The sequence below is a fragment of the Ostrinia furnacalis genome, unplaced genomic scaffold (assembly GCF_004193835.3).
Source record: "Ostrinia furnacalis isolate ACB-3 unplaced genomic scaffold, ASM419383v2 OfSCF0095, whole genome shotgun sequence".
Classification (NCBI taxonomy): domain Eukaryota; kingdom Metazoa; phylum Arthropoda; class Insecta; order Lepidoptera; family Crambidae; genus Ostrinia; species Ostrinia furnacalis.
Genome location: NW_021130334.1, coordinates 218,058 through 362,236, shown reverse-complemented (window position 1 = coordinate 362,236; position 144,179 = coordinate 218,058). Strand labels below are relative to the sequence as shown.

The 144,179-nt window shown below is 36.4% G+C and overlaps 7 protein-coding genes and 1 long non-coding RNA gene across 8 annotated transcripts; 5 read left to right on the top strand and 3 right to left on the bottom strand.

The window, feature by feature from the left end:
• Window positions 1–6,445: 6,445 nt before the first annotated feature.
• On the top strand, window positions 6,446–20,875 carry LOC114352045 (uncharacterized). Its single transcript, XM_028303493.1, has 4 exons — window positions 6,446–6,509; window positions 10,867–11,014; window positions 13,680–13,810; window positions 19,721–20,875. Exons 1-4 carry the CDS (start codon window positions 6,499–6,501, stop codon window positions 19,890–19,892), a joined length of 462 nt encoding a protein of 153 aa, XP_028159294.1. The 5' UTR covers window positions 6,446–6,498; the 3' UTR covers window positions 19,893–20,875.
• Window positions 20,876–89,397: 68,522 nt separating this feature from the next.
• On the bottom strand, window positions 89,398–90,775 carry LOC114351962 (uncharacterized). Its single transcript, XR_003655824.1, has 3 exons — window positions 90,702–90,775; window positions 90,226–90,303; window positions 89,398–89,459 (listed from the first exon to the last, which is right to left on the bottom strand). It is a non-coding gene; the product is annotated as an uncharacterized LOC114351962 (long non-coding RNA).
• Window positions 90,776–92,401: 1,626 nt separating this feature from the next.
• On the bottom strand, window positions 92,402–115,893 carry LOC114351958 (uncharacterized). Its single transcript, XM_028303326.1, has 2 exons — window positions 115,098–115,893; window positions 92,402–94,063 (listed from the first exon to the last, which is right to left on the bottom strand). The coding sequence occupies exons 1-2, from the start codon at window positions 115,848–115,850 to the stop codon at window positions 92,402–92,404; spliced, it is 2,415 nt and encodes an 804-aa protein (XP_028159127.1). The 5' UTR covers window positions 115,851–115,893.
• On the top strand, window positions 97,475–98,795 carry LOC114352060 (lipase 1-like). The gene has a single exon (XM_028303518.1). The coding sequence runs from the start codon at window positions 97,540–97,542 to the stop codon at window positions 98,719–98,721; it is 1,182 nt and encodes a 393-aa protein (XP_028159319.1). The 5' UTR covers window positions 97,475–97,539; the 3' UTR covers window positions 98,722–98,795.
• LOC114352069 (lipase 1-like) lies at window positions 102,319–104,276 on the top strand. Its single transcript, XM_028303528.1, has one exon. The coding sequence runs from the start codon at window positions 102,395–102,397 to the stop codon at window positions 103,553–103,555; it is 1,161 nt and encodes a 386-aa protein (XP_028159329.1). The 5' UTR covers window positions 102,319–102,394; the 3' UTR covers window positions 103,556–104,276.
• Window positions 107,755–109,326, top strand: LOC114352077 (lipase 1-like). The gene has a single exon (XM_028303537.1). The coding sequence runs from the start codon at window positions 108,102–108,104 to the stop codon at window positions 109,254–109,256; it is 1,155 nt and encodes a 384-aa protein (XP_028159338.1). The 5' UTR covers window positions 107,755–108,101; the 3' UTR covers window positions 109,257–109,326.
• Window positions 112,598–113,908, top strand: LOC114352055 (lipase 1-like). Its single transcript, XM_028303504.1, has one exon. It carries the CDS (start codon window positions 112,646–112,648, stop codon window positions 113,852–113,854), a length of 1,209 nt encoding a protein of 402 aa, XP_028159305.1. The 5' UTR covers window positions 112,598–112,645; the 3' UTR covers window positions 113,855–113,908.
• Window positions 115,894–122,454: 6,561 nt separating the features above from the next.
• On the bottom strand, window positions 122,455–130,455 carry LOC114351949 (calcineurin subunit B-like). The gene is made up of 8 exons (XM_028303313.1): window positions 130,319–130,455; window positions 129,609–129,720; window positions 129,029–129,126; window positions 126,475–126,595; window positions 124,663–124,813; window positions 123,388–123,598; window positions 122,676–122,819; window positions 122,455–122,590 (listed from the first exon to the last, which is right to left on the bottom strand). The coding sequence occupies exons 3-8, from the start codon at window positions 129,058–129,060 to the stop codon at window positions 122,455–122,457; spliced, it is 795 nt and encodes a 264-aa protein (XP_028159114.1). The 5' UTR covers window positions 129,061–129,126; window positions 129,609–129,720; window positions 130,319–130,455.
• Window positions 130,456–144,179: the final 13,724 nt, after the last annotated feature.

Here is a 144,179-nt window from a genome sequence, read left to right as displayed (position 1 = left end):
AACGTGGAATCTGGGATTCGATCTGGGTCAACAGATTCCCGGAAACATTCGAAACACACGAGGTATCTAAAATTAACATTTTTACTAAGTTTTATTACCACCACCTTCATATAAATATCTACAATTTTTTATATTATTCTTTCTTTATATTTTTTCCATATTAATGCTCTTCAAAATTTTTGTGCGACATAAAAGATCTTTAACAAAAAAAATAAGAAAAGCATTTGTTGTTATTTACATAAAAATAAGAAACCGAACGATTCACGAACCTGATGGATCACATCCCCGCATAGGTAGGTACAGTCGACGGCATGTCAAGATAACACTGGCATCTTAACCCTTTGTAATAGGTGCTATCTTTCCACAAGTGTATAAGTCTATGCGGTTATCTGTATAAGTATAACCCTCTCGCGTTCGAGTGTAACTATGAATTCCCAAATTATTCATCTCGGCCCATTTATCATCCGTGTGTGATGAATGAGCTCGGAAATGGCATTGTTAACATTTAACGTATAAGTAAATTCGCAGAAAGGTCAGCAAGAAAACTGGGTTCTGGTAATCCTATCCTAATAACATTATAAATGTGAAATTTTGAGGTTGGATGGAAATTTGTAGCTGGATAAATGTTTGTTACTCTTCCACGCAAAAATTACCGACTAATTTTGTTGAAACCTTACACTATACTTTTTGTACACCATCAGATTAAAGGTTCAACCACACCAATGCGTGCAGTCGACCTTTCATTGGTCGCGCGTCCTGTCATTAGCCTACGTTGGCGATCTCCGCGCGTTGGTGTGGTTGAAGCCTAATATTAAATATGTATAGGTATGCCATAATTATAAATCTACGCGGTCGAAGCCGAAGGAAAAAGCTAGTAACAATATAATTATTATGTTTACGTCAAATAAAGATATTGTAATATTGACATTGCACAAAATTAAGCTTAGTAAATATTGACAGTGAAATATCAGGAGCGCTTCCGTCAAATTGATCACCGCTCCAACGGTTAAGGCACGGCAATTACCTCCTAACATTGAACTGTAAGTAATTGATTTTCCAGCTAATATCAAGAGCTAAATTTATTTTATTGCTTGCTTGTGCTCGCGGTTTCGGCTGGCTGAATTCTGATAAATTATGCATAGCAATGTATTAATTGTAACGTTCATCAAATTAATTTAGTACTCTTCTCGTGACAATTAGTTTTGACTATCCAAACAGTAAATAAAAGTAGCTCATGCCAAAAAACTGCACCCTGTATAACGCAACGTTTTTGCGATATTCTATTCCGCGAATACAGAAGGAAAACACTAACTTTCATCTCGACGTGTACAGGAATTCTAGAATTGTATAATCTAAATGCATCATCTCCTAAAAAGTAACTAAAAGTAGAGTTCATTCCAAAAAACTGCATTTGCATGCATATTCTAAGCGCTCCTGCACACGACGCCGCCGCCGCCGCGCCTTTGCACTTAGTATAAGATCCCGCTATACAACGACCTTCACCGAGATGCTTATTTGATGAAACATATTTTATATTCAATTTAACATTTCAATAATTATATTGCTTAAGGGTTGCCTAATAAATTTCAGTCCAGGATATGATTAATTAATCATTAAAAAAAGTTTTATTTTTAAATATTTCATCGGTTTGATTATTAAACAAACTCCATACCAATCGAAAGTATGAAGCCCATAGAATATGCAAACGTTAGGTTGCCTATTCTTTTCCAGTCATAACTCTCGGGTTGCCAGGTATAAACAGGTAAATTGATAGAGCATTTTGCATCGGTCTGATAATTTAATCAAATATAAATGAAAATAAAGATTATTTCATTATGAACACGGTGGTATAGGGTTGCCTGCGAAAAATCAGTCCTGAATGACGGTTGTCGAATTTTGTAAAGTGAAATTAAAACTGAAAGGTGACATTTTTCGAGTAGTTGGCAACATTTGGGAAAGACGAGTTGTATGAGGCGTTTGTGTGTCTTGTCAAGAGGTGTCGCTTGGGTGAAGAAATTTCTCCAGTGTTGCCATGCTTTCGGAGATTTGGTCCAAAAATGTCGAAAGTGGAAATAACGACTTCCGGTCAAAAATTTGGATGACGCCTCCTGCAAAAGGGTCGTACAAATGACATTTGACCATTTTCATCTCGATCACCTGGCAACACTTGCAGCTATGGGGAAAAGTATTTTTTTTCGACATGGGTGTCTTTAAAGTTAAGGACGGATAAATCTCTTCGGCGAAAACAGGATAATTTAGATCGAACTTCACTTGGTAAGTTCGTTTGATCATTCAATAAAAGTAGCTCGTACCAAAAAACTGCACCCTGTATAACACAACGTTTTTGCGACATTCTATTCCGCGAACACAGAAGGAAAACACTAGCTTTCATCTCGACGTGAACAGGAATTCTAGAATTGTATAATCTAAATGCATCATCTCCTAAAAAGTAACTAAAAGTAGAGTTCATTCCAAAAACTGCATTTGCATGCATATTCTAAACGCTCCTGCACACGACGCCGCCGCCGCCGCGCCTTTGCACTGTTTATAGTACGCGCCGCGTGAAGCCCGCTGTCGCGCCGCCGCGAAATTATGCTTTGATGGCGCGGCGGCGGCGCGGCGGCGGCGCAGCGGCGGCGCAGGCGGGCTTTACTCGGTGCGTATGAACAGTGTAGGGGCGCAGCGGCGGCGCGGTGGCGGCGTCGTGTGCAGGAGCGCTAAGGCTGGGATGCACCCTCTTACTTTGACTTTAACAAATGTCAAAAAGCTGTCAAACGTCATACAAAACACACCGGTTTTGGTTACAGTCACGGCTAAAGTTAGGTGGTACCTCATNTGTTTCATCAAATAAGCATCTCGGTGAAGGTCGTTGTATAGCGGGATCTTAGACTAACTGTTTATAGGTACGCGCCGCGTCAAGTCCGCTGTCGCGCCGCCGCGAAATTATGCTTTGATGGCGCGGCGGCGGCGCGGCGGCGGCGCGGCGGCGGGCTTTACTCGGTGCGTATGAACAGTGTAGGGGCGCAGCGACGGCGCAGCGACGGCGCGGCGGCGGCGCGGTGGCGGCGTCGTGTGCAGGAGCGCTAAGGCTGGGATGCCCTCTTACTTTGACTTTAACAAATGTCAAAAAGCTGTCAAACGTCATACAAAACACACCGGTTGGTTACAGTCACGGCTAAAGTTAGGTGGTACCCTGAGGTGGTACCTCAGCCTAAGTAGGTATTCCGCGAACACAGAAGCAAGCACTAGCATTCGTCTCCTCATGAACTAGAATTTCACAAATAGAACATACTCATTTTGCTGACTATCCCATTGTTGGTAAAAGATCATTGAACTTCGTCCTTACATAATGTCTCCGGCATACACCGCGCAACAAGGCTATAAAGTGACGTAACACGAGATCGTGAACAAAGTCCAGTTTATTGCCCTAAATGCAAACTAGAATTGCACAACAATCACGTTTTCTTTTGGGACAGACACTAGGACATTGCCTGAAAGTAAATGACCCAGATTAAGTTTACATGAACAAGTTATTTTTATCATTTTTATTACGTTCTCATCAATGCGGATAAACATAGCTCCGATCTGGTAATGATCGCGAGAAGAACCTAGATGCGGGCAGCGCCGGACCGTTCATTGTGGAAAAACTTGGGGGAGGCCTTTGTCTAGCAGTGGACGTCATTTGGCTGAAACGAACGAACGGATTATGTGGATTATAATAGCTACATTAGGAGTACGGAACCAAATAACAACAATTTACATACTCTGTCTCTTTATAATCTCATCATTATCATCATCGTTTCAGCCTCAAGACGTTCACTGCTGAACATACGAGTAGGCCTCCCCCAATGATTTCCAGATTGGCCGGTTGGTAGCGGCTTGCAGCTATTACCTTCCTGCTACGTTTATGACTTTTATATGGTCGTCTGTCCGCGATGTACGAACTAAAAGAGAGAATAAAAAATAATTAACTGTTAATAAAATAAATCATAAAGTGCTTTAGCAGTCTAGAATCAGATCTCACATTATTTTTCGGTAAAAATATACTTCTCTAAATTAAATTAATTACACAATACCATACACTACTAGGCAATTATCGCCCGTAAAGGCTTCAGATCGATCAAGTTAAGTGTTCAAATAATCAATTTTATATTGTTAATTTATGAATTAATTATCAATACATAACATATTAGGTACGTTTTGCAAATATAGTATTGCGAAAATTTGCTTAATTATTACAGATCTGTTTGCGCGTGTATATGTTACACAATTTCAAGAAATTTAGCATACGGAAGAGGAAAATCGATTTAGCGAGATTTTCCCGAAATTTTCTCGAGTTTCCACACATGAAATAACAAACTTTAATTTCCTGCGAAATATTATAATATGGTATGATTATTAATCAGGCTTCTCAATAATTCACGAAGTAAGTATGGAAGTAAGTAAGAGTGTGGGTTTAATATGAGTATCTACCTACGCTGTTGAAATACTGCAGTGTAGTCAAATAATTGCTTACAATTTTTCCGTTCTTGAAAAAATAAAAGAACGCGTTGTCCAAACCCCCATTTTTGTTGACCTCTCAAGACTTTTTAGAACACATTTTTTTATAATACGACGAGTAGGAGAATACGAAGAAATATTTTCACATGTTTGTAAGAGTATAAGTAATATCACTCTTTTGATTGATTCCTGTCTTTTCCGGGAAAATAAACATTCCTGAAGCAAAAAAATTGAATTTATCCGATAATGCAAAATTCAGCAGAGTAGGGATTATTATGATGACATAACATTATCTTAAGCTCTTGGCACTGGAAGTTAAACACAACGAGAAATTACTGTATTTTATCAAGTACTTTTACCAGCTAATAAGCTAGTTTACACTCAGTGTTAAAATAGTGGTTACAGAAGTCTACAAGGAATTCTTAAGAAATCTTGGGTACATGAGGAAAGATCATGTTTAACTAAGTATTTTATCATCCAGGAAAAGTGTTTTACTTAAATCTTTAGTAGCCTCAGCTTATCAGTACCAAAGGTAAGCAAACTTGTAACACCTAAATAGGTACTTACATAATGATCATTTCAATGTTAAGTATCCCTTTATACAATAAGATCGTTCTTTTGGCAAGGAATGAAAAAATATTCTTAATCGACTGGTTAATTTAATTTTAGAAAAGGCTAAAATACACCTCAAGAAGTCATCTTAATCTCTAAACTATACAATAAATAAATTACATAGAAGTGTATGTTTGTTTTTTCAAAATAAGTAAAATAAATTGGTAAGTTCACGCGAGATATTTGCCCAATCCAGCTAAGCTGATGATTTTAGTAAGCGATTTTACTAATACCTAAAAAAAATAAAATAAAAGGGATCTGGAGTTATGCAAAAATTAAAACACCATTATCCGCGACAAGACCGAAATTCACGCAAAGCCGTGGCCACAAACTAGTTAACTATCTAATCAGAGTCCGTGTTTTTGTTTCCGAACAATGTAGACCAGATCCAAATCATAAATATAGGTGAAAATGTTTGGGGTCGATATTGGCTTTTTCATTATTGGGTCTGGAAACTCTTCTGTTGCCGAATGTTCATTTTTTGCTTTCAGTTGAGTGGATTGAAGGAAACAAAGAGCACGAAATATTTGAACTTGTTAAGCCTTTGAAGTCTTTTCCCGGTATCATGGTATGGCTACGTTATTATTTAAAAGGTTCCTGGAAATGAAAAGACAGGTGGTACTTTTTTGCCGTCTTACTTTGTTTTATTAACCAACTTTTTGCAGTCTCAAATTCTTAAAATATTTAATAGATGTTTTAACAATCGAGTCATAAACTAGATTTATTTTTAATTTTTGTTAATGGAATGAAAACAGCATTCTTATGCTTATTGTTTTAATTACCTACCTAAATACTTTTCGTTTTCTTACTTGCTATCTACGAATCCATCTATAAGTAGCGTGCAGAAAATTATTTATATTATTTTTTCTGAAAGTTACAAAAATAGCAAATGGAAAGTTAATAAAGAAGCATGATGTCTCTACATTACGTAAAAATGCATTAAAATGTAATACTATTACGTCAATATTACTTTGGAATTGGAATAATACCTCAATTCTAGTAATAACATGACTCATCGCAGCACAAAATTCAGAAAAGTATGTCACAAAACCTAGATGTTATATAACCGTCTTAATACAGCGCAAAACAATTACCAAGATACAGTCGAGATAGTAGTGAACTCTACATCCTTAATCTTAAGAGGAAATAAACAACAAACCCGGTCCCAAGACCACTTTCCTCGACCACGAACGGCTTACAACTGCTCCAATTAGAGTAATACCCTTTACAGTACAACCGGAAAGCAACAGTCAGTCTCCTTGATTCCACCGGTTTATAGCCAAAGCAATGCAAGGAAATGTACTGCAGAAAACCGCTAATTTCGAATTTAGTTCCCTAGCGCAGCGTGCGGGTTGTGTGTGAATTTTATAATAATTCGTGGTTCAAATGGGGGTTAGGTGAGTCAACATACATATTTATTAGAAATTAATTAGTTCTCTGAATATGAGGCAGTGAAACGTAAATAATGTTATGTAGATGGTGGAACTAGGATTTCCAAACATATGTATATATTTGGCTTTCGGATCTCTCGTATTTGCGCCTCGAATTTCAAATTATTTGATTAATGAACACTTTATTGATGACGTTCGTTATAAGAGTGTTTTTACAGTGAATTCATATTTTTTCTTCGATTAAGAAATTAGTGACATACCTACTCGTAGTTTTTATTTGAGAGATTTTATCAGTGCATTCGAACAGGTACCTAACTCATAAAATTGTGTAAAATACCCCCACATATTACTTAGAAGTGACACATTTACACCCAAATATCAAATTATGTAAGTTTAATTATTTCATAATAGGTTTCGCTACATTCCACTACATTGTGAATAATTCAGTGATTGTGTTTGTACTTAAATGCTAATTCATTAATCACTTCGATGAAAATTGGCTATTTTCACGTCATAACGAGAATACGTTCAATAATTATAGGCATAGTTTAATGTAAGTGGTCTTATAACTGAAAGTGATTTCTTCTAGAAAACTTGTAGGAAATAATATCTACTAACGTGTATTAGATAAGTTGCTGAAGAAAGCATTGAATTATGACAAAGATATTTATGAAGAAGTCGGTTAAAACAGTTTGCGGCTAATCTTAAGTTTTCTTTGCTAATAAATATACTTTCTCAAGTATTAATTACTCGCATTATCAAATAATTCTTAGTGCAATTTACTTTCTTTAAAATTGTTCCAATAAACACTAATTAGGTACCTGCCCCAAACGAAGTAGCTGACGGCGCATCTAGCTAAGCTATTTGGCACATTTTGTAATTGAAATAAGTGCGATTTTTCAATGAACATGGTGTAGTTTATTGCGCAGGCGATTGTACAGATAGCCTATCAAGATTGACAATGTTGCATCTTCTTCATTTTTATCATGTTCATCTTTTCTAACTTTTCCGTGTACTTGCAAAAAACCTTCTCTAGCGTCCAATGTGATATTTAAATTGATAAAAAGATCCTTAATATTTATACATAATCATAATTCCACGTTGATCGATTGGTAGAGGCCTGCGTCCAGCGCTTCCCTGCTACCTTTACGATGTCGTCGGTCCACCTTGTAGGTGGTGGACGTCCCACGCTGCTACCAATCGATCAACATGGAAACCATTAGGGGAGGCCTATGTTCAGCAGTGGACGTCCTATGGCTGAAATGATGATGATGAATCACAATTCTACTTCAAACGTCTACTTATATTTGGCGAGGGTTTTCGACACCCTGAAGTTCGTCCCTGCTGGGACTCGAACCCGTAGCTGGCATTGAAGATTGAAGAGCCTTAGTAATATTGCTAGCTTTTGCCTGAGCTTTCACCCACGTGAGATGCAGATTGTCTGATAAATACTTTGTTCCGCGTGTATGTGCATGTTTAATAAACAGGATAGGTTTCAGGATAAACAAAAGCCTATGATTTTCCCTGGGTCCATAAAAATTTCTAATATCAAATTTCATAGACAGATTTACTTTCGCATCTTTTTTTTATCCACGACGAGGAAGCTCTTGGCCTGTATCTCACCTGATGGTAAATGATGTTCAAGCCGACGATGGAAGCGAGCTTCACCCGGAATCCTAAACCACGGAGGAACTGGCTATCTTACCTCTAACTGCAGGAACACAACAATGCTGTTAATATTGTTGTTATGACGACAGACTTAGGTAAGATGGTGGTAGCTAGGCCAGGCGGACTTAGAACAAGCCCTACCACCAACAAAACTGAACAGAAAAATCTGCCCCCACTGGGAATCGAACCCGGGGCCTCTGCGTCTGAAGCAGGTGGTCTTACCATAAAGGCGGTTAATCTTTAGGATTATTAATTCCCTTTCTGTCATTTTGGCTTTCAATCTCATATCAATAAATTACCGATTACCATCAATCTTGTTTAATTACCACCTGCACGGTGTAGTCGTCAGCTAATCGATATTACAGACTGTATTAATTAACTACGTAATATACTTATCAATCTACATAACAATATAAATCTATTGCAATATTATTATAGTGAAACGTTTTTTGAACGCGCTATAAATCTCAACAATGACTGGTTCGAGGAACTACTGGTTCGAATTTAAAAAACTTTATGTTGAATAGGTCTTTTATTAACCATAATATATGTTGCTTACTTTGGGGCTAGTTAGCGCTGAGCCAAAAATTGTCTAAAGATTTATGCAAATATTATAGAAGAATTATTTTCAAACGTTTTTACGCGTAGGTACGAAGTCTCGGGCACAATACATAATTATACAGGCAGTCGATAAGCCTCAATATTATAGTCTCTCTCATATACAATTTTGATCGAGTAAAAAATTAATATCTTATTAACTATCGATAGTTGCAGGGTCATCCATTGTTTTAGTAATAGCTTTAATTAGTAAACATTCTAAGTACAGTCGACTGCACATCAGACTGTTATAATCATCGCACATTACTTACACCCGTATTCACAAACATTACTATGAGGTCTCACAGTGCGCGTGGACGCACAGGTTGCCATACGAACCAATCACAGAGCTTCAATGCTGTGCGTTCGATTGGCTGCTTCACATAAGCAAGCATTGTTTGAGAATACGGGCGTTAATCGTTGCACAATACTTAGCACCAACTAGAACTCGTTCATCAGATGCCTCAGTGTTGAACTTGATATTATGCCGTATTCTGTACATTTTTTTTTCAAGCAATAAATTTTGGTCGAAATGTTACGTTAGCTACACTTGAAAATAACATGTTTTTTTAATACAATACTAAAATGTTATTTGATTTAAGATTCAAATTATACTTTTTATTACGAGCATTATTAAAATCTGGAAAGTTTGTAAACTGTGAAGATGATTATATTGCATTGATTGAAATTTACGAGTATTATGTATCAAGAGACTGGGATTTGAAACTCGTTCTAGTTGTAAACAATTACGTTGTTTATACATATGTTTCCATTTTTATTAATATTCCTTTCATGCCAAATAAATTGAAAATGTAATACAATCTGAAACATTTCTTTATTGATAAACTGTCAGACAAATAGAAATATACCTTAGAACCTTCATCCTTTGAAGCATTTTTAAAGTAATAAATAATTGTTTATACCTCTATTCACAAAATAAGAAACATGCGTACCTAATTAAATACAAGGGTCTTATGCTAGTAGTCTTACGCCCATATTCACAAACATTACTATGAGGTCTCACAGTGCGCGTGGATGCATAGGGTGACACATGAACCAATCACAGAGCTCTATTCGACACTTACGAAAGCATCGTTTGTGAATACGGGCTTTAGAATAGTTCCTATCACTTGTAAGTGAGAGATTGGTATCTGAAGTAGGTTTCAAAGAAACCTATCACACAGGTCAAAATTTATTAGGTACAATTACTTGTTATTATGTCTTACCATAACCCTTGGACAGCAGGTTTATATGTATTGTCTATGTTTGTCGACCTTATGATAAGAATTATTAATGTTCTTTGTGTAGGTACCCTAGATGGGGCAGAGGGCGTCCACAACAGTCCTCCATTGCGTTCGGTCTTGAGCTTCGCATTTTGATCTCGCTCCAAGTCTTGCCGATTTTCTTCGCCTCGTCTACAGTGCAAACATAAGTTGCCCGTTTAAATATTAATGCTACATTTTTACCTCATCATTTTTATTTGAAACCGAGCTATACAATTAAATGATAAATTGGATCAATCACAATAGTAGAATTACCGCTCGTAGAAACTTCAGTTACCTACCGCGAAATAATATTGCTCGTATTTACCAGGAAACATACAGTTCGTTAATAATGTGTATAGAAACTGCAGTAACTAAGCCAATAAGCTCAAAATTAGCCCACAACCTGTGCAACCTCTGCCTTGCAAATTGGCATAAGTATGTAGGTAAATAGTTTAAATTAATATACTGTGATCAAAGCATTCTATGTGGAACACGAAGTACATTATTATTTTGTGGTAGGCACTGAACAAGCTGATAATAATAAAAATGTATAAGGCAGTTAATACTCAAAATAACGTCATTAACAGATGACAAGCGGACGTTAAAATGCATAAATAAATTAGGCACGTTAATCATCAAAAACGTTATCATAATTACGTACTTATTATACCTATTATAGTTACTACAACCTTCTCAGGTTTTCCAACACGACTGCTCTTCTTACTCGATGAGTTCAGCAATCAGCTAACATAGTTGTTGACAATTATTAATAATAATTTAAAGAGAAATATCCCAGTTCAAAATAACCTGTCCTATATTTTTTTCATTTCCAGACTGCTCATTCTATTGGCACTTCTGGTTGGGGTCCTGTACTGCCTCCACCTGCTGGTCAAGGACTACCAAGCTCTGACAGCGCCGAGACTCCTGCGCATGCTGTTCAAGAGGGACACCAACTCTATGAATGAGTCGATCAGTGATTGGGTATGTTTTTTTTATCCACAACGAGGAAGATCTTGGCCTGTATCTCACCTGATGGTAAGTGACGATCGAGCCAAAGGTAGAAATAAGCTTCACCCGGAATCCTCAACCACGGAGAAACTGGCTATCTTACCTCTAACTGCCGGAACACAACAATGCTGTTAACATTGTTTTTATGGCGACAGACTTAGGTAAGATGGTGGTTAGCTAGCCAGGCGGACTTAGAACAAGCCCTACCACCAGCCAAACCGAACAGAAAAATCTGCCCCCACTGGGAATCGAACCCGGGACCTCTGCGTCTGAAGCAGGTGGACTTACCACTAGAGCACAGAGGCGGTTACTGTTCTGTAACTATAAAATACTGATTACTCTAGTGTATACTAAGGCAGAGTTTCACCATCATGCTTTGACTTGAACAAACGTCAAAAATCTGTCAAACTCCATACAAAAGCTCCGGTTATTGTAAAAGTTACGGTGAAAGTAAGTTGATGCAACTCAGTCTAAGTATTAAATGTCAGCTGCTTAGCAATATTCCATGTAAGGTATGTACAGTCAGCGTCAAATAGTTCCTGACACCCAAAGTAGCCAATAAGTTCGCAACACGTTCTTGTTACAATAGGGTATTTGACACCACCAATCAATTGACGTACTTTTTAAAACTGTCAAAACGACACTCTCCCATAGATTTTGTACGGCGATACTAGCATGTGACGTCACAATTTTATCAACTCAATGAAACTACTTTTTACAATTATAATGCAACCAAAAATCGTAATTTACAGGTAATTAAAAATTAATTAAGTTTTTAAGACCAGAAAGAAGTGTCTGTTTAGAATTATTGGCGAATGGTGTCAAATACCCAATTAGAAATCGTTTGTGTTGTTAATTTTTTGCAACTTTGAGTTGACGAACTATTTGACGCTAACTGTACATGCTTTGGGTTACTGTGCAGTTTTGTCTTTTGTTTTTGTATTGTGCTACTTATTTAATTGTTAAGTTAGTGTAACGTATCCCTTATGGTACATATAAACTACAGATGAATCTTTTCTCATCCCCTTCACATAATACTCGTCGAAAAGTTGTCTACATATTTTTCCTAACAATGCAGGGTTTTCTTTTCATAAATAAGTGTAGTGTCTAAAATAGTAAGAAATGGAACGCGAAAATTTAAAATCTTGAGTGTAGTGACGTTAAGTAATTTCCTATGCAAAAAAAAAAAACAAAAAACTTTATTTTTATTCAGTTAACTTGATACCTATGTAGGTTGGGTACCTGTAACTAATTCAAAACTATCTCTAACAACGTACACATTAATCAATTAAAACGCACTGCAAAAATATAACAATCACTTCAAACTATTCGGAGTTTTATTTCATCGTTATTTTCTGGTTATTTGTACAATAAGAGAAAACAACAATATCTATTTTAACGGTAAATAATATTTACCCTCCCGACGTTTCGGCTCGGTTGCACGAGTCATGGTCGCGGGCAGACTGAAGAGATGCGGCGTCGTCTGCTAAAATTTTATAGTAAAAAATGCAACATAATAGTTTAAAATATTAAAGAGAAAACAATTCCAATTTGACTATCACATTAGATTGTATGTAACCACATAATACAATAGCTCGTAATAGCCCGCACCATCACTTCCATGTTATCTTATAAATGCTTTATCTTATAAACAAAGGAATATTCTCTAAGCAAAAGCAGCACATGTCACTTATGAAAAGTGTATGATAAAGCATAATATTCACAATCCTACGCGTATTGTATTTACAGAGATAATATTTCGTATATTTTTACTCTATTTTTCGTTCGTCTTTCCTATTTGAACAATTTCAATTATATTTCGGCATATTAAAGCTAAACACTGTGACATAAATTAATATTTGTACTAAAAAGCAATAAAGTTTACTTCCCTAAATACATTTTTTTAAAAACCTTGACAAACCGAACTTCATTCTTTTGAGAAAATGATCTTAATAGCAAAATTACCAATCATTATGGCAAGGGTCAATTTTCTTGAAACAGGAAGAAAACTAATTTTTCCAAGAAAAGATTTTGCCCGGTAAACCTCTATGACCTAAATTTATTCGAGATCATTAGAGTAATTTTTTAAACTCGGTAAAAAAAAAGTAAACAAAATATTATTGCTCGATTTCTCTGAATTTAAAAATAACTATTTCCCGTGATACATAACGATAGGAAAAAAACTGCGTAGGCATTCTAAATCAACGACTACTTGTTTAAAAATAAGACAGTTAATAGTGTAGTGAATCTATACATAATAAGTTTCAGAATTGTAGCTCTCTAAACATTGAAAATTGAACCAACTACAGTCAGGCTTGAATTTTCAAATTCAACTTTGGATTTGAAGATCCCAAAATGCTATCGGGAGACGGCTACTGGAAGAGATACTACGGCTAGGTAGGTACAGTCAGTGTCAGAGTTCGTGACGCCCAAAGTAGCCAATAAGTTTGCTACGGTTGCGTTGTCAACCACTTTGAGAGACGTGAACAATTTGACCGTACCTACAGATTACCAGCACATCAAGCTAAATACTGGGACTATGTTAGTTGTAACAGGGCAGGGTTGAGTTTGCAATAAAATAAATTATTATAATTCTATGTTTTTTTTTAATAATTTTGTTTTTTTTTCTTGTTTTTAGAACCCCCACGTGCGATGGCGAATGATTCTGCACCATGACCCCATACAGTGCGCCCGGTATCTGTACTGCGAGCTGGGAGTCACGAGCAACAAACACACAGAACTGCAACACGGCTTTGTGTATATGCTGACGTAAGTCTTGTATTATGTAGGGCAGTTATGTACCATCCTAGACTCCATCTCACTTAACACCAGGTGCAATTGCGGTCAAATACCTGCCTTGTCTTGTTTAAAAAAAAACTATTCATAGAGAAAATAGGTAGATATTTTTACCATATTTTTATGTGTCTGAAACATACATAATCCCTAATTAAAGAAACATAGGTAGAATATACTTTAGCATGATATCTGTGCCTGAACTTTTTTATACACAATATTTTTAATTTTTAGTTTTTTTTTTGTGTTCACGCATTTGAAGTCGGTTTTATTTTTTTAAAAAGTTATTTATTTCTTGTTTTTAGAGCCCCCACGTGCGATGGCGAATGATTCTACACCATGACCCCATACAATGCGCTCGGTATCTGTACTGCGAGCTGGGAGCCACGAGCAACAAACACACAGAACTGCAACACGGCTTTGTGTATATGCTGACGTAAGTCTTGTATTATGTAGGGCAGTTATGTACCATCCTAGACTCCATCTCACTTAACACCAGGTGCAATTGCGGTCAAATACCTGCCTTGTCTTGTTTAAAAAAAAACTATTCATAGAGAAAATAGGTAGATATTTTTACCATATTTTTATGTGTCTGAAACATACATAATCCCTAATTAAAGAAACATAGGTAGAATATACTTTAGCATGATATCTGTGCCTTATGTTTGTTACGCGATAACTCCGCCAATTATGAACCGATTTGAACAAATCTTTTTTCGGCGTATAGGTAATACCTCAAGGGTGGTCCCATTTAAATTTAATAATAGAAAAAACAACCCCCAAGGGTGGAAAATTGGGGATGAACTTTTTATACGCAATATCTCCGCAGATTATAAATCAATTTGAACGATTATTTTTTTGTTGAATAGGTATTATCAAAAGGGTGGTTTCATGCGAATTTGAAGAAAATATTTCACCCCCAAGGGTGGAAAATTGGGGATGAACTTTTTTATACACAATATTTTTAATTTTTAGTTTTTTTTTTGTGTTCACGCATTTGAAGTCGGTTTTATTTTTTTAAAAAGTTATTTATTTCTTGTTTTTAGAGCCCCCACGTGCGATGGCGAATGATTCTACACCATGACCCCATACAATGCGCTCGGTATCTGTACTGCGAGCTGGGAGCCACGAGCAACAAACACACAGAACTGCAACACGGCTTTGTGTATATGCTGACGTAAGTCTTGTATTATGTAGGGCAGTTATGTACCATCCTAGACTCCATCTCACTTAACACCAGGTGCAATTGCGGTCAAATACCTGCCTTGTCTTGTTTAAAAAAAAACTATTCATAGAGAAAATAGGTAGATATTTTTACCATATTTTTATGTGTCTGAAACATACATAATCCCTAATTAAAGAAACATAGGTAGAATATACTTTAGCATGATATCTGTGCCTTAGACTTTAGGTAGTTAAACAAGAAAACCGGTTTTAATCTATATATATAAAAGAAAGTCGTGTTAGTTACTTCGCTTATAACTCAAGAACGGCTGAACCGATTTAGCTGAAAATTGTCAGGGAGGTAGTTTAGAGCCAGCAGAAGGACATAGGATAGGGTAAGTCCAGGATAGATGCCCCACTTTTTGAAACAGCTCTGTAACTCAGTCAGTAAATTTTTATCAACAATTTGACCTTAGTATCTGTAAAATTTGGTCTTTCGTCTATGATATTACTATAATTATTTTAGTTTAAGTTATACCGATTCTGAGTAAATGCCATTTTAATTGACCTCTAAAAAGTGGGATAGACGCCTAATGTGGGGGATAGAAGACTAACTGTATGATTGCTTCAAAGGATAGATGACTGATGCAGGGATAGATGACTCGTTAATACAGTTTTTGAATTCTAAGGATCAAATACATTTTGAAATCAAACAAGCCAAGTATTATTATTTAAGATTGTTTGTTATTAAATGAATTAAAAATGAAATTTAATATTTTTTTACTAAAAATAATACTACTCCTTCTAGCGCAGTCGGGTAAAAAGGTAATTCGATCAGTAGGGCACCCTATTTATTACTTTCCTAAGGTTAGCCGTACTACATCCTTTTTTTCTTCTTACTTGCTACCTGTGACAAAAAGAGCAGGTTGGGATAGATGCTCCTAGGTGCATGGGACATGGCCCTAAGGGCATCTATACCCAAAAAAAATTAGGCAACTATCCTTTTAGCATAGGATAGGTGCCGTTTTTAATAAAAAATATAATAACACAAAAAATCTAATTAAACATATCTATCCCGTATAATTTATAAGATAGTCTATCAAATTATATAAAAATCTGTTACATTTTACAGCTAACAAAAAAATTATCCATTAAAAAATACTTACCAATATTATTTCGACGCTCGCTAAGGTCTGGCCGCGGAAGATTTTTGCTCTCACTGGCTAAACGAATGCACTCTTTGATGGTTTGCGAGGCGAAAAGTGGTAAGGGGAGGTCCCTTGTTATTATACGTACTACAACTTTAGGCTAAGTTGCTTGTAACATAGTGTACTTAAAATCGCGGCACCTATCCCACTGGGGCATGTATCCTGGAATTACCCTACTTTTTATCCCGTTATTTATTGCCATTAAGGCGGAACAAAGTTCGCCGGGTCAGCTAGTTATTTAAAAAAAAACACATAATTTCCTACCTATCATGTTATAGTAATGAAATTGTTACTTCAAAATACTTTTTTCCTCTGACATTGACTTCGGAAAATTCTGCTGGATAACTAATTAAAAATGGAAAGTTAATTGAAAGTAATGAATCCGTCATTCATTTCAATCAATCATTATTAATTTAGTCGTAATCATCGTTTAATCCGAGGATATGAACGGACAGAAAATATTTTTTACAGTCGCCGAAAATAAAATTATTGTGTCATTTTAATATTTTTATAAAAACTGAAAAACGTATTTTACTTTAAAGTTTATTCTTCAATGGCTTCAATAACATAATATTTTTAGCACACTTTCTCGTAAAACCGCTCTTCTTTCATGATTTTAGATTTTTGTTTCTGCTGTGTTTTAAAGGAACCCTATTGCTCAGATAATGGTTGTAATTTTGATTTTACAGACTTTTTAGACGACTGATGTTAAGCTAAACGTTGAGGCATCTAATTTTATTGTATTGGAGTGATTTTTTATGTCCACTGCTGAACATAGTTCATAGCACTTGGTAACTGTAACAAAAATCTAAAATCGTGAAAGAAAAGCGGCTTTATGAGGAAGTGTTCTAAAAATATTATTTTATTTTATTGACCGCGAAAATCAGTCAAAAGTACTTTCGCCTGGTTCAAAATTTTACCAATCAGTCCAAACTTCATGTAAAGTAATGTCTTTACTAACTTATTGACTGGAAAAATCTGTCAAAATGATATTGACCAAGAGCATCAGTCAGAACCACTTTTGACTGAGTTTTGCGGTCAAAAGTGGTTTTGACTGATTGGGAGTTTTGACTGTAACATATTCACGTCGCCATCCTTTTCTCGAAGCAACATTTAATATTTTTCCTTTTCGTCTTTTTTAATATTTCATCATAAATGTTTAATTTCCAATTGAGCTGTTCAGTGACACAATTTTCGGAAATATCTCAATTAATTTTAAGCTTTGCTCGGAATAAAATTAAATTCAGAATTGTTAAGCAGGGCCCTTGCCTTGATGTAAAAATCATGCAATCAATGATTTATGAGGGGTTTAATTAAGGACGATCCACACATTACCGGACAAGGGCCGCTCGAACCTTCGTTTCTACCCAGTTGTCTTTGTTAAGATCTCGTTCGGTAGATTGATTGATGAACCGTTAACATTGCTTAAACAAATTAAGGACAATCGTGTGGGTTCTAGCTCCTTATAAAATGGTAGTTGTCGAACCAAGGTATAATGCTATTTACACACCAAACCCGCCGACGCGCCAACATGAGTCGTTGACTTTTGACATGTTGTCAATGTCATGGAAAGTACAAGTCGTCGACATGATTCTTTTGAAAAAATGCCGTCGGTTCCAAGTCCCAGGCTTTCAGCGGGCTTGGTGTGAGAGACTGTAGAAGTTCATTTCAAAATCAGCAAACTGATTTATTTATAAATTTAATATTTATTTATTTATTTTAGCTTATAAATATAGTTATGATCATGGACCTATAAAAAAAGGCGGACGGAACTCGCGCTACAACAAAACTGTGACGCAAAATTTTGGCGTTTGTCTATTGTGTGAGTGAATTTAGGGATGCCATGTTAGCTAAAACATTTTACCCATTTATTTTAAGAAAAACATAGATCGGCAGATGTTACTTGGAAATGTAGACAGAATTTGAAAAAGATGAAAGGTGAGTGCGTTGAGGTAGGCGCGAAATTTTCAATGTTCAAATTTTCTTACTTTGTTTGCAAGTCAATGTCAGGGTATGTACATAATGTTGATCAAAAATGATTCACGCAGTTACAAATTACGAATCTTGTGTACCTACATTATAATCATAATCTTATGCATCATCAATATAATTATTATTATCTCTGATAGATTTTAACATACAACCTGACACTGACTTGCAATCAATGTAAGAAAATTTGAATTTCGCAGTTTCACATTTTTGGGAAGGATCAAATCTGCCTATGAAAATATATCCCATTAAAACACAATTATTATGATAAATTATTTTATTTCTATAGTATGCGTAATAAATAACCAAAAAGTCCTAAAATTATTATTAATTTCCCATATTTCGGGTAATTTTCCCATATAAAAAACTGAGAACACTGGTCTTTGACGTATTATTTTTTCGGATGAATGACGTTTGATTTCAATTAATTTCAATATTTTAATGTCGGGAAATAAGTGATTGGATTATTATTTTACCTGTGAAATGTGATTCCTTAATTTTTGTTTGTTCGAACAGAACGGTTTTTACACAATTTCATCACACAAGACATGTCGTATTTGTGTTGTTTTTTCGCCGCTTAAATGTGTCAGCTGTGTGAAGTTTGCACTCGAAGTGGTGCGTCAGGGTGTGAATGTGTGCGTGCCGGCCTGTACGTACCTACAGGCAAGCTGGTGTATCCTAATGTCACAGTATTTTGTTGATGAGAATCCGTCCGACTTTTTTTATAGGTCCATGGTTATGATACGACAATTTCTGATTAACAGTCTGTCCTTTTAGTCACTCTCATCCGTGAAATGTACACAGTTTTGTTACCCTTACGCATTACGTATGCATAGCTTGTACATTACATAATTGGACCAGTTTGCAGGCAATCTATGCTTATAACTATTGTAAATGCGAATGTAACTCTGTTGGTCTGTTATGCTTCGACGCTTCCACTGTTGAGTAAATTTTATTTTTGTAGAGATTGATGAGACCTAGAAAAAGTAATAGGTATTTTGAGATTTGCTTGTTTCGAAATGGTATCTAAAATACATATTATCTGCTTTTGTTTCCCCAATATTAAACCTCCATGTGCGGTTGTCTCTATTTTTTTTTAATATGAGCTTTTGTTATGCCTTGCGAAAGGTGCTATAGAATTACCAGTTGCAAGACGGAGTGCTGTCTTTACACAACAATAAAAAAAATATTCGTTATGGTTTGCCCAACTTTTTGTGTGTATTTAACTATGGAAACTTAATTGGTTTATGTGGTTTTTTACTGCACCTTAGTTAAATTATAATTGTAACTGTATGTTTCCCAAAAATGAAATACCTAAATAAATACTTTGACGCAAAAATATGAAAAGGGATGAAATTTTCATGTTAGCGATGTAGCAAAACCATTATTATTTGGAAGACCCTGTGTAAATAACCGCTTTTGAGACAAATCGGGCTAAGTACGACCAAAGCCAGTGCATAAGGATGCCATCGAGCTAGGAAATACTCTACTAACATCAATGTTTTAAAACGTCTTCTTATTCCAGCTTGAACCCGAAAGAAGTCGACCGAACGTCCCGCGACGTGTTCATCCAGGCGTACAACTACGGTGTCAAGCACCAAAATCCGGGACACTGCAGGAACGAATACCCGTATTGCCCGTTTGACTATTCCCTGCTATTCCAACTAATCGATTATTTACTCCATCAGAAAGACTGATATGATTTTGTTGAAATCTTGAGTGTAGTTGAGAAGAATCGAAATATTGACGCGACTGACATAAATGTGATTACTTTGAAAGTTTAAACAAGCACTTAAACAAATTGATACATTTTAATAACATTAATTTGGTTGGCAATATTTATTAAATGTCCGTCACGTCGCTTGTTTATTTTACCTACCTGTGACATATTTCTGTAAATATTTAATGTAATATTCTATAAAAAAATTTACTCACTAGTTACTTACGCACTTGCTATGTGGTCATAAATCTAGATATCGAAGACGAAATGAGTGTTTTAAAAAAATATCTTCAAGTACATAAATACACAAAGAATATTTTCATTAATCTGCTCATTTGGAACTCTGAACCATATGCCTTCCTTCGTTCTGTGGCTCAAATTCATTTAGGTACATACATTAATATTACATAACTTTATATTTTCCAAGTCCAGTTATATGTATACGTAGAGCCTCTCTATTTTTGTTATTGTAAGCGAACGTTAGAGATATGTTATTTGATTGGTTAGGTTCATTGTTTATCTTTTTCTTGTGCAAAGCGAACGCAAACAAACAATAACCCTTTAAATGTAAACAAAACAAGAATAACTGAAAGTATGAGCAGGCAGCATCCAGTTTTAGCAATAATTCCTTTGATGTTAAAGGATTTGCCACACTGGGTCTTTTCTCGTTCTGCGGTCAAAGTGAACGTAGCCCGCATTATGTATATGAACAACATTGTCGTTCAGGGCAACGGTCTGCGGTCCGGGCAATACAGTCTGCCAGTGATCGTGAACAGGCAATATGTCATCGTTTTTTTCTCGTGCCGCAATGTCAGGCCGCATCAGTACGACTATGTTTATAGATCGTGCAAGGTTGGATTATTATCGGGGGCTTGGTGACCGGACGTCGCGACGGAGGACGTCCACCCACAAGGTGGACCGACGCCTCATAAAAGTAGCGGGAAGGCGCTGGATGCAGGCCGCCACCAACCGGCCATTGTGGAAATCATTGGGCGAGGTCTATGCACAGCAGTGGGCGTCCTATGGCTGAGATGATGATGATGATGATGCGGACTGCGTTCACTTTGACCTGACCGCAGCCCGCAGAACGTATCCAGTGTGACAAATCCTTTACGTTTTTATTTTATGAGGCCCCGTTTCCATCATAGCGGAGCGGAGAGGAGACGAGAGATGTTTGTTTTGAATAACCAATCAGGTTCTTTTAACCGATGCTGAGCGGCGAAGTGATGTGGAAATAATGAAATCAGTTCCTTTATATAAAACACATTCTCCTCTTTTCTGTGCTTTAGTGGAAACCGGACTTTAGAATAGGTATTAGGCATAATAATTATATTATTTTTAATACATTTCTAATGTTACCGTTCGAGAATTGTTATTTAGTAACTAAAATTACGTATTAAAATGATACCAAATTTGTTATTTCTAAGGTCTAATATCCCAAAAGGGCCGTTTGTTGTTTTTATATTATAAACATGTATACCAAGCACGAGCTAGCACAAATAAGAAACATAATAAAGTTTCTTGTTTTGATATTTAATTTCTCTTCTAATTAAATTAGCGTTGCTGAGAATGTAGGTATGTGTAAATGAATATGTTGGTAATTTGTACCTACAATTTAGATTTCTAACTATTATAGTGAACGAGTTCATTGGTGCGTCATGTTACTACAAACTACATTTCAGCGAATTTCATTTGTGCGAAATTAATATAGCTCCAATAGCTCTTTTCAGGCAGTTAAATATTCTTCTTTCTAATATTGGTATTATTGCTTCATTTCAATAGGTCTTCTCAAGCAGACTGATAACGGTTTGTGATTTTTTAAATATTATTAATAAATAACATTATATGATTTGTTAACCTTGTTAAATGACTTTTGTTTTGACATTCCACTTTTGTTTTCGGTAACATAATAACAAAACAGAATAATTAATACAAAATTTAATAGCAATTGTAGAGATGAGCCTCCTATGTAAAGGGTCGGTTTGATAGTTACCCAAAACAATGGTGCCAGTTATTCTAGTCTAATATTATGTTCCCAAATAATTCTTAATTAAATAATTGTTTAATCCTTTACTTATATTGTTTAATTGTACCTATACCGAACCGTATCATGAAATAAGGTACTTGATACAAATAAGGCCTACCTAACTTTAAATGCTTATATTTTAATAAATATTAACGCCAATCAACAAAAACAAGGTTAATTAACTTCTTCCATCCTTTAATTTTAGCAATATTACAAAAAATAACACAATTTTTAACTAAATCTCTTCAAAATAAGCAAATTACGAAACCACTGATTTTGGCTTTAATAAATCACCTACACGGAATAAGGCCTATATGATTCAAATGCCTCTAGACCTTAAAATTGAGGTTGTATTAAACAAAATGCGGTCTTATAACATTAAACACGTCGATTTGTTTGCGTTATCAAAATTGTNCGAAACGAACGACCGAGTCTTTATTTTATTAGATTGGTATTTAAGATCTAAAAGTGGGTGCCATATCTTAATTTTTGATTGAATAACAAGCGATCTCAGCAATTACTTTGTAATACTTGTTTCATTTACCCCTTGGTCATTTGGGAAAGTTCAACATGAAAGCGTTATTGGCTTATGATAAGCGCAGTATAATTGCATTATTACTGCGCATTTAAAGTTTTGATAAATTATTTTGATTCACACTCCCACTCATAAATGCAGTAAGTTGTAAGGATACGGCGCATATATTACGTTGTAAGAACTAAAATTTAAATCAATCATTTAACACATGTACCGTAAGTAACGAAAACTACTGATAAACGCAGTAAGGAACAATCATACTGCATTCATGGGTAGTAAGTATCGAACGAAAACGAAGTTAATCCATAACATAAACAGTTTTTTATTAATTTTAAATACAAAATATTAATTAAAATACAAAAACCTCATATCAAAATAAACTTTGAGTTTAGCTCTATAAGCCTATATATTTTTTTTTACAAATATTTGCGTAACTAATTGTAGACACTCCAAAATAAAATTTCAACTTTGATCGCGTTTTTCTCGAAACTGTTCACTTGTTACTTACTGCGTTTATAAATTGTGCGGCAGAATTTATCATTTAGGTACCTACCGAATAATATAGGGTGCATAATACATAATATAGCATACTACCATTGGGGAGACTTAAAAAAATACAGTTGTCATAAAACTGTCCTATAAATTCTGCCTCAATACAAAATAGTCACACACAGCTAATATTCTAATATAAAAGCTACTAATAAATTACATAGGTAGGTACCAAAAGACAAAACTTTTTGCTTCGATAGTAATAATAAATCAAAGTCGTCTTATGGGGAATACGAAACCATACAAAATAATAATTGCAAATACATCGTAAAGCGTTTGAATAAAACGGAACAACCCTTTGCCATCCCGTAAATCGCTGCACCGCAAAACATTTTCCTGTTCTTATTTTTGCGGCAAACACGAGTCCTTGTGTCAAATCGGGGCAGCACCAACTCATTCTGCACCGAAACACTACCCGTTCCATTCACGTCCATGTCCTATCTTTCAAATCGATTCCTCAGCCGAAAGTTCACCACACTCAATAACCATTTGAATATAAAGTGGGCCATCGAAATTGATTGAAAAAAACACCCGCGCAAGTCTCCATAGCTGTAATGGACGAAAGAAGTTATGAATCACCGTTTTTATTTTTCCTTCGCGACTGTTTCTTGGATGTAACGACTGTAACGACAGCATATATTTTGCTGTGGAACTCCTTACGACTTATTTCAAGCAACGTTAACATGTCTGCATAACATCACATCCATTCAGCAGTGTTAAGGATTTTGTTCATCAAATAAAGAGATTTTGGGGAACTGGGAATAATAATCTCGGAGTTTTGGGAATTTTTTGAGAAACGTTTCCGTAAACATTTACTGCCTATTAAATATTTTCTTCGAAGAGATTAAAGAAAAAGACGAGGTTATCCGTGAAATAATAATTCTAGGTAAATATATTTTCAACTCACATAAAATGCGATTTCCCACACGGACTAATTAAAACCTTTCCGCAGTACGGATATGGAATTAGAATACGATTCACAACTCTTGGAACGCACCCGATCCGTATCACATGGAAGGGTGGATTGAATAAAGAGATATTAACGTGAAGAGAACAATAATGTTAAGGAATGTTGGCTAGTAACTAATAAAAGGATTGGTACCTATGGTCCTGATAAGAATCCATGGAAGAGACCTACCTAGTTGACGTCGACCGGTAGGATTCCACGAAATCTGTTTTATTCTTAAAAGTGTTAGACCAAAGCACACGATGCGTTGCGGCAGCGGTGCGACACCGGAGAAGTTTCGCTTCATCGTCATCACAGAAAATATCTGTAGCGGGCATACGAGCGGTGCGGCGCGCCGAGTTGCGGCAAACTGCGAAATATTGGCGGTGCGGCGCCGCAACGCATCGTGTGCTTCGGCTCTTACTATCTAATACCACTGATTGGATGACACTGAAATAAAGCTCCATCTGTTTCTTTCTTTGTCCGTTCGTTCGTTTCAGCCGAAAGACGTCCACTGCTGGTCAAAGGCCTTCCCCAAGGATTTCCTCAAAGACCGACCCTGCGCCGCTTGCATCCAGGCACTAGACTGCGACTATAAGACCATGATCCACACACACACAGCTACAAGTGAAGTTTAAATCAAAGGCATCATTTTACTCGTAATATACTTAAGACTCTACTCATGATACAGTAGTACATTCCCCAAATACGAGACAAAACTAATGAGTAAAAATTTTTAAACACCCTATGTAACCTTTAAAGGCTTTGAAATATTAATCAAGTTAAACTGAAACCAAGCAGAAACATACCTTTAAGCTAGGGGTTTACCAGTAATAACGTTAGAAGTCTGAAATTCTTACAATGAAGCTCGTATTTTGTAATTTTCCGTAATTAGTTACTCTACTTTGTCTAAGGATAATCCGAACCGCCGTAATTAAACTATTGTTTGAAATTGTTTCGAGAAAATATTAGTAAGCCTATGCCTTTATTCAAATATAATACTTATAAAATAGAAATAAGTACTCCGATACGGTTTTCATTACAAAAACATACGAACAGATAGCCTTGAGACAAAATGATCAATTATTATCATGCTAAAGAATATTTTGAAATTTAACCTAACTCAATCCAAGGCAAACTCTTTACAGAGTGACGAAGAATTTCTTGAGTACTTATAAAATAAATTAGCAATTTATGGTTAGTAGATATTTCGCTTTTCACTTTCAATATCGTTAATAACATTTATTTTTAGACTAGACACTGAATAAAATTGACTATCAATTTGTGTGCTCCATCCATAAAATGGTTTGTAGCGAGTTAATGAACATTGAAAATTACATTTTTACCTCTTTGTACATATTTAAGCGTCCTGCTCATAATGGCTGCCAGTTAAAATGCATTTTTAATCAATTGATTAGTAACTTTTGAACGGTTCTGAATGTGGTATGAAATTATGTAATATTAACGGGCAATTATGTATTTTGGTTGTTGTTTGTTTACTTTTTTAATTTAATTTAATAACATTCATCTGATATACAATTATCAAATATACAAAAACAATTATTGTTGTAAAGAGTAACAGTAGACAAATAAATCCGTTATTTTACCAGTTTTGTGATTCTACGGATCACAAAACTAATAGTCAAAGTGTGCTCTAATGATTCAATATACCTACCAAAAAATACACTAAAGTAATGGCGAAACCTTGCTAAGATTCATTGTTGTGTTTGTTTTTATAACAAGAACAGCTGAAAGCTAAAAAACTGAGCCGAAGTAATAATAAAACCTACTTATCAATGTTTTCAAAAAACGTTTCATCTACATACTTAGCCTAATACAGCCAAAACCCAGACATTATCATTTTGTTTGTAGAAGCGGAAAATGTGTACACAAGCGTGAAATTCAATAATGGCTTGAATAACAAAACTCAAGGCTCGACTTTATTACAACATACTTCACTTCATAAAAGATAACGAGCCTATTTTTTTCATAAAACTATGTCTCACTTAAGGGTCTGTCCTGACAAACGTAAGCAATCTTCGCTTACCTCAAGAAACTGATCTTCAATTTTTATATCCCAAAAACGCTGATAGGGTGTAAGCAAAGATCATTTATCCTTGTCAAATGTAGCGACAGAGCCGCGAATTTCGCTTTCTTGCTCAGGAAATCCTGAATAAGCAATAAACAATACCGTATTTATGGTGGCAAGTAGGGAAGAAAGAATTACCTCGCAGATATTTCTATTTCTGTACTTTAGTACGTTAATTGGGTATGAAACAGAATTATATCAGTCGTATATTTTTTTAAATAATCCAATAGGGTTTCATTTTCATGATTTATTCAGTTTTCAGCACATGAATGCTCTGTTCTATCTACGGTTTAACGAATGTAATGTTAAATTCGCTTTTCCTAATTTATTGAGTAACAGAATTAGGTAAATTTCAATAAAAGAATGGAAAAGAAAGATACTATTAAAACATTGATTAAATAGCATAGCATTTATCTGTCGGAAAACAGAATTAATGAAAGGAAATAAATACCTCTTCAATTTGTGCTGCATTTCCTTTTAAAAACACATTGAGTTTTATCACTCGTGTGGCTACTGCCTTAATTGGACATCTCAAATTTAAAAGCATTATTTGCCTTTAATAAAATATACCTACCTCAACATTTTAGTATCTAAACAAAAAGGTTTTTGACGTCGGCACAGTCTGGGCATAAATCATAAGCAAGGTTATTACGAAAATATTTTTTCATCAAACTTATTATTAACTCTGTAGCAGAAAATTTGCCTGTTACAAAAAGCATAACTGCATTATTATTTTATAACGTAATTACAAGGCCTTCTCACGGGTTAAGGCGCCTCCACGAGCCGGTCTATTCTAAGCTTTAGACTCCATTTTGTCGAGTAACAGTTTTTTAGGATTCTGTACCTCAAGAAGAAAAAACATTTTTTTTCACTAATTTAATGAAAAGCCTAAAAATCGAGAAAGAAAGAAAACGAAGAAAAAAATATGTATCACTGTAATCACATAATTTACAAATTACATTACATAGGTAGATACCAACACCATGATACTGAAAAGGTATAAACTCAGCATGGCGTCGTAGCATCACAGTAATGCCACGACGCCTAGGTGCCCAATTAACTGGCTAATGCCCGTTTTCACCATCAATCCCTAATTTTTAAGTGACCCCTATCAAAACAAAATTCATGTTATATGTTACCATAAGGGTCACTTAAAAATTAGGGATTGATGGTGAAAATGGGCATAATTTAACCTAATAAAAGTTTATTAATTTGAAGATCGTGAAACTTGTGAAGCGATAATGTTATAATAATAAATTTAAATTCATGAATTCATCTCGAATGTCGACATGTCAGAAGCCATTGTGCTAGCTTTATTAACTTCAAAATATTGTTAGAAAATACCAATTTTGAGCCACATGATATTCAGCGTCATAACCAAAACAATAGAGTTTAATTTCAATTTAGGTAGAATTAAATATTATGTGGTAACGTGATCTATGAGATTACGGTTGGGTTGCACCACCTAACATGGTCAATGTTGTAACTATAACGGTAACCGATGCTTTTTGTGTGGAGTTTGACAGATTTTTGACGCTCGTTAAAGTTGAAGTAAGATGGTGTAACCCAGCCTATGAGTTTATTCTAGCAACTGTACCAGTTTTTCGGAAAATTTGAAAAGATTAGGAGATAATAAGAAGAAAATCTTAGCCTTACACCATACGCAGTACAATCACTTGTTTGTATCCACAAAGTAGGTTTCCTATCCAATTACTCGGCTCCTGAATACCAATTAAAGACCCAATAAGGTAAAGAAAGATGTGGTTTAGCATTTTACTTGTATAAGATGAACAGAAACACCACAAACTCATCTGAATAACAAAAACAAAGTAAAGAGGTGATCGATTTTGTCACGTGAAAACATTCGTGAAAATCATATTCTTTCTTACATTTTTCATTATAAAGGCAACACTCTTATTGCCAAGATTTTTACTACATTTTCTTTACTATGTATTCGTTTAAATGTAAATGAACATGAAAATAATTATGCTAATAAAAAGATTCTCCTGTGGTTTGAAAAAGTTATAAACTATCAAACCGATACGCGATTTCAAAGACTATTCACTGTTGTCTACACATCATTCTAAACTGTGACACTTTATGTAAGTTTTAATAAATGCTATTTTGCAACATACATACCTCGGACAAACGATCCAGCTAGGTAGGTCCAATTTCGAGAAGGAGGTCAATCGTCGAATCCAACTCGGCTGGGCAGCGTTTGGGAAACTACGGAACATCTTTTCGTCCAAAATACCTCAGTGCCTGAAGATGAAAGTCTACAACCAATGTGTGTTACTAGTGATAACTTATGGCTCGGAAACGTGGCCTCTCACTATAGGCCTTATACAGAAGCTCAAAGTTGCACAGCGTGCTATGGAGAGGGCTATGCTTGGTGTTTCTTTGCGAGATCGAATCAGAAATGAGGAAATCCGTAAACGAACTAAAGTCGCTGACATAGCCCGACGGATTAGCAAGTTAAAGTGGCAATGGGCAGGGCACATAGTACGCAGAACTGACGACCGATGGGGCAGTAAGGTTCTGGAATGGAGGCCGTGTACCGGAAAACGCAGCGTGACACGTCCACCTACAAGGTGGACCGACGACATCGTAAAAGTAGCAGGGAAGCGCTGGACGCAGGCCGATACCCATCGATCAACATGGAAAGCATTGGGGAGGCCTATATTCAGCAGTGGACGTCCTATGGCTGAAATGATGATGATGATGATTTTGCAACAAAACGTATGTCTTGTATATTCTGACGTGCCTTTGTCTGTACAACTGAATGTAACAGAATATCATTCACTGACGTAAAAGCCTAGGCTTCGTAAGGGAATCAGGTGCGGTTTGCGGTTCGTACGCTTTACATGCATAAAATATGCGGAATGGGGTTGAATATATGCCGATGTAAGTAATATTTTTAAGTGACTTTTACAAAATATACTTATTACTAATAACTACCTACATGAAACTTTTGAAATGATAGTTATTTATAGATGAAAACACGTGTAAATTAAATTATTTAGTGCGATGGCCAAGTCAATAATTTATGTAAAACGTTAAAGATTTCCTGGCCTGGACTTGGTATTACATGGATCTCACAACTTTTTACCGTAGAACAACTCAGCTGCGAGACTTGGTTTTTTTGACAAGTATTGTTTTTGATGGGATTAACTATTTTCACCATGTGCCAAGTTTCATAGGCAGAGGAATCATTCGGAAGTCTCCATACAACGAAACTCCTCGTTGATCAGACTAATAATTAATTGTATGCATTACGAGGCATGTCATTTTATAAGTACTTAGATGGTAATATACCTTCGAAATGTTGGTAAGACTCTTATAGTCTTACAAACTCTCAAACAAAGTTTGTTGGAACCAGGAGACTAATTAATATGTATGCAAAGATATGAAAGTTGTAATATTAATTACGGGTTTTATACTGTGCTCTTAAATTGGTATTAACCTAGATTTATTGAGGTGGAAAGCGTAGAGCCTCGAATTCCTGAAAGAGGGAATCCAAATCGTGATAATTAGAGTGATTTAAATAATAATTAATAACTCAATTCTGCTACAGATTTAAGAAAAGTATTTTTGTAAGAACTAAACAACCTATATGCTTTGACTACACTGTTTGTTTTGTGAATACAACAAAATAAAATAAAATAAACATGAAATCGATCATAATCACTTTAGTTAGGTACACATGTTTATTTATAACAAAATAAGTAATCTAATCAAATCAATGTTCAAATATTTGCTAATAATAATATTACAGTTCAATGTAATTAAAAATATTTAAAAAAATATTTAGAGCATAATAGCAAAAAAGAACATCTTAATAAAAAAAAAACTTTTCAAACTAAACTCATAACGCAAATTTTAGAAATAAAGAAAAACTCTTTTACAAGATATAAAACTGTTTTTTTTTTATTTAACTCTATAAGGCTGCAGCCGATCAATTCTTTGTAGAAATATAATATAAATATGAATGACTAGCGGCCGCCCGCGACTTCGTACGCGTGGATCCCGTTTTACCCCCTTCATCTATCTTACGCGGTTTAGATTTTTTCATACAAATGTTTTTCCCGCTAACTCCCGTTCCCGTGGGAATTTTGCAATATCCTGTTGTAACTAAGCTTTACGTTCACTAAGGTACCTGCATGCCAAATTTCAAGCTTCTAACTCAAGCGGTTTTTAGATTTTTCATACAAAAGGATTTTCCCGCTAATTCCCGTTCCCGTGGGAATTCCTAAGTATCCTATAACCTGCCCAGGAGTATGAAAAATAATTGTACCAAGTTTCGTTAAAATCCGTCTAGTAGTTTTTGTTTCTATAAGGAACATACAGACAGACAGACAGACAGACAGACAGACAGACAAAAATTTTACTGATTGCATTTTTGGCATCAGTATCGATCACTAATCACATCCTGATAGTTATTTTGAAAATATATTTCATGTACAGAATTGACCTCTCTACAGATTTATTATAAATATAGATAGATATAGATAATAAAATCATCACAGTTATCACAAACTATGAGGCCGGGTCAATTCAACCCAACCCCAATATCGGGGACTAAACTCATTAAATATTAATATCAGCCTACATGAAATTACAATATGTTACGCGTAGGAATCATATAACTCGTCGACTTAAGATACGTGAGGTTATGATCTTTCATTTTGAGGATAATTTTGATTAGAAAATTAGACTGTGAAGTGTGGGCGGGTCTGATAGCTGAAACTTGTATTTTCTCTACAAATATTAGGAATTTGTGTTCATTATTTCTCTTATACAACTAAAACAACTTCTTATTATAATTATCGTAACCTTGTTCGATGACAGGTTCAATGATGTCACGTAAAATTGAACAGACGACAGCGTGTTAAGTAAGCACTATGACATCTTGTACTTGTATTAGGTTACTTTTACAAAAAAAATGATTATCAATGTATTATTACATAATTATGGAAACTTGCCAAAATGCTCACTAAGTTTATGAGTGTTACTATGGGTAGATTATGATTTTATTAAAAAGATAGAAGCAGAAACTCAAACTCCAAGAAAACGAAGATATTCGTATCATAAATTTAAATTAAGAACTAAATTTCGTTCCCAGATTAAATTAAATATCTAGTTCATACTCGTAGCATTTTCAGTATTCATATTTCAACTTTCAAACGTATTTTAATTAAGAATACTCTGATTATCTTCATTATCTTCTGAGCAAACTGGTAAAACATGACATTGTTATTTTTATTCAATGTTTGAACCTAATTAAGCACTTAAGTCAGAGTTTTTTTTATCTAAGACATTGTAATAAAAATTATGTAAAACCTTCTTTAATTGGAAATGGAGTTTTTAAAAGAAAATGTTATACAAGGNGGCAAGTAGGCAAGAAAGAATTACCTCGCAGATATTTCTATTGCTGTACTTTAGTACGTTAATTGGGTATAAAACAGAATTATTATCAGTATCAGCCGTATATGTTTTTTAAATAATCCAATAGGGTTTCATTTTCATGATTTATTCAGTTTTCAGCACATGAATGCTCTGTTCTATCTACGGTTAAACAAATGTATGTTAAATTCGCTTTTCCTAATTTATTGAGTAACATAAAGAATTTAATTTCAATAAAATAATGGAAAAGAAAGATATTATTAAAAAAATGATTAATTTTTTTAATAATAAGCATTTATCTGTCGGAAAACAGAATTAATGAAGGGAAATAAATACCTCTTCAATTTGTGCTGCATTTCCTTTTAAAAACACATTGAGCTTTATCACTTGTGTGGCTACTGCCTTAATTGGACATCTCAAATTTAAAAGCATTGTTTGCCTTTAATAAAATTTACCTACCTCAATATTTTAGTATCTAAACAAAAAGGTTTTTGACGTCGGCACAGTCTGGGCATAAATCATAAGCAAGGTTATTACGAAAATATTTTTTCATCAAACTTATTATTAACTCTGTAGCAGAAAATTTGCCTGTTACAAAAAGCATAACTGCATTATTATTTTATAACGTAATTACAAGGCCTTCTCCCGGGTTAAGGCGCCTCCACGAGCCGGTCTATTCGAAGCTTTAGACTCCATTTTGTCGAGTAAGAGCAGTTTTTAGGGTTCTGTACCTCAAGAGAAAAAACATTTTTTTTTTTCACTAATTTAATGAAAAGCCTAAAAATAGAGAAAGAAAGAAAACGAAGAAAAAAATCTATGTCGCACACACATAATTTACAAATTACATTACATAGATAGATACCTAGATACCTACACCATGATACTAAAAAGGTTTATAGTATTACCATAGGGGTCACTTAAAAATTAGGGATTGATGGTGAAAATGGGCATAACTTAACCAAATAAAAGTTTATTAATTTGAAGATCGTGAAACTTTTGAAGCGAGAATGTTATAATAATAAATTTAAATATGCCCTCATATTCATGAATTCATCTTGAATGTCAACATGTCAGAAGCCATTGTGCTAGCTTTATTAACTTCAAAATATTGTTAGAAAATACCAATTTTGAGCCACATGATATTCAGCGTCATAACCAAAACAATAGAGTTTAATTTCAATTTAGGTGGAATTAAATATTAGTATGGTAACGTGATCTATGAGATTATGGCTGAGTTGCACCACCTAACATTAACCGTAACTATTACGGTAACCGGTGCCTTTTGTATGGAGTGTGACAGATTTTTGACGTTCGTTAAAGTTGAAGTAAGATGGTGTAACCTAGCCTATGAGTTTATTCCAGCAACTGTACCAGTTTTTCGGAAAATTTGAACAGATTAGGATATAATTAAGAAGAAAACGTAGTTTGTCTTACACCATACGCAGTATTATCACTTGTTGGTTTCCACAAAGTTGGTATCCTATCCAATTACTCGGCTGCTGAATACAAATTCAAGGCGCAGTTGAGTCGTGGTTTTCGCATGCCTTTTGAATTTGATAAACAGGTGGGGTAGACCGGGTACAATAGTACCACGGGTCATAGTACCATCGGCGATATTTCTTCATACAAGTGACGTTAGGTTGTGTGCATAGCGTCAGAATATGCGCTTTTTGTGTTTCCATCCGCTCACCAGTCGGCGGCGCTTGCGCTGAGAAACGAAGGTGTACAGGAAGGATTTTTGTTTTTTGCCCAGCCGCAGTAAGTTTTTAAGTCAAATATATGAGCCCATAAGTTGCCTAATATGCTATTAGTTACCAAGGTATTGTTGTCAATAGTTTATTCAGGCTCTAAACTTTGTATCGACAGCGAATTATTCACTGTGAAAATGACTGAATTTTAGGTGAAATTCTCTTGACTACCTACTTGGAACAATTGTACCAGTCTCCATGGGGTCAATTGTAGCGATACAATCAACCCCGTGGTACAATTAACCCCCGGAACCTTATTTTATACTTACTACATTATAATATTTAAAATTGGTTTTAAAGTACCTATACTTATAATAAAATAAGTTATTATAAAACATTCACGTGGTTATTATTTTTACAATTATAGGCATAACCTAACCTAACCTAACCTAACCTACCTACTGAAATAATAGTCTAGGCTCATTCATAGTTGCATGCATTAAGCATTAATTAGATACATAATATTTAATAATATTAAATAATATAATACTTAATGTGTTTTATTAAATAAGTAGGTATATGTCGATAAAAAGGTCATATAAGTACCTAAATGCCTACTTCAAATATTTTAATGTAGGTTCTTCTGAATATGTACATTTTAGCTTAATTCAGTAAGTAACTAAGTATTTGAACGTTTTGTTTTAGATGCCTCGGCGTTAGAGGTGGGCGCCGATATATAAATGGCCGGCGGCGGCGCGCCGACTTTTTGACCTCGGCGGCGGCGGCGTCGGCGGCGTGACCTTGTTTGACCTTTACTCATTAGGTTCTTTTTTTAAATCTGCTTTTTTAGTATCTGTCGTCAAGACTATTCAGGTGATTTGCAGTTGACACGGTAGAGCCACTGGCGCAGTAGTTTACCCTAGTAAATTAGTTCTCTTGATCATAGATACTTTGATATTTGGATAGCGGGTTAGGCTAAGATCAGGTTCTTGCGTATTTCCTAAAGGCGAGCGTACCAAATGTGCCAATAAAAGTACCCTTACTATGTATTTTTGAGCTCTTTGGAGGCACATAGTTAATGTTAGAAAATAAAAAATTCATAAAATTCATTTATTTTTGCAAATAGACTTTTAGAAAGCACTTTTACACGTCCCAATATTAACCCTACCACTGCTTCGGGACAATAAATGGGCCAGTGCTGAGAAGAAGCAGCGCAAGAAACTCAGTCACTATTGTCAGCCTCCTTTTCAAGGGTTTACAGTCTTTAAAATATACAAAATATTATAGTCATAAGTATTGATGCGAGCTAGGTAGTTAAACATTCCAAACATTTTTATCTTTTATATAATCATCAACTCTATAGATTAGCTGATTGTCGGTCGAATATTATGTTCAGACCTATTTTATTTATATTTACGGTCTTTCCATGTCATCCTACGGTCCAGGTTTGTAATGCAGGTTGATTGCAGCAATGTGTCGAGGTCTAGATTGACCGGAGGATAAGTTTCACGTCTTAAATGATAATATGGTGAGACTTTGGGGCTTGTTTACATGCGCCACTTGGTCAGCCAAGCGGCTGACTTTGCAACAGTCTAGTCGCTTTAAGATCACTGTTACATTTGAGGAAGGCCGCAGCTTTCTGGTTCTTTCAGATTCAGGGCTACTTTACTAGTAGATGTTGTAGAGTACCGGACCAAGTACAGAGTCCTGGGGTACTCCAGCTCTGCAGCTAAAAAGAGAAGATTTTGTCACGGAGTTTGATTTAAAACTGTCTGTCACTGAGATAAGACTCCATCAGCAGGTAGTAGAAGTGTGCTGGAAGGTACTTTTTAATTTCATAGAGTAGTCCTTTATGCTAAACCCAGCTGAAGCCGCAGCGAAAGCAGACGTACAGGATTTTTTCTTTTCCAAACATTGTACTGATTATGGTTGGTATGGCCTTTGCCAATATTTATGGTCGGGTATACTATATTACATGGGTCATACTTAGGCAAGGGAATACACGAGCAGAGAATAATCCTTTTTAACAATACAATGTCAGATTAATTGAGCGATAGGAGGAGAATTCGTTTGGCGAATTGCCAGCCTTATGGATAATTTCCAAAGTTAAGAGACTTGCGAGGTTCTCACTCAGTATGTCATGTCGATATTTCTTTAGTTAAGCCATCTCTCATAGCGTTCGTTCATTCGTTTCAGCCGAAAGACGTCAACTGCTGGACAAAGGCCTCCCCCCAAGGCTTTCCACAAAGACTGGTCCGCGCCGCTCGCATCCAGGCACCTCCTGCGATCTTCCCCAAATCGGCGGTCCACCTAGTGGGAGGCCTGCCCACTCCGGCTCGTGGTCACCACTCAAGAACTTTCCTGCCCCAGTGGCCATCAGCTCTGCGAGATATGTGCCCCACCCACTGCCACTTGATTTTAGCGATTCTGCGGGCCATGTCAGTAACTTAGGTTCTCCTGCGTCTTTCGTCCTCACTTAGGTATCAATCTCCTACTAACTTGAAGTGGGTAAGCGGAAACATGACAGTCATCTCCTCAGATAGTCAGGTAGAGTCCAGAAGCAGCATACGAAAAGATGCAAAATGGGCCCTCTCAAATCACAATGGGAAGGTTTGGTAGCACATTGTGAATTGTGGATTATTTGGATTATCCGTGTCAATGGGTTTAAATAAACCGGTTTGTCATGTAGCAACGGTCTGAGATTTTTCTTGTCAGTTCGCACTCATGTATTACCGAACCTAATAGGTGGTAAACACTTTGAGGGAGGTACTTTGTTGCCTTCCAGAGGTTGTGGTTCCCATTTGCATTTCGAGACATATTTGCCAATGTGTGAGTGATTCGCTTAAAGTATAGTCCAATAGTGTGGGTTGTCTGCCAGACGGAGGTGGCGATTTTTTTCTTGACAGCAAGAGGGACCGGCGCCTCTCGCGATCAATTATTTACTAGACCAAGCAGCAACTTGAATAATGTATTGGATTAACTGTTAATGTAGTTAGTATTAAGTATTCAATAAATTTATTAGTATATCAACGGCATTATGCTCGCCTTGTGTACCAATATAATATATATCATTAAAGAATAAATATTACAGTAGAAACAAATCCAGAAAACTAAGTACAGTATAGGAGAGGAATAAATTGCAAATAGTTGGTACAGTATCAGTATCGGCGCGCCGACAGCTGGTCGTCGGCGGCGGCGGCGTGAAAAAATTCGCGGCGGCGGCGGCGCGCCGGCGTGGCGCCCACCTCTACTCGGCGTAGAGTCAAAAGTACGAATCACGGATCAACGGATCTATTCCTTTATGAACAGGCTTATGAAAAAATCTTAAAAGGTCGAAGCAGTAGTAGGTATAAATAATCAGGGTCAATTGTACCAGGGGTCAATTGTACCCTAATACAAAAATAGATTTTTCAGTTTTGATATTTCTATCATTGTTATTATGCTTATTGTTGTTTCAGAAGCAATATCTGAGCCAAATAGATGGCATATTATGTAGAAACAGTTAGTTTTTTCGTTTTTATGGATGAAAAGTTATTGTTTTGTTTTTAAACTTAAGTGTTGATTTTTCATACTTGTTCCTAAATATTTTCGATCTCAATTAGGTAATAAAGACTGATGATTGTAGGAGATTAAGAGTACAGAATATCAATAAAGGTGTGATTAGATAAACATAACTACTTTTATTGCCTCATATATTATTGGTACAATTGACCCGTTATAGGGGTCAATCCCGTTGTAGGGGTCAATTGTAATATGAGACATCGTACAGTTCAAATTCGTTTTTCCTTAAGTATTCGAAAGAATAGTTCAACTCTGCATGCTTAAATTTGTAGCTTAGATAAGTGTCTAGTTTTTACAGCATCCTAACAGAATAAGTTATATTTCATTAGATTTCTCAATATAGAACAATTTCCAAAAAATGGTACTATTGTCCCCGGTCTACCCTACTTTACTGAAACGGTAGGTACATAAAAACTATCATAAAGTAAAATAGTGGTTGATACAACTGAATGTAACAGAATATCATTCACTGACGTAAAAGCCTAGGCTTCGTAAGGGAATCAGGTGCGGTTTGCGGTTCACACGCTTTACATGCATAAAATATGCGGAATGGCGTTGAATACATGCCGATGTAAGTAATATTTTTAAGTGACTTTTACAAAATATACTTATTACTAATAACTACATACATGAAACTTTTGAAATGAAGATGTGTTAAGTTCTGTTTAAAATGAAAAGCAATATCAGAGAATTTATTCGTTTCTTTCGTAACAACTATGTTTCTACGCTGTTAGACTATGAGAATCTACAGGCGTCTGGAATGACTCAGTCTGACCGATCTTAATGTAGGTAGTCTCCGAAGAATGAGATCATATTTATTTATTTCATCATCAGTCAGGATTTGACTCATATAAGCCTAATAGTATGTTTCTCATAATTTATCAGGTACCATTACCATAATTAATCAGGTGAGATACTGGCCATGAGCTTCCTCGTTGTGGATAAAAAAAATCGACAGAGAACGGCAGTTACCTATTAAAATGGGTAAAATTGGGTAATATAATGTAATGTTATATTTTTAAAACATGATATTACCTAGCTAATTTCACTTTATAATGAAATTCAATAAGCATTCCACTTTGCACCTTTTTCCACCCCTATAAAAATGAAGGAAGACTTCATTTTTGTTGCAAACTCGCAACTAAAGTACGGCCAACGAGAAGCGATACCAAATGTAACAAACCCAATGTCATTGTCATTTGGAATAGTAGGGGTGGGTTACACCACCTATCTTTAACGGTAACTATGACGATAACCGGTGCTTTTTGTATGGAATTTGACAGATTTTTGTTGTTTGTCAAAGTTAAAGTAAGATGGTGCAACCCACCCTTAGTGTAAAATTTTATACGTCAATGTCTTACGTGGGTAGCCATAAAAACGCATCATGTTTAGGTTAGGTTAGTAACTTCCCTTAAAAAAGTTATTGGATTATTGTAATCATTGTCTGTATTACCTATTTTCACCTTGTGCCAACTTTCATAGGCAGAGGAATCATTCGGAAGTCTCCATACAACGAATCTCCTCGTTGATCAGACTAATAATTATTATGCATTACGAGGAATGTCATTTTATAAGTACTTAGGTGGTAATATACCTTCGAAATGTCGGTAAGACTCTTATAGTCTTACAAACTCTCAAACAAAGTTTGTTGGAACCAGGAGACTAAGTAATTAATATGTATGCAAAGATATGAAAGTTGTAATATTAATTACGGGTTTTATACTGTGCTCTTAAATTGGTATTAACCCAGATTTATTGAGGTGGAAAGCGTAGAGCCTCGAATTCCAGAAAGAGGGAATCCAAATCGTGATAAATAGATTGATTTAATTAATATTTTAATAAATTGCTACAGATTATTATGAAAAGTATTTTTTGTAAGAACTAAACTATAGGCTTTGACTACACTGTTTGTTTTGTGAATACAACAAAATAAAATAAAATAAACATGAAATCGATCATAATCACTTTAGTTAGGTACACATGTTTATTTATAACAAAATAAGTAATCTAATCAAATCAATGTTCAAATATTTGCTAGTAATAATAATAGAGTTCAATGTAATTAAAAATATTAAAAAAAATATTTAGAACATAATAGCAAAAAAGAACATCTTAATAAAAAAAAACTTTTCAAACTAAACTCATAACGCAAATTTTAGAAATAAAGAAAAACTCTTTTACAAGATATAAACTGTTTTTTTTTTTATTATTTAACTCCATAAGGCTGCAGCCGATCAATTCTTTGTACAAATATCATACAAATATGAATGATAATGAAAATCATCACAGTTATCACAAACTATGACGCCGGGTCAATATCGGGGACTAAACTCATTAAATATTAATATCAGCCTACATGAAATTACAATATATTACGCGAAGGAATCATATAACTCGTCGACTTAAGATACGTGAGGTTATGATCTTTCATTTTGAGGATAATTTTAGTTAGAAAATTAGACACTGAAGTGTGGGCGGGTCTGGTAGCCCGAACTTGTGTTTTCTCAACAAACATTAGGATGTATGTTCATTATTTCTCATAAACAACTAAAAAAAACTTCTTAATATAATTATCGTAAGTAATGTAAGTAGTAAAGTAATGAACTGTTGGTGAAGCTTTTGAAATAAATAAATAAAATTATGTAAAACCTCGAGACTACACAACGACAGTACGTCAGACTTACGCATATACGTAGGTAAGAATACTTTTTTACAATTTCTCACCTTACAACTAGGTAATTAAGTATTTTTTCGTTTCCTATTATCGGTATATTTCCACCAAATATTTTATCTCGGTTAGCACATGGCAAAGATCCGATTTCATGTAATTCGGCGACTATAGGCTTTTTATGGTATACAATACCTCAATTTGTAGTTACATACCTATGTATGTAACTACCCTAGACTTCATGAATGTTAACCACATCCGATGATACGTGCATGTTCGATGATAGGTACCAAGGTACAATGATGTCACCTAAAATTGAACAGACGACAGCGTGTTAAGTAAGCACTATGACATCTTGTACTTGTAATAGGGTGCTATTTACTTTTACAGCAAAAATGGTTATCAATGTATGATTACATAATTATGGAAACTTGCCAAAATACTCACTAAGTTTATGAGTGTTACTATGGGCAGATTATGATTTTATTAAAAAGATAGAAGCAGAAACTCATACTCCCAAGAAAACGAAGTTATTCGTATTATAATTTTAAATTAAAAACTAAATTTCGTTCCCAGTTTAAATTAAATATCTACCTAGTTCATAGCATTTTCAGTATTCAAATTTTAACTTTCAAACGTATTTTAATTAAGAACACTCAGATATCTTCATTATCTTCTGAGCAAACTTGTAAAACATGACATTGTTATTTTTATTCAATGTTTGAACCTAATTAAGCACTTAAGTCAGAGTTTATTTTTATCTAAGACATTATAATAAAGAATATGTAAAACCTTTAATTGGTAATGAAGTTTTTAAAAGAAAATGACAAGACTCGCTTTTGCCAGTGACTTCGCCCGCGTTAATTTCAGTTTCTCACAGAAAGTCTTAAACGCGCGCATGTTTCCCTTCCAAAAACCGGGATAAAAACTATCTAATCTATTTAGGGGATAAGGCTGATTTATACACAATTGGTATTCCAATACATAATGGCAAGCAAAAGCGTCCTCGTATTTCTATGGCTGCATTACGGCCCCGTATTTATAAATTAATTAGATCTTGACGTCATCCTGACAAATGGGAGCACTAGAGTTCGCAAATATCCCTCAAATGTCATATCAAAGGGAATGCGGAACGGATAGATGTAGCGCTTCAGCGAGGGCTCTTCAAGGATTCGTTAATTGAAAATTCAAGTTAATATCGCTTTGATCTTGACCGAACATGGCATGTGAACAGCAGGACTACTCCGAAACGTTGTTTACGTACTTTCGCGTCTACCTGTCACCGTCGCTCATGCTGGCATCTCGCTTTGTGTGAGAGGGATGCCGACATTTGAAACTACGGATATCGTTTTTCAGAGTAACCCCGCTGAATTCTCGTAAGGAGATTTCAGCAGATTACAAGCGCTCCATCGTCCTAAGAATTCCTTCACAGTTAAGGTAACGAAATAATAGCAAAGCGCCTCGACCAAAGGAAATTAAAATTCTTCAAAATGTATGCCAGGAATTACTTTCAGTGGACTTTGAAGGAAATAAAGGGAGTATTTATTAATACCGCGTGGCGCTCACCTGGAATGTTTGAAAATGGCTATGCTAACCAAATATTCCAACACTTAATAAGTGGTGAAGTCGACTATATTACAGTGTTTGTGTTTATTCACTGCTAAAACCGGGCTCTGTGGCGTTTAAATGCCTAATTAAGCTACAAACAGAGCTTAAACTAATTCGGCTCTTCTTTAATCCTTACTTTCAGCTTGACTTACAATTCCGACCCGAGCCTAATAATCAACTTATTACATTGAATTTTCAGAATATTTTGTTCAGTGTGAGACCCGCTTTAGAGTTGAAAACAACAACACGAGAAAAAAGTAAATATTTATTCGAGAACATAAGCCGAATGGCTACCAATAGTCTGAGATGCTACGAGCGCCAATATCAGCAGCATACAAATAGAAATAAAATACGGGGTACATACTAAAAGTTATATTACGTTACTAGAACAAAGAACAGGCGCATTGCCAGCCCGAATTGGGTACTTACCCGGTTTACTGAAGTGAAGTCGCGGCAGATCTAAAATACAGCCGAAAAAGAACCACCATGTTACAGGTAAAGGGTGGTGTTGTAAGCGCCTTGAATATTTAGTAGGCGACTGATTCTGATTAAAACAAAGTCGCAGACTTCTTAAGGTACTATACAAACTGTTTTGGAATTAAAATTGTGTCACGGAGCGAGTTTGTGCCGGTTACCAAAAATAACATCAAAACGTATTAGGAAATACACGTATAGTCCGCGTCAATAGATACTGTCAATTTCCTTAAAATATTATAGCGGCTATATTTGTGTAAAAATTACAGTTTCTGTTGGCACTGGCTATAAAGAATGACACGATATTAGTGTTAGTTTGTCGATTATAATTTCGTAGAATCATTTTGTAGCTTGCAATCAAGTACATGAGTTGGTAATACACACTATTCACTCTACTTACCTACCAACTGCTTAGCGACCAATATCTTAGTTTGGCACAACCTATCTGTGTCAACCTGTCTTTGCTAAATAATATCTAACTGATTTAGCACACTTGTGTTAAAATGCCTCTTACCTTTTCGAACAAATCTTATTTCCTCTTTTTCATTATACGCCTGAAATTGAAATCGGGGATACATTGACATAAGAAAAAATAAACCAGAAAATTAGATTTGTTTTGTTTGTTCCAACTTATATTTATTTTATGTTAGTGATTGAACCAAGAAAATGATTTCTTAAAGCCGTATAAAATCAAAGCTGAAAATATCCTTCAACTTTCGTTCCTTCCTAAATAATAAATATTAAGGATCAGTCCTAATAGAATATGCATACATTTTGTTTGGTCGGCACTCTCTGATTTCTAAACGTGATTGGATCGGATTGACCGTGAATAATAAAATTTTTCTTAACGTGTTTTGAAGAAATGTATAGTTCCGAAAATACAATAACACATAAAAGGACCACAGTTTTTTTAGTATTGATTTTCTTTTTGTTATTGACATCGCTGAGTAAATTCCTGCGGTAGTGGAGCACTGGTCGGAGGGATGACAGTGACGTAAATAATCTGTCAGATTTCATATTTTTGAAACTCACTGAAGTCTCGCTGAAGTTTGACGTAACAGTAACACACTTTTCCACATTTCTTTAGTAGTGACACTTTAGTGTTACCTACTATTTCTTAGTTTATTTTGAAGGGACGCGCGCTGGTAGCTTGAAGAGCTAAATTACCTACTAAAAGTATAAAGCAATTTGATCACTTAAAATTAAGTTAAAATTACTGACCTACTTAACACTTAAACACGTGTAAACCAGCCTTAAGTTTCAATTTAAGCCTGTAACTGGAGTAAAAATGGCGGGTGGTTATTTCCCAGAAACAAAATTATCTGACCACAGATAATAAAGTACGAGTTCAATGACTGAGAGTTATCCCGAACATTTTAATAAAATTCTAAAAAGTTGTATTTTTATGCGCAAATTCGTGGTATTTTTTGTTAATAAAAAGTAAATAGGTAGACGAAATTAAAACAAATTTATTTTTAGACAAAAGAAATTCCTTTTGATATGTTTTTAAAAACGACAAAAAATATTTTGAGTAATATCCGTTCTTCCTTTCTCTTTTTCCGGTTGGTGATAGACCATTGCGTGATTGCGTGGACAAATTTTGTAAAATTATTATGCTCTCTTATCTAAACTTAAGTAATTTAAAAAAAGTTAAGCAATTCACTTTTAATTCTGAATGCTAATTAAGTTTATTAATGATCAAGACCTTTACTGGCCAATGATCGAAAATGTAATAAAAAAACAAACACGTTTCACGACACACTGACGTCATTGGCATTGTTCTTTATATCATTATTTTCTCGTGGTCTAACAAATGTATAAGTACCTACTTTTACAATGAAATGAAAAGTACGAGGGCGAGAAGTCAGAAACCGTAAAACTTTCTTTTCATAATACAATGCTCAAAGGAAATTGAAAGAAAACATTCTTATAAAATGTTTTTTTTTTCAGCCTCTGGTTAAAAAGTTGCGGGACAAAACACCGCCACACGTGACGGAAAGTTCATGTACCACAAAGCCAACGGTCGGGGGTTCGAGAAGGACTGTGAACAATGTAAGTACCAACAAACACTTTGACTGTTATGTCCCTTCAAGAAAAGTTAAAATTAGCTTTGAATAATGTAACCTGGTGGAGTGGACTATAAAACTTACATTTAGATACCTACGAATATTTTTTATTTCTCACAAGAATTTTAATACTTTTATCTAGCACTCTTTTCTACATAATAATGGTGTTATTAACTGCTCTAGTTGGAAATAAATGCCTATTCAGTTATACTTAGTTGTTGTTGAATAGAGAGGAGGAATTTCAATTCCTTGGAAAAGATACAGCTAAACTAAACGTGAATCCTGGGCAAATTCGAGGAATATTATGATTGTTATATTTACTTATATTATGATAGTGGATTTTTTAAGAATCATTTACCACTTAACGAGCTATCAAAATGTTTCATTAAATGATAAAATCATTAAGCTTAACCTAGTAAGATAAAGAGGATAAGAAAGGATGAAGAGTGAACACCATTAAAAGCATACAATGAATTCTACCTCTACATTTCGTATGTCCAACACAGTGAAACAGTATTCAAAGGCAGCCATTTAATCCTCGTCCCACAAAAAATAGGTTCGATCGTAACCCAATAACGTCTCTTTCCATTCCAAGTGCAATACGCATTAAGCTCGAATAACTCAACAAACAACGGAATGGATTTTGTGCATACAGCGGGGGTAGATCTGGGCTGGAGACAAGATATCTCGCTCGACGTTGCGGCGCCGGCTGCAGCTTAAAAGCGCTTGAAGCGCGTGTTTGGGCGAGCTTTTTTGAGGTCAGCCGCTGTTGACCTGAAACTACGAATTGATTAAGCTTCGTATTTAAAGAAGCTTTCTTAGGACGGCGTGCACTTTCTGTCTTCTTGGCATACAATTTTAGAACAGTTACTTTCGTACTTACAATATTGGTATGGATATGGAAGTAAGGATTAGTTTTCGAGTTTACTAGTGCTTTTACGAACATATTGAGTTCAAATAGGTAGATACTACATACAAACAGTTAATGTAAGTGAGAGATATGTAGTAAATGACCTGTGGAAAGAATTTACTTCACTTCACTCTCTTTTCTTTTTTCTCTACATTCACATTTTTATGAAATCAAAACTAATACGCTCGAAAACGTTTATTCAGAATGCTTATTTAAATAAGCAGCTATAAAAATCCAACTGCATAACCGTAAAATAAACTCAGTAGGTACTTTATAAAACAAAACGTGCAGATCACGGAAATAGAATTTAGAGAGCACTTTGGCAAAAAACCATTGCTGAGATTACATTTTTTACGGACTGTAAAACTAAAACGAGCTTGCTTGTTGCTTCGAATCTAGCATTAAAATATTCAGCGGCTGAACACTTGTGTGTATAAAGCGCTATAAGCGCTGGAAGGACCGGCGCACCTGTTGTGTACACTGGCTCAAACATAAGAAGATGGATGCAGTAGGCCTATTCGAGAGACAAGAAGTGACAACTTACTGTACACTATGTCACATTAAGGATTAATGGTAATAAACGGACCTTGAAGAATAAATATTTTTATCACTCCTAGAGGTATTCGGACCTTGAAGTATTGAGCCTCAGGACCACAGAGGCTTTTGTTTTTCAGTGTGATAACGAAAAGAGCTCAACTGGAGTTGGCTTTATTTATTGTCATGGTGTAAAAATGCTACAAACTATAGCTGAGCTTACTCAAATTATTTCTATTGTCGTAAGGGTCAGTCGCCTTGCACACACGGGCAGTGTAGGGAATTAAATCTGGGCAGCTAAAGGCTAAAGCAAACTAGTAACTAATGTACTGTTTGGTTAAATGGAAAATTAAATATTAACGGACTATAGTGAGGTTTGCACTGTTGAAAATAGGCGTTCTCTGACTACAACCGAGAAAAACTTGAAGTCTGTTTCAATGTTTAAATTTGTGGGAAAAATGCATTAACCAAATGTGTTAAAGTTTTGGCTCTCGAGTTTTGTGAGAATTTCACACACAAATATATTCTTTTTATATTAGACTGAGAAGAATAAATTTTCTCAGCGTCAATTCAAGTTTTTCCCGACTTTCGATAGTGAGGGCATTTTCAACAATTCATTTAATGCATAAATACATGCTATAGAATAGAATAAAATAGAGTTTTTATCAAATGAGTGTAAAATAATGCCGCTATAGAAGCCACTTTTACGCGGCGGAGTACGCCCTGCACTCGCACTTAAATATTGTTTAATTATGTTCAATGAAACATATCTTATATCTTACCCTGAACCTGAACTAAGCTATTACAAGACTGCTGATTGCAAGGAGCCTTTAAGAAACATGTGTAGTACTTAACATTAAGTATAATAACAATTCGTAATATTGCTACTCCAATTTGTACCAAACCGCGATAATTAGCGTGCGTATGAAGCTGATAAGCGGTGCTTAAAAACTAATCGGCTGTATAATGCCTTCAGACGCAGGTTCCTAACACGTGTTTATGCACTCACAAAGCTTGTAATAAGACTTGCGTAGGCTGATATCAAATGAAGTGGTATTTATGCGTAATAAATTGTTTTAACGCAATGCACACACGTTACCTAAGAAGTATGTTCTTGTGGCTGGCGCGTAGATTTTCAAGGGGTAACTCTTGATTTCCATTATGATTAATGAGATGAGGTTTTAATTTGCTTTAAAATTAAACATTTTTCTCAACTTAATCTATAAGAAGAAATATTGTTATTTAATTTTGACAGATTTTAAAGTGTGTTTCATTCAAATCGAAGTCTGAGTTTTCGTTTTGTCAACCGAAATATTTTATTTAGATTTAATTTCATTTGATTATTTTACACTGCACAAAATAGAAGCTTTTACTGTGCTTTTGTTAAGCCAAAGCGATATATCCCATTGATTTAAGTCCGAAACAGACCGAAAACATGGAAGTCGCCTTAATTCTACAGCTTACAAAAAACGCGACCTCATTTCGAGGAAAGCAAAAGCTGGTTATAATGAAGTCAAAATAATAATACATAAGGTTTTTGGCAAGTCCAAATTGGTACAGGCCCTTTATCATTCGTCATAACTCGTTCGTTCCCGGGGCGATTTACCGCAAACTTGACAACAGTAACTTTGATTTCAAAAGTTAATTAGCCGACGTCGGCCTTTCCCTAAGTAAATCGTAATTTGTAACATAAACCAACAGTGTGTTTTCGTTAGTCAGCATGCGGTCTGCTCGAGTTTATTCAATGGAATGGCCCGAACTTGTGACTTTCAAATACAATTTATACCAAAATGCCTTATCGAAAGGATTTAACTAAGTTAACTGACTATTAATAGATTTTGGGATAACTTTATCTTACAACCCTAAAGCTATATTTTTTGTTTTTTTTTTCTTGACAAAAATACATACCTATATTAGAATTTTTATATGATGCACAGGTGTAGATAGATTGTAGGCCCTTTTTAGGGCACTTGTACATGTACACGTTACAAATATAGCAGTTTTTGGGGACAGTGAATGCAATTATATGGTGGCTTGGTGCGGATAGTATACCTCTACGCGTTGACCACGTGTACCTATTATCAATTAAGTCAGTACTAGTAGTTCTAGTTCTACCCTTGAATAGCTATAAGTCATCGAGACTTTTCATTCGGTACTTATTTATATTTCAACAGCCTCGTATTATGCTGGTTAATTTAAAATTTCCAAGAAGTTGTTACTTGCTCGTACTAAAATAACTTTGTTTGTATTTAATTTCTGTCTGTTGTTTTAAAATTTAAAACTTAGACAACCTTCATATTTAAGCTAACTGGTGTATGGTTTGAATCGGCCAATTAAATTCATAAAATTAATACCAGACGAGCCCTACAAAATTGATACTTGTTAGAATACTTACGTCGTTTTACGATTACGTTAACTTTTTGCGATAAACTATAATAAGATTAAATTAAAATAACTATACACGTGCCGCTGTTCTGTTTAAAATAGTTCTAAAAGAAAATGGGGACAATATAGACAACGTTTTATCTACATTTTCTTTAGAATTAGTGGGTAAATATTTATAATGTGTCTACCTGTCATTTATCAATAAATACCTTTGTTGATAGCAAACTAACTTTTTGTTATCACAACGAAATGATTAATGGAAAAGCACTAGCTAAGTAATAATTTTATTGTTGGCTAACAATAACTTGGAAAAGTAGTATATTTTTATGTTACTTTTATAATGGTGACGGAAAATTTCCCTTACGCTCAGATTTTTCCACGCCCATTACAAATAGATAAGAAATAACAGCCCAGGTGATAAGTCTACAGATACAAAGAGAACAGTATTAAGAAGAGCCAAAGATTTCACCGCACCACTCTTGCGCCCGCCGTAGATATTTCTATGTAGACGACGTAGAGACAATTTGCCACCTATATGCGTTCTGCGGTCAAAGTGAACGCAGCCCGCATCATGTCTGACCGCACCACGAGCAAAGAACGCAAACTGTACCTCTGACAAATTGCCTTGTCATGACCACGACCGTTGACCGTTGTCATGACCGACAATGGTTTGTACGAAAACGCCAAATAATAAAGTACCTATCTACCCAGCTCTACACTCGTATCAGATGATGATAACCAGAGCCTTTATCTCCCAATCAACTTATTCCAAGATGAGTAATTTTCTATATTGCTTATTTATTATTCTGGCTTGTTGGAGACAATCAATAAGGCGTATCGTCACGTCTAGCCGTTTCCATCGACATTCATATGATTTCTTAATAAAGTGCGACCCGACCGAGGCTGGCACCCATAATAAGAGCGCGGAATTTAATGAAATTCTCCGGGAAGAATTCCACTCAGCTCTTAGGTAGATTCCGCCACCAATGCCGACATTATTTTAAATTATCGGAAATTTCTCAAGGTTTCCGATTGAAATTATAAATCTAGGTTAACATTTATAGGTCGTTAAGTTTCCTTTGCAAACGTTTCTAAGGGCAGATAAGTACGCTGTTGAAAAAAGTGCCCCTTTAAAAAGAATTACTGGCAAATCAATGTCGACTATAGGTAGTAGAGACGTATTTTAACAAATTATTGTATTAAAATACATCTACGTTATTAATTCGGAGGTACTAAAAGTGACGTATCTCAATCCTGGTCTATTACTTATTATCCTAGTACCAAGCGATGTGACCACTGGCTGGAAGACGTAGCGTGGGCAGGCCTCCTACTAGATGGACCGACAATCTGGTAAAGGTCGCGGGAAGAACCTGGATGCTGGCAGCGCAGGACCGTTCACTATGGAAAACCTTGGGGGAGGCCTTTGTCCAGAAGTGGACGTCATTTGGCTGAAACGACGAACGAAGCGATGTGATAATTTAATATCTGAGTGAGGCACATTATGTACTTATGTACAGCTACTATAAAATTAACTTGATTGATTTGATTCTTGGGACTGCTTGTTCTATGTTCTAGCACTTGTTCCAAAACCTAACGTAAAGAAATGGTACAAACAATAAAAGAAATAAAAAACAATAACTACAAATCTTAATGACTTCACCCGAATAAGCATTAGGTTTCAAGTATTTATGAACCTCGAACGTCCCTTATTTCATGGTGCTGGTAGACTCTTATTCACTTTTAATATGGAATATATTGCAGTGGCAGGGATCACTATAACTGTTTGGCAGTATTACCGCGCACCCTAATGCATTATTGTTATATGAACCGTATTTTGTTTGCAATAAAGGCGTGAGTGGGTTTAGCGGCGTATTGTGTCGTTAACAGTAAGATCGTACAAATTGAGAAAATTTACGACGGAATTATATTCGGAGAATATTTTCCGAATTGTGTACAGCTGACTTTTTGATGAAACGTCTCAGGTTAAATGTTTTTCGACACTTTTGGAGTTAAGTGAAGCGATGAAGAAACTGTTATTATAAGTACTTATGCTAAAATCGTCGTGTCGAGTCTAAGTTAGCTTTTGAATAATGTAATATTGGTGGCGTCTTGTGGTAGGGAACATAGTTGTGCCGTAGTAGTCTGACGACTGTGTGTGTATCTCGGTGAGTATTTACATAGTAACTTGAGCAATTTTAGCATCGCGAATACTATATTGATTTATCAACACAGGATCTACTTATTGTACGTTTTTTGGCCAGGAAAATAATTTTTCTTCCTTTTCTCATTGGCGGCGAGACAGTGCTTAAGCACTGTATAATTAATGACCACCAAATCGGTTTTACTTATTCAATAAATGTGTTTATAACCTAAGAATGTAGTAGTTTCTTATAATATCGAGTTATTTTGTAAATAATAGTATTAATTTTGTCACACATTTATTACTCTACAAAAGTGAGAGCTACAATCTATCAAATATTAGCTATGTATGTATGATGTATGTATAGTCGCAGAATGAAAAGGTTCGTCACCTTAGTGTCGGTTTTCGCTTGCACTAGGTACTTCAAACCTGCCAACATAACAGTGCAAGAAACAGTGCTGCTAACATTTGAATAAATATGACGTTTGCTAACAAATAAGGTTTTGCTTGTTTATTTTTCTATCCCATCAGCCCCCCTAGACAAAACGCACTTTTTGATCGAATCGAAAATCGAATCCGTCAAAACTCCATACAAAAAAGGGGCTTTTCGACCACTTTTCGACTGGTTTGCGATTATAATTTGCACTTTGTCTAGACCCACAGTGCAATGCAATGATGACATTGACCAATTGACAATGGTTTTTTTTATTTAANAAGATAATAACATATTCTAAGTACTGGTCGAGTTATTTTCTTTAAATAGTGTTTGGTTTTTCAATAAATACATGATTTCCGATTTTTGTCGCTTACGTTATTTTATTCCGCGCCGCGCGCGCTATTGCTGTCCCTTTCCTCGCACTGAGAAATCATATTTCTATCCCTCTGTGTGCGAGGCATTCAGTCGGCCGAAAACTTTTACGAGGTAGCGCCTTAAGGCAGTGAGTGATGTCTGTGTTCAGAAATTCGGTAATAGGATCGTCCGGGTCGTCTAGGACATGCCTAGATCGTCGGTATTGGGCAGCGACATCTTTCTGGGGTGTGTACGTGGCGGCGCTAACGATAAGAGGGTTCTTGTGGTTGCTCGATTTATCAAAGTAGAGGCGAGAGGCTTCTTTCATAAAGTGATCAATCGATGGGATCTCGAAATCTCTATGGAGATTCGTGTTACGCACGAACTACGGGGCATCCGCGGCTCGGCGTAAGAATTTGTTTTGGAGGGTCTGGAATTTCTTAAGGACTGTGCAGGAAGTGTGAGCAAACACCGGACTGGCGTAAGTCAACACTGAACGGATGCAGGTTTTGTAAATTGTCAACTTATTTCTAAGTGACAATTTACTTTTCCTTCCAACTAGGTGGTAGAGTCGGTGGGCGTAGTGGTTCGCACGGCTCAAGACGCGTCTGAGGTGCGGAGCGAACGATAATCTCTGGTCGAGGGTGACACCTAAGTACTTGGCCTCACTCTTCCAAGAAATAGTTTGATCAAATAAGGTGAAATGGGTGGGGACATTAGGACGAGTGCGAATCGGAGGACGTTTCGCAGACAAAGCCCTAGAAAAGTACACTGCTGCACTTTTTCCGGGATTAACCTCGATACGCCACTTCCTGAACCATTCGCCTAATTGTGTGACTGCGCGTTGGAGCGCCAAGATGACGTAATTCCGATTACGTCGGGACTTGTAGAGTGCAGTGTCGTTATCGAGTTTGAGTTCGTTGGATTCGACTTCTCGAGCACTTTGGTGCTAAATAATGACCCAGAGATTGATATACAACTAAAAAGTATAAAATAAAATTACAATAAAAAAAAACTTTTTTAAAAACAAGCTTTATCCTGAAATGCAGTTGTACTAAAACGAAAAAAATAATTGTATGCTTGTAGCGCAAACAGAAAAAAGAGGAATAAATTCCATGCGCGATACAAGCTTTCGAAATTCTTTGAACCAAGCATACAATTATTTTTTTCGTTTTAGTACAACTGCATTTCAGGATAAAGCTTGTTTTTTAAAAAGTTTTTTTTTTTGTTATTGACATTGCAAACTAGTGCATCGCTGAGTAAATTCCTGCGGTAGTGGAGCACTGGTCGGAGGGATGACACGGGACTATTCCCACCTCTCGTTCCCACCACTGCAACTCCTGTGTAGCCAGGATCTACAGCTTGACCGCCACAAAAACCCAACCAATGAAGGTCAAGTTTGTCCCGGCGGAAAGTTAAACTGTCATTGGACCCGCAACGAAATTAATCAGAAGAACATAGGAGGAGTTCGAAATTAAGGTTCGACTTCCCTCCATTGCAAAGCGGATGACAGGTGACAAACAAAGGTTGACAGGAGGTCGGAGGGATGACAGTGACGTAAATAAACTGTCAGGTTTCATATTTTTGAAACTCACTGAAGTCTCGCTGACGTTTGACGTAACAGTATTACACTTTTCTACATTTCTTCACTACTTCAGGAACCTACTAAAGTGTTACCTACTATTTCTTAGTTTATTTTGAAGGGACGCGCGCTGGTAGCTTGAAGAGCTAAATTACCTACTAAAAGTATAAAGCAATTTGATCACTTAAAATTAAGTTAATATTTAATGACCTACTTAACACTTAAACACGTGTAAACCAGCCTTAAGTTTCAATTTAAGCCTGTAACTGGAGTAAAAATGGCGGGTGGTTATTTCCCAGAAATCAAATTATCTGACCACAGATAATAGAGTACGAGTTCAATGACTGAGAGTTATCCCGAACATTTTAATAAAATTCTAAAAAGTTGTAACGTGTTTTTATGCGCAAATTCGTGGTATTTTTTGTTAATAAAAAGTAAATAGGTAGACGAAATTAAAACAAATTTATTTTTAGACAAAAGAAATTCCTTTTGAAATATTTTTAAAAACGACAAAGCATATTTTGAGTAATATCCGTTCTCCCTCTTTCTTTTTCCGGTTGGTGATAGACCATTGCGTGATTGCGTGACAAATTTTGTAAAATTATTATGCTCTCTTATCTAAACTTAATATAATTTAAAAAAAAGTTAAGCAATTCATTTTTAATTCTCAATGCTAATTAAGTTTATTAGTGATCAAGACTTTTACTGGCCAATGATCGAAAATGTAATAAAAAACAAACACGTTTCACGTACACTGACGTCATTGGCATTGTTCTTTATATCATTATTTTCTCGTGGTCTAACAAATGTATAGGTAAGTACCTACCTACTTTTACAATGAAATTAAAAGTACGAGGGCGAGAAGTCAGAAACCGTAAAACTTTCTTTTCATAATACAATGCTCAAAGGAAATTGAAAGAAAACATTCTTATAAAATGTTTTTTTATTCAGCCTCTGGTTAAAAAGTTGCGGGACAAAACACCGCCACACGTGACGGAAAGTTCACGAACCACAAAGCCAACGGTCGGGGGTTCGAGAAGGACTGTGAACAATGTAAGTATGTACCAACAAACACTTTGACTGTTATGTCCCTTCAAGAAAAGTTAAAATTAGCATTGAATAATGTAACCTGGTGTAGTGGACTCTAAAACTTACATTTAGATACCTACGAATATTTTTTATTTCTCACAAGAATTTTAATACTTTTATCTAGCACTCTTTTCTACATAATAATGGTGTTATTAACTGCTCTAGTTGGAAATAAATGCCTATTCAGTTATACTTAGTTGTTGTTGAATAGAGAGGAGGAATTTCCATTCCTTGGAAAAGATACAGCTAATCTAAACGTGAATCCTGGGCAAATTCGAAGAATATTATGATTGTTATATTTACTTATATTATGATAGTGGATTTTTTAAGAATCATTTACCACTTAACGAGCTATCAAAATGTTTCATTAACTAACTAAGTAGGATAAAGAGGATAAGAAAGTAGGATGAAGAGTGAACACCATTCAAAGCATACAATGAATTCTACCTCTACATTTCGTATGTCCAACACAGTGAAACAGTATTCAAAGGCAGCCATTTAATCCTCGTCCCACAAAAAATAGTTTCGATCGTAACCCAATAACGTCTCTTTCCATTCCAAGTGCAATACGCATTAAGCTCGAATAACTCAACAAACAACGGAATGGATTTTGTGCATACAGCGGGGGTAGATCTGGGCTGGAGACAAGATATCTCGCTCGACGTTGCGGCGCCGGCTGCAGCTTAAAAGCGCTTGAAGCGCGTGTTTGGGCGAGCTTTTTTGAGGTCAGCCGCTGTTGACCTGAAACTACGATTTGATTAAGCTTCGTATTTAAGGAAGCTTTCTTAGGACGGCATGCGCTTTCTGTCTTCTTGGCATACAATTTTAGAACAGTTACTTTCGTACTTACAATATTGGAATGGATATGGAAGTATGGATGAGCACTTCACTGCTGCTTTTACGTACATATTGAGTTCAATGTTCATCTTTGTAAAGGTATAGGCAGATACTACCTAAATACAGTTAATGAAGTTTGTAAGAGATATTATGTAATAAATGACCTGTGGAAGTTTTGCAGAAGAATTTACTTCACTTCACTCTCTTTTCTTTTTTTCTCTACTTTCACGTCATGTTTTTTTTAATGATATCAAAACTAATACGCTCGAGAATGTTTATTCAGAATGCTTATTTAAATAAGCTGCTATAAAAATCTAACTGCATAATCGTAAAACAAACTGAGTACTTCATCAAACAAAACGTGCAGATCACTGAAATAGAATTTAGAGAGCACTTTGGCAAAAAACCATTGCTGAGATTACATTTTTTACGGACTGTAAAACAAAAACGAGCTTGCTTGTTGCTTCGAATCTAGCATAAAATATTCAGCGGCTGAACACTTGTGTGTATAAAGCGCTATAAGCGCTGGAAGGACCGGCGCACCTGTTGTGTACACTGGCTCAAACATAAGAAGATGGATGCAGTAGGCCCATTCGAGAGGGAGACAAGTGACAACTTACTTTACACTATATCACATTGAATATTAATGGTAATAAACGGACCGTGAAGAATAATTATTTTTACCACCCCCAGAGGTATTCGGACCCTGAAGTTTTGAGCCCCGGGACCACAGAGGTATTTGTTTTTCAGTGTGATAACAGAAAGAGCTCAACTGGAGCGGGCTTTATTTTTGGTCATTTTTTAAAATGTATTTATTGCCTCAATAAAGTTCTTGTCTATCTTTATAAAAGCAGTAGGTAAGCCTAAACTATAGCTGAGCTTACTCAAATAATTTCTATTGTCGTAAGGGTCAGTCGCCTTGCACACACTGGCAGTGTAGGGGAATTAAATCTGGGCAGCTAAAGGCTAAAGCAAACTAGTAACTAATGTACTGTTTGGTTAAATGGAAAATTAAATATTAACGGACTATAGTGAGGTTTGCACTGTTGAAAATAGGCGTTCTCTGTCTACAGCCGAGAAAAACTTGAAGTCTCTTTCAATTTTTAAATTTGTGGGATAAATGCATTAACCAAATGGTTAAAGTTTTGGCTCTCGAGTTTTGTGAGAACTCTACATATGTTCAAATGTATTTTTTTTATATTAGACTCTATTCTTCACAGAATCAATTCAAGTTTATCTCGACTTTAGATAGAGAGGGTCTATTTTCAACAGTGCATTTAATGCATAAATACATACTATAGAATTTTCATCAACTGATTATAAAATAACGCCGCTATAGACGCCACTTTTACGCGGCGGAGTACGCCCTGCACTAGCACTTAAATATTTTTTCATTATGTTCAATGAAACATATTTTATCTTGCCCTGAACCTGAAAAAAACTAATCGGCTGTATAATGCCTTCAGACGCAGGTTCCCAACACGTGTTTATGCACTCACAAAGCTTGTAATAAGGCTTGCGTAGGCTAATATCAAATGAAGTGGTATTTATGCGTAATAAATTGTTTTAACGCAATGCACACACGTTACCTAGGAAGTATGTTCTTGTGGCTGGCGCGTAGATTTTCAAGGGGTAACTCTTGATTTTCATTATGATTAATGAGATGAGGTTTTAAGTTGCTTTAAAATTAAACATTTTTCTCAACTTAATGTATAAGAAGAATTATTGTTATTTAATTTTGACAGATTTTAAAGTAAGTGTTTCATTCAAATCGAAATCACAGTTTCCGTTTTGTCAACCGAAACATTTTATTTAGATTTAATTTCATTTGATTATTTTACACTGCACAAAATAGAAGCATTTACTGTGCTTTTGTTTAGCCAAAGCGATATATCCCATTGATTTAAGTCCGAAACAGACCGAAAACATGTAAGCCGCCTTAATTCTACAGCTTTAAAAACGCGACCTCATTCCGAGGAAAGCAAAAGTTGGTTATAATGGAGTCAAAATAATAATACATAAGGTTTTTGGCAAGTCAAAATTGGAACAGGCCCTTTATCATTCGTCATAACTCGTTCGTTCCCGGGGCGATTTACCGCAAACTTGACAACAGTAACTTTGATTTCAAAAGTTAATTATCCGACGTCGGCCTTTGCCTAAGTAAATCGTAATTTGTAACATAAACCAACAGTGTGTTTTCGTTAGTCAGCATGCGGTCTGCTCGAGTTTATTCAATGGAATGGCCCGAACTTGTGACTTTCAAATACAATTTATACCGAAATGCCTTATCTTATCGAATGGATTCAACAAAGTTAACTGACTCTTAATAGATTTTGGGATAACGTTATCTTACGAATTAAAGCTATATTTTTAGTACATATTTTTCTTGACAAAAATACATATCTATATTAGAATTTTTATACCTTACTTTACGCGACTTCGTACGCGTGGATCCCTTTTTACCCCCTTCATCTATCTTACGCGGTTTAGATTTTTTTATACAAATGTTTTTTCCCGCTAACTCCCGTTCCCGTGAGAATTTTGCAATATCCTGTTGTAACTAAGCTTTAATTTTACTAAGGTACCTGCATGCCAAATTTCAAGCGTCTAACTTAAGCGGTTTAGATTTTTCATACGAAAGGATTTTCCCGCTAATTTCCGTTCTATACTATAACCTGCCCAGGAGTATGAAGAATAATTGTACCAAGTTTCGTTAAGATCCGTCGAGTAGTTTTTGTTTCTATAAGGAACATACAGACAGACAGACAGACAGACAAAAATTTTACTGATTGCATTTTTGGCATCAGTATCGATCACTAATCACCCCCTAATAGTTATTTTGAAAATATATTTCATGTACAGAATTGACCTCTCTACAGATTTATTATAAGTATATACAGGGTGTTAGGTAAATGGGTATATGAGCCGACACTAGCCCATGTTAACATGGGCATATAAATGGTATGGTGAAGTCAGAAATTTGATATCATCATTTTAATTTTTTTAATTTTCATACAAAATAAATTTTATAAAATCCGTTTGTATGAAAAATAAAATAATTAAAATGAAGATATCAAATTTCTGACCTCACCATACCATTTATATGACCATGTTAACATGGGCTAGTGTCGGCTCATATACCCATTTACCTAACACCCTGTAGATTAATTACAATTTCTCCTTAAGGGTGCAGATGCACAGGTGTAGATAGATTGTAGGCCCTTTTTAGGGCACTTGTGCGTGCAAATTCCAAGTATAGCAGATTTGAGTACAATAGTGAATGCATTATTATGGTGGCTTGGTGCGGATAGCACCTATAGGTGCTGCCCAGAGGTATACCTCTACGCGTTGACCACGGGTATTCTCAGTACACTACTAGTAGTTCTAGTTCTACCCTTGAATAGCTATAAGTCATCGAGACTTTTCATTCGGTACTTATTTTTATTTCAACAGCCACTACAATTATTATGCTGGTTAATTTAAAATTTCTAAGAAGTTGTTACTTGCTCGTACTAAAATAACTTTGTTTGTACTTAATTTCTGTCTGTTGTTTTAAAATTTAAAACTTAGACAACCTTCATATTGAAGCTAACTGGTGTATGGTTTGAATCGGGCAATTAAATTCATTAAATTAATACCAGACGAGTCCTACAAAATTGATAATTTGTTGGAATACCTACGTCGTTTTTCGATTACGTTAACTTTTTACGATAAGACTGTAGGTAATAAGATTAAACTAAAATAACTATACACGTGACGCAGTTCTGTTTAAAATGGTTCTAAAAGAAAATGAAGACAATGTAGACAACTTTTTATCTAGATCATCTTTAGAATTATTGGGTAAATATGTATAATGTGTCTACTGTCATTTATCAATAAATACCTTTGTTGATAGCAAACTAACTTTTTGTTATCCGAACGAAATGATTAATGGAAAAGCACTAGCTAAGTAATAATTTTATTGTTGGCTAACAATAACTTGGAAAAGTAGTATATTTTTATGTTACTTTTATAATGGCGACGGAAAATTTCCCTCACGCTCCGATTTTTCCACGCCCATTACAAATAGATAAGAAATAACAGCCCAGGTGATAAGTCTACAGATACAAAGAGAACAGTATTAAGAAGAGCCAAAGATTTCACCGCACCACTCTTGCGCCCGCCGTAGATATTTCTATGTAGACGACGTAGAGACAATTTGCCACCTATATGCGTTCTGCGGTCAAAGTGAACGCAGCCCGCATCATGTATGAACAACATTGTTGGTCTCTATACGTTTTTTTTGATGCGGTCTGACCGCACGAGCAAAGAACGCAAACTGTACCTCTGACAGATTGCCTTGTCACGACCACGACCGTTGACCGTTGTCATGACCGACAATAGTTTGTACGAAAACGACAAATAATAAAGTACCTATCTACCCAGCTCTAACCTCGTAAGTCCCCGCGTACTTGTACAAGTACATACTAAGCATAGTAGTTCAGACCTGACATTTAAATTTCATAGCAAGCGTAACTGCCTAATGTACTTACCCAAGTACAAATATTTCTTTCCCCATTTACCGGGTTGTTTTTTTACAATGGCAAAAATGATACGACCATACTCATTCAATACTCTATGGTCAATTCCGCCATGTTAGACGGGTAAAGTCAACTGTCATTGTCAGTGTCAATTTTTCTCAAAATGGTCACGCGGTCGGATTGCCGGCCGGCACGAGGGTAGTTTATCTGTTTATATCAAAGTAATCTTTTGTTTTTTGTCTTGTTTTTTAAATGTATCTGTAAATATAAATTATAGTTTTTGTAAATTAAACAAAATTTAAAAAGAAACTTTGTATTTTAGGAGGTTTATGATCGGTCAAAATAATTTGTACTTGATATAGTACGTTAGGCGTTTGTTACACAAATAATTGTATGAAAGTTGTATTAGGTATAAAATTAGCGTTTTTTTTTCTTTGAAGTTCATTACTATGTAATTTCTTTCATAGTATAGCTATGTCCATCATTCTTTTTTTATTTGAAAATATACTTCAAGGGCTTACTTTTACGTATAAAATGTTAAGCTTAATTTTATTTTTTAAATTAGAATTTAATCTTCAAAGTCAGCTCGTCCTAATTGTCGTCCGCTTCCATTAAACAAAAATAAATATATTTTTATACAGATACCAATTTTCAAAAAAATGTCTTAATTTTTTTTAAAGCTTAATGTTGTTACAATCTACTTACAAAATTTCATAAAATTTGAATTCATGGCTTTTTAAAAAATCACAAAAATATTAGTATGGAGAAATTAATTTTGGTGAAATTTTCAATATAAAACGCTAAAGCCAAATAATTTTGTCTTAAAGACTGAATTTTATAATTATTGCTTACTTAAGTGACGTTTAGAAGAAAAAAATGATTTATTTTTAATACATAAATAAAACTTCATCTTAATTATATTATTTTTTTACACTGTATAAAAAGCCTAACGTACTTACAGGAGTACAAACTATATTCAATATTTTTCTTTTAAAACAGGTGCTAAAGATGCTAAACTTACAGTAAAAAATACAAAACATAATGTAACACTTAAAAAACTATGTAAAACCGTCAATATTTTATCTCGGTCTGAAGCACATTTCTTAGTTTGTACTTGGTATAGTACATCCGGCAGATATGAATACTGCTATTGAAAAAACACAGGACTTACGAGGCTAAACTCGTATCCGATGATGATAACCAGAGCATTTATCTCCCAATCAACTTATTCCATGATGAGTAATTTTCTATATTGCTTATTTATTATTCTGGCTTCTTGGAGACAATCAATAAGGCGTATCGTCACGTCTAGCCATTTTCATCGACATTCATATGATTTCTTAATAAAGTGCGACCCGACCGAGGCTGGCACCCATAATAAGAGCGCGGAATTTAATGAAATTCTCCGGGAAGAATTCCACTCAGCTCTTAGGTAGATTCCGCCACCAATGCCGACATTATTTTAAATTATCGGAAATTTCTCAAGGTTTCCGATTGAAATTATAAATCTAGGTTAACATTTATAGGTCGTTAAGTTTCCTTTGCAAACGTTTCTAAGGGCAGATAGTACGCTGTTGAAAAAAGTAGGTACTCCTTTAAAAAAAAAATACTGGCAAAGCAATGTCAACTACAGGTAATAGAGACGTATTTTAACAAATTATTATTGTATTAAAATACATCGGAGGTACTAAAAGTGATGTATCTCAATACTGGTCTATTACTTAATATCCTAGGACCAAGCAATGTGACCACGGGCTGGAAGACGTAGCGTGGGCAGGCCTCCTACTAGGTGGACCGACAATCTGGTAAAGGTCGCGGGAAGAACCTGGATGCGGGCAGTGCAGGACCGTTCACTATGGAAAACCTTGGGGGAGGCCTTTGTCCAGCAGTGGACGTTATTTGGCTGAAACGACGAAGCGATGTGATAATTTAATATCTGAGGCACATTATGTACTTATGTACAGCTACTATAAAATTTACTTGATTGGTTTGATTTTTGGGTCTGCTTGTTCTATATTCTGGCACTTGTTCCAAAACCTAACGTAAATAAATAGTACAAGCAATAAAAGAAATAAAACACAATAACTACAAATCTTAATGTAATACAAGTATTTAGGTATGAACCTCGAACGTCCCTTATTTCATGGTGCTGACTTGTAGACTCTTATTCACTTTTCAATATGGAATATATTGCAGTAGCAAGGATCACTTTAACTGTTTGGCAGTATTACCGCGTACCGTAATGCATTATTGTTATATGAACCGTATTTTGTTACCAATAAAGGCGTGAGTGGGTTTAGCTGCGTATTGTGTCGTTAACAGTAAGATCGTACAAATTGAGAAAATTTACGACGGCATTATATTCGGAGAATATTTTCCGAATTGTGTACAGCTGACTTTTTGATGAAACGTCTCAGGTTAAATGTTTTTCGACACTTTTAGAGTTAAGTGAAGCGATGAAGAAACTGTTATTATAAGTACTTATGCTAAAATCGTCGTGTCGAGTCTAAGTTAGCTTTTGAATAATATAATCCCATCAAAAACAATACTTGTCAAAAAAACCAAGTCTCGCAACTCAGTTGTTCTACGGTAAAAAGTTGTGAGATCCATGTAATACCAAGTCCAGGCCAGGAAATCTTTAACGTTTTACATAAATTATTGACTTGGCCATCGCACTAAATAATTTAATTTACACGTGTTTTCATGCGATGGCCAAGTCAATATATTTATGTAAAACGTTAAAGATTTCCTGGCCTGGACTTGGTATTACATGGATCTCACAACTTTTTACCGTAGAACAACTGAGTTGCGAGACTTGGTTTTTTTGACAAGTATTGTTTTTGATGGGATCTCATTTCTTTTTGTATTTTGTAGACAGCAGTTATGTATCTAGAAAACTGGACCGAAATTGAAAAATTTTACTCGACTTGGCGGTTGCACTACCGTGCCCCCAAATATTTTAGTTTTTCCTTGATTCATACACCAAACACTACTTATATTCCAAATTTGAAGCTTCTAGGTCTGCTAGAAGTGCCTTAGAGTTTTGATGATCGGTGAGTCAGTGAGTGAGTCAGTGAGTCAGTGAGTCAGTCAGTGAGTGACAAAATTAAGTAACTTTGACACGTTATAATTCTTAAACTACTGGTTCAAATTGAATGAAATTTTAAATATACCGTGTCTTTACAATGCCTGCATAGCTAATGAAAATTCAGCCTTCTAGTTTTATCCACAACGAAGTTAAAGGCGGTCGAAAATGGCCTGAATTGCTTCGAGAAAAGGATGGTACGGCCGTGCCGCTTTTTTGCTCGACTTGGTGGCAGATATTGGTGGCGTCTTGTGGTAGGGAACATAGTTGTGACGTAGTAGGCTGACGACTGTGTGTGTATCTCGGTGATATTTAGACAGTAACTTGAGCATTTTGAGCATCGCGAATACTATATGACGTCCACCCACAAGGTGGACCGACGACCTAATAAAGGTAGCAGGAAGGCGCTGGATGCAGGCCGCTACTTGTGCCGCTACCAACCGTGCGATGTGGTAGTCATTGGGGAAGGCCTATGTTCAGCAGTGGACGTCCTGTGGCTGAAATGATGATGATGATGATGATGATGATGAATACTATATTGATTTATCAACACAGGATCTACTTAATTCATTGTACGTTTCTTGGGCAGGAAAATAATTTTTCTTCCTTTTCTCGTTGGTGGCGAGACAGTGCTTAAGCACTAATGGCACTAATGTTATCGTGGCTTATGAGTATAATTAATGATCACCAAATCGGTTTTAATTATTCAATAATTGAGTTTATAATCTAAGAATCATAGTAGTTTCTTATAGAGTTATTTTGTAAATAATAGTATTAATTTTGTCACACATTTATTAATCTACAAAAGTGAGAGCTACAATCTATCAAATATTAGCTATGTATGTATGATGTATGTACATAAAAACCTTTAGCTTTGACTTTATTACAAATCAAATAATGGACTCAGGTGGCCCATCCTGTTCACCGTTAAAAATCGTTAGGTCAAACATTTGGCTTTGGACATTTGGATGACTCATATCTATTGTCACAGCTGTGGGTCTAGAGTGGTCTAGACAAGTGGCACTTTTTAATTGAATCGAAAATCGAATCCGTTGTAACTCCATACAAAAAAGCTTTCCGACGATCTTTCGACATAAAAACTGTCACATTTTGCAATTTGTCTAATAGGGCTGTTTTAATAATAGCTTACATATCAATTACACTTATTCATTATGAATTAATTCTCGAGGTCGCCAGTTTTTTGGAAAACTTGTAGAAAAAAAACCTTATCAAATCTTTAAACTTTTTCAAAGATTACATTTAATTGTTTAATTGGAAACAAAAACAATGGAATAGGCCTAGCTAGAGTAAATAAAAAAACTTCAATAACTTATACAAATAATCGAACTTGTTAATTACAGGAATTATAACTGAATCCGTAAAAAACTTCGGAAAATTCTTACGTAAACATTTGATATCTCTAAGCAAATAGCCTATACATTTTATCGGGACTTTATCGAAATTAGTTATTATTATGACTTGTAATAGTCGACAAGTATCGATTGAGTAGGTACTTACAGAATACTTATCGATCGAATACTGAATGAATTATGTTTTTTTTTTAATTTTAGGAGGACATAGCAGTACCTAAATGTAGTCAATTTGGTCTTGAAACTTATTTTCAAGTGTACATCACCTTACCCATATAAATCCAATGGGTCATTAAAGTCCTGTAAAACAGGTCCTAGAAAAAAGCAATTTTGTGAATAAAGACGCTTATTTGCTTATTTACAACGCGTATAATTAAACACGATTTATAAAAAATTGTTTGAAAGGGATAAAAGCAAGAACTGTATGTAGCCTTTTATTTGTGACGCATATTATAATAAATCAATCTTCAAAGGTATTTTATTTATTCTCTTTTACATTCAAGCGCCCAAAGCCGCGGTAAAAAATCAGTTCAGCACATTCATCGGAACCGGCAGATCATTGACATCAAGAAACGCAAATATAAAAGTAATTTCAAACAACAAATAGCTAATGACCTCTTCAGGAATCCGAGTGATTTATTATTTGCCCTCTTTCTTCCATATTCAACTCGCAGCCCTCAAGAATATTCGCCCGAATGTTTATGCCACGTCATAACTTCACTCAATTTGTATGAGTTCCGTTAATGACACAAAAAACAGCAAGTGCCAGTCATAGTCGAGAATGGAGGGTTCCGTACAACCCTTCAGATAATCTTTATTGTGTACTTAATTGGTAAGAATAATGAGGGAAGAGAAAAATAAAATAATAAGGTTTGTTTAGATGGTTTATTATTTGACTTTCCTTAGTTCGTTTATGCTTAACGTTCGTTACGTTTATAACGCGACGCGCCATCTATCGCTGAACTTCGAGTTCATAGCTAAGCCACCCTCGGTTCATCCCACAAGAGGGATTCAACGATAATTGGCATGAGCACACGGATCAATCAAGTAGAAAATAATGACTTTCCGCAACCTTCATTATGTTTATTCGTCTTTCACAGCATTACCAAAATTCCCACCAAAATACCAGAAAAATTCCCATTACGTGCCCTGTCTATTACGACTTCAAAGCAATATTCTGCTAAGCTATATGTACCACCCTCGATATTCCACGAATTTTCAAATTCACTAAGAAACACCTCAGCATAATTTTCTTAGTAATGGTTCTTAGCTAAGTGATTNGATTTATTATAAGTATATAGATAACTTACCTACATATTAATTACTTACACTTACACATTATGATTTAAGTCTCGAAATTTTCAGTTTTTTTTTAAACTTGTAGAAAAAAAGCCTTATTAAAACTTAAAACTTTTTAAAAGATTCCATTAAATTGTTTACTTGGAAACAAAAACAATGGAATAGGTAGAGTAAATAAAGAAACTTCAATAACTTATACAAATAATCGGACTTGTTATTAAATCACAGCAATTATAACTGAATCCATAAAAAACTTCTGTAAATTCTTACGTAAACATTTGATATCTCCAAGCAAATAGCCTATAGGTACATTTTATCGGGACTTTATCGAAATTACAGCAATTGCCATTCGACGGATATTATTAGATTAGACTATTACAGAATACTTATCGATCGAATACCTACTGAATGAATGACATGTTTTTTTTTTTCATTTTAGGAGGACATAGCAGTAAATGTATTCAATAAATCCAATTGTAAAACAAGTCCTAGAAAAGAGCGATTTTGAGAATAAAGACGCATATTTACAACGCGTATAATTAAACATGATTGAATTGTTTGAGAGGGATAAAAGCAAGAACTGTAGCCTTTTATTTGTGACGCATATAATAAATCAATATTCAAAGATATTTTATTTATTTTCTTTTACATTGAAGCGCCCAATGCCGCGGTAAAAAATCAGTTCTCCACATTCATCGGAACCGGCAGATCATTGACATCAAGAAACGCAAATATAAAAGTAATTTCAGACAACAAATAGCTAATGACCTCTACAGGAATCCGAGTGATTTATTATTTGCCCTCTTTCTTCCATATTCAACTCGCAGCCCTCAAGAATATTCGCCCGAATGTTTATGCCACGTCATAACTTCACTCAATTTGTATGAGTTCCGTTAATGACACAAAAAACAGCGAGTGCCAGTCATAGTCGCGAATGGAGGGTTCCGTACAATCCTTCAGATAATCTTTATTGTGTACTTAATTGCTAACAATAATGAGGGAAGAGATAATAAAAATATTAACACGTAGGCTGCCATGACAGTCACCGGTGACCGACAAGCATGCAACCTATTCGGGCCATGTCAGTCACTGGAGCCTGACACTGAAGCATCTAAATCAAACGACCGCAGTAGGCCGCCTGGCACGTTTAATGCGTTACTTCCTATTTTAAATGACTGACGTGGCCCCCAACAAAGTATGTTCAGCATGGCCTGCAACTCTTGTACCTAAATAAAAATTAACACAGGTTTGAATGAAAATTTTAGTAAAAACACTACAAATATTTGAAATTATTAATAAAATCACAAGTTTACGATATATTTCAGAATAAATTATTTAGCATAATTATTAAAATGATTATTTGTGTACAAAATTGAAACATTACAGACAAAAATGAGGCTGATTAGGGCATTGAAGAGAGTAAGTTATAACTTGCTGTCTTTTTCGACTTTACACGACCCGAAATTTGACAATTGACCGACAGCAGCCGGACAGAGCGATAGTATTCATGAGGGCTAAAGCGAGGAAAGCGACGCGACACGGTAGTGCCCGCCAAAACGCAGAAGCGTGATTTTGTTGTGCCTGACAAAATGCTTGACATGGCGCTGTGACTGAAATTTATACCATTCGGGCCGCGTCAGGCACGGGTGGCTGACAGTTTTTTTATGGGTATAATATATCAATATAAAAAGTAAAAAAATATGTTTTATCAATAACTGTTCATTTCAAGCCATTACACATCGATTAGCAAAAAAATAAATTTTGGCGAATTAATAAATTTACTTTGGCAGTCTACGTGTTAAGGTTTGTTTAGATGGTTTATTATTTGACTTTCCTTAGTTCGTTTTTTTAAATAAAAACAAAGAAAAGTTTTTTTTGTAAAATATTATAATACATAAATATATCGTCAGTATATACAGAAGATGCTACAGAGCTTATGCTTACCGCGCCATCTATCGCTGAACTTCGAGTTCATAACTAAGCCACCCTCGGTTCATCCCACAAGAGGGATTCAACGATAATTAGCAAGAGTACACGGATCAATGCAAGTAAAAAAACAATGAATTCTCGCAACCTTCATTATGTTTAATTATTCGTATTTCACAGCTTTACCAAAATTCCCACCAAAATACCAGCAAAATTCCCACTACGTGCCATGTCTATTACGACTTCAAAGCAATAATCTGCTAAGCTATATGTACTACCCTCGATATTCCACGAATTTTCAAATTCACTAAGAAACACCTCAGCATAATTTTCTTAGTAATGGTTCTTAGCTAAGTGATTCTGAGATTTCTCTTATAAACCTATTTGGTGCGGGAATTCCAGCTATGAGTACAGAACTCCAAAAGTACCTACACCGTAATTACAACTTTATTGCCTTCTGTATACGGTCAATAAAACAATAATGTGTTAAGGTGTGGGTAGGCAGAGTTACCATTTGTTTAACCTTTTTGAAAAATAAAAATGAAAGATGTAAAAGGCACGTGTATGGTGTTATACATATACAAAGTTGGTCAAAATGTGTGAATTTCAGTGGGGAGTGACGAGTAAAGAGAGGATTGATGGCCGTCTTGTTTGGAACACGATAAGCTTCTTGACATGAGATATAAATAGTTTTCCGGGAAGAACAAGATCTTTGAACCCTTTGTCAAATAAGCAACTTACGAAAACAAAGAGGTGAGGCAAAGATCTCTTTTTTTCTTCTAGATCTGATAACAGAATAATCAGATACCATTTGTATTGATACTCATTATCTATACTAGTTAGTTATTTAGGATTTTGAGTCTTAATAATGTAAACTCTACACAATAGTGAACCAGTCTGTTTCCTCTGGGAGAATACAAAAATGACTAATGACTTAAATATAATGGTTATTTAAACAGAATAAATGAATAGATAAATAATTCGTGAATACATCTAATCGTACCGTTCATATTGTAGAAAGAGATTGCCTACTTAATATTAATAATATAACCGTAGTTACTCAAATAGGTTTCTTCCTTCATCTATTCTGACGCATGACTATAGGATTGTCGTAATCCCATATTGTGAAGCTTACGGAGAATACTAGAGCTAGCTCCTTGAAGATTCATGAATATCAATTCTAACTGCGAATATTGTTTAGGTGCTTGATCTTAATATCAAAACTTTTTACGCAGACAAAAGTATATAGACATCAAAGCATTTCCGTCAGCTCGATAACAAAAAAAATTTTTAAATCTCGTCAACAATAGCGCTCGTTTTAGCTATCTCATTAAACGAGAATAGGGATGATGACTGGGTAATGAAATCGAAATTCTATTTAGTTCGTCAGACAGATAATAAAAAAAATTTGGACACATTTTTTTTTCATAATCGAATAATTACAGTAATAAACTGAGTTGAAATGTCGCGTGCCGTCACTTTTGAGTAAAAAATCTACTCAAGCGTGACGTAACGCACCATTTCAACTCGATGTAGCACTGTTATTATTAAATTATGACAGAAAATAAAAAATATGAGACTAATTTTCTAATTATCTGTCTGACGGACAAATAATTGAAATTTTGTCATCTAGCCTATTATGAGTTTTATTTTGTCGACTCTACCTTGACAGCATAATCTTCTCTCGCCCGGCAGCAATCAATTAAGATGTTGATAAGTGTCACTAACTTACTGAGAAATAACTCAGACTAGGGCGCCCTATCTAGTATTACATAAAAGTGTTTGGGCAAAAACAAATACTTTTCCAAACTGTGTGATAATATGAATAAAACAATGTACAACATTAGCATTACAAAACTGAAAGAAAACCTTTTTAAAATTCATAACAGCGCAAATAATTTTCTATTATCCGAGAAAAGGCTTAGCTTTATATTTGCATGAGCTTTTGAATATAATTTGCGTTAATTACTTATGCAATTTGCATATAGACATGGGTATGAAATTGTTATATTTACACGCTTGTATCTTCTATAGGCATTTTCCAAGCTACAAATAAAAAAATAAATAAAATTGTATTGCCTGTTTGTTAAGACTGTGTCAACCTAGATGAAAGCCCCAGCAGTTAAAAAAGTAATGATTTTAAATCCTTAGAAGTTATTTAAACTATGATGAAATGAATACTAGAAAGAAAATATTTGATGAATGACTGGTGAAATCCAGGAGAGATCTTGATTTCAGTGAGTGACCTTTCTAAAATCTCATGAGGACTTTTTACAGGAGGTTTTGTTACATTTGCCCCTCTCATACTCATACATATTCACACACATAAAATGTTTATAATCCACCAATAAGTAATTCATATTAGTAATATTCGGTTTTACACAAATATATTTTGGTCATAAATAAAAAAATATAATTACTACTACAACTAAAATTGATGTGCTAACTTATTATCACTGGTATTATCTGCTAATAATTTATCGATTACAACTGAAAACAACTTAAGATAATACCTGCTACTTGTATTTATTGGGAAATGATTGATTGGCCGAGGGCGCGGTGGGAACGAGGGAATACTTGATCGATGCGAGTCTGAGGAGCTAACCGTTATCGGAGTCATTGACTTTTAGAGCACTCTTTGACATTGCGCGGTAACGGATAGGTACCTACAATAAGGGCTTCGCAAACGTATAAAATTGTGAGGTATACAAGCCACTAGTGAATATCTTCCGTGTACGTTTCCATATCATCATTATTTCAGTCACAGGACGTCCACTGCTGAAAATAGGCTTCCTAATGATTTCCAGATTGGCCGGTTGATAGCCTGCATACAGCGTCTTCCCACAACCTTTAAAATGTGATTTTTCCACCTTGGGGGTAGACGTCCTAAACTGCTGTGAGCCGAGAACTTTCATACCATTTCAGCCACAGGACATCCATTCTGAACACAGGCCTCCCCCAAAGATTTCAACATGGCCCGGAGGTCCGACGACCATATAAAAATAGCAGGAAGGCGTTAGATGCAGGCCGCTACCAACCGAACGATTTTCCTATAACCAACATGAAATCAACGCCCGTATTCACAAACATTAGGTGCGATTGTGGTCAAATACCTGCCTTGTTATGCATAAAAAAATAAAAAAACTATAAGGTCTCACAGTGCGCGTGGACGCACAGGATGACACACGAACCAATCTCAGAACTCTATTCAACGCTGTGCGTTCGATTTGCTGCTTCACTTAAGCAAGCATCGTTTGTGAATACGGGCGTCAGTCACGCCCTGCACAGACGTAAACACTTTTTGCGTCCAGTTGCTTCCACGTGACTGACATCTCATTAACGACTCGGTTTCTTGTGACGGTCGCTGTGTGCCGTATCGGTAACAAAAAGTGTCTACGATTGCGCATCCCCTAACTTATTCCAGGAGACACTTACCTAAAGCTCACGTTGAAGCCGTCTTGCCTCCGAAAAGGGGAACGCGAGCGATGTCTTTGTTCGATAACATGTAATGATGTGTAATAGGCACACCAATTAGGTATAATAATTGTGTTGTTCAATCCTTAAAACGTCTTCAACCATTGGTGAACCAATTTGACTTACGATATCAATAAATCTCTAACTCTAAACTGTAACACAATTAAATAATTTTCAAAGAAACAAGCAGGTATGGTTTTATAGTAAACAATCATTGCAGCCTTTTCAAGTGCCTAAGGTATTTTTTTATCTGAGCATTTGAAAACGAGTTAGTTACGAACGAAAAGCTGATTCGTTTACTGAAATTTCTTATTAAAAATATATAATATATAAGCTTGTTTCGGAAATAAATAAAACCCTAATGGCTATACTCTAAAGCCTAAAAGCTACAATATAATCTCTTTGGGCTTATCGCAAAATCATTTGTTTTGTTTATTTTTTCTGTATAAATGGTGATCATTACTGGCGTTGAATTAATTAAATCTTGTAGGAACACTGATGCCCGTTTTCACCATCTATCCCTATAATTTAATCCCTACAATAACAGGTATTTTGTTTTCATAGGGGTCACCTAAAAATTAGGGATTGATGGTGAAAACGGGCATAAGTCTTTAATCTTTATGAATTTTACTTGTATGGAAGTAAGCGTACGCTTGCTCATTCCATTCTTAGAACGTTATTATTAAAGCTCGTTTCTTTAAATTTTTCTTTTCAACTGAAATCTGGCCACTTTTCTTGTTACAGGGTGGTCTCATATTCATGACATCATACTAAAGAAAAACAAATTTGTAATAAACTAGCTGTGTCCGCGAATTCATACGCGTGAAAATAGTTTGAACAATATTTCCCGTTTTTGTAACATTTTTCTTTACTGCTCCGCTCCTATTAGCTGTAGGGTGATGTTAAGTAGCCTCGAGCCTTCCTCGATAAATGGGCTATCCAACACAAAAATATTTTTTTTAAATCGGACCAGCAGTTCCTGAGATTAGCGCGTTCAAACAAACCAACTTTTTAGCTTTATAATATTAGTAAGTATAAATAAATGTTTGTACAAAACGGAGCAGCAAACGTCTTGAAATTGGTATCAAATGGAAAGCTTTGATGCGTACAGCCTACAAATTGGAACTCTGATATAACACGATATTCTAAGAATTGAGTCTGTTTTCGAAATGGGAACATTTATTATACTAATATAACGAGTTACTGAGATTTGACTGAATCTACATTATACAATGTAACAAAAATAAGGTTTAATTTTACTGTACACGCGTCGCACTGTGAACCAAAAGGCCAATCTAGCTGGACAAAATTATTTAAGGCTTGGAATAGGTACTAAACGCTTTAAAAACTCTTACTTTGATATAATATGTTAAAAAAAATGAACAGAAAGCTTTTAATAATGATAAAACTAAAAACCAGCATAAGCTGACCCTCTTTATTAAACATGTTGTACGTGTATGGAGGTCTAGTTAAACTGGACTAGTTAGTTAAGGTAAATTATTGTTTTTTTTTTATACTGGTGCTTGATATTTTAACATCCTTGCATTAGTTCTGTAAAAGTACTAAGGTATAATGCTAAACCTAAGCCTAAGTACTTTTAAAGATGGCTTTCTATACTGAAAATTACAAAGCTGAAAACCTTGTTTGTTTGGTTAAACGCGCTAATTTCAAGAACTAAGCTACAGCCCGATTTGAAAAAATATTATTTTGTATTGGATAGCCCATTTATCAAGAAAGGCATTAGTCGATATAACACCCTACAGCCAATAGGGGTGGAGCAGTAAAGAAAAATTTTGCAAAAACGGGAAGTATTATTCAAACTATTTTTACGCATACAAAGACGCGAGCACAGCTGGTTAATAAATAATAGAAATTAAATAAAACTATAACAATACCTGGCCGGCTATTACCAAATCGTCAGTAGGTACTGCAGGACTTAAATAAATCGTCAACTCGTTGCGTCTTGTTTTGAACGCGGCTTGGACGAAGTCAATGTTTGGGCGACCAGAGCCCCGATTACGGTAATTTTTAACGTCTCCAATCCAGACGCGTTTCTGATTCTGCAATACGATTGGTCAAAACAGCTGACGTACGCCAGCGTAAACAGCGTACGTTAGCTGTTTTGACCAATCGTATCGCAGAATCGATTAAGCGTGTCTGGATTGTAGACGTTAAAAGTTACCGTAATCGGGGCTCAGGACTTGAAGTACTAGATTGACTTTCTGAAGATGACGTAGATAGATGCAAAATACGTGTATCAATTTGAAGTTTTCACCATTCAGCCATTCAACACCAATCGGCTTTGTCACAAAATCGTCCCGAATTTTACCAAACTGAACCCATTTTTCGCCTAATTTTGAGCTAATCTGACTAAATTCTTTATAATGTTTCTTAGACAACACTCCATAACCTCTTTTTAGTCTTATCTAGCTAAGAAATAATCGAATAGTCCTGAAATTGTATTGTTTTTGTATGTTTTAACCATTCGTAATAAAACTCACTTCGCGTCACCGCCACTACGTTTTTTGCAAAAAAATCAAAGTTGTGCTTCAGTGTGCTGTCTACAACCTACTATTTTTTGAAGCTCACATATGTGGCTACTTCATATAAAAAATCCAGCCCGGGGACATGAGGGGACATGTAGTTCCTGGTCTCGCAAATACAGAAAAACGTGAAAAAATACGAATTTTCATTTTATTTCTACATGTATCTTAATTAATTAATAGGCTTTAGGAATATTTTTTTGGTTTAATATGTAATACGTACCTTCTACTTCACGATCCATAACAAAAATTTTCACAATTGTATTAGAATTAAAATCAGGAGACACTGATATATCAACCTCAAGAAAGTGAATAATTTGATCGTAAAATACTTACTTGTTCAAGTTCGTCTTAAAATTACTAAATTATCAGAGGATAGTTGCTAAAAATAATGACTGAATCGTTACCTCTGGTTATTAAGCTATCGTTTTTGCTAAACGAATGTAAGATATGCGATGACCCTTTTTGTCCAGCTAGATTGGGCTTTTGGTTCATAGTGCGTCGTGTCGGGGGCGTCGAGGGCCCAAAAGATAAGGAGACATGTAAAGTGCCCCATAAGGGCGACTAGTACCCTTTTTTTATTTTTGACATTCATAAGTGCCAAAATACTGGTTAAAATTGAATAAAATATTTTTGATTTGGGAAAATGTTCAATACCTACTTACTAAAAAGCTTGAGTAAAAAAATATCTTCCCTAAAACTAAAACTACCTTTCAAAGGACATGAATGTTTATTCAATTAGTTAATATTATTATTGTCATTCTGGTCTAACTTTTACATACCTAAATAATCAAAAGTATCCAGCGAAGTTAGCCCTCATAAATGTTATCAAACTTAATTTTGAATTAATAAGTCTCTTAACAAAGTGCAACAAGAAATTTGAATTTGTATTTTATATGTAGCACCAAATTATAACAGAAATGTTATTATAGCAAGCGCGGCATGTTTTCGAATAACTACATTAATTACATACTCGGCAGGGAGTGCCGCAAATTTGTTCATCTCTAGTGTTGTCTTACGTTGGAGGAATTGCAAACGAGTCATAATATCATTAAAACACTTTCATTTGACGCCGGTAAATTGGACAGAATCCTTTGAATCCATACTTCGTAACTAATGTTATAAATCCGAAAGTAGGTATGTCTTGTTGTCCGATTTCAATGAAATTTGGTAAAGATATAGTTAGTCATCGCAGATATCAACGTTTAAGGGGTTGAAAGGGGGCTATAAATTTTTATGTTCAGTCAATAACCATGTTAAAATTTGGCGTAGAGATTGTGACTCAGGAAAAAAATAAGCTACTTTTTATCACGCTTTTTAAAAGGGGTACACGCGCGCGATAATGTCTTTCTGAAAGCAGCCGTGGGCAATTACTCAACCAATAATTGCACAGTACAACTTCTTCAAAACAACACTTCATAGCACTTACACCCGAATAGTTTTCAATCGACTGTAAACTTCTGTTCCTAAGCTGGTTTGAATCAATAAGTATTCAATTGATTTGGCAATTAATAGACGTCAAGAGCACATTCAGGAAAAAATCTTTGAGGGGATCACGTTTTGACAGCTTATACTTAAGGTATTAGAAGGATTGCGGTGCAAAGTCGTGAGACTTCTGCTGAGTCTGAAAAAAAGATTTAAAGAATCTAGANTAATTACCTACTTATTTATTAGGACGAATTATTAATATGTATGTAGGTATACCATGATTGATACTTTTGGAGTCGGTGCAGGCAAACTTTACATGTTTCATAATCTTGGCACCGACTCCAGAAGTATCAATCATGGTATACCTACATACATATTAATAATTCGTCCTAATAAATAAGTAGGTAATTAGTAATTATTTTTCTACTTTTTAGTGTAGGTTTTTTGGAGTCGGTTTTATTTTTTTTTATAAAATTTTACTTATACTGTACACGCGTCGTGTGGGGGCGTCGAGGGCCCAAAAGATAAGGAGACATGTAAAGTGTCCCATAAGGGCGACTAGTACCCCTTTTTTATTTTTGACATTATAAGTGCCAAAATACTGGTTAAAATTGAATAAAATATTTTTGATTTGGGAAAATGTTCAATACCTACTTACTAAAAAGCTTGAGTAAAGAAATATCTTCCCTAAAAATAAAACTACCTTTACCTTATTATTGTCATTCTGGTCTAACTTTTACATACCTAAATAATCAAAAGTATCCAGCTAAGTTAGCCCTCATAAATGTTATCAAACTTAATTTTGAATTAATAAGTCTCTTAAATTTTATAATACACGAAGTGCAACAAGAATTTGAATTTGTATTTTATATGTAGCACCAAATTATAACAGAAATGTTATTATAGCAAGCGCGGCATGTTTTCGAATAACTACATTAATTACATACTCGGCAGGGAGTGCCGCAAATTTGTTCATCTCTAGTGTTGTCTTACGTTGGAGGAATTGCAAACGAGTCATAATATCATTAAAACACACTTTCATTTGACGCCGGTAAATTGGACAGAATCCTTTGAATCCATACTTCCTAACTAATGTTATAAATCCGAAAGTATGTCTTGTTGTCCGATTTAAATGAAATTTTGTAAAGATATAGTTAGTCATCGCAGATATAAACGTTTAAGGGGTTGAAAGGGAGCTATACATTTTTATGTTCAGTATTGACTGAAGTTATTGAACCATGTTAAAATTTGGCGTAGAGATTGTGACTCAGGAAAAAAATAAGCTACTTTTTATCACGCTTTTTAAAAGGGGTTCTGAAAGCCGTGGGCAATTACTCAACCAATAATTGCACAGTACAACTTCTTCAAAACAACACTTCATAGCACTTACACCCGAATAGTTTTCAATCGACTGTAAACTTCTGTCCCTTAGCTGTTTTGAATCAATAAGTATTCAATTGATTTGGCAAAATAGACGTCAAGAGTAGTAAATCTTTGAGAGGATCTCGTTTTAATAGCATAAACAAAGTTAAAGGTAAAAAAAAATGTGTATTAGAAGGATTGCGGATAAAATTAAGTATATTATATGTGTACGAACTGAACCTCGTTTTTACCTCTCGTTCATTAAGACGATGTCATGCAAAGTCGTGGGACGTCTCCAGAGTCTGAAAACAAGATTTAAGGAACATAATATTTTTATGATACTTTTTTATACACAAATTAACGTTAAAATCTCCCAAGGTCTCGGCTCAGCATGGCTAGACACAGGAGGTCTGGAGTCTGAAAATGTTTTACGACATCTTTCATACAAATAGACGAGGTAACATTAGATATGCGGATGAGACGTCTGATGGGTCGTTTGTTCCCTATTAAATAGCAGACTTAGGCTGAGTTGTACCACCATGTTTTAACCGTAACAATAACAATAACCGGTGCTTTAACCACCCCTTTTACCTACGTGAGTGCGACAAACGTTACATCGAATTTCGTTTCTTCGAAAACCTTTCTGCGAAGTTATTATACTGCGACGCCTTGTTATATCGATGCCTTGTTACTGCGTTTGGGGAGTTTGACAGATTTTTAATGTTTGTCAAACTCCATACAAAAATCACCGGTTATGGTCATAGTTACGGTTAAAATAAGATAGTGCAACTCAGCCTTAAACTCGAATCCCATACTCGAGCTCATCGGCACGCGTACCTACCTTCTGTAATAGCTAAAATACCTTCTGTAATAATAAAAAAGCTCCTAAAACTAACAGCGGGCATCCCTTAAAAAAGCCTTATTTATTGGCCCATTTTCACCATCAATCCCTAATTTTTAAGTGATTGGAGTGACAGGATTTTTTTTTGATAGGGGTATTTTAAAATTGTGAAAACGGGCATTTAACGCTTTTTATTGATAGCTGAATCTTATTAAGGTAAAATTTCAAAATCAAAGAATTAACGGGAAAATCTCACAGGTTAAAGTAACATTATTGATACCCCGTGAATGTTGGCTTCAGAAAGCTTTGACACACATTTCAAAGTGCCTCTACTCGAATTTTCATGTAAAAATAAACCGTAAAATGAAAAAGTGGTTTGTGGCCCGCAAAGTATCTTTGAGAATTGGTATCAATTGACATTTCAAATTACCTTTCGGTGGAATTTCAACGAAATACGTATAGATTTTATGTCCTTCATTTCCGAGGGTTGTCACGTAACGTTCACGACCCTCTTGAATTGCTTAATTGGATTGAATAACATCTTTGTTTTTATCGAAGCAAAATATCCGCTCGTTATACATATAAAAAGCAAGGATAGCCATTATGTCTGTAAGGAACTAAAACGTAAACTTTATCACAAATCACTGTTCTTACCGTTATACTCTTATAGGCAGAGAAGTATGTAATTTTTAGATACTGTTTTAACGAATTTAACATTAGTAACATCGATAAACTTGAATTTCAGTTCAAATTGGACTCTTTAAAGAACGGTCTTCAAACTAATATTAAATTATTTTCCAAATTCACACGGAAGCTGTCTCACGTTACGAATACATGATTCATAGTAAACATTCCAATAATATCGCCCTCCTTCTGATGCACTAGTTTCAAAATATATTTACAAATCTGACACCTCCTGAAGCGTTATATACCTACACACGAATATTTATAGTGAAACGTTTAAGAGCCATTTTACATTTTCGTGCGAATTTCTAAGATTTTGGAAGCATGAATTACTATCTTAAGCAANATATCGCACGTCCTCTAAAAAACTGTCATAACACAGAAAAAGTGTGATTTTAGTTATAAATGTAGTTTTATTCCGCTTTCGATTTCCTATCAATGGAAAAAACAGCCGTATCTGTGGTATGAAAAAAAGATACTAGATGGCGCAAGTGTCAGTTTTCACGGGAGCAGGAATTTGCATGACTCACTCACGAACAGTGCCGTATAGATACTTGCGACGAGTGGACGTGTATTAGTGATCGTGAAAACTGTCATAACCTGTCTTGGGGCTGTATTTTGGGTAAGTTAATTTCAAATTGCATAAATACAATGCGTGAAAAACTGTCATAACATGTAATACTACAGTTTAGTGCATTCATTATTTATTAAAAGTTCGTAATGTTATCCAAAAGAGTGTTACATTATAGTTTATGGCGTTGTTTTACTCAAAATTTCCAGTAGTTTGTGTTTTTTTTTGTAGGCAAAACAGATGCATTCTAGGTTGTGTCACTTTTTTCTTTTTATTGAGCAAAAACTTGTGCAAACTGATTAAAAAAAGAGACACGATATAGGTTATGACTTTTTTATTCATTCCAGTTTTAGAAATTTTAAGTTATACGTGCTTGGAATTCTGTAATATTGTATGTTATGGCCGTTTTGTATCCAATCTTCTTTTCGTTTACTGTTTAATAACGAAATGTGTTTCGTGTGTTTATTGTGTGTGTGTGTTTATATTGTGTCAGACAACGTTATCATTACCTGGTTAAAATAATGTTTCAGAACTTAAAGATGAGTAGCAAATTTAAGGAAAGCCGAGGTAAAAAGTTACTGCAATTAATAAGTTCTCGAGATCTTGAAAACAAAGAAAATTGTGATGACAATTGTGTAGGTAAGTTAAAGAAAACATGTTTTTCTGTTTAGTTATAACTAGCGGCCGCCCGCGACTTCGTACGCGTGGACCACTTTTTACCCCCTTAGCGGTGGAGTTGGAGAAAGTTTGTAAAAGGTCACTAATTTAGACTTTGATTTGCTCATTTAAACACAGTGAATGATTAAATTACTTAAAATTTCTTTATTTATTAAATTTTAAATATTATGAACTAATTAGGACTAATGATACGTTTTACGGCTTCGCTCTCATGAATGTTTACGACCGTCAAAAGCACGTCGATAGATGGCGGTTACTAATTTAGACTTTGATTTGCTCGTTTAAACACAGTGAATGATTCAATTACATAAAATATCTTTATTTATTGAATTTTAAATATTATGAACAGTTCTGTAAATGTAATATTTAATTACTAATTAGGACTAATGGTACGTTTCACTGCTTCGCTCTCATGAATGTTTACGACCGTCAAAAGCACGTCAATAGATGGCGGTCACTAATTTAGACTTTGATTTGCTCGTTTAAACACAGTGAATGATTCAATTACATAAAATATCTTTATTTATTGAATTTTAAATATTATGAACAGTTCTGTAAATGTAATATTTAATTACTAATTAGGACTAATGGTACGTTTCACTGCTTCGCTCTCATGAATGTTTACGACCGTCAAAAGCACGTCGATAGATGGCGGTCACTAATTTAGACTTTGATTTGCTTGTTTAAACACAGTGAATGATTTAATTACGTAAAATAGCTGTATTTATTAAATTTTAAATATTATGAACAGTTCTATAAATGTAATATTTAGTTAGGTACTAATAATAATTATGACTAATGATACGTTTCACGACTTCGCTCTCATGAATGTTTACGACCGTCAAAAGCACGCCAATAGATGGAGTTTTTAAGGATATTTCTCGCCTCTTAACTATTTATTGAATTTTAGTTTGTCACATAATATCGTCATAAATTATAGCCTATATGTTAGCCTGGCTTATAAAAAATAATACTGTAAAGTTTCAACCACATCCGTTCAGTAGTTTTTGCGTGAAAGAGGAACAAACATCCAGACATCCAAACATCCAGACATCATGACATCCAAACTTTCGCATTTATAATATTAGTAGGATAATTGACTATTATAATGACTAAATGAATGATTTATTTTTGCACTACGTAAACAAGTGTTGTTTGTTGTTGTAGAAAATGAAGTAATGGCTACAGTAGTTGAAGATTCAATGAATGTTGAGTGTGATGACAAGTATCGTATGGGTAAGGTGGAGCGAATACATTTTTGTTTAGTTGAAATAACTGTCTATTATAATGACTGGGCTATTTCATAAGCGAGGTTTTATTGACGTTTGTACTACATAACTTACATAAACAAGTGTTGTATATTTCCTTTTTTTTTTGTAGAAAATCTAGCCATGCCTACAGTTATTGAACATCCAAATAATGTTCAGTGTGATGACAATCGTGATCATGAAAACAAAGAAAATTGTGATGATAATGATTGTGTAGGTAAGTTGGAGAAAACACGTTTTTGGTTAGTTAGACTAACTGACATAATAACTGGACTATTTTATAAGCGAGCTTTGATTAATTTTTGTAGGTACTTCATAACTAACTTTATTAACAAGTACCTATTGCATGACAAAATGTTTTTCTTTTGTTTTAGAAAATGAGGTAATGGCTACAGGACTTGAAGATTCAATGAATATTGAGTGTGATTATAATTGCGTAGGTAAGTTGGAGAAAATATTACGTTTTTGCTTAATTACATAGGCTAGGTGACTTTTTTATCAGTATCCAACATTTTTGTAAATACTCCACTGATGAATATGAACAACTTTTACTATGGGAGCAATAGCGGAATAGAAAAAAAAACAGCTATTACATACAAAAGTTAATTGACGCGCGGCCAGCAATTTTTTGTTCGATTTCACTATTTATTTGAATAACTCCCATCGTAAAATTTATTCATATTCATCAGTACAGTTCAACAGTCATTACAAAAAATTTGGATACTCATAAAAAAGTCACCCTCTCTAATAATTTAATAACTGACTAGTATAATGACTGGGTTATTTTGTAAATATTTTTTTGATAATCAGCATAGTATTTTGTAACACAATTTTTATTTGTAGAAAATCAAGTCATGGCTACAGTAATGGAAGAATCGAAGAATTTTGAGTTAACAAAAGAAAACGATTCAAATGAATGTTTGGGTATTTATTTTGTTTTTTTAACCCCGTTATCTGTCTTTTTAAGCTCCGCAGTTGTTCATATCTGTATATTGCTTTATTTCAGAGAAACCAGTTGACAATCCTGAACCATCACAAGATTCTGAACCGGTTGCACATTGCAGTTACAGTACTTCTACAAATAAATCTTCACATATTTCTGGCGTTTACGAACCCTTTTCAGAAGACGATGATGATTCTGTGAAGGATCCTAACTACAAGTCTACCAGTGCCTCATCCAGTACTTCCAGCAATTCACGATCATCTAGTAGCTCCTCTAGCAGTTCATCTTGTAGTTCATCTAGAGCCTCTTCGGTTATTTCTGCTAGTTTGTTGAATGATCATGCAGTCTCTCCAGTAAATACGAATTGCCCACAAGTGTCAAATAACACACAGACAAATGAAAACGAAGTTGTTGAACAGAATACTACTAATTTGACTAATTGCAAAGACAATGATGATGTAAAGAAATGTAAGAAGCGTCAAGCAAGAGTAGATGAATGGCTTACTAACAAAGCAAAAAAATTACGTAATACCGGTAAAGCTTACATCTCACGTTCGAAAACAAAAAAAGCCGTCCCAGCACGTGCTGTGAAACAACATTGCGGTGACAAATGCAAAATGAAATGTTCTTCTAAAATTGACGAGGAACAAAGGAAAATCATTTTTTCTAAATATTGGGAACTTGGTGATGTAACTTTACAAAGAAACTTTATAAATAGCAGTACTGAACCTATTATGCCTGCAATTCGTTTTTCTGCGAAACAAAAACCTCGGAGTTATAATAATGCATATTATTTTACTGTAGATGATGAAAAAATTCGGGTGTGTAAGAAGTTTTTTATGGCAACGTTAGATGTGAATGATCGTGTTATAAGAACAGTATTTAAAAAGAGAGAACTGGGTTTTATTGAAACTGAAAAAAGAGGCAAGCATGGCAATCATAAAAAAGTTGACGAATCTATTAAAGAATCAGTAAGACAACACATACAATCTATACCAAGGATAGAAAGCCATTATATAAGGAAAACTTCAAGCCGTGAGTATATCGACGGTGGTAAATGCTTAACAGACCTACATGCAGACTATAAAAAACAATGTGATGAACAGGGAATTCCAGCTGCACACTACGAAATGTACACCAAAATATTCAATAGAGAATTTAATATAAGTTTCTTTATTCCTAAAAAAGACCGTTGTGAGTTGTGTGTTAGTTATGAAAATGCTGATGCACCTGGAAAAGAAAAATTGCGCGATAAATACTTGTTACACTTGGAAGAAAAAGAACTCTCCAGAGAAGAAAAAGAAGACGATAAGGCTAAAGTGAATACAGATTATGTTGTCGCTGTGTATGACCTTCAAGCTGTGCTTCAAATTCCAAAAGGAGATGTTTCTGTCTTCTATTATAAGTCAAAATTAAATAACCTGAATTTTACTATAAGCGAACTGGGATCTGATCACACGGAATGCTATCTATGGCATGAAGGTGAAGCTAATCGAGGAGCAGACGAAATCGGAACTTGCGTACTTAATTTCATCGATAAAATTATGAATGATTACTGTGGTTCAGGGCTTGAATTAACTTTTTTTTCGGACAATTGTTGTGGACAACAAAAGAATAGATTTATTTTTTCTATGTATATTTTCGCTTTGATAAAGTATGCCAATATTAAGTCAATAACCCACAAATACCTTATAACAGGCCACACCCAGAATGAAGGGGATTCAGTTCATTCCACCATAGAAAAATCTATAAAGAAGAACCTCAGATCTGGACCAATTTATGTCCCCAGCCAGTACGCTCAAATAATACGCAATGCCAAGAAGAAAGGCAACCCATACCATGTAAATGAAATGAGTTTTAAAGATTTTTTCTCTATGAAAAGTTTAGCTGACGATATGGGTTTTAATGCCAAAAATTTAAAAACAGCTGAAATAAAAGTTTTCAAGGTGATTCAAGGTGAACCCTCTAAAGTTTTTATTAAACACTCATATAAACAAACTGTGTTTCAGGAAGTTCAAATCACAAAAAAGCAACTGTCCGCTAGAAATATTAAAATGAAACCGGCTTATAAATGTAAACCAAATCTTAAAGAAAATAAAAAAGGGATCTTCTGAGTTTGGTAGAGAGCAACCACATCCCAAATTTTTATGCCTCTTTTTTCAAAAGTTTGTAATTTCATGTTTATTTAAGATTAAATCTACGAGAGTACCTTAAATATGCAGATGATACTAATGCTGTAGTTTCTGCGAATAATGTACAAGAACTTAATATTAAAATACAAAATACCTTTCATGAATTTGAATATTGGTTTGCTAAAAATAATCTTGTGTTAAATAAAAACAAAACTTTTGCTTTGCTATTCAGGACTAATGCTAGAGATAAAGATTCTTTAGAGCCATTAGTAAATAACTTAGGAATTAATTCAGTGGAAACAGTTAAGTTTTTGGGTATACATATTGATAGAGATTTAAATTGGAAGAAGGAAATAGAAGCATTAGAATCTAGCATAAGCTCAGCATGCTATGCCTTAAGAACTTTACGAGATGAAATAACTTTAGATCAGCTCAAATTAGTTTACTTTGCGCTCATTGAATCTAAACTCCGGTATAGTATTATGTTCTGGGGAAATAGTTATAAATATAATATTTCAGCACGGCTGAACCATTTAAGAACCTAGTAAGGGACATGTTTTCAGATTTTCGTTTTTTATCATAAAGCTACATAATATTAAGGTACCTACCGAATACAAAGACAGAAATTGCGATCAAACAACTAGAACCCTAAAAGGCAAGGGACTCCAAACCTAGTAACTACACCACAAATCCAATTTGACCATTCTAAAAACCCAGTAAGTAACATAAACCATTTCGAAACCTAGTAAGTGCATGAACATACTAGGTTTTCTAATGGTCAATGTGCCTTACTGGGAAATGAAAATACGTGTTCACCCACCTCCCGACCAACACAAACCTAGCAAGAGGGGGAAGGGTTGCGCGGGGGCGGCAACGTCTCGGCTCCGGCGCTCAGTTCGTACTAGTATTGTGCCAGCGCTAAACACGGAAGGTTATGTCGCAATTTTTTGCCAGTGTTCGCTATTTCGTAAGCTTGTTAAGTAATAATAATGAGTCGGCAGTTTCAATTTTATCGCTCAAAAAAAATATTAGCTGCTGCTGCAGCTACTGCTATGACCGACCAGGATGAAGTGAGGTAAGTGATTAATTATTATTATTTGCCGTTATTCAATAAAGATAAAAAGTAAGATTTAACGTTAAATATTGTGGTTTTCATGAGGATTCGCATTGGTTTTTTTTAAGATTATTCTAATTTACCCTAACCTAAATTATAAAACTACCTAATTATAATTAAGAATAAGATGCACCACTGTTTATTTTGTCGAACAGAAGCTATAATATGTTTTTAAATAGATTTTAACTTATTATGTTACGGTAAATGTGAAAATTATGAATAATAACCGGTTATTATGAATAATTACCTCATGATTTGGTAAATGTGATTAATATGAGATCGTTATGTGTATAAAACTAAATAGGCGGCTTGGGACCCCCCTGCCGCACCTATAACTTGACTTACTCAACCTATTTGACACTTTAAATCAAAACAATATGTTATGGACATCATGGCAAAGTAGCATTATGCAAGAAACAGTTCACACTCGTCATGCCAAATTATATAATATTATATGATATCAAAATGTTCAAGCCGGTGTTCTCTTTTATGGTATTTGTTAGTAGTAAAGTTACATAATTAAATAATCACTGATAAATGTAATTAATTTATTACTTTTACCTCGACTGTCTGTAATTATTCATAATAACCGGCGATTATTAATAATTTCCAATTTATCACTTTTACCGTAACATATTTTTTTTTTTACTTTTTATTATTGTTTGTTAAAATAAGTTGGCGCACCTGATTCTTGTATCTTTTTTGCTATGTCATGCATTTTTGTTACGCAATTCTTATTTTATTTTTTCATGTTTAGCTTAAACTAATCCTAACTAAAATGATATGCTTGTGTGTGTATTTTTGCACGTATACCGCGTATTAACATGTGATGGATTTGCTTTTATTCTGGGTTTTTGTTTTTATTTCAGTGCACAAAATCTTAATTGCACGCATAAATCATTAGAATTACTTGAGCCACAGCCGTCCACTTCATTTGCTTCTGAGGCACAGCCGTCCACTCCATTTGCTTCTGAGCCACAGCCATCCACTTCTTTTGCTTCTGAGCACCAATGCCATAAACGTGATCATAGTAATGCAGACTTAACTTCGGATTGCAATGATGAGTTTGAACATCTAATAACTCCCAGTGATTTGGATGATTCCGTGGAAGACCCAGACTTTGTTTTGTCTGATGAAAATTTAAATAATGATTCGACTGACTCTGGTGACGAAACGTATCGTGATTTAATTTTGAATAATGAATCCCCGTCGATTATTGATTCCCATGAAGCATTAAATGTACAAAATCTAATATCACTGGCTACCGATACAAGGGCAGATGTTGAAAGGACAATTTATATCGCTAGGTACCCTGATAAAATTTATATTAATAGTGTCCCAAGTGAGGAGGAAGATCAGCAGACTTCAGATGAAAGACCAATTAATCCCAGGGTTTCAAGAAATAAGCTGAAACACCCGATGAAAGCTAATCCTTGTGAAGGAAAATGTAAACGTCAGTGCAATTTACTCTCTGAAAACGATAGAAAATATATATGGGCACAATATTGGGATAAAACCTATCCTTCTAGACGCAGTTTTCTGAATAAATGCGTGCGTTTTTCTCAAGTCAAACGTCGCAAACTTCATCATGCCAATTTAGATTGTATGTACGTAAAAAACGAAAGTCGTTATTTTTTTCTCCCAAAAAATGATACTGAGTTGGTTTCAGTTTCCCGAAATTTTTTTTTGGGTACACTGGGCTACAAAACAGATGGCGTGATAACTGAATTAAGCAAAGCTGTAAAAAAAGAAAGTTTATACGCAGTTGTTTCAAAAGATCGAAGAGGGAAAAGAGCTGATAAAAATATAGACAGAAAAATTATTAAAGATCATATTATATTAAGCTTTCACCCAACAAGCAGTCACTATCGCCGGCACAACTCTCCACACACGAAGTATTTGCCTAGGCATTTGACTTTAAAAGACATGTACAACGATTTCAAGAAGAAGCATCCTGGTTTTAAATGTTGCAAAGAGGTTTACAGGCAACAGCTCAAGGATTTAAGGATATCGTTCCATATGCCGAAAGGTGATCAATGTCCGGAATGCCTAATTTACGAAGAAGCTATGCAGGTAGATGAAAATGCGATACCTATAGAAACGAAGGAAAAACACGAATGTCATAAATCGAAGGCAGAGTCTGCTATTCAGAAATATAGATTAGATGGCGAATCGTCCACTAAAGGCAACAATTTGGTCAAGTACTTCTCAATGGACCTACAAAAGGTTGTTCTTCTCCCAATTATGCCGGCTATTAAAGATGCTTTTTTTATGAGTCGCTTAGTGACATTCAATTTAACCTTTGCGCCAATACAAAAGCAATCAAAAGACAAGGCAACTTGTGTTCTATGGCACGAAGGAAAAGCAGGCAGGGATGCAAATAACATAGTAGATGCCATTGTAGCTTTTTTTGAATCTCATCGTGATGTCCAACATTTCTACATCTGGGCCGATAACTGTACAGCTCAGAACAAAAATTGGACCTTATACACAGCACTAATTATGATTGTAAATAATTCTGATAACAATATACAGTCAATTAGCATGGGCTATTTAACCAAAGGTCACACTCATATGTCCGCTGACTCAGTTCATGCAAATATTGAATTGAAGATGAGAAGACAAAGAAATTTATACGATTTTCAAGATTTTAAAGATATTGTCATGGCGTCAAGGTCCAATATAAGGGTGCTCGAAGTCGAAAAAGTACATGACTGGCCAAAGAAAAAAAAGATCAGCTCGCCCAAATGAGCCTCTAAAAGACTTTAACTTGAATTCAGTTGTAGAAGTCAAGTTTATAGCAGGGTCAAGAAACCTCCTCTACAAAACCAGGTTGTTTGTTGTTGTTTGTAATGTTTTGAATGTTGATGTTTAATTATTTTTATTTATTTATTTAATAGGACAACCAATAAGACAATCAATATTTACAGCAAATTTAAACTTAATCTAAGTGCAGCCTTAATTATGTTATGTTTAGGCTAAAATATTACTAACACATCGGGTATAATATCATGTTATTAAATTAAAAACTTGGTTGCTATCTTAATTTCTGTTGCCCGTTAAATCATTCTGATAATTTAGATAATTTAATAATTTTCGTTTTTTTTTTTTCAGATTTGACTCTCAATTCACTGAGCTGGATTTTATGATGAAAAAATTCAACATATCTAATGAACCTAGACTGATTCCGGATCCACGAGGTGTATCAACCCAAAAAAAGGATGAGATAGTTAAAAAACTTGTTCCTTTGATGCCAGAATCAAGAAGAAGTTTCTGGTATAATTTGCCTATCAATGATAGATCATTAGATCTAATTTAGGTCAGTAAGTTACTGACAATTAATAAATTCTTAATAATTATGTACCTACCTATTTCTTTTAATTAAAAATTTCCTTTTTAATAAAATTATCGTTGTTTCCTTTACACCAAACTTATAGTAAATTTGAAATGGACTGAGCGTCAGTTGGATCTGTCACCGTAATATTGTGAATTCCGTCAGATTATAATCTAACGTAGTTAAATTACAATCTAACCTAACCTAACCCACAGTTAGTTTACAATCTCACGCGTTATATTATAAACTGACGGAGTTCACAATTTCGCGTTGACAGATCCATCCCCAAAAACCGGATTACTAATGTTTGGCCAAAAAACGTTTCCCAAATTATCACATCGCAAACAACGTTTCGCAAATTTTCATTTGGCAAATTCTCATTTGGCAAAACAACTTATGGCAAACTTTTAATTCGCAAATGTCGCTTTTGGCATATTATTGTTTAGCAAATTATTGTTTGGCAAAGTATGTTTTGCCAAATGTTTCATTTGGCAAAAATATTTCACGATAAACTATTTACAAAATAACTTGATTGGTGCATAGAATGGAATACAAATTAGCTTGTGGTTATTATTTTGTTTAGTGGGTAGTTAATATGAAATTTGTTCTAAATTAATTTTCATAATTCATTCTTTTTATCGAAATTTTCAAATGATTCATTAACAATAGAGGTGATTAGCGCTCGGCGGCCGCTACCGCGGCACGCTTCGCTCGCCTTCGCGCATTAAGGGTCACTGTTCTAACCTAACCTAACCTACTATTTTCTGCAAGACCTACTTTTTGCAACCATACTATTTTCTGCAATCTCTTTGTTTCACATAAAATTCTTGTGAAAACCATGATCATGTGCCTTATGCTTTGATTAGTGGGTAACGGTGGGTAAGTATGTGAAGTGTCAATTTGACCAAACAAATTATTTGGGATATAATATTTGGCAAAATAAAACATTTGCTATATACACATTTGCCAAGTAAAATTTTGCCAAATGATAATTTGACCAAACGAATTAGTTGCGAAAAGTACAGTTGCTAAAAGTTCATTTGGGAAATGAAACTTTGGCGATAAGTTGTTTGCGAAGTGAAATTTGGCGAAAAGTAATTTGGCCAAACGGAAGGATACCCCAAAAACCATTTTAAAACCTAGTAAGTACGCTCATACTAGGTTTGTATTCTGGTTTTTTCGAAGTAAAAAAAAAAAAAAAACCATTTGAGTGTTAGTAAGGGCCATAAAACTTGCTATTTAAAAGTTAATTAATTTATTTATTGTAAAATATATAGCTAAATTATTAAGCTTCAAAATACACACCAATAAGTTTTCAAAAGTTTGAGTATACCAGTAGGGCAAACGAAAATNCTAAATCGTCTATCTACTCTTCTACTACCTTTATGCCCTGTGGGTCTAGACAAAATTCACTTTAAAATTGCAAACCAATCGAAGGATGGTCGATAAGCCTTCTTTTTTCTATATGAAGTTATAACGTATCCAATTTTCGATTCGATCAAAAAGTGCTACTTGTCAAGGGGGGCTGGTATTACTAATCTAAAACTATATTAAAGATAACTTTAATTTTCTTACTAAGCATAAAAGCTTAACCAATTTCACTTCCTGATAAAGGCCTTAAACCCAACAGTAGGTATCTAAAATGTGACCTTTACGAGGCTTCTCGCAGACTAGAAATGACGTCATTTAAGGTATAAAACGGTAAAAAACTACACCGGAAGTAGACGCATCTCTCTCACCAGATGCTGTGCATCGTCTCTGCTCAATAATACAAGTTTTATTGTTTTGTAAAACTTGTACTATTATTATCTATAGAAACAAAACAATTATTCAGAGATGTTTGTTGTATCAGCTCTTATAAAACATAATACCTCAACTTTTTGTACCTAATATTTTTATGTGAGTGCAATAAAGTCTTTAAAATAAATACCTTATAATATTTTATCATATATTAATATAAATACCTTGGCGTCTTCCTTGAGTACTGCGTAATTGAGCAGTGTCGTTTTTCATTGTTTTAAAACAGGATCTAAATGTTGATCCCTGATCACACACCAACGCAAGTGGAACCAGACCAGTCTCAGAAATGGACGGTATAATTTTCTTCAGTATATTCTGTAGCTCCACTGCAGAAACTGTTCCAGCACAGAAATAGTACGCAATGCTCTGTCTCCATGAAGAGCATATTCCTCTGATCATAAAAACTAATGCATGATCTGCAAATTTTTGCTTGCGTTCTTCTCCTATCTCTACAAATCCATTAATTTTGTCTTTATTTTCATTATAAATGAGGCGTGGAGTGAGGGCAACTTCGTCAAAAACTAAAGAACATAGTTTTTTCTTTATGTCCCATCCTTTAATTGTCTCCTTGATGTGCTTAACAACGTTTTTGTTCAAACCACTTTCAAAAACATTTTTTTGTGATAACCTTTCGAGTGTTCTCTTATTAGGCAAGGCAAATATTTTCTCCAACAATCTGTATCCCTTTGGACTTTGCTTCCATAACGTAAGAGCGAATAACTTGTCACTTAGGGAGAAGCGTCTTGCCATAATATTTTTTCTGACTAGACGTAACTGCATTAATAGGAATTCTTTAGCTCTCTTATTCAGTTTCTCAAAATCATTTAAAAGAGAACTTTCTGCCAGATTTTGTGCATTTTGCAATCTTTGGCTACTTCCGTCACCCAGACTCTCTTTTGCAAAATTGGTGCACTTTTTAATAAATCTGCGAGATTTGGCAGCAAATTGTTTCACAGATTTGCCTGAAATAAATAAAGATATTGGGTAAACCTTTGATAAAACACAGCATGCAAAATATTTTTTATAATTAGATTTATTTTTACCTTTCTTGATGCAAGGAGTATTATTAGATTTTAATTGAATCAATGCATTATTCTCATCGCCCTTATTAACACCTGCTGCATCATCTAAAACATTTATAAGTATGTATTATAATTTTATAAACAGCATTAATTTATCAAAAAATGTGTTTAATCTTGTTACATAATATGAATATAAAATGAGTAACATACCACTATCCAGCAATTCTGAAGTCTGTAGTGTTTGGCTTGCAACCAGTGAAGATTGATCATCTGGAGAAGAAATATCATTTGTAAATAAATCTAATAGTAAGATTAGATTTTTTAAGATTATACAGGGTGTTGATTTCAATCCTCGCCATATTCAGGGAGTTGATTATGTAGCTTATTCTGATTACGAATGAGTAAAAAAATTTACTTCAAAAAAAAATTCAAACGAACTTTAACTTTAACTAAGGTAGTCAAAGAAAAATACCTTTTACACTACCTACTTTAAGTGGCTTCCTTCAGGAGGTTATCAAACATGATAAGTGAGCGATCCGTGTAGCTCGATGAGTGTCGCAGTGTAAACTATTGCAATATTGCGAGCCACAGTACAGTTAATTTTGCACGGAAAATACTCGCTAAAAATTCCACTTTCGTTTGTAATTTTTTTTTGGTGGATAATGAGTTTATGTAAGTCATAATAGATCACCTAAATAAATATGGCGAGGATTGAAATCAACACCCTGTATAAGAGTCGAGTAGGCGCACACCGTTGATTTTTAGTTGGCCGATAGTTGTGCCCGATTTTAAATTGTATGAAGAATCGGCCAAATTGAATCGGCGTAGTGTGCGCACTCCCATACATGCCCATACTGATCAAATGCCCGACTAAACTATCGGCCAACTAAATATCAACGGTGTGCGCCTACTCTTAGAGTTTTATATTACCTTGATAATTAAAATAAAAAGTTTCCTTAATAACTAGAACAACTTAATTAATTATTAAAAACTTATATGCATATAAAACACAGTACATAAGAACTATTCAACTAACCTTTACTCTGGTAGTTAGAAACAGCTGTTTGGCTAGTTGATGGTAATGAATATTCATGTTCATTGAAAGAAGCATCACCTGGAATAAATAAATGATATAAACATCAATAACTCCCTACAAAAGTAACAGTAACTACCAATTGTTCTTGATGACAAGATAAGTTAGAACATTAGCCCGTAATATTAAAATGAGTAAAATTTCTAACATAGGGAATCTGAGCGGTATAGTCAATAATTTGTTAGTGCTCACTCAACACAACTACTGCGATACATGCCTATGAGCCTAGCACAGAAGTTGTCATTACTACATAGAAGAATAAAATTGCTGTTTGTGAAATAATATTTGTTCTATTATGTACACTATAGATATAACAAATTATCATTTATTGAAACCATCTGATTAAAATAAGTTAAATGAATCTTCTAAGACTTTAGAAAGAAAAGATACCTTTAGACTTTAAAAAGAAACATACATACCTTGCATGCCCACATTAGTGGCTATATCAACTTGTGTATGAATATCATCCTGCAGTTGGACCCGACTGTAGTTGTGCTCCTTTTCTACTGTGTAGTCTGAAATCATGAAATACACCATAAAATATATAAATGTGTTACAGTGATAGTGGTAAATTGCAACTAATTAATAAGTAATTACCGAAGGTTGAGGTAAAAGTAGGAAATTTATCACATTTACCAGTTATCAATCATTTAACCTCAGTACCGATAAATGTGACACATTTTCATCGAGCAACAGAGGGCTCTACTAAGCCACCTTTTAATTTTTCACATACTCAATATGTTTATTGCTAAACTTATATGAAAAATGATTGCCTAAAACTAACACAATTTGCCCCTTGTTCACAAAAGTGTGTATGATTGTTTTATGCCAGAAAAAATAGACCATAATTACCTACACAATGTATGTACCTAATTAGTAAACATTTTAAATATTACTGGAAACTTACCATCAGTAGTAAGTGGAACACCATGTAAAATCTCCCTCCGTGTGAGCAAACAAGGATAAGAATAACGTATTCTTACACCAGATTGATCAAATTGAGCTTCGTCAAAATGCTTAGCACAAACACGTTTCTTCAACAACTGGCTTTTATTCAGTCCAAGTAAACCAGGATTTGTCGGAACCAGGAATGACATCCACAAATTGCGTAAATCATCATTTACGGGCATGCAAAACAGTTTGTGGCTATTGCTTGTCGAATCACAACCACCGACACAACACCTAAAAGGTGCCATGATGGTTATTGCAACACGAAAACAACGTAGAATTATTGCACTGTCAATTCGAGGAGAATGGCTCTCAAGAAACTCAACTCAACCAAGTTTGGGAGGAGCACAGATATGGATAGATGCAGCATGTGTCAAAAATTGNCGTAACGACTAAGAAGAAGAATATTGTGTGTCTGGCATACATTTAGTATGGAAGCTGGAAACATTGAATTTTCAGATAGATCCAGTTTATTCTGTAACCTATTATTGGTACCGTTTGAAAGAGCTCATAAAGCACTTTCAGGATCAGTAACCAGTTTTTCAATGTCTTGTATAGTTTAGAAATAATCGAGTGAGATCACTTAACGTTTCCACCCTGTATACTGGAAAATGGCATAAATCAAGTCGACCTCGACGTGTATTGCCAACATCATCAAAAAAGAAGAAGAACATTTGGTCATAGTTATGCTTAATTAAATAATATGTAAGTTGACACTGACAGAGACTAGCAAAGCAAAAATAATGGCGGCAATGGTCAAATACAAAGCGCGTTCCATTTTGCGCCCGCGCGCTTATAGCTTTAGCTAGAAGATACATGGTACTTTAGTTCAATACCATAGCCATAGACTATACTCTACTCATTCACATTGCATTACAATAATTGTTTTTATTGATATGACTAAAGAAGCATGTTTTTGTATGAGTTATTAAATTATCTAAAATCGTAGAAGAAAAACCGAAATAACCGAAAAACCCGGATTTTTATCTGACAAAAACCGAGTTCCAAATTGTGTCGGTTATCCGGTTTTTCGGTTATCCGGTTAACCGGTTTGCATGCCCTAATACCGATACAAAATAACGAAATAACGATATGCATATCGAAATACCAGTTATTTTAAAATTAACGTTATAAAGTGCGCGTCGTCAACACGTCCCACCCCAGTGCTGGCTCAGCACTCATCAACAATAGGAATACGTGCGACGCGCGCGGCAGATCTTTTAAAGATACCTGCTTTAGTTTTAACCTCGACCAATCTCACTCGACCATCCCTACCTGGAGAAACACTCTGTATAATGCCCCTCTGCCACACGCTCCGAGGAGCGTCAGAATCGACAATGAGTACAAGGTCTCCCACCTGTAGTGGTTTTTGTTCCTGAGTCCATTTCTTCCTAGGCAACAACTCTGGCAAAACCTCTCGAACCCACCTTTTCCAGAACATATCTGCCAACAACTGCGCCTTCCGCCACTGCTTACGCAGATACAAGTCTGAGTGGTCAAACACTCCAAGAGTTGGCATTACCGATGATGACCCCAAGAGGAAATGATTTGGCGTTAGAGATTCATCACTACCTGGCTCAACTGAAACGTGGGATAGTGGACGACTGTTCACAATGTTTTCAACTTCTGCAAATAACGTACTTAGTACTTCTTCCCTAGGAGCACGTTCCTTCAGTACAACCTTCAGTGAAGTCTTAACGCTTCGAATAAGCCGTTCCCAAGCCCCACCCCAATGGGGACTAGCCGGAGGGATAAAGGTCCATAGCGCTCCATTATTCACAGCTTCGTTTTTAAGCACTTCACTATCCAACTCCTGAATGGATTTCTTTAGTTCTGTATCAGCGCCTCTCAGATTGGTCCCGTTATCCGAATACAGCTGTTGTGGCCAGCCGCGTCTTGCCGCCATTCGTCGTAACGCCATTATCAAGGAATCGGAGGTAAGTGATGGTACAATTTCCAGATGTACAGCTCGGACGGTGAGACAGGTAAACAAAACTCCATACCTCTTTTCTCTTCGTCTACCCACTGTCACTTCCATTGGCCCGAACAGATCTACTCCACAGTGAGTAAAGGGTCGCTGGTGGTGTGCCACACGAGCAGCGGGTAAGTCTCCCATCCTAGGAATTTCAGGCTTTGCTCGCTTTAATCTACATAGCATGCAACGTGAAGTTACATATTTAACTGAAGGACGCAATTTTATGATCCAATACTTTTGTTTCAGGTTATTGACTACTGTTTCCTGGATTCCGTGAGCAGCTTTCACGTGATAGTGCTGGATGATCAACCTGGACATGTGATGTCGGCCATCAAGTATAACTGGACTCTTCATTTCAGATGAAACTCCCGTCGCAGCGTTAATGCGACCTCCAACTCGAAGTATCCCATAGGTATCGAGTTCCGGTGATAAAGTAAGTAACTTACTACTTTTATCCAAGTACTTACTGTTTTTTATTGCAGCCAATTCGATTGGGAATGAGTCCATCTGTGCCCCTTTAAGAAGTAATTGTTCTGCACGCTCCATAAGTAACGAATCAGGTTCATTAATTTTCCTACATTTGTTTATAAATTTCAGTACGGCAGTGGTTGACCTGACCAGTCGCAACCAAGAAGAAAAACGTCCCGAATCTGGAACAGGTAAGTAAATTGCAGGTAAATCTTGTACGATATTGATTTGTTCAAGATCTGATTGGTTAGCCGGTTTCATTAAATGTTTTGGCCAACACGTCTCATCAGCATACAAAAACCTAGGCCCTCTGAACCAATCATTTTCGAACACTGTTTTATCGTAGACCTCTCTTGTTGCGCAATCAGCAACGTTTAACTTAGTAGGTATGTATCAAAATCAAAAATCAAAATCAAAATCAAAAATATTTATTCAGTTTAGACCACAAGTGGCACTTATGAACGTCAATAGAAAATAATAAAAAAAGAAAAAGGTAGCCCTTATGGGGCACTTTACATGTCTCCTTATCTTTTGGGCCCTACCAGCGCTTCGAGACAAACATATGGTATCGCCACTCTTCCATTCGTGATNTGTAGCAGAGAAAAATGTGGTGGCAGGCCTTTGTTCAAACGATCATAGCAAATGTTGTGATAGGGATAGAGACATGCTTTTTTTTGTTTTACAAAAGTAATACGATAGAGAATCATAAAAAGTAATAAAAACCATCTGCGATAGGGGCATTTTTTGGAGAAATTTATCAAATAACCAAAAAAATACGAATTTTAGAGCATATTTTTTTCAAAAAGTATCATTTTTTATTATTTCTTGGCATTTTTTGTGTATTTTATGTATTTTTTTAGTATTGCCTGTTATTTACCATTATTACTGTTTTTATTTTATCAGGATATACCGCTTAGTTTAAAAGTTATTACGTTTTCTTCATAATAAGTAATTGGAAGAAAAAAAAATCTATAAAAAATTAAAAAAAAATCTCAAAAATTTTTTCACCTCTTTTTTGTCGATAAAAATAGGTCTAGTTTCATCTATTTTCATATGTACACTTTAACGTGACTCACACTGTATAAAGTACCTTATTATTTTACACTGAGTTAAACTAATTTCTCCTTTAATAAAAAAAATAATCTTTAGAGATCACCTTAGTGTAAAGTCCTATATTAACATTGTTGTGTTTTTACTCGTAAAGATACTGTTAATGTTATTGGAAGAATGAATTTTCCTAGTTTTATACTTATTTATAATATCAGTCACCGCACTATTATCCTATTATTTTATCGATCCCTTCCCTTTTTATCTGTCTCTGTGGGAGATTGTTACCTAAAGATAAAAGACTATCACACTAGGGCCGTACATTTTTACATCGAAGAGAAAGTATCAAAAAAAATTAAAAAATTGATCCTAGATGGCATCATAAGGGTAAATCAGGCTGTTATGCCTTTACATAATATGCTATAGATACAAAAAACAATTTAAACTGCCTACATCCGAAAATATCCGAAACTTTAGAATCGGTTGCGGTTACGGTTTTGGATATTTTTTTTATTTCGGATATCCGAAAGTTCCGGTTACGGTTACGGTTACGGATATCCATCCATAACACAACATCCCTGTATCACACTGGATGTATTTTGCGGGCTGCGTTCACTTTCACCTGAGCCCCGATTACGGTAATTTTTAACGTCTCCAATCCAGACACGCTTCTCGATTCTTGTGATTCTGCGATACGATTGGTCGTTCAACAGCGTACGTCAGCTGTTTTGACCAATCGTATCGCAGAATCAGAAGCGCGTCTGGATTGGAAACGTTAAAAGTTACCGTAATCGGGGCTCTGATTGAAGACTGCAGTGGGTCTAGACAAAGTGCAAATTATAATCGCAAACCAGTCGAAAAGTGGTCGCAAAGTCCCTTTTTTGTATGGAGTTTTGACGGATTCGATTTTCGATTCGATCAAAAAGTGCGTTTTGTCTAGGGGGGCTGATCGCATCCAGTCTGATAAATTCTTGACCGCCTATTTGTATAATTCTTTTATAGGTTAGAAATGTATGTTATTTTTTTAAATTGCTACTCAAGTATGAATAAACTTTTAAACAAAGTGAGTGATTGGACTAACGTTAAAAGCCAATCACAATCTAATATCCATTTTATTTAGATGGCAACAAGACAACTACAAAATAATACCTACGCCACACTAATCGAAGATTGGGGTAGAATCGAGTTTTGTACTTAGTTGATTTCTTTTTCCGCGATAGTGTACCTACTCATTATTGTGTGTATTTATTATGGTAAGGTGATGTCATTTAATGGATGATAACATTTTTCGCGGTTTAGTCAAGTAGGTAATATCCAAGCCCCTATAAGTTACAATCTATTTATTTTTCATCAGTCACTGAATTCATTAAAGAAACATACAGGGTGACAGGGTACTTGATCGATATTTCTTGAAAGGGGTATTAATAGAGATCATAAGCAAGAAAAAAAGAACATATTGAAAAAAATAAAAAATAAAAAGAAAGCTCACAAAAAATAAAAATTGTTTTTACTTAATAAGACCTTTTACTTCTGAGATTATACAAGTCGTTTTTGGCCAAGCGCTTTTAATCACAATGATCACTATTTTTTCAGCTTTCAAAAGTACCAATTCAGTGTTTACTAGTTTATTCACACACAATAAAAGTTTTCTGAAATGTCACAGCTCGATACTCATCCAGTCGAGGGGTCGAACCCCTGGTTCACTGGACTTTATGTTTACTAATAACCTCTAGAATAATTCCTTTCAAGGAATAGATCGAATATCCCAATCACCCTGTATAAACAGATAAAACTAAATTCTTTTTTTCTTCATTATTGATTGCTCTCCAGAATTTTATTTTACCACGTCACTTTTACAGTACCTACACTCTTTTTAGGGTTCTGTACCCAAAAAGAAAAAACGGAACCCACAAAGGATTGATCACTTTGTTGTCCGTTTGTCTGTCAAGCCCCCTTTTCTCAGGAACGCGTGGAGGTATCAAGCTGAAATTCATATCAAATACTCAGGTCTACTGCCCGTTGGAGCTGTGAAAAAATCTAACATCTAAGCCAATGCAATGCAATCAAAGGAAACAGCCGTTTATGCTGCAAATTTTCGACACTTGCAAGGAATCAAAATTCACAGGGTACTTCAACTCACGGGGTACTTCCCGTGAACTCAGAATCTTGAAATTTGGAAGCAACGTCTTATAGCACACATAAAGGAATAATTCCGAAAACCTTCAATTTTTATATAGGTACATCACATAAACCTTTGTTTCCCAGTAATGAACACTATGATCAGTTATGGCTCCTGAGAGAAAATACACGCATCAGATGGGACTGGCCATGGAGTACATGGAGACCATTCAAAAAAGTACGGAATCTGATTCTGATTATATTTTTAATAACTATAAACTTTTCCACATTAATGCTTACGTTGGTTGGTTGGTTTGTACGGAACCCCCGGTGCGCGAGTCCTACTCGCACTTGGCCGGCTTATTTTTCCAAATTTTATCCAAAAACTAAATGCTGCGTTACAAAAACCTTTTATCAGTCGTCCAAGTGTTTTTTGGCGGTCGTTACATTCGTTCCCGATAAGCGTTTTTCGGCAGTTCCCTGCGAGTGCCGTACTTGTGAGGCGCAAGGAGGCGTCACTCCTTTCTGATAAATATAATAGTAGATGTTTTTTACCTCGCTCAATAGACAAACTAGATCGCGCATTGCTATAGTGATACTCGTAGTTTTCAGCATAGCAGCTGTTAATATATTTTATAATAATATAAATATATTATGTGAAAATCTACTGTGCGTATGTATCTACGGTACATACTCCCAACATGTTTCTTTTCATACTGTCGTGCCTTCTTGCATTGTCGGCAGCGAGTGACCAGAACATTACTCTCAGCGAATCCTCGACTGGAGTCCCAACCTTCCCGCAGCTTACTTTGAAGTACGGATGGAACTGTGAAGAATACGATGTAGTGACGGAAGATGGGTACATCCTCAAAGTGTTCCACATCATTGGAAACGATTCCAAGGAGCCCGTTCTGCTGATGCACGCCATGCTCGATTCAGCCGACTCGTACGTGATCAGAGGCGAGATATCTATAGCCATAAGCCTGGCAGAAGCAGGCTACGATGTGTGGGCGGGCAACGTCAGGGGAAACAAATATTCACGACGCAACGTGAACCTTTCGCCTGACAAGAATAAGTACAAATTCTGGGACTTCACTTTCCACGAAATGGGCATTTACGACCTGCCCGCTACAATCGACTTCATTTTGGCAAAAACAGGCAAGCAGAAGCTGTCCGCCATTGCCCATTCCCAGAGCACCACAATGTACTACGCATTGGGGTCTGTGAAACCTGAGTATAATGCAAAAATATCAGTGTTCATCTCATTGGCACCCGTAGCTTATCTGAACGAAATAAGTACCTCTTTGAGGGCGCTAATAAAACTGTGGCCAATAATTAATGGCTTTTTCATAGGCTTGGGTTACGAAGAGGTCCTGCAGGACAAGTCGGCTGGGAATGAATTAAATAAATTCTTGTGTACTCTAGGAGAAATAGGCTACGATCTGTGCGTGAAGGGCCTCCTGGCCTCCCTGGCGGGAGACGACTCGGAACAGTTGGAGCCAGAGTTCTGGGACGTCTTGGTGGATCACTTCCCAGCTGGCACCTCGCGGAAGGCTTTTTCGCACTTCGTCCAAATCTCAAATAGCGGTCGCTTTGCGCAGTACGATTATGGTACATTAAAGAACATGATTTTGTATAAGAAGGCAACTCCTCCTGCTTATGATTTATGGAAAGTGACGATGCCCACAGTCCTCCTGGCGGGGAAAAATGACGGATTTTCAGGGATTAAAGACGTGGAGCGACTGAGGGACGAGCTCGGGAACGTGGTGCGCTACCACGTCATGGAGCGCGAGAAGTTTAACCACGTTGATTTCGTTTGGGGAAAAGATATAGACGTTTATATGACCCCTCTTTTGAGGGATTTGTTACGCGAATTTGCCTGAGCGAATTTAGACCTATTGGAATAAATAAATCAAGTTAAAAAAATAAAAAATTACAAATGTTTTAGTTATTAGAAATTCTGGTGTGGCGGTGGTGTTCTCTCATCGCTTTGATTTAAAATTATTTATGATTGTTATTACTTGATTTAGCTTAAATAAATGAAAATAAATAAAATAAAAAGTTTTTATTTCGAACAACTTACAAGTTCATATTGTGGTTAGTAAACAAAACACCTTAAGTTTAGCACAATATTTTAAAAATTATCATATTAAAATTTAAGTTCTTTCAAACTCAGTGTAAAATAACATATGAAAAGCTGTATGTATCAACAAAATTATATTACTTAAACTACCACCTCAAAGTCACTTATTATGTAAATTCCATTTATGGTTTTTTAACATTATTGCGTTCTGTTTTTAATAGCAAAATAACATGTTTATTTCATGGTTCTCGATTAGGTATACATGTTTACACATAATAATTCTAGTAAAGACATTTTGTTTACTCACCTTCTTACGAAGATATTGGTTTTTCATTGCATTAGGTAGGTACACTCGGAAACATATTATGGCATCTGAATTTTTTTTTAAATAAATGTCAACCAAACCTTTTTTGTGAGAGATTTATTTATACAAATGTCGAGTGTATTTATTTGATATATCCTTACAATGGAATATGGGTGTTTTAGTTAATATAAGTAGATAAGTATTTCCGTATGCAGGTTTTAAAACTCTATCGGATCCAAAGCGGGTTATTCATTCGACAACTCAACACTCGATACGCCTTCAAATTAGAAGTGTAAGGTTTTAGGTACTCGCACAAATAATTTAGCTTAACATTTTAAACATAAACATTTTTGAATTTTATAAACCCTGTAAACTTTGTCAAAACTGATTACGTGACATTGGCGAAATCATGGTTCTCAAAACCAAGTTGTGGCTAAAATAAAAGAAGATGAAGAAGTAGACGTGTAGGTAAAGATGACCCACGCTTAACTGTCCCACCAAACTCAATGACAGGAAGGCGCTACCATCGTTCAACTATATGGTTTCCAACATGGCAAAAATTGGAACCAGCGATCCGGTATTGACGGTGGCGCCCCGCTGTCAATGTCATGGATAGGACAGTTCAGTATATTGGAACTATATTTATAATTATCACTTCATTTCACCTTACCGCTCGCGGCTTCGCTCGCGTGGAATTTTGTCTGTCACATAAAAACTTTATCGCGCGCGTTCCTGTTCAAAAACCGGGATAAAAACTACCCTATGTCCTTTCCCGGGACTCAAACTATCTCTATGCCAAATTTCATCAAAATCGGTTCCGTGGTTTAGGCGTGAAAGCAAGACAGACAGACAGAGGATGCGCGCCGCGAAAAGCGGTTATAGCGCCATTTTATCGATTTTGTCCATCGATTTTGACGTCGATAAGAGTATATCACGGCGCGCATCCTAACCCAGCTGGACACATGCTTTCGGATCCTCTACGGTTTCGTGTCGTCTGCTTGCGATGACAGCAAATACCTACTCGTACTAGTGCGGGTGTGCACAGTGGCCAGTTGACAGGCCAGGGCCGTCCTTTAAAAGGTAAAATATTTGATAACAAGGAGTCCCATCATTTGCAAAAGTCTCAAACAAGCTTCTATTCCCTATTTCAATGGGTTGGTTTCATTTCAGCCATAGGACGTCCACTGCAACCCTCAATGATTTACATAATGACTGGTTGATAGCGGCCAGCATCCAGCGCCTTCCTTCCTTCCATTCCAAGTTTTAGACTTTTTTTTGTTTTTACTCTGTTTGACTGTACTATTGGAAAAGTTCTTATTTAATCAGAATTAGACACAGCTGGTGCAGATGATACAAGACGAAGGTTTGCCTTCCTATTCATTCACATTTGACCTAATTCTCTTGACACCTACAGAAGTACCTATCTACAGATTGCTGTATTTTATCGCGGAAAATAAAATGTATTTGGCTGTATTATTAAACGTGCTGTTAGTATCGAGTGGAGGTGGCATCCTTCATGACAACGTTCCAGAAGATGGGCTCCTTAACTTTACTCAGATCGTTATCAAATATGGAAGAGAAAGTGAAGAATTTGAAGTTGTCACAGAAGACAGATACATTCTCAAATTATTCCACATCACGGGCAATGAGTCCAAGCAGCTTGTCCTGCTGATGCACGGGCTCCTCGATTCGGCCGACACATTCGTCATCAGAGGCAAGTCGTCCCTAGCTCTGAGCCTGGCCGAGGCAGGCTACGACGTGTGGGTCGGCAACTCCAGAGGAAACAAGTACTGTCGGCGGCACGTCAAACTGTCACCCGATCTCGATAAAAAGCATTTTTGGGATTTTAGTTTCCACGAAATGGGAAAATTCGATCTATCCGCTACTATCGACTTCATCTTAGAGAAAACCGGTAAAGATCAATTATCGGCAATTGGACATTCTCAAGGTAATATGATTTTTTACATACTTGGATCAGTGAAGCCGGAATACAATGAGAAGATATCTAAGTATGCTATTCTAGGAGTTGAAGAGATATTACCAAATCGAGCTGCTTTTGTTGAGTTGCTGAAATTTACCTGCAAGCAGGGAGAGCTGGGCTACGAGCTGTGTATTCGTGGGATAGGCAGCATTGTTGGTCATGATCCTGAAGAATTGGAGCCTGATTTTCTGGAAGTTGCGCTAGAGCACTTTCCGTGTGGCACGTCTCGTAAAAACGTAGACCATTATTTTCAAATATTAAATGGAAGTATATAGAGAAAGGACATAGTTTTTATTCTGGATTTGAAACGGGGACGTGCGCGGTGAAGTGTTTCTGTACAAATTTGTCAAAATATCACAAGGAAGACGCCGCAGGCAAAAGCTTAGTAGGTACTTACCTACTCAATAAGTCATTGTAAGCATAAAATAAATACATAATGAAATGTACACAATCAATGTTTAATGCAAGTACATTGACATGATCCTTAGATCCCAAAGTCACCCCCGCGTGTTTTTATTTATTTATTTTGTAGGTATTTATTTATTTACAAATTCAACAGCTTTGTTTAAAATTTACATGTTCCAGAAGAATGTGCACATACTCGTAACTACCGTGTAATCGTATACACACACAAATGTGTAGAAATAGCAGAATAAAAATGTCTACACTCTCTTTTATATTTTTTTAAGAAAAAAATATTGAACGTTCTGTGGGTTATTATGATAGCCAATATTTTAGATTTTCAAGTTCAATTATTTTTGTTAGAGGCTTGGAATTAAATGTTCAAATTCAAATTCAAATGGGGAGGAAGAACATAATACTACTCATATGATGATAATATTACGAGTGCAATAACTTCATCCTCAAAACGGTCAAGGGTCAAAACAATAAAAAAATATTAGCCTATTAACCTTGATCTGGACGAAGGTCAGAATGCTTTATGCTTCAGCCAAACCAACGCGTGCAGATCGCGTATCCTGTCATTGGCCTATGCAGTGATCGCCATCGCCGACGCGATCTGCACGCGTTGTTTTGGCTGAAGCTTTAAAAGTATAAACACACATGTTTTTTGTCCACTACAATGTGATAATTTTAAACAGCCGCTAAAATAAACCACAAGTTTCGTACCTGCTTACGAGAGAAGTGCTCGTTCCTCAAAGACATTTTAGCGGTCCAATTTGCGAAAAAATGATTCTGATATTTCTATCGTGTCTATTGTTAATACCAAATTCCCCTGGAAGTGCCTTGTGTCCTCGCAAAATACCGCAAGACTTCAACCAGATTGTTGTCCAATATGGACGTGAAATTGAAGAATTTGACGTTGTTACAGATGATGGATACATCCTTAAACTGTTCCATATCACAGGCAATGAGTCCAAGCAGCCTGTCCTGCTGATGCACGGGCTCTTCGATTCGGCCGACACATTCGTCATCAGAGGCAAGTCGTCCCTAGCTCTGAGCCTGGCCGAGGCAGGCTACGACGTGTGGGTCGGCAACTCCAGAGGAAACAAGTACTGTCGGCGGCACGTCAAACTGTCACCCGATCTCGATAAGAAGGAATTTTGGGATTTCAGTTTTCACGAAATGGGAACATTGGATCTACCCGCTACTATCGACTTCATCTTAGAGAAAACCAGTAAAGATCAATTATCCGCAATTGGACATTCTCAAGGTAATATGATTTTATTCATACTCGGATCATTGAAGCCGGAATACAATAAAAAGATATCTATTTTAATGGCTTTAGCACCTTGTGTACATTTAAAACATTTTCCACAATATTACACCATGACAGCTATGCTGTGGCCACTAATAAGCGCTTGGTACGAAGGTCTAGGAGTTGAAGAGGTACTACCGAATCGATCTGCCCTAGTTGAGTTAGTAAAATTTATTTGCAAACAGGAAATGTTCGGCTACGAGTTCTGCATTAATGTTATAGGCGCCATTATTGGTGATGATCCAGAAGAATTGGAGGCTGATTTCCTAAACGTTGCGCTAGAGCACTTTCCGTGTGGCACGTCGCGTAAAAACGTAGAGCATTTTTATCAAATATTAATGGGTCCCTTTGCCCAACTTGACTATGGTATGATAAAAAACAGACGATTGTATAAAACATCATCGCCCCCGAAGTATAAGATACCCAATGTGACAATGCCCGTGGCTCTCTTGGTGGGGAATAATGACTTACAGTCTACGATTCCCGACGTCAAACGCCTAAAACACGAGCTTCCAAATGTAGTGTACTACCACGTCTTGGATAGACTTAACCACGCAGACTTCGTATGGGGAAGACATATGCAGGATTACATAGTTCCTGTTGTAATAGATTTACTTAATAAGTTCTCATAGGCTAATTTCAGAGTGGAGGCGGGCGCGGGCTCTTGCTCGTGTATAAATCAAAATACAGGGTGGAAACGATAATGATCTCACTGAATTATTTCTAAACTATACAAGATATCGAAAAACTGGTTACTGATCCTGAAAGTGCTTTCCACCCTGTATACATGGACGCCAGTTGTTTTCACAGTGCTCCTGCAAGCCGCGCGTCCACTTGTGACAAACGCGGACGCGGGTGATGTCTAGAGGCTCGGTCCGCCCGTACTTTTACAGTGATAATGCGTCTGTTAGGTGATTGCGCGTTCTATAAATTATTTTGATTCACACTGTGAACACGAATACGCCAAGACCCATACGCCCGCATCTGAGGCCGACTTCCACCCAAACTACTGATTTTTTGTCAGCCTATAATTTGGTCGGCTTCTAATTTGTATGAGGAATCAATACTCTTAGAGCTTGTTTGGGACTGATACTTAAGTCCAAACGTTTTTATTACTTTTTATTATACTTACAATTTTTTATTGATTTTGTATCTTTATTTGTGATGTGTCTGCGCATTTTGCGCAATGAAAGAATTTTATTTTACTTTGCTTCTTGAATTGCATAGTGACATAGATAAACAATTGTTACCTTGTACTTGTACAATGTACTTGTACCTATTTTAGATGATTAATTTATAATTATTATTGAAACTAGTGAAATTCAGTTTATTACTCTTAGGCTGGGTTGCACCATCTTACTTTAACTTTGACAAACGTCAAAAATCTGTCAAACTCTACACAAAAGCACCGGTTATCGTTATAGTTACGGTCAAAGTTAGGTGGTGCAACTCAGCCTTAAACTTTTTGAAAACTATAGGTACCTAAGTTGGTTTACAATATTAAGCTACTTCTGTAAAAACTTAATAAATATGTATTACGTTTAATTATGTGAATAAATCTTGTATTATTTACCTACATACAAGGCCTGTTGGCGCATTGTTGACCAACCTATTTCAATATTATACTGCAACTGATAAAATATTAAATACTGTATGTCAATAAAGTTTTTTTTATTTATATTCCTATCAGAAACTAAAAAAATGGTTCTCATAGATTGATGCATCATTTTCATTCCCCGAACTCGCACCTGTTTTCCCCGTACCTTTCACCCCTTTGCCTAAAAATACCTTGCGAACTTTGTAGTATGAGCTATGAGTGGCGGAACTTACGGGGCAAACGGGTCTGAGATAGGTTTGCAGGTGTCCGGACACCTGTAGGCCTAAGATGCGCGCCGTGATAACTTTTGTCGACGTCAATTTGTATGGGCAAAATCGATAAAATGGCGTGATAACCGCCTATCACGGCGCTCATCTTAGGCCTACAGGGCATGTTTGGCTTTTTACGGACTCGTCCGGCCTGTCCGGTTTTTATTAGGCATTTTATGTGACTGCCGCGCCAGGCGAAAGTTGACCCGCAGAATAATATCGAGCACACATGTGCGTATCAGGATGATGGGCTACCGATTCGAAGATGATAGAACTCAGACATGAGCTGCATGTAAGTACAGTCGCGGAATGAAAAGGTTCGTCACCTTAGTGTCGGTTTTCGCTTGCACTAGGTACTGTAAAAGTCAAACCTGCCAACATAACAGTTCAAGAAACAGTGCTGCTAACATTTCAATAAATATGACGTTTGCTAACGAATAAGGTTTTGCTTGTTTATTTTTCTATCCCATCAGTGCAATGCAATGATGACATAGACCAATTGACAATAGTTTTTTTTATTTTATAAGAAATAATAATGGCAGGTTGAACCAACAAGAAGGTTTTAGTTTATCAATCATAATAATCTTCTTGACAAGATAAATCTTCAAACAACTTTGATCTGAATAATTTTGAACTTTACTGACGAACAGTTAAAGATTATTTTCTCTAACTCGAGATTATTCTGTAACATAGTTTCAAAAGGTAATATGTGCTCGCGATTCGTTGAAGGAATCAATTTGAAAACTGACGAACCTTTTCATTCCGTGACTGTACATGTTACAGCTATTAAAAAAAGGTATGTCCGGCCAAGTTAGGCACCGAGTCCGGCTTTTGTGTTTTTGGACCTAGCAACCCTAGTCCGAGACCATATTTTCATCCCCTTCAAGTTTTTGGGACAAAAAGAAGACACGAACTTTTTGTTCAAGTAAGAAGACAAGGTGAGATAAAGTTCCGGTTCATAAAACAGTATGTACAGAGCACATAATATGATTACAATTTTGTTGCAAAAACGCTTCTATTAGAACTAAATGTTTAGCTCTATGTGCCATCGTCTGTACATACATGTTCGAATGTCTACTACCAAAATTAGTTCCGTGGTCCTCCGAACCAGGTAAAGTGCGTTACTGTTTTTTGAACGCTTGAACCGAAGAGCTTAACAGTTACAGCCTGTAAAACGTAACCATTAATGGCTGTTATTTTATGACTAAGTTTAATTATTATTATTAATGGCTGTTATTGAAATTGAAATCACATAATGATCTAATAGGTAATTATGTGATTTCAATTTCAATTTGAACTTTTTATAATGTTTGGGGTAAGTTTAACAGTTTACATATAAACCCACGATAAACTAATATTCGGAAATACTAACATTAAATTATGAGTTCCTACTCTATGGTTATTTAATTTTGCATGGTGATAAAAATCTATTTTAGATTATCAATAAGATAGAATTAAAACTCGACAGATGTTCACATGAAGGTACAACGAAACGGGACTATTCCCACCTCTCGTTCCCGCCACTGCAACTCCTGTGTAGCCAGGATCTACAGCTTGACCGCCACAAAAACCCAACCAATGAAGGTCAAGTTTGTCCCGGTCGAAAGTTAAACTGTCATTGGACCCGCAACAAAATTAATCAGAAGAACATAGGAGGAGTTCGAAATTAAGGTTCGACTTCCCTCCATTGCAAAGCGGATGACAGGTGACAAAAAAGATTATGCACCACGGACAATAAATATCAATTAAGGTACAACGAAAGCTGAAACTAAACAAAACAAAGTAAGTCCTAAGACTAATATTACCACAGTAAATACTGGTAAATACTGGGCTTACCCACCACTATTATAACGTAATCTAGTGCATGTACCTACCACACAATGTATGTAGTTCCGCGGTATTTTTAGGTTTTTCTAGTTAAGTTTTTTTGCTAGGTTCTGAATTAAACGTTCATGAATTCATGAATTTTAATATAACAAGCTTCATTTATTGATAGTCGTGCTGAATGTTATAACACGTTTTGTGACCACGTACATAGCAATACATGGTGTTAGGAAAATGTTATACATATGAATAAATAATAAAAATTTATATTCAGCTTCGTAGATTAATATTTTTGTAAGATAAAGTCGTAATACACCAAATTAGCAGGCCGAAGAAGCAAGGAACGCGGGTTCGAACCCCGCCGGCGCTCGACTATCGAGCCCACTCGTGACACAAGCTTATTTAGCTTACCACGAGTTTTGTATTTGTACGAATTTGTGTAATACAAATTAATAATACCTATTCTTTAAAAAGAATAAGCATTATGCCTGCCGTAGAACGGATAATAGCTGGGGTAGACAAGTTCTGGAATCCTCCAGGTCTTAAAGAGATCTTTAGCTTATTTTGTGACCCTAGCTAGGTGGAGTGAAGACATGCAAACTATTTGAAGAAGCTGGATGCGACCAGCCGAAGACAGAGTGAAATGGCACTTAAAAGGGGATCCCTGTCCAAGTGTCCAGCAGTGGACTGCTTTACGCAGATGATGATGATGAGGAATCTTATTTACTCGTAATTTTGATAACAGAGTGGAGGTAAGGTCAAAATATAACTATAAAGTCACGGCCTTATTATTTTAAGGTTATTTGTTAGGCAACGCGTGTGAATCTCTACACGACGTATATAAATGAGCTTTCAAACAGTTAGACCTCTGGCACATTGCCGGCGCCAGCGCATGACGTGGGCGTGCAATTTTACTTTTTTTCATACTAAAAATCACTTAGGCACTAAACCGTCACTATAACCCTAGTTAGATAACTTTTGAGAATACCAGTGGACCTTATTTTTATCTTTTTACTTAATGACAATGCGAATAAATTAAACTTAATTTATAAATTGAAGGTTTACAGATTATAACATTGTAACTACATTTTTATGGGTTTTTTTTGAGAATAGTTAACAATTATTTGTGTAGTCCTTCAAACGCCTTTCAGTCCCCTTTTATCATATTGGCATTTATTTTACCTACATTAAGTTTTTTTTGGGATGTGATAAGTAGGTATGGCAATACCTTCAACCTCAAAAGGTTAAGGGTAAACATTTTCAAAAATTTTGGTCTCTACCTTGATCCATTCGAAGGTTAGAAGGCTTATCAAAATATAGACAAACTTGTTTTTTTTTTGGTCACCATGTATTTGATAATTTGAAACATTCGCGAAAAATATACTTAAGCCACAAGGTTCGCACCTGTTTACACTCACTCACATGTTTTTGCCTACATAAGGCCGTGTTAGACCTCTTGCTCTGCCATCAACCTATCAATGCGAAAAAATGTTTCTGATTCTGCTATCGTGCCTAGTATTGATATCAAATTCGGCTGCAAGTGCCAACACACCGGAAGATTTCAACCAGCTGATTGTCAAATATGGCCGAGAAAGTGAAGACTTTGACGTTGTTACAGAAGACGGATATATCCTTAAACTATTCCGCATCACGGGCAATGAGTCCAAGCAGCCTGTCCTGCTGGTGCACGGAGTCCTTGACTCAGCCGATACTTTTGTAATCAGAGGCAATGACTCCGTAGCTCTGAACCTGGCCGAGGCAGGCTACGACGTGTGGATAACCAATTGCAGAGGTAACAAGTACTCTCGGAGACACGTTAAACTGTCACCCGACCTTGATAAGGCTTTCTGGGATTACAGTCTGCACGAAATGGGAATACACGATCTACCCGCTACTATCGACTTCATCTTAGAAAAAACTGGTAAAGCTAAATTATCCGCAATCGGACATTCAGAAGGTAATACCATTTTCTACGTTCTGGGATCGTTGATGCCGGAGTACAATGAAAAGGTGTCAGTTATGATAGCTCTAGGGCCTATTGCATATTTCCATCATGCTAAGCCATTTGCATCTGATCTAATTGCGGTGTGGCCGGTAGTAAATGGATTTTACAAAATCACATTTACTGAGGAGGTCCTGCCTGATCGGTCGGCTTCGGCTGAGTTAGCGCGATTTGTCTGCAACCGGGGCCTGCTGGGCTACGAGGCGTGCGTCATAGGCATCGGCGCGGTGGTCGGGTGTGACAAAGACGAGATTGAACCTGATTTTCTGAAACGCGCCGTGGGATATTTCCCAGCCGGTACATCACGCAAAAACCTCAACCATTTAGTCCAAATTACCAGAAGCAGCGGCTTTGCGCAGTATGATTATGGCGTAATTAAAAACAGAATACTGTATAAATCAATTTCACCCCCTGAATATGATTTGGCGAATGTGACAATGCCCGTTGCTCTCCTGGTGGGAAAGAACGATAACTTCGCCGTGGAGGAGGATGCAGAGCGACTGAGGGACGTGCTTCCCAACGTAGCGGACTACCATGTGATGGAGCGAAAAACGTTCAGCCACATAGACTTCGTGTGGGGAAAACATATACCAGAATACTTGATCCCCATTTTGGATGATTTACTGAGCAAGTTCTCCTGATGATAGATTTGAAATTAAATGTTAAATAATTAAGTCTGTAATTAATAATACAGCGATGTAACGCCTGATACTTTAATTTATTAAATATACCTAGTTTCTAATGTGCCTACTCCTCTTATTTTTTAAAAGTTGTCAAATATAGTTACAATACCTGATTGACGACGATAGATCAGATTTTTCTGAAAATATAGACGATATACAGTAGCTACTATAGATTTGTTTCTCTTATTCATAAAAACTGAAACCATAATACCAGAAATAACGCCTTGAACTGAAGCTAAAACACCCAAATAACATTTCACGGGAATAAAACATTCAATATTTTTAACTGTTTCGAATAATTTACATAAAATTCATTAATATACCAGCTGCTCTACATGTTCTCAAACAGGGCGTGTATTACTTCAATGATCTGCCGCCAGAGAGCAGCACGAGCGCAAAAAGTTTTTTGATAATAGGCGTGAATAAAATTGCAAATAAATAATATCGAGTTTAAAATAAGAAAGATAGTATTTTAATAATGGATAGCTGGTTATAATTTTATGCGTTTTCGCAGAGCATATAATTATCGCGGGTAAATATGATACGACATGATATGACGCATTTATTGTGGCTTTACACTGTTTCTTCTAGTAGCGCTCTCTGCAGCAAGTTTCGAGTAATATTTCTTACTGGAGAGTCGACCGTAGTAACGCAAAAAGCACGCCATTTGCGTTACGAATCATTGCTGGCAGATGGCGTTAGGCGTTCTGGTATTACGATTTTAAAACGCGATATCAAAGTTTTTTTTTTCCATTAAAGACTACGCCGCAGTATTACGGTGTAGTTTAGCGAGGTCTCTGGAAAATATGGTGAGGTGAGGTTGCCAAAGCCAGTATCTGGAGTCTAAGGTCTTAGACTTAATTTTTGGAAGCAAGTACCTATTCGTAGGTACTTGCAAATTATGGACTCTCAACCTAGGTCTGAGAAATATGGGTATTGGGTAGCCAGTAGCTATTGTTAGTACTAATAGTTGCTTGCTGTTAATGATGGTTGTTTTGGATTAATATAATTTTAACAATGATATTTCTAATTTAATTTGATTCGTATTGAGCAATGAACCACAAAACATGTTAACTTAAAAAAAATCAGTCTAAAGAGACTGAATTTCCATGCAACCAAAGGGTTACATTATTTCAATTAAAACATCAAAAATAGCCTGAAAAATCCATAAATATTTTGTTTATAACTATTCGCTTCGTAATAAAATTGATCATGCTTAGTTCGAACAAAAATAATTTTTAAAAATAACCTTTTTATTTTAATGTAAAATTAAACTTATAGTTTATTATAAAAAAAAACTTATGACATAAAAGCTTTATTGTTTCTATCGCTTGAAAGTCTGAATCATGAAGGGTTTTCTGATTTATTAAGAAGTACTTAACCAACATTTCAACGAACAAACCCAATTTAATTATGAGCTACACAAAAAAACATTGAAGATTTTTACGCAAGGTTGAATGAACTATTCAATTTGTACCTAAATCTACAAACAATATTCACAAGTTATTCAGCTGTTTTGACAGAAAGACAGCTGAAGGAGTCATGATAATAGGGTCTCGTAGGCATCATTTTGGGTACAGAACCCTAAAATAGCAATAATTATTACTTTTAATAATTACATTGCATTATTTAATTAACACAATAAAAGGAAATTAAAAGCAATATCCGATTAGATAACAATGAAATATTCGAACGTCTTATGTCTGAAATTTCAGCCGTTGCAGCGTCAGTCACAGGCAAACTCAAAATAATTAAATTAAATAAGACCCTAATATTTCCTTTTTTAGGGTTCCGTAGTCCTGACAAGGAACCCTTATAGTTTCATCATGTCTGTCTGTCCGTCCGAGATTTTGCTTGTTTTCTGTCTAAATATTGTCTAATCGCGTTTAATTTTATTTATTTATTTATTAGGTACACCAACAAAGTCACATACAGTTCATACATTTTAACATGGTTAACACGTGATGCGTAAATGAATTCAATTACAGATATACACAGCCTTTCTATTTGCAAGGTTAGGGTACTTATACAGTAGAGAAAACAAAAATCAATTTAATAGATCTTAAGCACCGAATAACAAAGGATTTAGTAATTGTTCATTTTGTTCGGTACCTAAACGGAACGAAACGAATTTCGGAACGAATACAGACTTGAGTCTTGGGGAAAGTAAAGAGGGGTTAACGGGATTAAAATAATTTTTTTTCACCGTCGCTATTCCTCTGGCCGGTGGGGACAATGGGAGTATAAAAAAATATAAAAATATATAATTAAATTCCCATCTGTGGGGGCACGCCTATTGGGATGGGAACAACGGGTATTTTGTAGTAGATGACTGCTGTAAAGCTGTGGGCTGAGAATAAATAGGTAAGTAAATAGTACAGCTTTAGATGAGGTTACTTCTTACTTCTAAAGTCCGGTCGCAGAGCAGATAGAATTTCGTACAAATCGTACAATGACCCCAAGCTACTGTGCGACGGTACCTTGGTTAAGGTAAATAAATAAGGTCCTTAACCTCATTCGAAACAATTAGCTACCATAATAAAACATATTTATGAAATGATGACCACGGCACATGAAGCTTTATACGGTGGTATCTTATGTGCTAAGAAATAGAAGCGATTTTACAACAAAATTGTATAGTCTGATGTGCTGTTATTTTTGTAAGTATTAAATTAATTAGACGAAGATAATTACTATTGTGTTTCGGGTCATGATGAATATTGATGATGAAAGCACCTGACTCTACAACACATTCCGATACCTATTATACTTTTTCAGGTTTAGGGATGGCAAAAGGCACAAAATTACGGAAATCCGGAATTTCTGTTTTTGTGTTCCGTTTTCTTTAAAATAAGAAGTATTTGAAATTGTATTTTACCTACTGAAAAGATAATTGCAAAGGTTTAGCGCAACTACAAAGGTTAGTGCGAAAGAAATCGCAGTAGACATAAATTGACTGGATTATTTGAATTTCTCGATTTTTTTTGCTGCTCGAGTGTTTCTGAACCTGAAAAGTATGCCGAGAAATAGTAAGTAAGTAAGTCCTCATCCATTCATTAGAATCTGAGGTCAGATTACAATTTTCGAGAATATTAGAATGAATCCGAACTTAGAGCCCTACTACTACTGAAGATCTTTATGATGGATACGAAAATGACTACAAAACCCGGAATGTCCGGATTTGTTTAGTTCCAAATATACGGATTATCTCCATTCTAATTCTTTTGCAATATAAACGACAATATACACTGAATATTTTTTTTACTTGTACTGTATTCATTATACAGTTGACTGCCTTTCAGAAAAAAAATATATTTTATATTGTTCGGAAAACATACAATAATACAATGACTGTTCGAAATAGTTTGGCGTTAGGCATAATTTGTACCATAATACTACACATCAGTGGAACAGTCAATTCACTGCTACTGGAACCTCAGCCTGACAAACTATCAGAAGATGGGAGACTCACGTTTCCTGAAATTGCAACCAAATACGGATTTCCTGCTGAGCAAGAAAACATCATCACCAAGGATGGTTATATATTGTCGCTGTTCCACATTCCTGGGAATGTCTCTAGCCCTGTACTGCTTATACATGGCAACACGCTCACCGCGGACAGCTGGATTGATCGAGGAAATACATCTCTGGCCATCACTCTCGCCAGGCGAGGCGGGTTCGACGTGTGGGCGATCAACTTGCGGGGCTCCAGGTACTCGCGGAAGCACATCACTCTAGATCCTGACACGCAACCAAGTCAGTTCTTCGATTTCAGCTTCTATGAACAAGCCATATACGACCTTCCACCCACCATAGACTTCATTCTGGAGAAGACCGGACAGGCGAAACTCATGGCCATCGGGATCTCGGTCGGCACCACGATGCTGTACGTCCTGGGAGCCGAGTTGCCGGAGTATAACGATAAAATCAAAATTGGCATATCGTTGGCTCCTATAAGTTTTGTACAAAATTTACGCGGCGCTGCAGCTGTGGGAGTGGCTTTGGGGCCGCTGCTGGTAGATGGCTTAAAGTTACTGAATATTTACGAAGTTGAAAATTACAATCAGACAGCGCCACTTTTTCAAGCAATATGTCTCGTCCCTGGTGGTTACACTTTGTGCATTAAAATAGGACTATTTTCGCTTACTGGAGAAGATACCGATGGATTAGAGCCGGAATTCCAGAATACAATATTTGGCCATTTCCCGGGAGGCACATCACTTAAGGTTTTAGAGCATTTGATGCAGGTGGCTCGGAGTAAGAAATTTGCAAGATTTGATTATGGTTCTTTAGAGAATTTGAAAGTTTATAAAAGACTGAATCCACCCGAGTTTGATTTAAAGAAGGTGAGGATGAAATCGGCCTTGTTCGTGGGCGAGCAGGACTTCCTGGGCACGGTGGAAGACGCGGAGCTGCTGAGGTCGTCGCTGCCCAACGTGGTGCACTACCAAGTGCTCCCGTACAAAAAATTTAACCACGTCGATTTTTTTTGGGGTCGGTATATGACTGAGAACTTCTATCCGTACCTACTAGAAGTGATAGACAAATACAACTGACTTGAGTAATTAAATATACTTACAAAATACTACAAATTACTAGCGGGCCTAGCGGCCCACCTCGGCTTCGCAGAAGTATTTGACAATTATTTGTATTTAACAAAAAAAAAATGAATAATATATGCCTCATCATGTTCATCAATGTTGTATTTATTAATATTGAACCCTATTTACCGATTCAGCAGATCTACACTAGTATGTAGTAACGTCTCTAGTTAATAGACAAATCGCTCTATGTCGCCATCTTTTTTAGCTAAATTTAAACTATTTTTATTTAAATTCATCAATCAGAAAAAGATTAGAGGAGTCTAACGGAGAAAGAGTTTTTGAAATCGGTCCAGTAATATCGGAGCCTAATCAATACAAACATACTCGTATAAAACATACAAAATGCAAATCTTCCCTCTTTATAATATTAGTATAGATTATTACCTAAGTCACTTTTACCCGCGTAATAATAATATACTAATTTGATTTCACATCACACATACATCACTCACATAATATTATACCTACACTCTGTTTTCTTTTATATATTTTGTTTAATTTTTAAACATAGTTTCCTACAATTAGTTTATTAAGATGACTATTATACTTATAGAGACTAAGTAGTACATTAAAATATTGTAAGTAATTTCATTTACCTGGTTAATAACATTATGAAACTGTTAGTAATAGTCTGATCTGAATGTTCCCAGACCACTTGTAAAGATTCTTTTGTGTAACAAGTTTTAAAGGTTACCGCGATACAAGCTTCGCTTAGTGCGGTATCCGCTAGATATAAGGACGTATTTGGTTTTACTGGCAATAAACGTTTTATTTATTATTTATTATTATTATTTCAAACAAGACTTCACATTTATGTTATAAATACTCTAAAAGTTGTCTAATTTCACGGAGAAAATTAATTAAATTAAGGAAAAAACGTGTAAGCATAATTCGCATTTGTAATTAATTCGCAGTGTAGCCTCACGTGTCTGTTCGTTCAGATAAGCACACTACTAGGGTATTTCCCCAGAAAACCGCACCGCGCCACGGGACCCACATAAACCTTACATATTATTATTTCCATACACACTTTCATCCCCTATTATTATTTTAGACACTTAGGATTTTTTTTTACAAACTTTAAATGACATTTTTATTTATATCTAATCCAAAACCGGTGTAAAAAACCGGTGACCTGTCCAGCGTTAGTAACTATAGACCTATATCCCTGGGTACAGTTATAGGTAAGATTTTNGTATCGCCACTCTTCCATTCGTGACAGTTCATCGATCTCGCCCAACCGGTTTGCTACGAACGTCTTATAGTTGCGCGCATTATTGCATATCCAGTGCAAAACAGTTGTTGAATCACACCAAAATACGCGCCTCTTTACCTCAAGCCTGTGTTCCTTCGAAATCGTATCAGCCAATCTACACGCCAGCAAGGCAGCCTGCAACTCTAAACGTGGCACTGTTACAAAGTTCACAGGGGCCACTCTGCACTTACTTGCTATGAATGATACACAGATTTCGTTTGTATCAACGTCTATCCACCGCCAATAGGCTACGGCACACATCGCTTTGGTTGACGCGTCGCTAAATACATGTAGCTCCAAGTTCTTATAATGCATTGGTTTCGTAGCAGTGACGTTTATATTCGTTGACCTATCTTTAAACAATTGGCTTGCTTTATACGTACCCATAGCACAGTTCGTAGCGTTAACCGTAGCAGCTTCGTAGCACTCTGCTGGCCGGCTCGCTCCCTGTGAATCACGCGCGCCGGGCATGATAGGCTCCGCCTCCGTAGCAGGTATACGCGCCTGGTACCATCTAGGTATACGTATATTTTTAATCGTCTGTAGTAGTGCGAGCCATTCTAACCACTTATAAAAAATGTTATCAGGAATTACGTCATCCCAGTCTACGCCCGTGCGCCAAGTTTCTTGTAACATAATTTTACCCTGTATAGTAAATGGTGATAAGAACCCAAAAACATCAAAAACTGACATAACGACTTTTAGCAAAATTCTTTTGGTAGGTTTTTGCTTACCATTGATGATTTCCTNGGGAACCAAACTAACTGTGTGAGATGGGGCGACGCGCACTCTAGTGCCTATAGACTAAAGTGCGGCGTTCGTCAAGGTGGACTTACCTCGCCGGACCTATTTAACTTATTCGTAAATGACCTGATTGAGGAGCTGAGAGGCACCGGACTCGGTTGTCATGTGCATTCACGTAGCACTCTGCTGGCCGGCTCGCTCCCTGTGAATCACGCGCGCCGGGCATGATAGGCTCCGCCTCCGTAGCAGGTATACGCGCCTGGTACCATCTAGGTATACGTATATTTTTAATCGTCTGTAGTAGTGCGAGCCATTCTAACCACTTATAAAAAATGTTATCAGGAATTACGTCATCCCAGTCTACGCCCGTGCGCCAAGTTTCTTGTAACATAATTTTTCCCTGTATAGTAAATGGTGATAAGAACCCAAAAACATCAAAAACTGACATAACGACTTTTAGCAAAATTATTTTGGTAGGTTTTTGCTTACCATTGATGATTTCCTCGGGCACACGCTTCATAGAAACGTCAAAACCAAGCGTATCTCCACTCGGGTGCCAAAAAAGTCCAAGCGTTCGCTCACCTTCATACTGCTGGTCGACTTTAAACCTTACGGCAGAGGTGCCTAAGGTTTCTTTCGGCAGGCTGTTAAGCACAGCTTCACTGTTGCTTGTCCAGTTACGCATCTCAAAGCCACCTGACTTATGTATGCCTGAAATATCACTAACCATTGAAATCGCCGTATCCTCGTCTGAATAACTATCTATATAATCGTCCATATAATGTTGTTTATAAACAGCTTCAACCGCTTCCGGCATAGNATATAATCGTCCATATAATGTTGTTTATAAACAGCTTCAACCGCTTCGGGCATGGACGATTCAAACCTTTGTGCATTTTTGTTTTTTACAAATTGAGCAATAAATGGGGAGCAATTCGCACCAAATATTAACGAGGTCATTTTATACACCTTGACAGCTTCAGAAGGGTTGCTACGCCATAAAAATTAAAATGCATTCTGGTCTGCCTGTATAATTTTTACCCTTAAAAACATATCTTTTATATCACCTGTGACAGCAAACTGGTTTTCCCTAAAGCGCATCATAATTCCTAATAGTGATGCCAATAAATCTGGGCCTTTAAACAAATAATCGTTTAAACACNAAAACGTCCTGGTGACGTCACTTAAGCATTTTTCTTATACTGCGTGCGGTCGTTGCGCGTGCGCACAAAGGAATGAGACCGCTCGGACACCGAGCCCACAGCGTGGTAGGGGTGGGGTTGCCCGCTCTTTTGTTTTTTACTACTACTGCGCTGAATATTGTGTGCGGATTGGCTTGTCGTACAGGGGTACTACATGGTAAAATAAATCTCGGAGGCGAAAGCAGGATAATTCCTAATAGTGATGCCAATAAATCTGGGCCTTTAAACAAATAATCCTTTAAACATAAACCATCAGTTTTCGCGGCCGCGTCGAAAACCAACCTAAGTTTCTTTTTGTTTGGATTATCTACCCCGAAATGGGGTAAATACCACGATCGTGGTGAAACCCATAGCTGGGCACCGTTAATCAAATAGTTAACTTCGTTAATCGTTAAACCGTTAATAAAAAAATTAACTTCGTTAAACGTTAAAACGTTACATTTAGCAAGATTTAACGCAAGTTAACGTTAATCGTTAATCCGTTAACATATTTTATGATAATAAAACGAAAAAAGTAATTGTATGCAAAGTTCAAATAATTTCGAAAGCTTGTGTCGCGCACGGAATTTATTCCTCTTTTATGTTTGCGCTACAAGCTTTCGAAATTATTTGAACCTTGCATACAATTATTTTTTTCGTTTTAGCACAGGTTTTAGTAACAACTGCATTTCAGAATAAAAGCTTGTTTTTAAAAAAGTATTTTATTATTATAATTTTATTTTACACTTTTTAGGGTTCCGTAGCCAAATGGCAAAAAACGGAACCCTTATAGATTCGTCATGTGTTGAAACTTGGTAGGTAGATGTATTCTGTGAACCGCATTAAGATTTTTAGTAGTAGACTTAAAGCTAGTGAACGCCAGACCTACGTCATTTTATAAAAGCTGAAAGTTTGTCAGCGTATGCTCCCAATAAAGGATAGAATGTTGGTGAATCATGAAGTTTTGGTCATCGTGGCTTTAGCAGCTATCCTAAAAAAACTGTCTGGCAAGGAGGTAGAACTGTCAAAACTGTATGGCTGATGAGGAAACTACTTCTAATTATTGCCCTAATATTTTATATAAAAATCAGCGTTTATGGTTTAACGTAAGCCTAACTTTTACGGTGGCTTTTTCTGTAAGTAAATTCAATAGACTGTAATTCTACTTTCGTTATACCTACCATAAAATCTGATTTTTAGGTATAATATTTGGGAAATGATTAGAAGTTGTTTCGACATCAGCCACACAGTTTTGACAGTTCCAACTCCTTGCCAGGCAGTTTTTTTAGGATAGCTGCCAAAGCAACGATGACCCAAACTTCATAATCCACCAACATTCTAACCTATATTGGGAGCATACGCTGACAAACTTTCAGCTTTTATAAAATGACGTAGGTCTGGCGTTCACCAGCTCTTAGTCTATAGTATCTCAATCTCAGAGCCTTGGTTCAATTACAATACAATTTAGCACCAAAGTGCTCGAAAAGACAAATCGAACAAACCCAAAGTCGATAAGTTTCCGTTTCGTATAGGAATTCCTATGGCCACCTCCTGACTGCATCATCAGGACCCTGGACATCATCTAGTACTAAAGTGCTCAAAAAGACAAATCCAACGAACCCAAATTCGATGCGATGCCGCCGTTTCATTTAGGAGTTCCTATGGCCACCTCCTGACTCCATCATCAAACCAGCTTAATGGTACCATAACATTGCATTTTCATTGTACTTACATAAGTATACCAAATTTCAGCTCAATCGGTTGAGAACTGGTCTTAAATTCAGTTTCAATATTTGTCCCACACATACTAACAAGTGAAGTCAATATACCTAAAGCTTGTAAATAAATAAAAAAAATAGCATTTTTATATCGTTTCGTTCTGGTTNTTAAACATAAACCATCAGTTTTCGCGGCCGCGTCGAAAACCAACCTAAGTTTCTTTTTGTTTGGATTATCTACCCCGAAATGGGGTAAATACCACGATCGTGGTGAAACCACATCGCTTACCTTTAATTCTTCAGCAAAATCATTTTCAAATAAATGACTTACCCTTTCAGCGTATCTGTGTGCGTAACCTTCGTCGGCTGACATCTTTCTTTCCACTCCTTTTAACCTAGAAAACGCCATAGGAGTAGCTATCTGGCATCCTACAATTTTCATCCTTCCAGGGGAGCCCAACATGCCACCTACCATCAATCAGGACTGCGGTGCGCTCAAGCACAGCTTGCGCTTTTATGTCGTCAGAATTTTGTCTAGGTTTAGCTGAGATACCCATAGACTCGATTGAAAACGAACGCCGTAAATCGTCATGGAGATCCTGAAGACTGTACTCACTGTGACAACGTGTGACATTATCTATCTGGCAAGTAAGGAGGGTCGAGCGAGGTGCATTCGCGCTATGAGTCATCCCTACCATTGCGCAACCGTGTACGCACCAGCCTAAGGGAGTGCGTGTTGCCGACAACTCATTAGGTTTACCTAAGCTTATTTCTAAAGGTAACAATAAATGATAGTTATCTTGTCCCAAAAGTACATCAGGTTTCATTTTAGAAAAGCACAATTTATCTTCTTTTAACATATTATGTAAATAAGGATACTTATTAAAATCAATCAAAGATACATCTTGCAATGGCAAATTTAAATTGTTTACACTACGAGCTTTTACAGAATAAACCTTATTATCTACGCCCGAAATGTCAAAGTTCAACACTGTCGTATCGCACACAACTTCAGTGTTATTCCACGCGCCGCACACACGCATAGTCTCTCGGCGGCCGCGCAGGCCGGCGCGCTCAGCTAACCGGTTACTTATTAATGACACAGTCGATCCATCGTCTAACAGAGCGGTCGCGTTAATAATGCCGTTTGGTCCATGTATTTTGATAGGTAACACTTTTAAAAGTACAGTTTGACTACTCACGTTTATATGAGTTACCGTCTCAGTGGAGGACGTAGTTACCCCTTCTGGGGCGCCGTTAGTGTCCCGACCGTCACCATTGTTGTCCGCCGCGTAGTGTAGCAAACGGTGATGCGCCTGCCCGCAGCCGCCCTTGTCGCACGCGGGCGCTGAGCAGGTCGCTCGCTCATGACGCGATAACAAACACTTATAACACAGACCGTACCGTTTCACATAACGCCACCTGTCTTTACGCAACGCTTTGTTAAACAGTTTGCACTCTGTAAGCTTATGTTTTGAGACACGGCAATACTGGCACTTATCACCTTTGTCCGCGTTCACTAATACAGTTTGTTGACGATTACCGTAGCTTTCGTAGCCCTTGGACTTGTAGGCATGCTCACTGCGCGTACTCACGATGTTTATATTTGCTGTACTTGATATTTTCACTGCTTCCTCGTACAAAAAGTCTGCCAATATTTCCATACGTGACTTCTTGGCTTCGGCAATAAGTGGAAAACAATAATCAGACCATTTTGAGATTAGCACAGCCGGCAATTTGCTCAGTATAATCGATACTAGGTTCATGCCTTGTAGGTATTCGTTTCTACCAACTGCTTGTACTGCTGCCACACAATTTTGCACTTTTACAGAAAAAGATACTATGTCTTTGTGATACTCTGGAGACATTGACTGCATTTTCTTGATGTCTTGTATGATTTTGTTGACAATAATGTCTGGATTGCCAAATCTCAACGCCAGAGTAGCCATTATCTTGTCGGGTTCACTTGCTGTGACAAGAAGGGACGCGACGGCCTCCCTTGCAGGTCCGTGTAAACACTTCCTTAGTCTCCAAAGGTTTTCTTTAGGACTGAAGTTGCACACTTGTGTTGACTCTTCATACGCCTGTTTAAACTGTAGCCATTCCATCGGGTCGCCAGAGAATGCCTGCAAATCCCTTGGCGTACATAAACGACTCAGCAAGCCGGTATTTGGGTCACTTTTAGCGGCGGTAGCGGCGGCCAGGTCCTTTAGTGCAGTAGCCAGCATCTGGATCGTCCCATCAGTGCCAGGGTTGTTAGCCGCTGGCGGACACGGACAGCCCGAAGTGATTTCCATATGGGGGGCTGCCTGTGCTTGTTCCAGCTCTTGCTCACTGCGTTCTAGCCACTTCTCCACCTCACCATCAGTACAAGTGCCTTCAGGGTGTGATTTCTCATCCTCTAATTCGGCTAAATCGGCTTCCAGTTTTTTGTCAATTAATTCCATTTGAATTCTTGCCTTTTCCCTTGCTGCTTCCAGCTCCAGCTGCTTTCTTCTTGCCAGCACAGATGACGAAGTTGACCGTTTGTACTTTGAACTCGTAACGGACACGGGCCGAGGCGGTTGGTTTTCCACTTTGACAGCGCTACCCGCGCCAACGGCTTTGGAGCAAAGTTTTGATAATTTAACTTCGTCCTGTGATTTATTCCCATATGTAGGCTCGGAAGATCCCTGCAGTCGCTGGTTCTGGTCATCCTTTTGTTCCATCTCTGACCGCTCCTTCAAAGCTGCGCTTCTTGTGGAGACCATTTTTAGCGATGGCGGGGTGTGGAACATGAGATCCCGCTGATGATCCGGCTCGAACNAACTTCGTACTGTGATTTATTCCCATATGTAGGCTCGGAAGATCCCTGCAGTCGCTGGTTCTGGTCATCCTTTTGTTCTATCTCTGACCGCTCCTTCAAAGCTGCGCTTCTTGTGGATACCATTTTTAGCGATGGCGGGGTGTGGAACATGAGATCCCGCTGATGATCCGGCTCGAACTTGTAAGATGTGGTGTAGTAGTTCGAAGGAAAACGCCCGAAGATGGAACAACGTAATTTATTGCGATTCGAAAAGTTACACGGACACGGATAAAAAACTATAGCAGTCGCGTGTGTTAGAATTTTAGGCATTAATCATTTGTAAATTAGTAAATATTAATGTATTAAAGCAAATTCTTTAATTAATAAAGTTACCACAAAAAGAAGAATAAAATTAAGCAAAATCTAGCATAAAATACTTTACGTTATATTCCTATCATATCGTATTATATCGTGGAATATATCTATACTTATACTTACTAATATTATAAAGCTGAAGTTGTGGACCACGACGCTCAACCACCATAAGCAAGCTATGNCAGACTGACTTTTAAATTTCAACGCGCACGGAGCAACATCGCTCGCGGATACCCACATTTGGTACAATAAAAAATATTCAAACCATACCGATACAAAATAACGAAATAACGATATGCATATCGAAATACCAGTTATTTTAAAATTAACGTTATAAAGTGCGCGTCGTCAACAGCGCCCCTGTTCTCCGTATCTGCGTCTTCGAACATGGCGCCCGTCAACTCAAGCAGTTGCTCGTTACTGAACTGCTTACTTACTTGATGGACAGATTCTCCAAAAGCCCATCGTGCTTTGACAGCTGATGCCTGAGTGCCTCAAACGTGATGGCGCCCCTGTTCCTCGAATATGGCTCCCGTGGGCTCAAGCAGCTGCTCTTTGCTGTACTGCTTACTTACTTGATGGACAATTTCTCCAAAAGCCCCTGATGCTTCTACAGCTGATGCCTGAGTGCTTCAAAGGTAATGGCACTCCTGTTCTCTGTAAATGGCGCCCATTAGGCTCGAGCAGCTGCTCCTTATTGCTTACTTAAACTTACCTGATGGACAGATTCTCCAAAAGCCCGTCGTGCTTCGACAGCTGATGCCTCAACGCTTTAAAAGTGATAGCGCCTCTGTTCTCCGTATCCGCGTCCTCAAACATGGCGCCCGTCAACTCAAGCAGCTGCTCGTTGCTGAACTCACTTACCTAATAGACAAATTCTCCAAAAGTCCATCGTGCTTGGACAGCTGATGCCTCAATGCTTCAAAGGTGATAGCGCCCCTATTTTCTGTATCCGCGTCTTCAAACATGGCGCCCGTCAACTCAAGCAGCTGCTCGTTCCTGAACTGGTCACTTACCTGATGGACAAATTCTTCAAAAGCCCATCGTGCTTCAAAGGTGATGGCGACCGTGTTCTCTATGCATGGCGCAAGTCAGCTTGAGCAGCTGTTCCTAACTGCTTATTTACCTAATAGACAAATTCTCCAAAAGCCCATCCTGTTTGGACAGCTGGTGCCTCAACGCTTCAAACGTGATGGCACCCCTGTTCTCTGTACATGGCGCCCATTAGCTCGAGCTATTCTCTGCTGCAGCTGCTCCTAACTGTTCATTTACTTACCTAATAGACAAATTCTCCAAAAGCCCGTCGTGCTTCGACAGCTGATGCCTCAACGCTTCAAAAGTAATGGCACCCCTGTTCTCCGTATCTGCGTCTTCAAACATGGCACCTGTCAACTCAAGCAGCTGTTCTTCGCTGACTGCTCACTTACCTAATAGACAAATTCTCCAAAAGACCGTCGTGCTTGGACAGCTGATGCCTCAACGCCTCAAAAGTGATGGCGCCTCTGTTCTCAGTATCCGCGTCTTCAAACATGGCGCCCGTGAGCTCGAGCAGCTGTTCGTCACTGAACTGCATGCCGTTCTCCTCCATGCAGGCTCGCATTACGTGCTGTAGTTCTCTGTGCTGGATGAGGCCGTCGCCTGTGGAAGAAAACCATGAGTGATAGTGCAGATTTAGTACCTTAGTACAGTCGCGGAATGAAAAGGTTCGTCACCTTAGTGTCGGTTTTCGCTTGCACTAGGTACTGTAAGAGTCAAACCTGCCAACGTAACAGTACAAGAAACAGTGCTGCTAACATTTAAATAAATATGACGTTTGCTAACGAATAAGTCAAATCAAATCAAATCAAATCAAAACCAACAAGAAGGTTTTAGTTTATCAATCATAATAATCTTCTTGACAAGATAAATCGTCACTTTGATCTGAATAATTTTGAACTTTACTGACGAACAGTTAAAGATTATTTTCTCTATCTCGAGATTATTCTGTAACATAGTTTCAAAAGGTAAATGTGCTCGCGATTCGTTGAAGGAATCAATTTGAAAACTGTGTGCTTACCATGAGTTTACGTTACGTGTGCTCGCTAGCGACTGCGTAAAAAAATGACACCTAATTGTATGACATATTGTGCAGCGCCCCTAGCGGCTACTTTCAAGAAACAAAATCTCCATAGAGATTTTTGACGTTTTCGCTAGCGAGCACACCTAACGTAAACTCATGGTAGGTACACTGACGAACCTTTTCATTCCGTGACTGTACATCGACTTCACATTTAAGGTATAACCCGTATTAAAAAGGTGTACTACAGCTATGATAATATTAGTTATGTTCTGTGTAGCGTCCACCTATCGGTTCCCAACATTCTGGAAAGTAAAAACCGTGAAAAACAGTTTTTTCTTTCATAGTGCTGACATGAAAAAAATTAAGGTTGACATTATAATAACAAATCGGATTGAAGTATCCGATTATAAGCGAGGTTTTATCAAAATGAAGAGGTAAAGAGACGAGAGGAATTGTGTTTTGAATAAACAATCAGATTTCATTATTTCCAAATCTCCACTCCACTCAGTTTCGTTTTGGAAATTGATTGGGTCGGACAATTCCTCTCATTTCTCCTGTCTCCACTTTGGCAGAAACTAGTCCTTAGACACTCAGAGTGTTCCTATTCTCCAGAATATTGTTCCGTTTACTGGCACAAACTCACCATCCAAATCGTAGACCTCGAACAGGAACCGAATCTTGTCATCAGGCGTCTGTCCTGCGAAGCGGTGCACCGCCGCAATGAACTCCTGCAGTGAGATGGCGCCCGAGTCGTCCTCGTCGAAGATTTGGAACACGCGCTCCGTGAAGAACGGCTGGAAGACCAGAATATGGTAAGCTCATCATCATCACCATGGTCATCTAATCTCTCTCTTTAAAGTTGGTAGCCGAACGGTGAAGGGCTCGGACTGGCCGACTCGTGATCCGGGGAACGCGGGTTCGGTCCCCACCGCCGCTCGACTATTGTGGTGAGCTCACTCGTGATACAAGCATATCAAATCAAATCAAAAATATTTATTCAGTTTAGACCACAAGTGGCACTTATGAACGTCAAATACAAAAAAAGAAAAGGTAGCCCTTATGGGGCACTTTACATGTCTCCTTATCTTTTGGGCCCTACCAGCGCTCCGAGACAAACATATTATTATGGCAAGTGCTGAGAAGAAACGCCGGAACAAATTCAATTACCACTAGTTGCCAGTTATCATCTAACAGTAAGAATAACCAAATTCAAGTACATCAAATATGTGCAGACTGAATGAGGGCTATCGTTTTAGCGCTCACCAGTTAGCGCCACTGTAGAGTAAGGTCCTGTCACTTGCTAGTAGCGAAGACAGTGGCGCCAACTTGTGAGCGCTAAAGTGGTAGGAGGACTATCGCATTTGCACTCATCAAGATGGCGCCACTGTAGAGTAAGGTCCTGTCAATCGCCAGGGGTGCCAACTGTTAAGTATAAAAACGATAGCCCTCATTGAATTGAACTGAATATGGCAAGTAACCTCATCATCATCACCATGGTCGTCTAATCTCTTCTGCAGAAGGATGATGTTCCATCATCATTGTCATCGTCAGGCAGGCTAGGTTGCACGCCCGTGATAAAATCTTATCGATGATTTTAGGTGGTAAAATCGATAAAATGGTATAAAAGCTTATCACGGCGCGCATTATACGCACTGCAAGATGCCCTCTCTAGTTTATCAGAAACGAATGGATGATTTAGCCTAGACGGAGGGTCTATTCCACTTTGATCACCTGGCTTTGATGACCCAGGTGATCAAAGTCCACTTCCAGCGACAATTTAGTGTCCTTTAATCATCCATGGATACTATGCCCTGGGTGATCAAAGTGAACTCCAGTTAAATTATTATTTCAGTGTCCTTTGATCACCTACATACAAATCACACCTCTGAATAGTCACCATGTCCAATTATTGTCCAATTGTGTTGTAGTGTTGTAGTAATCACTGGAAGTGGACTATGTTCACCTGGGTCATCAAAGCCAGGTGATCAAAGTGGAATAGACCAGACGCAGACCACCGATTTTTAGTTGGCCGATAGTTGGGTCGGGCTGTTAAGCAGTATGGACATGTATGAAAGTGCGCACACTCCGATTTGGTATCGGCCGATTCTTCATACAAATTAGAATCGGGTCCAACTATCGGCCAACTAAAAGTCGGTGGTCTGCGCCTAGGCTTAGCCTACACTCTCTACTATGGCCAGACGAGTTGTTGAGGTCTAAAGCCCGGTCCGTGAGCACGTAGAATTTTGTCCAATGACCCCAAGCTACCCATCCTTATCGCTCGCTCGTAATTATGTTGCTGTCGCGCTCGCACACTCACTGCGGGCGCGCGTCGCACAGGCGCGAGAGCAATATAATTACGCGCGAGCGATAAGGATGGGTAGCTTGGGGTCATTGGACAAAATTCTACGTGCTCACAGACCAGACTTTAGTAACAAATATATATTTATTTACTTACATTTTTGGACACCAATATCTTTCTGAACTGATCTCTGGTGATCTCCTTTTCTTCACCAACGGTCTCCTTGAAGAGTTGTTCCAGTCTGTCGACACTGTGTTTGTCGAAGCCCGCCCGCGGCCTGCAAGAAGAGTGGTATGTATGTTTTTATTAAATCGAGAACCCGAAACCCAGTACGGGACTATTCCCACCTCTCGTTTCCATCGCTGCAACTCCTGTGTAGCCAGGATCTACAGCTTGACCACCAATAAAACTCAACCAGTGAAGGTCAAGTTTGTCTCGGGGGAAAATTAAACTGTCACGAAATTTTTAGCCTTTAATACATAATTTTTAGCCTTTAAGGTGACTTAACTCAAAACATTAAATTATATTTAAGGATAGTCTGCTAGTAGACAGGCAGAATCACCGGAATGCAAAGGTATCGGTACTATTTCACGTTTATACGATACAAGCAGGTAAAGATACCAAAGTTCTGGTTAAACAAGAAGGCGCCAATCTATTCAACATACCAGACATCAATAAATACCTGTAACTTGCATAAATCTGCATTTGTTGAATAAAATTACAACGTTGTCCTTATCCAAGAGATTCTCCAACGAATGCTCTTCGATTCACCGATAAAAGTCGCAAAAAATCGCAAACATCCAGTCATCTAAATGCTAATAGACTCTCCCATTTTAAAGTAACGCGACACGACGTCGTATAAAGGCGACTGTACACAAAGTAAAGCTAAATAATACCATTTTTAATCTTAAAAATATACAAAATACTTAATTGCTATAGATTTAGAATTGAAACAGGATCGACATAATCCTTGATGGTTTCCTGAAGATAACCTATTTAAGAATCAAATTATAAATACTACTGATTTTAAAAGTACCTCATTCTTGTTGATATTATGTAGTAGTAGGTACCTACGCCTACCGTCGAAAAACCGCCGAAAACTGTTGGCTACTACAATCAACTCAAAAGTTAACTCGAAGTCAAAACTGCACTAAATGGTCCACTCCACGAATGTACGAGAAAGACAGTACGAGAAGAATGGCGACGGATTGATAAGCTTGCTACTACACCAGCTGTGACAACCACGATGATGAAGAAGAAGAACTGTTAAGTTAATTATTCTAAAAGATCGTATTATTATTTGCACAGTGTGTCAACTGCCTTAAGTGCGCATTCTGCATTCTGCTTTGCATAAGGCTCGGGCGAGTCCAGTCTACATGCTAGAATGTAAATTTGCGGGCACCTCGCGTGCTAGATGTTTTTGCTGAGCTTTGATATGGGAAGGGGAGAAAAGCCAGGACAATTCTTGTGGTCACTAACTTCAGATAACATAACTTTTTCTGCAAGTTGGTGCTTTTTATTTGGCAATAATTACTACTAGATTCAGTAAATCATCAAGAAGACTTTGATACGGAACATATTTTTCAATCAGACATAAACGGACAGTCTAATAAATCCTTCTAAAACTCTGCAGTAACCACTGTACGGTAGGTGTACTAACCAGTACACCTACCTGCTTATATTGCAATTTCATGACGTATGAAATTAGGGTTTCACCATAATATTCCAGTAATTAATGGAAATTAAACCCATTATGCCGTGTGGTGACGGCAGAGTAGAATACATTTGTCACCAACCCCTACTCTTCCCGCGGGTGTCGTAAGAGGCGACTAAGGGACTACACATCAAACAGAGAACGGGCAGCAGCGCTCTCTGACAAACATCAATCTTTTAAACTGCGATCTCCAACCCGCCTGCCAAGCGTGGGGATTATGGCAAAACCCTCCACTATAGTGGAGGAGGCTCATAGTCCAGTAGTGGACTGTAAAGGGCTGTTGATGATGATCTTCGAATTATAAAAACAATCTTAAGTTATTATTATTATTTACTGGCTGATCTATTCACTCTATGCCTATATGTCTAACTTGTTAGGGCGCGTGCCGTGCGGAATATTCAGAGTTTATTCTTCCACGATAAATGCGCGCGCGTCGCTTGGTTTTTATCTTCATTTGACGTCATATCCTTTTATGGATTGTACGGAATATCTTTAGATCGATCCTAAGATCTAACTTGTTATTTACAAGTATTCTAACCGGTTTCTTTGTTAATTGTTTTAAGAGGAAATCTCTGCGACTTCTGATTTCATTTTAAATGTTTACTTTATTAAAATAAAATGTGTTAATTCTAAGATTAACTTAACTCTAGGTCATCTAGGCATATAAAAATGTAGTTTTTTATTATGGAGCTGATCAGAATACAATGAATAAAGTTGTGTGATAAGAACTGAAGCTTGTTGTAAACTAAGCCCAAAACTGGGCCAAACTAAATTATACTTTGCTACATTAGTAAACTAAAGAGATGGATTGGTGGGATTAACCACCACTCTTAAGAATACCTCTCCTATTGGATCAAGATTTTGTGAATACCCAAAAATCTTTTTTACAAAACACATTCATCAAAGTGATGTTTACTCGACTGCGAAAATCTATTAAATTAGTCAATTAATGCAAGAGTCTAATTGATTACAGAGGCATGTAAAGGACAATGTTACCTGCTGCTGGAGACTCCTGACAGGAACTCCATGACCTCATCAGCTGTGGCGTAGCCGTCACCATCCGTGTCAAGCACGCGGAAGAGTTTGTTCGTCACCTGGAATGGAACAGACACTGACATGAATGAAGAAAAAAGAAGTAATGGGCCATAGAAATAATTATTAGAAGTCGTTTTTTCATAAATTGCATGACAAGAGTGCATGGACTTTAATTTGTGAGTTGTATTTTCTCGTAATATTTATGAGGCTGACAAAGATGATTGAGTTTCTTACTTCGTCTCAGCATCAGCCGATGTGTTGTCTGGAAGTGGAGGAAAGACAAGCTATTTTTAGGACGTGTACTTGTCCAAGTGCCGCGGCTATGGTTAATTGAAGATGGTTGCAGGAACACGACCCTCTCCAATTTACCAGTGGCAAGAGGAGGAAATCATTGGGGGAGGCCTATGTTCAGCAGTGGACGTCCTGTGGCTGAAATGATGATAATTGTGACGATGATGATAATGATGATGATGATGAAGAAGAGGATTTGGTCTACCCTCCCCATGATGGCTAGACATGATGATGATGATGATGTACTCACCACTTTGTTCTGCAAAATCTGTCGGAAGGCGTGCGGCGTGAGCTCGCCGCTGCCCACCAGGACATATGCCACGCTCTCCACCTGCTCGATGAAATCCAGCTGCTTCTCCTCCCTGGAACAGAACAAAATATAATTACTTTAGTATTGAGTGGACTGGTTGAGGAAGTAGGCAGGCCTCCCACTCGGTGGACTGAGGATCTAGTGATGGTCGCGGGAAGCATGAAGTGTGCAGCGCAGGATATTGGTCTTTGTCCAGCCGTGTCTTCGTTGAAACAGTCTCGTAATAGCCGCAACGTAGATAAGTAGCCCGAGAAAGATTCTTTTTAATACGCGCATCAAAAACTGACAACTACAAGAAGCACGAAATTTGGTAGGCGGTATGTATTACTCGTATCTCGATGAAAAATTTTGATGACTTTTGGTATGAGATTGAACTTTGAAGAAGAACATTTAGTAAGTAGGTACTTTGTACTAACTAGGTACGCTACCTACTGTAATAGTAAGTGATGAAAATTTGTATAAGACACCTACAATCCTACATCATAATATTATAACACAGTAGGACAACTATAAAATATGATTTCAATAGATACGACTTGATCACTAGAAGCGCGCTAACGACCACTAAAATGTACGACAATGGCGGCGTTCAATGACAACGCAAAAAGGTCCTTAAAACATTTAAAAACAGATTCAAAAACAGGTCTTACTCACGTGAGTCTTCCTTTCAAATACTCAATCCAGTCTTGCTGCACCAGGTAGTCCTTCTTCTCGGTGTCGAAAAGCCGAAATATCCTATCCAATAGATCCTGCAACAAAACAGTCGTTTAATTCACAAAAAAGGTGCACCACTAACCTTCTAGAATTTTCGCTTCGAAAAACTGGCTATAGGAGGGTAGAAGCGAGTAATTCGAAATTTATTTTTTATGAGTAGTTCGCGGCTTGGGGCCGAGTGCATTCAGCCGGAACGTATAAAACGTAAAGTTACAATAAATGGGATGTAAAGCCGCTAATAATAATGGTCATAGTATTTTTAATGCATGGAATGGAATATTCGACTGCAATTTTTTTGCTGTTTGTTTTAACTTAAATTGAATTCAAATGGAAATCTGCTTATACTGAATGGATAGTAATAAAAATCGGAAAAGGACATTATTTAAACAAACTTTGTATTAATAAAGAATAAACTAGTAACATTTATTAAAATAAAAATACCTATTGTATTGTATTGGTGTATGCGTAAACGGTGTGTTTGCATAAATAAAATATTTGTATTTATATTTGTATTTGTATTACGTAAGAGTACCTACTAAACAAACGACAGACACGCCGAAAGAAAAAAAATGTAATGTCAAGGATTTGATTAGGTATGTGAATAAAATAATTATAGCAACTAAAAATGGAATGTAGCCGCTTAAATCGGAGTAGTTAAATGTTGCATTCATCACGTTTCCTTATTTTGTTATGAGGTACCAAACAAATTGCTTGATGTTATTTTACTTGCCAATTTATTTACTGTCATTTAATTTTTAGGTTGACCTTTTAATCTAAGATGATTTGATTTCTGTGAATCAGTTTATAATGCCATTTAGATGACTAAATTGTCGTAGGATGACTCATTAATATTAACCTTTGTTTGATTGTTCCTTATTGAATCAATAGAAAAAAAATTGCGATGCACAATCAGATGTAATTTGATATATTAAAAGCAATTAAGTATACTTAGTAGGTAAAATTATGATTTTTTTATTATAAAATGCAAAATTTTAATTTGGTATACATTTATTTAAAAAAAAAAACACACAGTTATTTTTATATGGTAATTTTGAGTTACACAGTTATCACTTTCCTTTTTCAAAGCGATCACTGCGTCATCTCCATCACTATTTGCGTCGCTATCGCGCCAAATCTGTCGCCGCCGCCCACGAGCTGTCAAACTAACGTCACATTGACAGCTGACAGGTGTCGCGGCGACAGCGGGCGATCTGATAATTTAGCCAGTGGTTTTGTGATTAATTGAAAAGTTAATTGAAAGAATCATCGAATGATATTGAATAGAGTTAAAGTTTCGCATCTAAACACATCGTAATGGTTTTTATTTCAACTAGAGTGTAAGATTAAGTCATTGGTGAAACATAAGTTAATGTTTAACGTTGTATTTTGAGATCTACTTACATAGTAGAACCAAACCAAAACTCATTATTATAGTATGCCTCATATTTTTTTATGTTTCTAGCAAAAGGAAGGTGATTATTTTTTTCAAACATCTGCAATTAATAACGAATCTGTTAAAAAAAAGAAATCTGAGAAAAGTCAACTCAAAAAAATGGAAAAAAATTTAAAGCCTTCTGCTAGGTCATAAAATTTTAAAATTTCACAAAATGGAATTAAAAAATTAAATCTATCTCCTAAACTAAGCAATATCATAGGTGATTTAGATACACCTTGATGTAAGGAATCTAAATTTTTCTTTTAGACCTCACTGTTTTGGCCACCCTGTATGTATTTTGCTAATTATCCAACTTGTGCTTTTTGAGGATGAGTGTATGTTAAAGTATGAAATTGCCGATTTTTTTCATGGAAATTCATTAGTATAATATTTTTGCGTACTCACACGTTAATTGCACGAAATCCGAATAAAATGTAAGCACAATAAATAATACGTAGGTATTTTGATAAAAATAATAAATCACATTAATACTAAAAATACGAGTAGCTCCAATTTTCCTATGAGGATAACGTTTGTTTTTCTCGTCCCAACTGAATTTGTTTATAGCAAAATGTATTTGGGTAGGATCATTATTTTATCGAACTAAAATACATAAAATAGGCATTAATTTATTAAATTCAATACACACCACAAAATTAAACGAGAAATTTAGTAACACTATTTCTAACAACGGGTAGGCTTAGGTACTAACTAACTGCCTACCTATAATCAAAATCAAATCAAATCAGTTTATTTGCGTGAAAAGCATCACTCTTTATCACTATCACTTGGTTTCTGTATCAAATATGTAATGTAATAATATTAAAATAATATACGTAAATTATGATGTCACAAAACACTGACCCAATGACTTTATGAACCAAATAGTATGACCTACATTTTGTTAATTGATATTTTTTATCGTGATGACTCATTTTAGATTGAATAACTATTTTAAGAATTTTAACGGTTAGGAGGCGTGGAAATTACGTAGGGGTGGGTGATGAATCGTCACTGACGATACATCATTTAAACACTTTGCAGTTTTGATACGTGCTATGCTGTTTTATAACAAAAATATGTGTCAGATTATTTTGATTAAAAGTGCTTTTTAAAAGGCTATTTGCATAAATTAATGAGTTTTATGAGTTTTCTAACCACTTGCTTATTTTTCAAATTATTTGCTTATGGGCCGATTTTTCAATCGTCGGATAACTTTTAACTGAAGAATAAGTTTGGCACATTGACAGTTTCAGTATGGGAAATATGTCAAAATGACAAGTTTATTCTAGCCCTAAAGTAAACTAATCAATCTACCTACAACGTATGCAAACAATTCATAATAATAAAAATAATTTCCTAAACACATGCAAGTAAAGCAAAACTAATAATGTTGTTACCTCAGGGACACACGGTTTGATTGCGCCGCGAGCATTCGAAGTTTAATGTGTGTTATTAGAGTAATTGCTATTAAATGTAATACGTATGCCCTGGGGCTAGCGGGACACATAGGAAAGATACACACTGCTCGTAAGATTGGAAAGCACTTTAAGTTTGTGCTTTTTAAGTCTGTATTGGCAGAAAAATGCATAATACCCTATGCTGGACATTCAACAATGGAAATTAAAAAGAAACTAAGAATTCTTTCGTCAGTATTTGTCCTAGGTAAGATTGTTAAAAAATAATTGAATTTTTTATCTATGTAATATTTTTAGTTTTGTTAAAAAACTCGAAAACCCATAAATAAAAATTTGATTATGGTCCGTATACCAGATATTATTTCCTCCTTGGCGTTGCCATCTTTAGTGTTTTTGTTGTGAACATAAATTACAACCAGAAATTCGCCAAACGCTTCGACTGTATTTTCAAACGTATAAATTTGTTATTTATAATTTAAAGAGAGGGCGTGAGAATCAAGTGAATATAAATTACGAGCCAGTGTAACCTTTCATATATTACTGGCCGGATATTGGCCTACTTCCAGTACTCAGGTCACTCGGATAATAAACGTTAAACTTGATGTATTAGGTTATTATGATTGGGTACATTTGACACTAGATGCAGACAAAATATTCAAGGTCTCTGAAGTATAATAGGTCTATAAAACTACTTATAATCCGGGCCTTTTCAAGGCGAGAGTGAATAGGCACTTACAAAGCAGATATGTACCATCCTAGACTGCATCTCACTAGGTGAGATTGCGGTCAAATACCTGCCTTGTTATGCATAAAAAAAATCTTCTTCCATCATGTAGGGATAACAACTAAGGCTGAGTTTTAACGGTCAAACTATGACGATAACCGGTGCTTTTTGTATGGAGTTTGACAGATTTTTGACGTTTGTCAAAGTTAAAGTAAGATGGTACAACCCAGCCTAAGAGTGCCACGCTGATGTGACTATATGAGCCACCTTACGTAGGTATAACCATAGCATAGATGTTTGAAAAATCCAGTTTAAATATACGTTTCTATAACAAGCTAAATGATTCCACTAAATTGCACTGCTTTTTAACAACATATTAATAAGTATGAATTTATTTCGTGAAAAGGAAGTCATTGACAGACAGAAGTCAGAACACATTAATTATTATAATTGCTACAAGCGAGGCTTGTGCTAGCACAGGATGTAGGGGTCATAATAACTGACGGGTTATGTCATATAAAATAATAAATAATGTTTTATAAACAGATTAAAATACTCGTAAGTATCAGTTTGGGTATCAATTTCAAGCGTCATCATCAATTAACCGCGAGTTAAATTTTATAATCCTGGTAAAGATTATTGTACGTATGGTTCCGACAGAATAGAATAATGCCCGTTTTCACCCCTACTCTTTATAGGGTTGATTTTTCAATCGTCAGATATCTTATAACTGAAGATTAAACTAGTCATTTGACATACCTATTTCCCATGCTGAAACTGTCAATGTGCTAAACTTAATGCTTCAGTTAAAAGTTATCCGACGATTGAAAAATCAGCCCTAAATGTAGTACCTACCTAAGCAGCGACTAAGGTTAGAGTGGGGAGTGTAAGATCCTCCTAGATAACACCCGTGTTCACAAACGATGCTTGCTTAAGTGAAGCAGCAAATCGAACGCACAGCGATAATAATAGAGCTCTGTGATAGGTTCGTGTGTCACCCTCTGTGTCCACGCGTACTGTGAGACCTCATAGTAAGTATAATTTCTGAATACGGGCGTTAGTTTAGTGAGGGTCGTGCTCCTGCAGTGGCACTAGTAAAGCCTGGTCTGTGAGCACGTAGAACACGCGCGAGCGATAAGGATGGGTAGCTTGGGGTCATTGGACAAAATTCTATGTGCTCACGGACCAGGCTTTAGTATGACTTGATGATGTCGATCAAAATAAAGCTGCCTATGTGATAAAATAAGGCCGATATGATTTATCTGTTCATTGAGAAACGCCATAAATTTGTGACGTTAAAGCTGCGCACACGCACGCCCGCGGCGCTTGCGCAAGCTTTGACACTCGTGATCCGATGATTAGCTGCGATCTGAGTTTGTTTCAGGGGCGGCACACTTGCGACAAAGTCTTTAAGTGTCATGGCTGTAGGCAATGTTATCCAAATTCTTTAGACATTTTCATTTACCGTGCTTTAAGTGAAATGTAGAGGCTGTTGTGCTATCAAATATTTAGCGAAACGACAACGAAATCTAATCTGCCAAAAATGTTACTTATGCCTGCCTTTGAAAGTTATGGCATTGAAAGCTTCATAAAAATATTTAAAAGTACCTAAGCTATGTTTTTTACCATGCCTACTTCCTCGTACCCTCAAAAAGTGGCTGATATAGGCTTTATTGTATGAATAATGAAAGGTATTTGCTTCAATTAATCTTTAGGTATGTAAATCGCGTCTTTTTTATGGGATAGGAAGCAAACGAGCAGACGGATCACCTGTTGGTAAATGATCAAGGGTAAACCTGATGATGCGTCTAAAGTTTTGCGACAAATCGCAAGTGTGCGTGCGTATCAAAACAATTGCCACACTCTCGATTTAGGTTTTTGCGATTGTCGTGAGGCCGCATCGAGCTGCGCCCGCGACCTCGCGACACGTTGTGTGAACGGATGTACGTTTCATTGACGAAAATTGGTCACGTCACTTTTTGCGTTTTTCGATTAATGGGCTACGACCACACCTTCGCCATTTTTTGTTCGTAGCCGTTAATTTATGGTAATATAAAAGATAGAGCTTTTGAAGATATCACGTTTTTCCTATCTTTTACGTACTCTGGGATACCTATTGTGACCAAGCCGACAGCAAGAAACAATTGTTTACACAAAGCGATTTTTAGTTTGTTTGTCTCAATTCCGAATCCGGGGCTTATGCCCGTTTTCACCATCAATCCCTAATTTTTAAGTGACCCCTATGGTAATACTTAACCTGTTAATTAGGGATTGATGGTGAAAACGGGAATTAGTGTAACGCTTCCAAACAAACCAAAGCTTGTCTTAAACTGTCTTGTGAGATACAAGTCAAGAGCTTCCTCGTTGTGGATAAAAAAACTTTGATGGGTAGTGGATGGATAACGGATCAAACTTAAATGCTTTTTACTGTAACGTCTTCCAGTAAATCAAGAACTGAACAAGTCAATTGGCCATTTCCATGGCCTTAATTACTAATTAAAGCTAGACGACCCCCCGCGGCTTTCCTGATAATTATCGCCTTTACAAGGCAAATAGGGCGGGAAAACTGAGCCGGCGCGGGCAGACATTATGTGGCTGCTAATGATGACCATAAACGATTAGAAATGCGAGAAACATAGACCGTTTTTTTGTTGTCGGTTAACTTAGTGGATGGCATTTTGGTGCAGCATAAAAGCCGCCGTGTAAAAATTTATTCTCGCTACTTTTTTGCTAGGTGGACCGATGATCTGGTGAAGACCGAGGGAAGTACCTGGATGCGGGAGGCACAGGATCGGTCGATATATGGCCTTTGTCCCGCAATGGACGTTATTTGGCTGAAACGAATGAACTTTTTCGCATTTGGGACCTAATGTTTAGTAGATTGATCTCGGAAGTTCTAGATTCGATTCCCGAGTGGGAATTCTTTGTTTTTAAAGTCCATCAAAGTCCTCGCTGGGACGCAAGTCTCTCTCAAGGAGGGTCAAAAGATTTTGCTTTGAAAAAGTTGGTGAGATGAATATTCTAATATATAATTAATAGGGGATGAAAAGTATGAGGGACAAATCATTTTTAATTAAATTATTTTAATTACACAGGTTTACCTTATACCTTATTACGTACTAATTAAATAGTCAAATAACAATAAACATGTTTGAAAATAAAGGTAGGTTTATGTAATAAGAAACTAATTGTTTTTGATTGCGAGTTGTACGAAAAAGCTTCAGTTTTCAGTAACAGACCAAAACCCATGCAGGTAAAGCCACGGGCAAAAATTAGCGATGAATACTTACAGAGAACCACATAAATGTATAAAAATATTCAATAGTTCTGTGTAGCTCACAAACTGCCAATTTATCGGAGCATTATGATCATATGGCAAAATATTTATATGACTGAATTACACGGTGACGTCTGACAAGCCATTCTGCCTTATACAGATGGCGCGCATGTTTGAGCTGCGCGCGCGCTTAAGGCGATAGGTGAGGCAAAACTGCAAAATAGACCTCTCTTTGAATCCCTACTCCTCCTAAATGGATGATCCAAACAAGAAAAAAAAATATGTGTGAGATGTATAATATCTTAAACTAAAAAATTGTTGTTCGTTTTTTTTGTTACAACTATCAGTTTTGACAGAAAAAATTCTTAACTTTCTTCTAATTTCACCAAAGAAATTTCCTACTACTCCTAAACGGCTGAAGCGATTTTAATGATTCTTTCACCAAATGATAGAAAATTTAATTATCTAAAAAATTGTTGTTCATTTTTTTTCAAAAATAATGTATTACGTGTCATACATTCAAAATACCCTGTAATTTCCACACGCGGGCCGCGCGAATGCGGGAGCTCAGTCTTTCACTGGCGTTCGCACGGGGAGGCTGTGTCGCACATCGGCACGCTCCGCTTTAAAGCGTGCCAAAGTTCTATAGAAAAGGCCCGTGACGTCATTGAGAGCATAAAAGTGCAGCACTTTGTGACGTCGCGCGGAACTTCGACGCACTATAACTTTGTAATTATTTGTTTGATTGACAATTCAAAATATACGTGTCCAATATTTTTTTATATTAAAATTGACGGACTAAAAATATTTTTTTAGGAAACTAGCCTCGGGTGGGCTTAAATATTTTAAACTACCCTCATATTGTCATAATGTTACATTGTAGTGGCGTTACCTCGACACACAGTATTCGTATTCGTACTTGACATGTAACTCATATAAAAATGTCGCTCAATCCGTATTTATCTATTTTAGTTGAAATGGAACGCAAAAATCTAAAATCTTATTTTTCTCTCGATTTTACCAAAATATAATAACGGAGAAAGTAAAGTCTAAAATTGTATTCGATGATCAAAAATATTTTATTCAATGTTGACCGATATTTGACCAATATTTTGAATACCTGCACAGACAGACATTTACATTTAGGTAGGTAGGTACTCGTACACACTCACGAATATCGTCAGCCTAACTTTCAAACTGCTTAGGTATGTCCCTTTTTGCAAACTTTACAGGAGGAAATAACTGTTTATTTTTCATAGTTATGGTACTAATTAAAGTATAATGATGTCTAATTGAAATATAATCATTTATTTAAATTTTGTTTCAGTTTGAAAATATGCTGACGATAATTATTATTATTCTGTATAATGATTTATTTTCTTTTTTTAAATTCTGTTTTGAAACACAAAATAAGCATCGCAATTTTTTTCGATCTGCGTAAATTAAAATCGAGTTAACATTCCCGTAGGCAGTTATGTTAGAATTGGCAGCGCTTCGCATCTGTATTCTGAGCGCACTTTGGTATCGGGCAAGAATCGCGGGCGCGCGGCGGGAGGCGCGTTGTCTCGCTCTAATGCTCAAGGTCGTTCGGCCATGTAATCGCCTTAAGGCCCATACCACGGGCATACTGTCACCACCATAATAAAGTTTCTTTAGTTAGTAAGATTCTAAATAAGGTGCAATGAAGTAGCAAAATAGTCATTTCTAAAATATACAAATACAAATGTAGGATTTTGCCAGCACTCTCCATGTAGACCAGACGTTAGGAACTTCTGACCTCATATTTCTCCCTCATTTAGGATTCCCCATTAGTTCTATTGGATAACAGTTTTGGAGGTCCAATTCTACTCTGTCAAAACGCCAGGGTTGATATTTATAATAACGTGCTTACTTTTTTTTGTAAGTACCTACTATAAACCTACAAAATGCATCTGTAGGTTACCTATCTAAAACGTATACCCATTAAATTCACATATCACTTAATTTTCTTTTCTTCAAAATGTTGTCTTGCGACTTAACTATCATGTAATTTTCCAATAACTAGAAAGGAAGATATTAAGTAAGCTTGTAGTATGCCCACTTAACATGACCAAGCATTAGGCCTTATTAGGAGCCTAGGTAATGGCCGATTTAGAGCACTTATGGGCCCATTTAAATGTCCTAGGGGTGGTAGATGTGCAGTTATTTCTTGTAGTCGGATAGGATAATGGGTGTCTTTATAAGGACATCAGCTTTCCAGGTAAAAATGTATGCTACAGGATTGGCTTTAGTCTCAGTTCCTATGAATTTGCTTATGGTTACGTATTTCTAATCTTTATCAATCTACCGTTAAACAGTACTCTTAATACTTGATTCAAACTTAAGTCTACATCTAAATCTAAATATATAAAAGGAGAAACTGACTGACTGACATATCAACGCACAGCCTAAACGGCTAAACGTTGGCACTTGAAATTTGGAAGGGACGTAGCTTAGGTACCGTAGAGGTGCACTAAGAAAGGAATTCCCGAAATTCCCACGCGAACGGGAATTAGCGGGAAAATCCTTTTGTATGAAAAATCTAAACCGCGTAAGATAGACGAAGGGGGTACAACGGGATCCACGCGTACGAAGTCGCGGGCGGCCGCTAGTTCAAGATGTGATTGGACAAATTCCAATACTTAGACCATCAAAACAGACACGGAGATTGAGATTGAGTCTTGAGAATAGAGTTAGGTAACAACACATAAGCGTTATTTCAAAATGGTTTATAGCCATTTTATTAACCTTTCACTTGTTATTGCTTAATTTTATAAATGAGATCAAATTTTTAAAATGGTGACTACTTTATTCATTTAATATCTAATTGTCAGAAATATAATTGATAGAAAAACACTTCTGTCCGGCATTATCTAGGATTCAATTTGTGACGCGCCCCGCGACGCATCGACAGCCCTAGCACCGAGCACGGAGATTTTGACAACCCTACGGCTGCGCGGCCGCACGCCGCACGGACCGAGCTAATATAAGAGACGGCGGCGACCGCGGGCGCCTAGCATTCGCTCGGGAGCCATTGTAACAGCCAGAGGNACAGTCGCGACAGCAATATAATTACGCGCGAGCGATAAGGATGGGTAGCTAGGGGTCATTGGACAAAATTCTACGTGCTCACAGACCGGGCTTTTAATAGCAAACAAACAAGCGAGCGAATCACGACATTGGCTCTGATCGGATTCATTCACTCATTCAACGCGCCGAACATGACCGATAACAGCGNGCCAGAGGTTCGCGCGCGCGTCTATCATTCCCTCGGCTGCATTGCAAAAGAGTCCCTAGCGAATAGCTATCCACATTGTTCCCTACTAACCCTAACTGTTCGACTTTGGCTTGATCCGATACCTCGTCATTAATCCGCGGCTTGCCATACAGCGTCGTGTCGATTGCGTTCTATCGTTGATAGCCAACCGGTTCTCGTCCTTACCGAGTAGTGCATGAGATACTCATCCCGAACCTGCGGTAGCAATCCTGCTGCCACCCTTCCTGAATTTCACACCCCCTCACCCCGTAGGTCCAACGCCTTTCCCTAGTGGTCGTACTCACCATCGAGGCTTCGGTCTCTGGCTGGAGCTAACGAACCACATCCCACCCCCCTAGTTATAAGTATCCAGACTAACACTCGCTAAACCTCGCATAGGGCGCCGCCCCTCTCGCGGATACATAAACTAGTCTCGGGACGCGGCTCGGGCGCGTCGCTATCCTTTTCATTGCCAATAATTAGAAATTGTGATGTAACCCGTAAAGTAATCGCTCGTAATAATAATAAACTTAGAGTCAGTGAAGTTAGAATAAGGAAAATAATTGTGGAACCTGAATTATAAGTGCCATTGTGTTATTGATTGTGCGTTTCCTTGGTCGAATATCCCTGTAGGCATCCTGGATAGGTACACATCCCTCATCGCAGAAGGCGAACTGGGACTTAGTACTAAACAGCGGGGTGTCAGACTGAGCTAGCTTAGACGCCCCGTTGCAAATTCATATTTCAATGCAACGACACAAACGAACTTTCGATTCACATATCGAGAACAGTAATTGCAAAATGTTTCTTGCTACTAATACTTGTCAACACTTATCTGTGAATTTATGATAGCAAGACGTTTTGCTCTAGCTATACAGGGTGTCCCAGAATGGGTGAATCAAACTGATAGGGGAGGTAGCTTTACTAATGTACTATCCCTAAAATATATGAAAAAAAATAATAAAGCGCATAGGGGCACAATTTTTTTCCATAATCAGCTTTGCCTAAGTATCTGGCTATAATTGCTGCGTTTGGAGTTTATTTCTACTTTTTTCTTACTAATATTAATTGTATGATCCCTTCGTTTATCTGTAAAAAGGTCAAAAGTTTGTTTTGAAAATAATGACTACATCGATTTAGAGCACGTTATTTAAAAAAAACCGAACGCAAAATTTTTATTTTCATATTTTTTAGGGATAGTACATTAGTAGAGCTACCTCTCCAAGCAGTTTGATTCACCCATTCTGGGACACCCTGTATAACTGTTTGAGATCTACTTTGAAAACAAGTTTTACACATAAGCCTCTGTTTACGAGCCAAGCCAATTACAAGATGGTGGTAGCTAGCCAGGCGGACTTAGAACAAGCCGTACCACCAACCAAACCGAACAGAAAAATCTGCTCCCACTGGGAATCGAACCCGGGACCTCTGCGCCTGAAGCAGGTGGTCTTAACACTAGACCACAGAGGCGGTTAAAGAATGGCTAATTATTGTCCTACTAAATAAATGCGAAAGTTTGGATGTCTGGATGGATGTTTGTTACTCTTTCACGCAAAAACTACTGAACGGATTTTGTTGAAACTTTACAGTATTATTCTTTGTAACCCATAATAACATAGGCTATAATTTATGACGATCTGTGACAAACTAAATTTCACGCGGGTAAGTCGCGGGCAAAAGCTAGTGGTTAATATTTTAGCCACTAGTGTCAGCAACCGAACGTGTGGACGCACAATGTAGGCCTGGAGACAATGACTTTGTTCAAAGTATGTTTTTTTTTTCATAAAGCTAGGTCAGGCACTTTTAAACATATTGAAGATTTTGTAACTAACCCTTTTTTGTGGTTTACAGAAGAACCACCGATTCTCTGTTCATCTCTCTCTCATAAAAGGTTAGTGAAAGAGATGAATAGAGTCGAATAAAGATATAGATTTCCGAAGTCAGTCCTTAGTACTACGCTTATTTATTCCATGGGCTTGTCTACAAGCTCTAACGAGCCTATATATCGCTTGAATTACCGGCCGTGTGTTTACGTTTCTATCTTATCTAATTGGAACAATTTGCCTTTCGGAGTCGAAGGCGAAATGTGCGCAGGAGTTGGTTGACGATTCTCTTAGACCAATTTAAATATTGAAATCGAACTTACAAAATCTACCAAACGGAGTTTAACTCGATTCCGTAACATTGTAGCTAAAGACTGTTATGCCCGTTTTCACCATCAATCCTTAATTTTAAGTAACACCTATGGTAACATTGGTAACACATAATAGGAATTCTGTTTTCATAGGGGTCACTTAAAAATTGAAAACGGGCATTACGCTATTCTTATCAATAAAATCATGCAACGAACAAAATCAAAGACGCAAAAAATAAGTTATTTGTTGCGTGGGAGATTATTTCATATTTTTAAATGCAAATGCAACTACCAACTTTAATTAACAACCAATTTTATTCAAATCATCAATCAAACATCAAATGAGGCATAATTGAAGGTGATTAGTCTGTCTTCTTAGCAGACGATGCATTATTTATGAAAATCAATGGATAATACCTTTCTTGAAATGAAATTGGTTCTCTCTCATGCGTTTTTAAAGGTTCTCCGCTATCATCCTAGACAATCAACCCACTGCCTTATCAAACCACGCGACCTTAAAAAGGGCTCGCCCAAACCATCCATCAAGCATGGGACAGTACAATGCGCACCATCAATAACCGATGGTGGGTATTCGCTGATTAACATCGGACTTTCCAAAGCAATTACCCGCTGGTGTCAGCCACCTAAGGTGTGGAACTGTGGACGCACAATATAGACCAGGGGACAAGGTATTTGTAAAAATATTTACAGTAACCAAGCAGTAGTGTACCTATTTAAAAGTATAACGTCTTTTCCTTTATAAATATGAAAACAAAAAATCTGTCAAATTTGCAAATTTTTGAATAAGAGGTGGATATAGAGTCAAGTGGTTTGTAGAAAATGAATTGCTTGACCAATGTAACAACTCTTTCATAGAGCTAAATACTCAGAAACACAATACAATTCTATATACAAGAGAAGTCGAGATACAGGTACCTACAAAGTAGGGTCCTAAACACTTATGCGAACATTAGATCTCCAAAACCTGTCTGACCAGCGTGGAAGTGTATCGTATTACCTCTGGTAAATTATAGAGGACTCGTCTTTCTCCTGTGGAGACTAAAAGACCTGACGATGATAATAATGATGGCAGATACACATGCATCGTTCGTTCGCGCTGCTATACATTAATGATAGATATTAAGGTTTAAATAGACTTAGATCAAATTAAACAAAATGAAATAATTACTATTCAATCTCTAAGCCTAGGCAGGTCATTTGTCAAAATCACCATTCGTATGCTAATGAGTGGTTGATCGATGCGGCGCGTGCGCAAGCCTAGTACTGCTGCTTAGGCAACAGAACCATTAGACGCTGGTTAGCAAATAAATTGAATCTAAAAGTAAAGATTCGGGTCAGCTCGTTGTGTGGGCTATAGGCTTTTGCCTCTTCTAATCTATGGAGGTCAATTTAAGGTGCATTGCAAAATAGTTGCGACACAAATTACACGATTTACGGGTGGATTGATTGATAACAATAACTGGCTTACTAAGATTGGAGCCACTGGTTTATTTACTTTTACCACAACATTACAA

Coding starts and splice junctions, on each gene's coding strand:
- LOC114352060 (XM_028303518.1), top strand. CDS start 97,540: ATGTTTCTTTTCATACTGTCGTGCCTTCTTGCATTGTCGGCAGCGAGT.
- LOC114352077 (XM_028303537.1), top strand. CDS start 108,102: ATGTTTCTGATTCTGCTATCGTGCCTAGTATTGATATCAAATTCGGCT.
- LOC114351958 (XM_028303326.1), bottom strand. CDS start 115,850: ATGTCAGTTTTTGATGTTTTTGGGTTCTTATCACCATTTACTATACAG.
- LOC114352069 (XM_028303528.1), top strand. CDS start 102,395: ATGATTCTGATATTTCTATCGTGTCTATTGTTAATACCAAATTCCCCT.
- LOC114352055 (XM_028303504.1), top strand. CDS start 112,646: ATGACTGTTCGAAATAGTTTGGCGTTAGGCATAATTTGTACCATAATA.
- LOC114352045 (XM_028303493.1), top strand. Junction 11,015..13,679: donor ATGAGTCGATCAGTGATTGG/GTATGTTTTTTT, acceptor TCTTGTTTTTAG/AACCCCCACGTGCGATGGCG. Junction 13,811..19,720: donor GGCTTTGTGTATATGCTGAC/GTAAGTCTTGTA, acceptor TTCTTATTCCAG/CTTGAACCCGAAAGAAGTCG.
- LOC114351949 (XM_028303313.1), bottom strand. CDS start 129,060: ATGGAGTTCCTGTCAGGAGTCTCCAGCAGCAG. Junction 126,596..129,028: donor TCAGGAGTCTCCAGCAGCAG/GTAACATTGTCC, acceptor CTCTTCTTGCAG/GCCGCGGGCGGGCTTCGACA. Junction 122,591..122,675: donor TTGGAGAATCTGTCCATCAG/GTAAGTTTAAGT, acceptor TTACCTTTGAAG/CACTCAGGCATCAGCTGTAG.